At 35.7% G+C, this 144,179-nt stretch overlaps 2 protein-coding genes across 3 annotated transcripts in view; both read left to right on the plus strand.

Annotated features, from left to right (window-relative positions):
• The first annotated feature begins 17,938 nt into the window (after positions 1 to 17,938).
• LOC136032313 (trypsin-1-like) lies at positions 17,939 to 93,658 on the plus strand. The gene is made up of 5 exons (XM_065712612.1): positions 17,939 to 18,065; positions 50,883 to 51,105; positions 54,124 to 54,385; positions 83,305 to 83,454; positions 93,459 to 93,658. Exons 1-5 carry the CDS (start codon positions 17,972 to 17,974, stop codon positions 93,597 to 93,599), a joined length of 870 nt encoding a protein of 289 aa, XP_065568684.1. The 5' UTR covers positions 17,939 to 17,971; the 3' UTR covers positions 93,600 to 93,658.
• A 34,048-nt stretch (positions 93,659 to 127,706) lies between these two features.
• Positions 127,707 to 144,179, plus strand: part of LOC136032317 (trypsin-1-like) — a 251,733-nt gene continuing 235,260 nt past the window's right edge. The window contains exon 1 of one of the 2 annotated variants that reach the window (XM_065712619.1): positions 127,707 to 127,850. In XM_065712619.1, the coding sequence (XP_065568691.1) occupies positions 127,784 to 127,850 (67 nt within the window). In that variant the 5' untranslated portion in view covers positions 127,707 to 127,783. The remainder of the gene's footprint in view (positions 127,851 to 144,179) is intronic. The other variant, XM_065712618.1, reaches the window with a different exon arrangement.

Below are 144,179 nucleotides of genomic sequence, written 5' to 3' on the forward strand. Positions count from 1 at the left end.
CCCCCCCCAAGCCCCCCCGCGCGCGTAAGTCGTTACGCGCCATAATAGTTACGCGCCATTGTAGTTGTGTCCCTATGTCCCACCTGTGAATATAGATAGATATATATATATGGTTTTAACTACGTAAAACTTGCGAATATACAACATTCTTTGCTGTCCCATTGTCTTTGCATATAAATAGATTGTCAGGTTTACCGACTCTTGAACATGCAACATATAATGGTCCATGGGAAAACAATCTGTATTCAGATCTATACCTCATGATTCTAATGATTGCCCTTGAGCTTTGTTGATGGTGATTGCTAATCGACCATTCCCTGTCCCGGTGTCCCGGTCGTCATTTACATCCCCCTGTTTCCCCCGGTGTCCCCGTTGTAGTTGTGTCCCTGTGTCCCGGTCGTCATTTATATTCCCTGTGTCCCGGGTCCCGGTCGTCATTTGTATCCCGGTGTCCCGGTCTGTATATACATTCGTTTTTTAGTTTTGTTTTTCTCCTTTATTTTTTTCCTTTTTTTTTCTTTTTTAGCTTATTTAGATTTTTAGATTTTTTAGTTTTTTTATTAGTTTTTAGTTTTTTTTTCTTTTTAGTTTTTTTGTCCCGGTCGTCATTTATATCCCCCTGTTTCCCCCGGTGTCCCCGTTGTAGTTGTGTCCCTGTGTCCCGGTCGTCATTTATATTCCCTGTGTCCCGGTCGTCATTTGTATCCCGGTGTACCGGTCTGTATATACATTCGTTTTTTAGTTTTGTTTTTCTCCTTTATTTTTTTCCTTTTTTTTTTCTTTTTTAGTTTATTTAGATTTTTAGATTTTTTAGTTTTTTTATTAGTTTTTAGTTTTTTTTCTTTTTAGTTTTTTTGTAGTTTTTACCTTCTTTTTAGTTTTGTTAATTTTTTTTTTACTTGTGTCCTGGTCGTCATTTATACTCCCTGTGTCCCGGTGCTTTGTTGATTGCTACTCGAACATTCCTTTTGTCCTGGTCGCTTTCTCTTTGAGTGTCGTCATTTATTTTTTTCTTTTTTAGTTCTTTTAGTTTTTACCTTTTTTATTTTTTTTTAGTTTTTAGTTTTTTTAGTTTTTTACCTTTTTTTAGTTTTTTTAGTTTTTTTAGTTTTTTAGCTTTTTTATTTTTTTTATTAGTTTTTAGTTTTTTTGTAGTTTTTGCCTTTTTTTAGTTTTTTTAGTTTTTTAGCTTTTTTATTAGTTTTTAGTTTTTTTTGTAGTTTTTGCCTTTTTTTAGTTTTTTTAGTTTTTTAGCTTTTTTATTTTTTTTATTAGTTTTTAGTTTTTTTTGTAGTTTTTGCCTTTTTTTAGTTTTTTCAGTTTTGACGTCACCTGATCCAGTTTTTTCAGGTGACGTCACCTGATCCACGATCCACAGATCCACAGACAACTTATTTTTATATATATAGATAGTTTTTTTTTTTTTACTTATGTCCTGGTCGTCATTTATACTCCCTGTGTCCCGGTGCTTTGTTGATTGCTAATCGAACATTCCTTTTGTCCTGGTCGCTTTCTCTTTGAGTGTCGTCATTTATTAGTTTTTTCCTTTTTTTTTTTTAGTTTTTTATTGGTTTTTACCTTTATTTTAGCTTATTTTTCAGTTTTTTCCTTTTTTTTAGTTTTTTTTTATTTTTTATTTTTTTTTAGTTTTTTACCTTTTTTTAGTTTTTTTAGTTTTTTTAGTTTTTTAGCTTTTTTACTTTTTTTATTAGTTTTTAGTTTTTTTTTGTAGTTTTTGCCTTTTTTTAGTTTTTTCAGTTTTTTTTTTAGTTTTTTATTGGTTTTTACCTTTATAGTTTTTTTAGTTTTTTAGCTTTTTTATTTTTTTTATTAGTTTTTAGTTTTTTTTGTAGTTTTTTGCCTTTTTTTAGTTTTTTCAGTTTTGACGTCACCTGATCCAGTTTTTTCAGGTGACGTCACCTGATCCATCCATCCATCCACAGACAGACAACTTATTTTTATATATATAGATAGATATATATATATATATATATATATATACGACCGGGACACAGGGACACAACTACAACGGGACGCCAGGGGGCACGGGGGGATATATAAATGACAACTGGGACAAAGGGAATGTTCAAGGGCAATCATTAAAATAATGAGGTATAGATCTGAATACACATTTTTTTCCCCTCACAAATGACGACCGGGACACAGGAAATTTAAAAGACGACCGGGACATAGGTACACAACTACAATGGGGACGCCGGGGGGCAAAGGGGGGGATATGTAAATGACTACGTGGACACTGGAAATTTTCGATTAGCAATCACCATCAACAAAGCTCAAGGGCAATCATTAGAATAATGAGGTATAGATCTGAATATGGATTGTTTTTCCCATGGACAATTATATGTTGCATGTTCAAAGGTCGGTAAAACTGACAATCTATTTATATGCACAGACAATGGGACAGCGAAGAATATTGTATATTCGCAAGTTTTACGTAGTTAAAAACACATATATATCTATCTATATTCACAGGTGGGACACAGGGACAGAACTACAACGGGGACGCCGGGGGGCACAGGGGGGATATATAAATGACGACGGGGACACAGGGAATGTTCGAATATTAATCACCATCAACAAAGCTCAAGGGCAACCATTAGAATAATGAGGTATAGATCTAAATACGGATTGTTTTTCCCATGGACAATTATATGTTGTATGTTCAAGAGTCGGTAAACCTGACAATCTATTTATATGCACAGACAATGGGACAGCGAAGAATGTTGTATATTCGCAAGTTTTACGTAATTAAAAACATATGTATATATCTATCTATATTCACGGGTGGGACACAGGGACGATACTAAAAAGGCGCGTAACTTATATGGCGCGTAACGACTTACGCGCGCGCGGGGGGGCTTGGTGGGTTTGGCGTGAAGCGCCTCCACCAACTAGGTGTTGGGGTGGCGCTTATATAAAAATAAGTTAGTTGTCTATGTGTCTGTCTACTGACGTCATGTTTTTTTGTCGACTGACGTCATGTTTGTCGACCTACGTCATTATGAGGATTGAGCATTATTCCGTCATGAAGTTGTTTTTCGACTCACGTCATGTTTGTCGACTGACGAAATTTCAGATCGGGACATCGGGACACAAATGAAGACCGAGACACCGGGACACAGGGGATATAAATGACGACCGGGACACTCAAAGAGAAATTACAGACTGGGACACTGGGACACAAATAACGACCGGGACACAGAGAATATAAATAACGACCGGGACACAGGGACACAACTAAACGGGGACGCCGGGGGCACAGGGGGGATATATAAATGACGACCGGGACACAGGAAATGTTCAAGGGCAATCATTAGAATAATGAGGTATAGATCTGAATACGGATTTTTTTTCCCATGGACAATTATATGTTGCATGTTCAAGGGTCGGTAAACCTGACAATCTATTTATATGCAAAGACAATGGGAGAGCGAAGAATGTTGTATATTCGCAAAATATAAGTATATAAGGATTCGACCGGGACACTGGGACACATGGAATATAAATGGACACAGGGAATATGAATGACGACCGGGACACTCAAAGAGAAATTACAAACTGGGACACCGGGATACAAATGACGACTGAGACACAGGAAATATAAATGACGACCGGGACACAGGGACACAACTACAACGGGGACGCTGGGGGGCACAGGGGGGATATATATATATGTTTTTAACTACGTAAAACTTGCGAATATACAACATTCTTCGCTGTCCCATTGTCTGTGCCTCTACAAAGCCTTATATACTTATAATGACGTCATATGCAAACGCTCTTTTTACAAAAAAACATGCATATATACAACTTATTTTTATATAGATAGATAGATATACATATACAATACAAATTAACAACGTAAACTTGCGAATATACAACATTCTTCGCAGTCCCATGGTCTGTGCACATAAATAGATTGTCAGGTTTACCAACCCTCGAACATGCAACATACAACTGTCCATGGGAAAAACAATCTGTATTAAGATCTATACCACATTTTTCCAATGATTGCCCTTGAGCTTTGTTGATGGTGGTTGCAAATGGTAATCAAATGCTGGCATTCAAGTACAGCCGACTGAGCTGTACCTGAATGCCAGGCGATTATACATGTATTGCTTTTGAAATACAGCGACACGCTTTCATTTTTTACCTTCTCTGTCAGCTGCAAGTCTGGTTTCGCGCTGCTCTCGTGGTTCCTCGACACGCCTTCGTTGACGTAAATTGCACATTCCTAATCTGGCCCTTTCTCTTTGAACCGCAAGCCCGCGAGCCGACTGGGCTCTACCTAAATGCCAGGCGATTATAGACGAATTGCTTTTGTAATACAACGAAACGCTTTCTTTTCTTACCTTCTCTATCAGCTGCAAGCCTGGTTTCGCTGTGCTCTGGTGGTTCCTCGACACACCTTCTTTTTTTAATTTCTCTTCCAACTGCAAGTCTGGTTTTGCATTGCTCTCTTGGTTCCTCGACACGCCTTCGTTGATGTAAATTGCACATTCCTAATCTGGCCCTTTCTCTTTGAACCGCAAGCCTGGTTTTGCGTTGCTCCAGTGTTTTGTCATGTTGTTCAATTTTTGGTAACATTTGACACTTGGTAACATTTGACACAAATTGAAACTTTGACAAATTTTCTTTGTGTACTTAGCACTCTAAGGCTCAACAGTTTCTAATAAAACTCAAACTTTTGGGTTCTGTTTTAAGGTTTTCGTATTACTTTAATCCATTGCTAAAATATATTGAAATATTTTTGCAATTACCAGTTTTTTACATTTTAAACAATTTAATAAAATTGGAAGAACCTCAATTTTTTTGAATACTTATTATTCAAAAAAAAGTATTATTGAATACTTGATTAAGACAGAATGGTAGAGAAAATGAAAAAGAACTGAAACCTTTTTTAGTTTTTTTAAATGATTGCTTTTTTGGTTTTTTCTTTTTTTTTAGATTTTTGATGTCTTCTTAGTTTTTCTGTTATTTTAGTTTTTATTTTTTATTTTTTTAGTTTCTTCTTTTTTAATTTGTATTCTTTATTAGTTTCTTCCTCTTTTTTAGTTTGTTTGTTTTTTTAGTTTTTATCCTTTTTTTTAGTTTTTTACCTTTTAATGTTTTTTTTATTTTTTTTTTCTATTATTTTCTTCTTTATTTTCTTTTTTCTTTTTTGTTTTTTTCTCCTTTCTTGGTTGTTCTTTTTTTAGTTGTTTTCTTTTTTAGTTTTTATTTTTTTTTTCTTTTTTCTTTTTTTAGTTTCTTATTTTTTAGTTTTTTCTTTTTTTTTCTTTTTAATTATTTTTTATTTTTTAGTTTTTTCAGTGTTTTGTTTTTTTGTTTTTTCTTTTTAGTTTTTTTGAAGTTTTCTACCCTTTTTTCTGTGTTTCTTTTATTTCTTTCATAACGGTAATAACATGTAACGGTGTAACGGTAAAGATAGTGTAACAGACGGCAGGACAGACACTACAAATTTATATCTTATCTTCTATATATATAAAAATAAGTTGTCTGTCTGTCTGTCGTGTGACGTCATTATAAGGATTGAGCTGTATGTTGTCATGAAGTTAGTTGTCGTCATGTTTGTTATGACGATGCTTAGTATACGACGTCATTAAAAGTATTTAAGAAAATCGTCCAAAGAAAAAATTTTAATTGTAAGATGTCAAGATACGTCATTATAATGATCAAGCTGTATGTCGTCGTGAAGTTATTTGTCGTCATGTTTGTCATGACGATGCTTAGTATATGACGTCATTAAAAGTATTTAAGAAAATCGTTCAAAGACAAATTTTTAATTGTAAGAAAATCGTGGACAGAAAAATTTTTAATTGTAAAATGACTGAAGAACCTACAATGGCAACAGCCGAGGAAGCTGCTGAAAGAGTCTCTGCCAAAAAACTTGTGGCTGATAGAGAAAGTAAGAAAAGAAAGCGTGCCGAGGAATCACAAGAACAACAAGAAAACAGGCTTGCGGCTGATAGAGAAAGTAAGAAAAGAAAGCGTGCCGAGGAATCACAAGAACAACAAGAAAACAGGCTTGCGGCTGATAGAGAAAGTAAGAAAAGAAAGCGTGCCGAGGAATCACAACAACAGTGTGAAAACAGGCTTGCGGCTGATAGAGAAAGTAAGAAAAGAAAGCGTGCGGAGGAATCACAAGAACAACAAGAAAACAGGCTTGCGGCTGATAGAGAAAGTAAGAAAAGAAAGTGTGCCGAGGAATCACAAGAACAGCAAGAAAACAGGCTTGCGGCTGATAGAGAAAGTAAGAAAAGAAAGCGTGCCGAGGAATCACAACAACAGTGTGAAAACAGGCTTGCGGCTGATAGAGAAAGTAAGAAAAGAAAGCGTGCCGAGGAATCACAAGAGCAACTTGAAAATTATCGCCTGGCATTCAGGTACAGCCCAGTCGATGATTATAGCTTGAGTAGATGTGTTAAAATCGGAACTATGTCTAAAATTTGTCCCTATTGCAAGGCCTTGAAATTCAATGGTGAAACAATGGAAATGTGCTGCGCCTCAGGAAAAGTTAAACTTCCTCTATTGGCTGCACCACCAGAGCCATTGAATACTTTGCTTACTGGAACTACGTCAGAATCTAAGCGTTATTTTTTTTCAAAAATCAGAAAATATAACTCATGTTTCCAAATGACCTCGTTTGGTGCCCAAATCGAAAATCCAGATAAATATATACCTACTTTCAAAGTAAAAGGGCAAATTTATCATAGAGCAGGGTCCTTTCTACCATTTTCAGGCAAGAATCATAGATTTTTACAATTGTACTTCATCAGTGATAGAAATTCTGAATTGAATGCACGTTGCGAAATTTATCCCGACGTTGAAAGGACAATCGTTTCCCAATTGCAACATTTTTTCCACAAAAATAATAATTTTGTGCGTCTGTTCAAAACAGCCATCGATTTGATGCCTACTGATACGCATAAAATTGTTATTTCCGCTGACAAAACGCATCCTGGCCAACATGTGCGTAGATACAATGTTCCAACTATCGACGAAGTGGCAATCGTTATGGTGGGTGATCAGTTTTTACCTCGAGATGTTATTCTTCATAAGCGAAACGCTCAGTTGGTAAGAATTGCTGAAACTCATCGATGCTACGATGCCCTACAATATCCTATCATTTTTGGGATGGAGCCGACTGCTAAAACTTTAATATTAAATTGATAAATCCAGCCACTAACAAAGAAATGAATAAGAAATGCAGTGCAATGCATTATTATTCCTATAGACTAATGATTTGGCAGGATGAGGACAATTATATTTTAAAATGCCGTCAATTGTTTCACCAATACATCGTTGATATGTATGCAAAAATTGAATCTGAACGTTTGCTATTTATCCGTCTGAATCAGACCAAGCTCCGCTCTGAACTAAACATTCATTTGCGAGATGCAGTTGTAAATGACGGTAATACCACAAACGTTGGAAGATTAACGATTTTACCCTCGTCATATGCTGGCAGTCCCCGTCATATGCATGAATATGCTCAAGATGCTATTGCGTATGTTCGTCTCTATGGTCGTCCAGATTTATTTATTACAATTATATGTAATCAATCTTGGGACGAGATACAGCAGCTTTTACTTCAAGGACAATCGGCGGTTCATAGACATAACATTACGGCCCGTGTCTTCCGGTAAAAGTTGAAATCACTGATAAACTACATAGTAAAACTTGAAGTGTTTGGGTCAGTGCGATGCTGGATGTACTCAGTGGAATGGCAAAAACGAGGATTGCCACACGCACATACACTAATCTGGCTACGTTATAAAATTACTTCTAATGAAATTGATGATGTGATTTCCGTAAATACTGTAACTCTGTAAAGGCAATCACATACATATGTAAATACGTCAACAAAGATTGAAACAATAAAACAGTGCCTTAAAAATCACCTGTATCATGGGGAAAACCTGTTATACTCACGCCTAAAGGGCTGATTTAGCCCATCGAAGAGAGAGAAGGGCTGATTCATGTGTAAGTTTTACAGAATCTGTATTCGTTAATTACAGAATTAACAGGACTTTCCCGGAATCCCAATGTTTAAACCATACCTCGTCGAATGCTTCCTTCTTTACTCCCAATTTTACACTCACGCAGAAAGGTATTGATTTATGATACAAAAGGCCGTATCCAGGGGACGGAGGGTTAGAGGGTTTGAGTCCCTCCCCCAAATATTGTTCCGGCTCGCAAAAACATAACAATATCAATATGAAATGTTTTTTTGATGCGCTTTTTAAGTTTTTTGTACCCCCCAGAAAAAATCTTTTTGTACACCCCCCCCACCCGAAAAATTTTGGATCCCACCCTGATGATACCCTTTGTTACTCAGCTTCTAAATAGTCGATTTTTCCTATTTTTATTCTCCGTTTCAAACCGCAATTTTCTGCATTAAATTCCTATCCTTTCTTAAAGTATGCTTATCTTTTGCCTCTTTTTTGTCCGTTATGTATTATTACAAAAAAAAATAGTTTTTTTTAACTGAAAGTAAGGAGCGACATTAAAACTTAAAACGAACAGAAATTACTCCGTATATGAAATGGGTTGTCCCCTCCGCAATCCCTTGCTCTTTACGGTAAAGTTTTTAATTGTTTTAAAAAGCAGAATTGTGGCAAAGAGTCAAACTACAGTTTATCCACAAACTGTTTGATAAAAGCAATAATTTGATTATCTTACTTTCTCATGCCCTGTTTTAGATTTTGAACTTATAGATTTGAAATCAGCATAAAAATCCGATTATTTTACAGTATGTTACCACAAACTGTTTGAAAATAGTGAATAATGCCACTCTATTTGAATCTAGTGGGTAGTTATGTGTTTTTTTAAACTAGTACTGACGAGAACTAAAGGGAAAAGTCTGTATGATCCAGTATGTAGTGAAAATAAAAAGTTGGGAATCAGTGTTCTTTGTGTTTCTCCTACAGTCTACCACTGGCTTTTGGAAGTAAAGGTGTGTGATATATTTTTTCCTATTTCTATTTGCTCATAATTTTTTTTTTTCGCAAAAATTGATCCTATCGAAAACTTTGATAGCTCTCTGATAGCTAATGAATTAAAAAAGTTTTAAAATCATGACATTATTATGCCCCTCTCTCCTCCCTCTTTATTATATTGCAGCTGTTGTCAGCGTCACAATGTTTTTCCTTGCCGTCCTGTCATCTTGAAAATACTCTCTTTAAAAAATTCTATCGATTATTTTTTTCATAGGTACTATTATTTTAGTGGGGCTTCTAAAGACAAAATATCACTAGAATCGGACAGTTCTGGCAAAAGCACCAATATTAATGGATATATAGACTAAACCACGGGAAATCCAATGGTGACGGGAATAACATCGAGCGGACAAAAGAAAGCATCTTTACGAGTAACTGAAGCGCTTCAAAAAGCACACATTTACTAGTCTCTCTCAGTGTTGCCAGATGTAGCATAATTATGCGGAACGTAGCATATATAGAAACCAAAAGCATCCAAGCATAATGCACATTAAGATAACATAATTGTAGCATAATCTAAGACAATGTAGAACAACTCATAACGTCACATCAATAAAACGAACACCAAAGATGGTTTATCGAATTTTTCGACCAAACTAAAGTAAAATTTTTGCACAGTGACAGACTACAAACCATATGGTACTTTTTTTTCTGATCCTGTGGTCTATGGTCTATGGCAAAGAAAAGCGCACGCAAGATATTTAAATTTAAAGACATGTGGTGATTGGTTGAATTGGATTGATATTGTTTTGATGAAATTTCGAGAATTAGAGGGGTTTCATGTTGTTGTTGTTGGTGGTGAACGGTGAGAGAATTTTGCTCTACAATTAGGCCTAGCCCTTTCAACCATAGGCAATGGTTCATGGTTCAAGAACCGGTTGATAGCTACTACACACCAGCTAGACACCAAACTATCGCTGAAACTCCAAAAGATTTTGTGAAAAGCTTACGCTGATCAGATATTGTTTTCTAATCTACCAAAATCTATCACTTGTGGATAGTTACAGTTAGGGATTCTAGTTTTTGGCAGACACTTCATGAATTGCAAGTCTTTCCCCAAAGACAAAGGCTAGCTTAAAGGATCCTCAGTGCCACTAGGGAAACATCCCTGTTTTGGCAATCTCTGGATGGCTGTCAGCCAGTTCTTCAAACTTGTGTTAGTCTGAGTGAATGGCTATCTGAAATTCTGCAATTTGTCCTCGGAGTGTATGGTCAGCCTGCTGCTTACCAATACCTCGGCGAGGTAAAGGTGGAGCCCCAGCACAACATCAACATCACAGGAGATAATAAAGATAAAATTGGAAACCTTTTCATGAGCTGAACATAGTCTCTAGAAACGAACCTATGGTGAGAGCTACATTGCCTTCCATGAAGATACCTCTCTCAGGGAATTCTGTTCAGATTGTATTCTTATTTATTTTTTTCTCCAAACCAGAGGTAGGCTCAGGGTTACTTCTGTGAGGATATTGGGGCATTCCGTGTCAGTTCAACACTGCTCACCAGTGCATTGCGAGACTTCTTGATCTGTGGACTGCTCTTGAACAGTTTTTCGTGCTAGCTTCAGCAGAAGACCGCCAAGTTGCTGCTGACAAAATCTTGTTAGAAATGAAAAACTCGTTCACGAAAGCGTATTTGCTTTTTCTTAAATATGCTCTCAACAATTTCCACTGTTTCAACGCCTTGTTCCAATCGGCAAAGATTCTAATCGGAGATTTGCAGTTTGAGTGTGAAAAGTTCATCAAGACTCTATGTAGCAACTTCATCCAAGAAAAGTTTCTAAGAGACTCTACAAAGATCAATCCGTCAAACCCGAGTCATTTCCGATCATTAGAAGACGTCTTTTTAGGAGATGAGTGTGCCCAATATCTTTTGACATCAGTGCAGAGTGGTAAAATAACCCCTGAGGACGTGAGCACTTTCTGAAAAAGGTGTTTAGGTTTCTACATTACCGCAGCGACACAGACGCTCAAGCGATTCCCGCACGGTGATTCTTTTTTGAAGTCCCTTCAGTTTGTAAATCCCAAGATGGCTTTGGGAATTGAAAGAACGGTGTCGTAGTAAACCGATTTCCAAGTCTCATGCCAAAACTCACAGAAACTGACTCCCAGTGGCGCAAGCTGCCATATGCTTTTAGTGGCTCCGAAAAGATAGATATGAGCAAAATTACAACAGACTTGCTGTGGAGAAAAATACGCGAAATTAGAAACTTTACCGACGAAAGAATTTTTCCAGATCTGGCAGAACTCGTCGAGAGGCTGCTCTACCTACCGCTTTCGAACGCAGACTCTGAAAATTTTTTTTCTTGGATCAGTGATGTCAAGACAAAAAAGCGGAATAGGTTGAAGAAAGAACTATTTGCTGGTCACAAAATCGCGACTAATAACAAAAAATGCAGTTTTCTACGAATATGTCCCTACAGACAATCAGATCAAGCTCCACAAATCCGAGAACCTTTACGTAGCCACCCCACTCCCTGGTCAAGAAGTCGAATCCAAAAGCGAAGATGAAGAAGATCATTGAATATGAACTGCATTTTTTCCTTCTTTTTTAATGTTTCTGAAGTAAAATTTTGATGATGATGCAAGACACTATGTTTCTCAAATGCCGCCAACCACTTCGAGAAGAAAGACGACTTGCGAAAAAAGACGAAAAATGTGAACAAAATTGTAAACTAAGATCCTTCCCCTGGACATAAAAAAAGCCTTTTTACTTATTTTCTATGCTATTTTACCTTTTTCTTTGCCTCCTTTGTTTATACCCCGCTTTTGTTCCCTTAGCGGGTTAAGAATAAATTATTAGGCTATTATTATCAGATTATATTCTATTCAGAAACTTTATTAAGCAAAGACAGAATTCGACTTGTCTTAACTGATAAACTTTTTCGTGAAACCTGGGAAAATATAGAAGCGTAGCATAAATCTGTCCAAAAAAGCATAATTTTAGGCTCAAGGAAGCATAATCCTCTCCGTCCGATCTGGCAACACTGGTCTCTCTACAGACGCATCAGAGCTTCTGACAATACGTTTTAAGATATGGAGATTCCAATGGTGGCTAAATAAAACGCAAAGGATTGCTCTGAAGTGCACAATAGAGCAGTAAAAAAAGTGTAAAGCTGTAATTAGAAGCACCTGTTTCAAGGAATACAAAAACTGACAAAAACATAGTTTAGAGTACTGGAAGTTCTACTATTACAAGAAGCAGCTTGGGTTTGTCTGTCCAAGCGCGTATTTGCTCAAAACCGCACAAAAAGGGCAGAACTGATGGAACGCTTTGAGGAACTCTGGTGGAAATCGAGTATGAAATATGGGGAACCCAACGGTGATCAGTATGAAGTGGAGCGATTGCTCTATAGCGTCCTATAAAGCAGCCAAAGTGCTAAGAAAGCTTAAGTATACCAGCTTCGCTACAAAAGCATCAAAATTTCTGAAAACACGATTTAAGATTTGGTAATTCCAATGGTGGCTTCACAAAAAGCAAAGGATCGCTCTGAAGCGCACGATAGACCGCTAATGAAAGCGCGTAAAACACAAAATAGAAGTGCAAATTCCATGGAATAAAAAAACTGGCGAAAACATAGTTTAGAGTACTAGAGTTTGGCAATTGGAAGAAGCAGCTCAAGTATGCGTTTCAAAGTGTGTCAGTGATGATGGGTAGGAAGTCGAGCGATTGCTCTATAGGACCCTATCAAGCAACCGAAGCGTTAAAAAAGCGCAACTTAAGTGTGACTGATACTGTGACGACTTCTCTCAGATTTAGCACGTAACAATGTCAAAAATATCCCTGTAAATTAATTATTTCAGTGTAGTAGTAAGAACTGAGATCCGTGTCATTCTTCGTGTCGTTTCCAGGACATAGCGGCCTATAGGGTGAAACGTGCACTCTGCGGAAAGGTTCCCGGGCAAAAGCTTTTTGCCAAATGGAAATAGCTAAGAGGTATGAAAGGTAATATATAAGGATTGTGAGACTACCAGAAGGCATAATTAAATCCAGCTGAAGCTGCGCATGTGTATTTTGGCTGTAACACCACAGACGCTGACTTGGAAGAGTTTTTCAAACACGAGAACCGTCCTTTCCTTCCTTCAATCTCTGATCAGTGTAATCTGAGATCCGGCACGAAGTCTGATATTGTAACTCTGCTCACAGCTTATTCTTCTGAAGTTGTGAATGAGAAACCTCACGCCGATTCCAAGTTTTTGATGGTGCTCTCCTAGTCCACCTTATAAAAGCCAAAAAACAAGACGTTTGGCGAATATGTTACAGAAGAAACCTGCCAAAACCTTCGTAAGCAGTTTACAAGTGAAACACAGTGATTTGACGTTGTCTTTGAAGTTTATAAATCCGACACGTCTACACTAGAAATGCGCAGCAAGGCTATGTATCTGACAAATTCTGAAGAAAGAACGCCAATTCAAAAAAAAAACGGACTAGTTTCCTTCAGTTTTTAGCAAACATGTAGAGCCTATTTAAATTCATGGCAAAAAAGATAGGCGAAACTGTTACAAATTATTTGGTTGTCCCGACTTCTGGTGATAGTACAAGAAGTACTATTCCAACTGACTTTGCTGAAATTCATCCTAGCAAACACGAGGAGCGAGATAGTCCTAAACTGCCTTCATCAAGCACGCTGCAACATGAAATTAATCACTGTCAGTACGGTTGATTCAGATGTAGTTGTTCTGCTCATCGCAAAGTACTTTCTTATTGGGGTTGATCAACTGTACTTAGCCTACAACCAAGGGAAGGATTTCCGCTAAATTCCTGTCCATGACATAACAACTACACTTGGCGAAGAAAAGGCGCAGTAACTGCTTTTCTTCATTGCTTTGAGTGGTTGTGGCACTGTTTTCACATTCTTGTGGCATGGCAAAGGAGGGTCTTGAAGAGCATTGGAAGCGCACAGTGCCATAACACCAGTCTTCAACCGCCTGTCTTCTCATCTTCAAGAGTTCACTGAAAACGATTTTGCACAGACTGAAAAGGTTATTGTGCTTGTATATGATAGATCCTGTGGGAAAGAGTCGTTAAACAAGTTGAGGAAGTATCTGTTCACAAAAAAGGATTATCCATAGACGGACTTCCGCCAAACCAGAATGTGCTAAAACCGCACATTCGGCAAGTTTACATTCAAGCCAATTTTTTTTATTGCTTTAAAAAGTAGAGTTGTGAGAAAGAATCAAACTTTAGCGTAAAGAGCGGGGTGTTGAGGATTGGACAGCCCCTTTCATATACGGAATAATTTCTGTTCGTTTTAAGTTTTAATGTTACTCTTTACTTTCAGCTAAAAAAACCTTGTTTTTTTTTATTTCTGAACGTTTCTGAATTAATGCAGGTTTTGATTTTGGGTCACCGTACACGAATACATAAAACAAAAGTTGCTTTTACTTATTTACTTTTGTTAATTTTACTTTTTTTTTGGGCTAAATGGCTTTCTTAAAGTTTTGATCGGACGATTTTGAGAATAAAGGGGAGGGGAAGGGGGCCTAGTTCCCATCCGATTTTTCGGTTACTTAAAAAGACCACTAAAACTTTTAATTTGATTTACGAACGTTCTTATTAATAATAAATATACGTAACTTACAATACGTTACGTAATTAAATTACGTAACGAGCTTCTATATACGTATATTTCTAATACGTATATGAAGAGGTTCACCCCCTCGCCAATTCCTCGCTCTTTACGCAAATTTGGGTTTTGTTCCAATTCTTAATCACCCCTGAATCACAAAGGCCGTTTAATTAGAATAAATAGAATATTTATTGTATAAATAGAATATAAAATATAGAATATTTATTAATTAGAATACTTCTGCGTAAAGAGCAAGGCAATGAGGAAGGGAGGAACCCCCTCATATGCATAACAATTTCTGTTCGTTTTAAGTTCTAATGTTGCTCCTTACTTTCAGTTGAAAAAACTTGTTTTTTTAAAAATTAGTTTCTCATTGTTTGTAAATAACACTGGAAAATCCAGCACCCCCTTCGTGAAAATTCTCTTCCCTCATGATAAATTCCTTAATGGAAAGACCCTCACAAGTAACTTCCTCCCCCCGACCTCCCACCCCTAAAAAATCCCCCTGAAAACGTCTGTATACTTCCCAATAACCAATACTATATGTGAACAATGGACAAAGCTAATAACTTGCAGCCTTCCCCCGAGGACTGTGGGAGATTAAGTCGTCCTCAAAGATGTAGTTATAAATTTTTCGACTAATCTGAACAAGATGGCTATCTCAAGATTTTGATTCGGCCACTTTGGGTAAAAATCAGCGTGGGAAGGGGGCCTTTTTGCCTTCCAATATTTCCGTCACTTAAAAAGAGTACTAGAACTTTTAATTTGCGTCAGAATGAGCCCTCTCGCGACATTCTAAGATCACTGGATCATTACGATCACCCCTGGGGAAAAAAACAAATAAACACGCATCCGTGATCTTTCTTCTGGCAAAAAATACAAAATTCCACATTTTTGCAGATAGGATCTTGAAACCTCTACAGTAGGGTTCTCTGATGCGCTGAATCTGATGGTGTGATTTTCATAAAGATTCTATAACTTTTAAGGAGTTTTTCTTCCATTTTTTCAAAACTAAGGTAAATTTTCTCAGGCTCGTAAATTTTGATGGGCAGGACTCAACTTGATGAAACGTATATATTCAAAATTAGCATAAAAATCCTATTCTTTTGATGCTATAAATATTCCGTTTTTAGAGTGTCGGTTACTATTGATGTCTTACTGTAGTTCGTTACAACGAACTGTTTGATATTTACTGGAAACGAATGATTCATTTTGCAGTCTAAGACTACAAAACTAGCTAGTTTTCAATAGTTTATTTCCATCATTTGCCACAAGCGGAAAATTGCCAATATTTCCAGTAACGGAAATGTTATTCGTGAGAAGACAAGTACTGATTAAACTTGGACAGTGAATCCAGCCCGCTAGTAGAAAGCGTTTCTTGCTAGTAGTTTTTGGCACTAAATTCAAATTATTGTGCTCATGACTTTAGTGGAACATCCCATTTTGACTTTTCTTCATTTTATTATCCGTTGCTTCGAGAAATGAATAATATTTTGAAAACCTTGCAAGATAAAGACTGAAATCAATTATTAACACTGTTTTATAGATGAATTTTGATTTGTTGTGGCATTTGGAGGGGATGTTTTTATGCTAAGTATTTTTTTTGTTAATAATTGATATTAAATTGATACAGTTAAACAATATTGGTTTAAGCAGAAACAGCTGTTTTGGTGCTGTTTTCGTTAAAGAAAGTTTTGTCGTTTTTCTTGAAGACGAACTTTCCTAGGAACTACTTTAAAAGTTTCGCATGGTTGACTACTCAATTGTTTAATCCATGATGAAGAAGAATAACTCAAGTGTTTTTCTTGCATCGCGAAAACTTTCCAAAGGTTAGTGTAGCAAAGTTTCTCGTTTAAAAAACAATGTAGACCTAGCTTAATTTTAATTTTGCACAATTTTCCCTTCTGTTTTAAGTATATTTTTTTTTGTTACTGATTTTCTCTTCCCTTAATTTCCATTTTATTTTACCTTGAATGCACGATTCTCCTTATTCATTTTGTTGCTTATTTAAATATCGTTTTGACTGTTTTTGAACGTGTGCTTGTTTTTTTTACCGTAATTATTATTTTCCTTCCCCTCTCCACTATCACTAAATTTTTAATTTTACCACATCTTATAGCAAAGGTGGATCTAGAGCAAAACCTTTGTGGGTCCGATGTGACAAGGGCGACAATAATTGACCGAATTGACAAGTCGACTAAATTGGCAAAAAGGAGATTGAAAAAAAATGAGGGCTCCAGAAAATTTTTAGGGTCCGCGGTACCCCGGATCCATCCCTAGACCCGCCCCTGTCTTATCGTGCCGTATGTTTTACTTCCGAAACTAATTATGTTTTTTTTGCTTAATGTAAGTTTTGTAAGTTTTTTTTTTTTTAAATTACTTTTAGCTACCTTTTAACTACTGTCACCTTAGTGACTCTTGAATGAAACCAACCAGCAATCATGTTAAAAAACAGGCCAAAAGAAGTAACTTCGTTTTCTTTGCACATTTTCTGCACATTCGTTTTGCGTATTAATGACCAACCATCTAGGGCCGGACGAAAAGGAGGTTGTCCAGGAATGTGATAGGAAAATATTGCAATTTTTTTTTGAGAAATGGGAACTTCTTGGGAGGTTGTACAGAGGGAGTCTTTGAACAGATTAGGATGAAAGAGAAGCGTCTATAGCTGTCTTGACCTCAATCATGTTGGTGGTGTAGTGAGTCATGGGTAGTAGTAGTATTCGTAGTATTCATAATCTGTGTGCCAAGGGCTCAATTGTGCGAGGGGTTGATAGGGGTAGGAACATTTACCAAACTAGATTTTAACCCCCCCCCCTAGATTTCAAAAATATCTTTCTTACACCTTCGTTGGAAAATGTCTTTTTGTATTTTCATTGTGACAATTGTAAAAATTGTCTCCTCTAGATTTTGAAAAAATACTTATATTTTTGTGAATTGATGCCACTCCCATGCACATTGTCTTCAAATGAAATAACAATGGCTTAAATCAACCTAATAAATAATAAATGGCTTGAATTAACAATGGCTTAAAAATGAATATTGCTCCTGTTAAATTTTCGTGAATTGATGCAGCTCCCGTGCACATTATTTTCAAATAAATAAACAATGGCTTAAATTAACCAATGAACTTTACTTTTTGAGCTTTGTAAAATGAGATTTTTCCTTGGAATTGAATAAATGAAAGATGTAAAGGAAGAAATGATAAGCCTTGATGATATCTGTGTTTGAGAAGATAACACATGTTGATTCTCCGTGGCATTCTATCGCCAGCAAATGCTTTTTATAATTGACAGGTATATAAGCAAATAACGCGATTTCCTTGAACATTGTATCTCAAAGTAATTCCCAAGTTTAAAAATATTGATTCCATAATCATAGCTTGATGATAAAAACGTGTTCTATATTCCAATTAAATTTTAGTGTCATGATGAGGGTCATAATTATACCTTGTTTGTGTTTGATACTATTAGTTTATGGTAGGTATAAGTGTACCAAATGATCATTTATTTCAGCCTAAATCTTATTGCTCTGGTTTCCAAACCTAACCAACCTAAACCAAATTAATATTTTACAAATTTACATATTTTAATTGTAAAAAGAAAGTTAAAAACTGTTAATCTTTTGCAAAATTGCTTTAAACGTATATAATTAAGTTATTATTATTCTGGCCTTTTCCAGTCTACAAATGTAAATAAAAATCAATGCATAACATTTAAAAAAAAGTTTAACGCAAAACTAGAAAAAAACCTTTGAACGGGTTTTTCTGCTATTTTGGCCCCCTGTTTAACTCGTCTATAAAGTTAAAAATGTGACGAACGTTTCCAAGACTAACTAATGGAAAAGAGAGAGGGTTATGGCTGCCAAAAAATTGCCCCTGGTAAATTTTGCTAAATGTCAGCCCCTGAAAATAAATCCTAGGTTGTCATCTTGAACTTTTAGCCGTGTGTATGATTATCCAGCTCGCATTATAGTATAATTTCAAAACCGTAGTTGCCTCTTTTTTTTCAAAATCTGAATGTTTGTAAAGATAAATGTCCGTTGGTGTTTTCAGGGACCAAAACTGAACAAAATCTGTTAACAATAACAAACACCACAAAAATGTTAAAAAACACAACAAAAAACACATAAGTAGGATTAGAGTATGAGTTAGTTTTTCCAGCTTATAAAATGGAGAGAAAAAGAAACAAGATTAGTTAGGTAATAATAACAAAATTTAATAAGTATTTTTGCACCAAAAGTAAATCTGTGAATAAAGCCTTAAATTGAGGAACTTTGCTGAAAAAAATTTCATAGAAATTAAATCCTCTTGCGCGTTAAGAGGCGTCCAGGGTGAAATTAAAATCTGCATTATTGCTTAAAACTTGCAGCTGCAACGATTGCCTATTCCAGTTGTAAATGGGAACAATAGTGTTGTAGGTAGTTACTATACGTTCTTTAAGAAGAATCTTTCAACTTTCCCGCGCAAATTCTAAATGTCATTTGAAAAATCTTTTTATCGCCAATGCTTGCAACCATGTGGATGTCACGTTCCAGTTTAAGCCAAAGGGAATCACAAACCTTTTAAATTGAATAAATAAAAAAAATAGTTTTTTTAACTGAAAGTAAGGAGCGACATTAAAACTTAAGACGAACAGAAATTACTCCGTATATGAAATGGGTTGTCCCCTCCTCAACGCCTCGCTCTTTACGCTAAAGCTTTTAATTGTTTTAAAAAGTAAAATTGTGACAAAGAGTCAAACTTTAGCGTAAAGAGCGAGGGATTGCCGAGGGGACAACCCATTTCATATACGGAGTAATTTCTGTTCGTTTTAAGTTTTAATGTCGCTCCTTACTTTCAGTTAAAAAAAACTATTTTTTTTATTTAATTTCTTAACGTTTTTGAATTAATGCATGTTTGATCTTGGCTCTCCGCACATAAATTATTGAAATGAAATTTGTATATTAATTTTTTTTTTGGCTAAATGGCTTTCTCTTAGTATTGATCAGACGATTTTGAGAAATAAGGGGTGGGGAAGGAGGCCTTGCTTCCTTCCAATTTTTCGGTTACTTAAAAAGGCTACTAGAACTTTTAATTTTTAAAAAATTACTTTTTACTTAAAAAGGCTACTAGAACTTTTAATTTGTAAAAAATATGCGTAACTTAAGAATTAACTTACGTAACAAACTTTTATATTCTTATATTTTTATTATGTATACGAGGGGGTTTGTACCCTCGTTAATACCTCGCTCTTTACACTAAATCGTAAGTTTTGTCCCAATTCTTTAAGAATGACCCCTGAATCAAAAAGGCCGTAGAATAAATAGTTGAAATTACTAAAAATACTTTAGCATAAAGAGCAAGGTATTTATCTCCTCCTAAATACCTCGCTCTTTATGCTAAAGTATTTTTAGAACCCCTCATATGCGCAATAATCTCTGTTCGTTTTAAATTTCAATGCTATTCCTTACTTTCAATTGAAAAAAACTTTTCATGTTTATTTTTTCATTGTTTTTTTTTATAGTAATACTAGAAATCCTGCGCCCTTTTTATTGAATTTCTCTTCCCCCATGACATATTCCTCCAAGGAAAAATCCTGCCACATAGCCCCCTTCCATCAACCCCACCCCCGAACTAAAAAAATCCCCCTGAAAACGTCTGTACACTTCCCAATAACTATTACTATATGTAAACACTGGTCAAAGTTTGTAACTTGCAGCCCCTCCCCCAGGGATTGTGGGGGAGTAAATCATTCCCAAAGGCATAGTTATTATGGTTTTCGACTATATGGAACAAAAAAGGATATCTCACAATTTTAATCCGTTGACTTTTGGAAAAAAATGAGCATGGGAGGGGGCCTAGGTGTCCTCCAATTTTTTGATCACTTAAAAAGGGCACTAGAACTTTTCATTTCCGTAAGAATGAGCCCTCTTGCGATACTCTAGGACCACTTGGTCGATACGATGACCCCTGGAAAAAAAAAACAACAACAAACAAACAAACAAACAAATAAACACGCACCCGTGATTTGTCTTCTGGCAAAGAATACAAAATTCCACTAAATAGGAAGCTTGAAATTTTTGCTATAGGGTTTTCTGATACGCCAAATGCGATGTTGTGATTTTCGTTAAGATTCTATCACTTTTAGGGGATGTTTTCCCCTATTTTCCAAAATAAGGCTCGTAACTATTGATGACAAAGACTAAATTAATTGAAACTTATATATTTAGAATCAGCGTGAGAATTCGATTCTTTTTGTGTATCTTTTAGCATCAAAAATATAGTTTTTTAGAGTTTCGTTTACTATTGAGCCGGGTCACTCCTTACTACAGTTCGTTACCACGTACTGTTTGAGAGGGTTTCAAATAGCAATCAGAATAGCGGGTGGGATCAACCTATAGAAAAACAGCATTTTCAGCTAAAACAATATATATATATATATATATATATATATATATATATATATATATATATATATATATATATATATATATATATATATATATATATATATATATATATATATATATATATATATATACATGTAAATTGCGTTTAAAAACATATTAAATAGAAAAACTTCATTTTTTGTAATGCAAACTTTAATTAGTTAATACTTTAATATTAATGATAAATTTACCAAGTAAATAATATTAAATCGTCCTTTTTAAACAGTACCAGCATATACACAGATATAGATCTAGGCGTTTACCACCACCCCCCTCCCAGAAAATACTCCTTGTGGTTGACTGGTCTCCAATCACTTTCGCCTTACAAAAAAGACAAGAGCTCTCAATTTCTGATATAATGATCCCCCTCCGAGGTTTCTGCGACCATGATTTGGAGGCAAGGAGGAGGAGGGGAAGTCTCACTCTTATACCGAATAAATTCTGCTTGTTTTAGGGTTATTCTTTACTTTTGTAATAACAGTGTAAATATTCCACATTGTATATATCGTAAATAACGCCCCGCTCTATATTCTAAAGTTTGACTCTTTCTCGTAACCCTACTTTTTAAAACAGTAAAAAACTTTAGCGCAAAGAGCGGGGCGTTGAGGAGGAAAAGCCGCTTGCATATACGGAGTAATTTCTGTTCGTTTTAAGTTTTAATGTTGCTCCTTACTTTCAGTTGAAAATTTTTTTTTTTTAAACTCAGTTGAAAACTTTTTTTTTTATCTAATTTCTGAAAGTTTTTGAATTAATACATGTTTTGATTTTGGCTAACCGCACATAAATAATTAAAACGAAATTCGCATATTAATTTTTTTTGGCTAAATGGCCTTCTCATAGTTTTAATCAGAAGATTTGGAGAAAAAAAGGAGCCTGGGAGGAGGCCTAGTTGCCCTTCAATTTTTAGATTACTTAAAAAGGCAACTAGAACTTTTAATTTTTTACGAACGTTTTCATTAGTAAAAAATATACGTAACTTACGAATTAGCTTACATAACTAACTTCTATATTCGTATGTTTTTATTACGTATAGGAAGGGGTTCACCCCCTCGTCGATACCTTGCTCTTTACACTAAAGCTTAAATTTTGTAAGAATACCCAATTCCTTAAGAATGACCCCTGAATCAAAAAGGCCATAATAAATAGTTGAAATTACTTAAAATTCTTTAGCGTAAAGAGCGAGGCATTACGAGGAAGTGAACCCTCCATATGCGAACAAAAAAAAAAACAAAAAAAAACAAACGCACCCGTGAAATACCAATATCCACATTTTTGTAAAAAGGAGCTTGAAACTTCTACAGTGGGATTCTCTGATACGCTGAATGCAATGGTGTGAATTTTGTTAAGATTTTCTGACTTTTAGGGGGTGTTTTCTCGTATTTCCTAAAATAAGGCAAATTTTCTCAGGCTCGTAGCATTTTATGGGTATGAATAAACCTGATGAAACTTATATATTTAAAATCAGCATTAAAACATGATTCTTTTGATGTAACTATTGGTATCAAAAATCCGTTTTTTAGCGTTTTGGTTACTATTGAGATGGGTCGTTCCTTGCTACAGTTTGTTACCACGAACTGTTTGATAAAAGCTTGTTGTGAAAAAAATATATGGTGATTTCGAACGAAACTCTAAAACCCCTCGGTAAAGACGTCAGATCAAAAAAAATGTACCATTGGAATCAGCATGGTTTAAAACCTTGTACAGGGAAATTACACTCCCCCACTATAAACAACAATAAAATCCCTTTTTTGCACGGGTAGCACTGATCTGTCTTTCGTTTGTTTTTTGTTTTTTGTTTTTTGTTTTTTGTTTTTGTTTTTCCTTTCGATTTTCTTCTAGCAGGGGTAACGGGTGACCAGAATATCACAGAGAGATATGTAATAGCCCATTCGAATGAAATTAAATTTGCTCGTGCCCTTTTTAAGTGACCAAAAGCAGAGATCAATCTAACAGTTCGTGGTAACGAACTGTAGTAAGGAGCGACCATGCTCAATAGTAACCGAAACTCTAAAAAATGGACCAATAGTTACATCAAAAAAATTGAATTTTAATGCTGATTTTAAATATATAAGTTTCATCAAGATCAGTTATATCCATCAAAAGTTACGAGCCTGACAAAATTTGCCTCATTTTAGAAAATAGGAGAAAACACCCCTTAAAAGTCATACAATCTTAACGAAAATCACACCATCAGATTCAGCCTATCAAAGAACCTTATTGTAGAAGTTTCAAGCTCCTATCTGCAAAAATGTGGAATTTCGCACATTTTGCCAGAAGACAGATCACGGATGCGTGTTTATTTTTTTATTTTTTTTTCCAGGGGTGATCGTATCGATTGAGTGGTCCTAGAATGTCACGAGAGGGGTCATTTTAACGGAAATTAAAAGTTCTAGTGCCCTTTTTAAGTGACCAAAAAATTGGAGGGCACATAGGCCCCCTACCATGCTCATTCTTTCCTAAAAGTCACCGGATAAAAATTCTGAGATAGCCATTTTATTCACCATAGTCGAATAACCTAATAACTATGTCTTTAGGGACGAATTACCCCCCCCCCCCCACCCCGAAGTCCCTGTGGGAGGGGCTGAAAGTTACAAACTTTGACCTGTGTTTACATATAGTAATGGTTACTGGGAAGTTTACAGACGTTTTCAGGGGGATTTTTTTAGTTTAGGGGGAGATTTGAGGGGGAGAGGAGTTATGTGGGAGAATATTTCCATGGAGAAAATTGTCAGGCGGGAAGAGAATTTCAATGAAGGGGGTGCAGGATTTTCTAGCATTATTTGAAAAAACAATGAAAAAATAAATATAAAACTTTTTTCTACTGAAAGTAAGGAGCAGCATTAAAACTTAAAACGAAAAAAAATTATTACGCATATGAGGGGCTTACCTTTTCGTTATGCCTCACTCTTTACGCTAAAGTATTTTTAGTAATTTCAACTATTTATTCTATGGCCTTTGTGATTCAGAGCTCATTCTTAAGGAATTGGGACAAAATTTAAGCTTTAGGGTAAAGAGCGAGGTATCGTCGAGGCTTGAACCCCCTCATACACGCAATAAAAACATACGAATATAGAAGTTCGTTACGTAAATTAATGCGGAAGTTGCATATATTTTTTACCAATGAAAACGTTTTTGTAAAAAATTAAGAGTTCTAGTTGCTTTTTTAAGTAATCAAAAATTGGAGGGCAACTAGGCCTCCTCCCTCGCTCCATTTTTCTCAAAATCTTCCGATTAATTGCAATTAATTAATATGCAAATTTTGTTTTAATTATTTATGTATGGAAAGCCAAGATCAAAACATGCATTAATTCAAAAACATCCAGAAATTAAATAAAAAAACTTTTTTTTAAATGAAAGTAAGGAGAAACATTAAAACTTAAAACGAACAGAAATTACTCCATATATGAAAGGGGCTTTTCCTCCTCAACGCCCCGCTCTTTACGCTAAAGTTTCTTACTGTTTAAAAATAGAGTTAAGAGAAAGAGTCAAACTTTAGCGTAAAGAGTGAGGCGTTGAGGCTACAAGGTGACCTACCTTCTTATTGCATAGAAGTATATCTGGCGTTTATTTTAATGCTTTCTTTAACCGAAGTGATAATTGAGTGATTTATTGTTAAGGAGGGGGGGGATAGATCTTTGTATAGGGGGTGGTAGTATAACAAAATGAGTAAGTTTTAATGACCTAAGTATTTCTCAGGGGTAATCACACCAATCCAAGGGACCTACAAGCTAGGGAGAGGGCTCATCGAAAAAAAATTAAAGTTTAAGCAGCCAATGCTAAGAGACTACTAACCCCCCTTTCCAGGACCTATAATAAAGGCATACAGTGAAAATATAGGTGAGAAATAAAAAAAATTATACAAAAAGTCTCAAAAACTCGTTTAGCTTTCATCTGAGGGTTAGAAAATTAGTTCACTGAAACATATTCCTTTTGGTATCTTAATCCCCTCCCTACATAACAATCTACCACCCTTTATTAATAATAGACCACTGCATTGTTAAATAAATCACTTCATGTCAATAAAGGGTTTAAACCAAAAACATTCAATAATAACGGAGGTGTCACTTTGCAGCACCCTTGTTGAAATTATTCGCATTTTTCCATTGAAAAATCTTGCCGTACAATTTAATTCCTTCTGACATAAAGTTTTTCTCAAAAATTTTCTCCTCACTGAAAATTCTCCCGGACAATCCTTCCCCCTTCTGAAAACTCCCTTGAGAAAAATATCCGTAGGTTCCCCAACAAAAAATCCTATCTATAAGCTTTAAAAGGCATTTAAACTTCTACAATAAAGTTCTTTGATTGTTTCACAGGGGGATGCCTCAAAGGGTGCATTTTAATGCCAAAACATCCCAGCTCTCATTGAACCTTCAGATAAATTAACTTTAAAAACAAGTTTTTTCAACTGAAAGTAAGGAGCAACATTAAAACCAAAGATGAGTAGAAATAATTCCCTTTATGAATGGTTTCCCCTTCTGCTCAATACCTTGCTCTTTACACTAAAGTTCTTAGCATTTTTAAAAGGACTTTCTACTGTAATGGAAAGGCCCATGGTTTTCAGAAGCTGTTCTTTAGAAATTTGAACAAACAGTTAAACTTTAGGGTAAAGAGCAACGTACTGAGGAGAGGGACAACCCCTGTGTATACGGAATAATATCTGTTCGTTTTGAGTTTTAATATTGCTCTTTACTTTCAGTTGAAAAAACTTATTTTTTAAATTTAATTTGTGATCGTTTATCAAATAATGCCAATAGATCTCGATCACCCTCCATGAAAAATTCCCTCCCTTCACCAGAAACTCCGTGACAATTTACTACCACGTAAAATTCCTCGACTTAAAATTTCTTGCGGAGGATTTAGCATGAAAAATTCATTTGAAAGAGATTTTAATTTCTAATCGTTTTTCTGATCGCTCCAGAAAATCACCCATCCGTGGAATTTTTCCCTTGAAACCCAAATATGCTGGAAATAGCCCCCGGATAATTCCCCTGAAAAAATCACATGCAAAATTGAGTTTGCAAAGAGAAAGTAAGACAAATAAAAACAATTTCGTATAGTGACCATATCCCTTTGTTCCTGTCGATCCCCGTCCGAGATACTCCCTCTTCTGAATTTTTCAAAAGGAAATCAAAATTGTTACGTGTTAAATCTTGGGACAAGATTGATAAGGGTATCTTCCAAGGGGAGTGTGACTTCATGCTAGATAAAATCCGAGTTCCGTTTCAACTGCTCCAACGGCAACCTGAGATGGACAAGTCTGACATTCGTATTGAACTGAACTTTCATTGTGCGCAGATTACCCACGCTCTAAAAAATGCCGAGAAATTCGCTGACCCAATGAGAATGTGTTGATCTGGAACCGAAAAATTTTGATGGTCCAGTAACGAGAGCCTCAAATCCGCTTGTCATTCTTCGAAATTTTTGTTACGTCTTTGGAATGATTGTGATAAACCTAGAAACGGAGTTGTAAATACTTCATGGTTACTTACTAAGCGGTACTTTCAGAAGGAGCTCAAAGCTCACCGGGTTGGCCAAAGTGTTGCAATTGCGGAATCGATCGCGAATAACCCCAATAAGTTATGGAAAACTCGTTCGGCAAATAATAAAACTCGGGAAAGCAAAATTACAATTAGTGAGAACCAGTGGCATTCATATTTCAAAAGTCAGTTCACCGAACCCAACGTTAACACTCTCAAGAAATTTGAAACGGAATGAAATAATCGCTTACGTACTCCTGGACCGGGTACCTTTGTAGTAAGTTCTAGTGAATTACGTGATGTTATACGAAAGCTTAACAAACGACAGTCTATGGGTTATGATGGCATATGCGCCCTTCATTTACAAAATAGGTCTGATAAGCTTATGTTTCATCATTCTTTGTTGTAGAAAATGGTTTTTTGCTGCGGTATAGTTCCAGTTTCTTTTTGTGGTGGTCTTATTTCACCTATTCTCAAAAAAGGGAAGGATTCATCTGAAAGCTCATCGTATCGACCTATAACTGTTTCAAGCGTTTTTGCTAAGGCGTTTTAATTACTTATAATTAATAACCTATGTTCTTTCTGTTATATGCCTCCTCACCAGTTTGGCTTCCAGCCTAAGCTTGGTTGCTTCCAAGCTCTAAAATGTCTGTGCAATTTGTTGATCGATGCAGATAAATCTGGTGGTACTCTAGCGCTTGGAGCATATGATGTTAGTAAAGCATTCGATTCGTTGTTGCATCCCGAAGCAATGAATGAGCTTTTGAACCGGGGTGTTTCGCTAGGCTTGGTTAGACCTCTTTTATGCATGTACCGCCATATGAAAGCAAAAATATGTATACCTGGAAGCAATTTGCTGACTGATGATATACCAATTCATATCGGGGTTAAGCAGGGTGCGATTACTTCTCCCACGATTTATAATAATGCAACGCTTCTAGCTCAGTGCCAACTTTCTTCCTGCTGTATATAAAAAGGTACGGATTTGTCGATATTATGTTATGCAGACGACATTTTTAATATTAGTAGGACTACCAGTGGACTAGAAAAATGTTTTTTTAGAGATATGTAAAAACTACAGTGATATTGGACTTTCCCTAAATGCTGGAAAATGTGATGTTTTGATTTTTAATGAATTAGATGCGACTTGATCAGATTATATATCTATAGATCTGAATGGTGCAGAAGTAAAGCCTTGTGTCAAGTTGAATTATCTTGGCCTTCCTATTGGAAAATATCTGAAAAAAGCTAGGCAATTGATGCTAGAAAGTATGGAAACTAAAATCCGTTGTGCATATGGTACAATTGTTAGTTCTCAGTTTCATTTGAATAGAGCCCATCTTGCGAAGATTTACAATAGTGTCGTCCTGCCACATATTCTGTATTTAGAACCGTTTACCCTATATTTAGTGAATCTGACCATCTTAGGATGAAGCGTGTTTTCTTCAAGCTAAGTTTCTGTTGCGAGTTCCTCCGTGGACCCGCAACTCCTATTTGATGAAAAAATATAGCTTGTCTGACCCGTGTCGTAAGTTAGCTGAGCTGAATGTACACATGTGCAATAAGGCCTCACGGAAGTCCAGACATTATACTCCCTATTCGGTTCTTTTTCATATGCGGCAAATCAGATAAGCACTCAAGGTTATCAGATTTCACTGCCGTCATTAAACTCAAGGGGTTTCTCACTGAAAATTACGATTATTGCATTGTTATTCTTCGTAATTTGGCAAGTAAATAGGAATATTTATTTGCAAAAGAACTATTATTCGAGGAGAAAATTAGACAAAATATTATTCGAGAATTCTTTTGGGAGGAGGGGGGTTCAACTCTTGCGAAAGAAACACCAGGAAAACACGGGAAAATTAAACATTTCGCTGAGAAAATAAAGCATTTTACAAAGTTGAGGTGGGTGAATCCCTCCCCTGCGTGCGTGCCTGTGGTCTGGTCATCATTATTTGCCAGTGTGTGGAATTAAATTGTGGAAATTACAAATAAAAAGCACATGCTTTCGGGTTTTTACTTCATGCAGACCTATTTACAAAAATAAAATTTAAATAATTGCTCGTAGCGAAGTGACCAATTTACTTCATTATATCAAACAGTTCATGGTAACGAACTGTAAAAAGGAGCTACCCGGCTCAATAGTAACCAAAACTCTAAAAAACGGAATTTTGATACCAATAGCTACATCAACAGAATCACATTTTAATGCTGATTTTAAATATAACAGTTTTACCCATCTAAAATTACGAGCCTAAGAAAAATTGCCTTATTTAGAAAATAGAGGGAAACACCCGCTAAAAGTAATAAAAAAAAATTACACCATCCGATTCAGCATATCAGAGAACATTGCCGTGGAAGTTTCAAGCTCCTATCTGCAAAAATGTGGATTTTTTTTCCAGGGTGATCTTATCGAACCAGTTGTCCCAGAATCTTGCGAGCGGGCTCATTCCAACGGAAATGAAGTTATATATAAGTGAATTATATATAAAAAATGAAGTATATAGTACCCCTTTTAAGTGACCCAAAAAAATTGGAGGGCACCTAGGCCCCCTCCCACGCTAATTATTTTCCCACAGTCACCGGATCAAAATTCTGAGATAGCAATTTTATTCATCATAGTCGAAAAACCTTATAACTATGTCTTTGAGGACGACTGAGGCACTGGTAACAGTGCCTCAAAATACAATATTTGTAGATTTGGCAGCATTTTGTTAGACCAGAATTCTCGGTCACGACCAATCTTTTCATAATATAATTTATCTTCCCCTAAAAATATTACAAAGTATACAAAATCAATGTCAGAACATTCCAATTGTATTTGAATTTGGTAATAGTAGTCATGTGTTCTTTTCAGCTTTATTTCACTATTAACTTTCTTTTCAAGACAAGTATTTTTTTTAAGCGCTATCCACTCTTCCAATGTAAGCCCTTTTGCTGTCAAAGGGCACTTTACCTCCAAAAGAGCCTTCTCACCCGAAGGAAAAATTGCTATCCCGTCCGGACTGGCCCCTAAAAACCCATATTCCTTGTGAATGAAAAGCCCAGCAGAGTTCACAATACAACCCGTTTTCTTTGCAAAAGCTGCAATAGCTACAGGCTCATACATATGACCATGCTCCATTGCCTTTGTTTGGCGGCTTCTGGGATACAGCAGCTGCCGAACTAATGAACCCACAGTCTTCACCCGCCTTTTACAAACAGCACCAGCTACGGAAGCGGTAATTCTGTTTTTTCTGTATTCTATCCAGTTATTATCGATAGAATTTCCCTGAAGCCTAGGGGGTTTTCGATACTGAGGATTCCCGTTGCAGTACGTTGGAGACGGGTCAAAAAATCTGTTTTTGCAATTTCGAGCGCTCTGCAATCAAGCTCCGGAGCGGTTGCGCTCGAGCCGTAGTTTTTGTCTGCTCCCTGATTTCTTTTGAAGGGAGTTTTTTGGAAGTATTAGTGAAAAGGTGCTTTCTAGCACACAGTTGTTTACGTCAAGCAGCAGTGATGGCCCACTGCTGCGCAAGTTTTTTCAACTGCCTACTTGGTGTAGATCCTACAGTTCTTCAAAATATTTCAAGGCGAGCTGAGTGACCTTTCGCACTTTGGCTAACCATGATGTTTTTGCCACCTATAAGCCTGACAACTATGCTCATAAAATATTCTGCCAGGTTGCTCGTGTTATTCCCTATCAGTAGACGAGCCCTTCTGGTCAGCGTATCAAAGGCTGAATACACATGGCTGAGAAAGATGTTGCTAGGGGCGTATTCAGGATTAACCTGCTGGAGAACGAGCAGCGTGTGGGACAAATCTATGGTCGCCGCGAAAAAAATGCAGAGGAATTACCTTCAGCGCACTGATGAGATCCTTTACGCTTTTCTTCTCTGTGGTGGGACATGCAATTGCATTTCTGGAAAAATCACACATTTTCTTTATTATTGCGGCACTAAGAAATATTCTGCATTCGGCATTGTCATGCTGCTTCTTATATAGTCTGTTTTTCAACCATTTGCATGCATGATTAGCACACTCAATTTTTTTACATTTCTACCATATGGTACCCTTGCTATAATTTCAGAATGGGTACTCGAATCGCCGTCGGCAACAAATCGAGCATATCTTAGATTGTAAATGGTTGTTGCTATTTGGAATGCGTCAACTAATATATCTGACTCCATACCTGTACTAGGCCCCTTCCAGTTCATAAAACATGTATGGTCAGGAACAGATCTATTTAATTGATGCCTGTATTTCACGCAAGTACTGCAATATTTGTCTCTAATTCCTAGATTTAAGAGTTTCTTCGAATAGAAACCTATTACCACTCCACAGCCTGAGAGTGCACTATACCTATTCCCATAACTTCGTGTACACCAGCTTCCATCAACTATAACACTTGTCTCTACAGCTCCATTTGGGTGAATTTTCTCACCTGCTTCCAGTGCCATCCTTCGCTCGGTTTTCCCATTTTCGATAAGATAGTCATAGAAAATTTTTCTAATTCTACGCAAATTTCTTTTTCAAGTTTCGTAAAGACTTTTTGAGATGGAGTATTTATTCCAATCGTAGAGAAAAGTTCTTGAACCTGGGCATGAGTCATTCCACCATTTATTGCACCAACCACTACCTCTTTGTTGACACTTACTGCTCCTTTTTCTATTTTCTGTTTCTTTCTGATAGTATTCACACTATCAAAATCAGTCCTTTTCCGTTTTTTGACAACGGTTTCCATTGAGTCTGTTTTTTTTAAGCCTTCGAGGAGCGAGGGGCTCTTCTGTGTGAATTGTGGCTTCCTCATGACATGATTCGCATTTGAAAATGAGTCTTGAGCACTTTTGAATTTGAAGATGAGTCTTGAAATTACTAAAAATATTTTAGCATAAAGAGTGAGGGATTAGGAGGAGATGAGCCACTTATATGTGTAATATTTTTTGTTCGTTTTAAGTTTTAATGCTGGTCCTTACTTTCAGTTGAAAAAACTTTTTCATGTTTATTTTTTTTTAAACAATGCTAGAAAATCCTGCCCCCCCCTTCATGGAAAATATTCTTCCCCCATGACAAATTCCTCCGTGGAAAGTTTCCCCCATAGAGCCCCCTTTTCTCAGCCCCTCCTCCCAACCAAACAATCCCCCTGAAAACGTCTGTACACTTCCCAATAAGCATTACTATATGCAAACACTGGTCAAAGTTTGTAACTTGCAGCTTCTCCCATGGGGACTGTGGGGGAGTAAGTCTTCCCGAATGACATAGTTATAAGGTTTTTCAACTATGCTGATTACAATGGCTATATCAAGATTTTGATCGGACGACTTTTGGAAAAAAATTAGCGTGGGAGGGGGCCTAGGTGGCCTCCAATTTTTTTGTCACTTAAAAAGGGCACTAGGGCTTTTCATTTCCATTCGAATGATCCCTGTCGCAAAATTTTAAGACCACTGGGTCGATACGATCCCCCTGAAAAAAAAAACAAAACAAAAAAAAAAACACGCATCCGGGATTTGTATTCTGGCAAAATATACAAAATTCTACATTTTTGTAGATAGGAGCTTGAAACTTGTACAGTAAGGTTCTCTGATACGATGAATCTGATGGTGTAATTTTCTTTAAGATTAAATTACTCTTAGGGGGTGTTTTCCCCCATTTTCTAAAATAAGCTGAATTTTCTCAGGCTCGTAACTTTTGATCGGTAAGACTAAACTTGATGATGAAACTTATATATTTAAAATCAGCATAAAAGTGCAATTCTTGTGATGTAACTCTTGGTATCAAAATTCTGTTTTTTAGAGTTTTGGTTACTATTGAGCTGGGTCGCTCCTTACTACAGTTCGTTACCACGAACTGCTTGAAATTACCTGCACTTGTAAGTTCCATTTATGTTGGAAATTAAATGAAAAAAAGAAGTTTCTTAACTGAAAGTAAGGAGTGACACTAACGAACAGAAATTACTCCGAGGGGCTTTTCCATCTTTAACGCCTTGCTCTTTACGCTAAAGTTTGACTCTTTTTCTCAACTTTACTTTTTAAAACAGTAAAAAATTTTAGCGTAAGGAGCAGGGCGTTGAGGAGGGAAACACTTTTAATATACAGAGTAATTTCTGCTTGTTTTAAGTTTTAATGTCGCTCCTTACTTTCAGTTAAAAAACTTTTTTTTTCTGTTTTTCTGTTTGCCATCCTGGCACCTCCAATGAACTGTTGACAGAATAGAGGCAGTTCAAAAAACTTGTCTAAGATTTATTTTCAAACAGGGTAAAGGGCCTTACATTTCCCTTCTTCGGAGAGCAAATCTAGTCACCCTTAAGGAAATGAGAGTACAAATTTCCTTGTGTTTTGCCAACAATACCGTGCATAACCCTTGTACTACTTCTCTTTTCCCTAGTGAACATTTAACGACCCGCCAGGTCAGGGGCGGATCGAGGATTTTTTTTTTGGGGGGGGGCACATAAAAGGTTGCTCCGATAAACTTGTGGACAAAGAAATACCAGCAATTTAAAGGGAACCGCAACAATTTCTAAGTCGTAGGTAGGTAGTGGACATGGACTTTAATTTAATATAAAATCTGATGAGTTCTATTGAAATTAAAGTCAATTAGAAATATTGATACAAAAAAAGTAAGTTTATAAGAACCACCTCGCCACAAAAACAATTAAAAGGTTGTTCACCCTCTACAAAAAAATAATATATTTAATCTTTTCTGCATAATTTGTAGCATTTGCACTTCTTGCGACTATACCGAGTTAGTTAAACTTGGCATTGTCAAAAAGAAAATTAGTACCATATTTTGGTATCATACATTCTTTGCAACTAATTGTTGATTAAACATTAAATAATAGTTCGTTTGATGGTGTAGCAGGAAAAATAGAACAAAGAAATAGAAATATAATGCTTTTTAATGTTGCTATTAGCAGCGGATTAAGTCAGAATTTTAAATCTCCCCTCCTTGTTATTACGAATGAAGATTTTCGCCTCCCAGTTGGCATTTGTGGTAATACGAACAGATTCCCTTGATAAACCTAAATTTAATTAAACACTTTTTGGGGACATGTGTCATCAATAAAAATCTAACAGAGACTGCAAAAAGTGGTCATTTACTGCTTTAGTATAGGTAATTTTTATTGGGGTTTATTTACTAAGGGGTTGAATTGTTTCTTGGAAAGGTCTTAGACTTGAGACTGGTCATTGACTACTTTTGTAGTTTGCTTTGGTAGTTCTACAGCAAGACTCGAGTCTTGCTATAACAAATTTAAATACTCTGGGGACATTTTGTTTCGTTCACATTAGTTATTAATTAGCTAATTTTATATATCTTTAATTCTTATTTCAGTAGAAGATTATGCAAAATTTTACTTATACTACAAAATATAAATTTGTCCTGAATTTATTTTAACGGTACAATAATAACCAAAACGATAAATCATTCTTTTTAAAATAAAACCTTTGCTTCTTATTCGGCCTTTGTGCTGTGTTCAATTTATCTCTAGGATTAGACGCAGCTTATCCTTAGCCATTCTTCTTGTAATTATTTATACAATACAATTTACTTATATATTTATTAACCGGCAGTTTGGTGTCTGCACCCTACTTCTTCTCTAGACTTTGTTTAAACAGGTTACATCTAATTAATGCTTGACTGAATCGCTCCTGAACGATCCGAGTGGTTAGTCCCTTGGTGTAATTTATGCATTCTTAGATGCTCCGATTACAGCTCAATCTCTTCTTTTGAGGGGAATTTTTGACGACTTTGGAACACAAATATGTGAAGTAATTGAAGGGACTGCAGCCAGGAGGTATTTATTATAGAAATAAGTTTCTGATTGTTGAATAGAAAATTTTTTGCTCTATTTTTTGATACCCACAACAACAATGTCAAGCATAGCAATCTAGAATGCAAACCCGAAACAGGTTTTATAATTATTTTGGAAATATAAAAAAAATAATTGTCGGCTTTAAGATTTGATTTGATCAAATTATTCACCAGATTTTTTTTTTACTTCTATTGACATAAAACCGCCGAAATCACTAATTCAGGAACGTCAGCCAAACTCCAAATGTTTAACATGGGAGGTATAGGAAGATTCTTTGAGAGTCCGTCCTGCCATAAGCAAACCGGCCATGAATAGCAAAATGTTGTTTTTATGGCACTTGGTATTAACAAAGTGACATATAGCAATCGCCAATTCTGTCGATCTGTCTGTCGGTCTGTCTGGCTGTCCGTCTGTCTGTCTGTCGGTCCCGGTTTTGCTACTTTAGGCACTTCCAGGTAAGCTAGGACGATGAAATTTGGCAGGATTATCAGGGACGGGACCAGCTTAAATTAGAAATAGTTGTTTTCCCAATTTGACCATCTGGGGGGGGGGAGTGGGGGGCCGGTTAATTCGGAAAAAATAGAAAAAATGAAGTATTTTTAACTTATGAATGGGTGATGGGATCTTAATGAAATTTGATGTTTGGAATGATTTTGTGTCTCAGAGCTTTTATTTTGAATCCCGACCGGATCTGATGACATTGGGGGGGGGGAGTTTGAGGGGGGAAACCTAAAATCTTGGATCGGGATGAAACTTGATGGAAAAAATATGCACAAGTCCCAGATACATGATTGACATAATCGGAACGGATCCGCTCTCTTTTGGGTAGTTAGGGGGGGGGGGTAATTCTGAAAAATTTGAAAAAATGAGGTATTTTTAACTTACGAACGGGTGATCGGGTCTCAATGAAATTTAATGTTCAGAAGGATATCGTGTCTTAGAGCTCTTATTTTAAATCCCGAACGGATCTGGTGACATTGGGGGAGGGGGGAGTTGGGAGGGGGAAACCTCAAACTTGGAAAACACTTAGAGTGGAGGGATCGGGATGAAACTTGGTGGGAAAAATAAACACGAGTGCTAGATACATGATTGACATAAACGGAACGGATCCGCTCTCTTTGGGATAGTTGGGGGGGGGGGTATTTCTGAAAAATTAGAAAAAATGAAGTATTTTTAACTTACGAACAGGTGATCGGATCTCAATGAAATTTGATATTTAGAAGGATATCGTGGCTCAGAGCTCTTATTTAAAACCCGACCAGATCTGGTGACATTGGGGGGGGGGGGGAGTTGGGAGGGGGAAACCTAAAACTTAAAAAACACTTAGAGTGGAGGGATCGGGATGAAACTTGATGGAAAAAATAATCACGAGTCCTAGATACATGATTGACATAACCGGAAAGGATCCGCTCTCTTTGGGGTAGTTGGGGGAGGGGTTAATTCTGAAAAATTAGAAAAAATGAGGTATTTTTAACTTACGAACGGGTTATCGGATCTCAATGAAATTTGATATTTAGAAGGATATCGTGTCTCAAAGCTCTTATTTAAAATCTTGACTGGATCTGGTGAAGTTGAGGGAAGTTTGGGGTGGGGAACCTAAAATCATGGAAAACACTTAGATTGGAGGGATCGGGATGAAACTTGGTGGGAAAAATAAGCAGAAGTCTTACATACATGATTTACATAATTGGAATGGATTCGATCCATTGGGGGGGGGGGGGGTTAATTCTGAAAAATAAGAAAAAATGACGTGTTTTTAACTTGCGAAGCAGTGATCGGATCTTCATGAAAGTTCATATTTAGAAGGACCTCGTAACTCAGATCTCTTATTTTAAATCTCAACCGGATCAAGTGTAATTAGGGGGGGGGGGTAATTGGGGGGGGGGGCCGGAAATCTTAGAAAATACTTAAAGCTGTGAGATCAGGATGAAACTGAATGGGAAGAATAAAAACCTGTCTAAGATACGTGACTGACATAACTGGACCGGATCTGCTCTCTTTGGTGGAATTGGAGGGGGGGGGGGGGTAATTTTGAAAATTGAGGTATTTGTAACTTACGAAAGGGTGACCAGATCTTAATGAAATTTGATATTTAGAAGGATCTTGTGCTTTAAAGTTCTTGTTTTAAATTCTGACCAGATCCTGTGACGTTGGGGGGAGTTGGAGGGGAAACTGGAATTCTTGGATAACGTGAAAATTGGGGTATTTTTATCTTACGTATAGATGATCGGATCTTAATGAAATTTGATTTTTAGAAAGAATTCAGATCTAAGAGCTCTTTTTTCAATCCCGACCAGATCGTTTGACATTGGGGGGAGTTGGAGGGGGAAATCTTGGAAAAACACTTGGAGTGTAGGAATCGGGATGAAGCTTGGTGGATAGAATAAACAAATGTCCTTGATACTTGATTGACAGAATCGTACTGGATTCACTTTCTTTGGGGGAGCTGGGGGGAGGGGTTCAGTGATTTGGCGAGTTTGGTGCTTTTGGATGTGCTAGGACGATGAAAATTGATAGGCGTGTCAGGGAGCTTTCCCAGATTCGACCATCTGGGGGGCTAAAGGGAGAGGAAAAATTAGAAAAAATTAGGTATTTATAACTTACGAGTGGGTGATCGGATCTTAATGAATTTTGATATTTAGAAGGACATCGTGACTCAGAGCTCTCATTTTAAATCCTGACCGGCATTAAGCCTCTTATTCTCCTTTTTAAATCAATCTATTGATTCATAGAATTTTGTTAGAGCTCATACCATATGATCTCTTGACTCTTAGCTCTTCTCGCCTCGTCACAAGTGCCATATGAGCTCTTAGCTCTTGTTTGATTTGGAATTATTTTTGTTTGCATTTTAGAATGTAATTACGATATGTTGTTTGTTTATTTTTTTTTATTTTCAATGTGCTCCATCACTTCATTATTTTGTATAATGGGTTATAAATAAATACATACATACATAAATAGAAATTATGTCAAATCTCTCCACTGTAAAATTTACCCTTGAAAGCTAGCCCCCAGTAATTTACCTCCCCACGGAAACTCTCTCCATGGAAACCCACACCAAGCACAAAATTACCCCTCCCAAAAAAGTCTGTATACTTCCCTATAACAAATACTATACGTTCACAATGGGCAAATTTCATAACTTACAGACTTCTCCCCACGGGCTGTGGGGGAGGTGGACCATGTTACCCCTAAATGCATAGTTCAACTATGCTGAACAAAATGACTATCTAAAAGTTCTGATTGGACGACTTCGGGAAAAATGGGCGTGGGAGAGGTCATTTTTCCCATGGCCCCCTCCCAGAAATGGCCCCTACCATGGCCATTTTTGTAGCAAATAGCTCCCGAAGGGGGTTAGTCGCCCTCCAATCTTTCAGGTCACTTGAAAAGGGCACTACAAATTTTAATTTCCGTTCAAATACACTCTCTACCAATCTTCTATGACCATTGTTTCTATACGATCAATTCTGAAAAAAAAGCACACATCCGTGATCTTTCTTGAGGCAAAAAAAAAATATATATATACATATTTTGCTTTAAGCTTGAAACTTCTACAGTAGGGGTTCTCTTGTACGCTAAATCTGATGGTGAGATTTTCATTAAAATTCTTTGACTTTTAGGAGATGTTTACCATCTTCTTCGAAAATCGTGCAATTTTCTCAGGCTCTTAACTTTTGATGGGTAACAGTACAGATAAATTTGATGAATTATGATTTAATAATAAATTCTTGATAAATTTTATGTGTTTGGAATCAGTATGATAAGGCAATTCTTTTGATGTGTCTATTGATATCGAAATTCCGTTTTTTAGAATTTTGGTTACAATTGGAGCCGAGTCGCTCCTCACAGACAGTTTGATACCGAATCAGTTGTAAGGGGGAGATTAGGGGAGGATGGAGGTATAGATTGATATATAATCTCCAGGGTCGTAACAGGGAATTTTTTGTGGGTTGTTTTTCCATGGGGGGGGGGGTGGTGGTGGTACTAAAGAAACTTTCAAAAACTCATCAAAAATGTGAAATTAATATTGAATTCCTCTTGATTTCTGGGAATATTTCAATTCTACGGTGTTATTATAAAAAAAAAGAGTGACATTTAACCCCTAAATGAGCATTCCGTATAAGAGGGGGACTGCCTCTTCCTCAACCTCATGATCGTTGAAACTTTGGAGGGTGCTTTTTACATCAGCAATTGAGAGTTCTAATCCTTTTTTTTAATCTTAAGTGATTGGAGACCAACCAGCAGTGGGAAAGGGGGGTAAACGTCGGCTCCCTTCTATTAGATCCATTAGATCTCTAAAAGGATTAGCATCTTTATATTTCTTTAAAGCTGTCAACAAAGCAGTGAAGTCAAGCCGTAATAAAACAAACCCCATTAGGAATATACTTCCGAATGTCAAATTGAATCAACCTGTTTGTCAAAGTTGCCACAGATAAAGGGTTTCGACAAAATTGGACAAAACAAAGGAGAACAAATTGAAAACAGAATAAAACAAATTGAAAAAAACAAAATAGACACATATAACTTTCTTATGTAGTAAAATAAGTCATTATCTTGCTTAAAAATACATATAAAAACTATTAAACTTCCCCTGATGATTCTTGGTTTTATAAGCCGTATTCTGACTAAAAATAAAGTTTTTGGCTTCAACAGAGGCCGTTGTAAAAAAAAAACTAAAACGCAAGTTTCTGAAGAAATCAGATGACATAAATAAAATCTGGTTAGCACGTTTAAGGATATAATTAAGTTGTTCCAAACTATATGCCATTCATATTTTCATTTATTTCTGTCGTCTTGAAATAGATCTTCTTAGAAATTAAAGTGCGTGAGACAGTTTATTTTTATATAGCCACCAATGATATTTTTTGAAAAAATACTTCGTAAATATTTTTGGCCATATTTAGGAGTATACACATGGAATTTCTCACAAAAAAATACCAATTCCTGAGAAAGATATTGAGCATTGTTTAAAACAGGAAAATAGCATTAGGTCAAAATGGAGTAGATTCCTCTTAAATAAAAAAATAACAGGTTTTCCAACTAAAAGTAAGTAGCATCATTAAAACCTAAAATGCACATAAATTATTCCCTAAAAAGGGGGGGGGGCGAGCCCTCATATATGGAAAAATCTCTGTTCATTTTAAGATTTAATGTCACTCCTTGCCTTCAATTGAAAATTCTTATTTAATTTCTGATCCTTTTTCAAATGATGCTGGGAAATCCAGCTCCTCTCTATGGAAAACTCCTTCCTTCCGCAGAAAATATCTCCAAATGAAATTTCTCCCGTGTAAAATACCCCCACCCCGCAAAACTCCTCCAGACTGTTCCATCCTCGTTCGAAAACCCCCGGAGAGTTTCTTGCGGATGATTCCGCCTGAAAAATCACCCCAGACTAGGAAATTTTTTGTTGGTGGTCAGGATACCCTTCATATTTACACCTTTCTGACGATAAGCGTTTGAATGTAATCTTTCGTGTTACAAAGAAATTGATAATAGGAATTGAACTATCACAAATAGCCCCCACACTGCAGACCAATTCCAAAACCATTCCCAGGAATGACGGGGAACGGAGACTAAGCCCCCCAATCTTCTTTTGTATTTATATGAAGATAGTTAGAAATTCAGAAAATTTGGGAATAAAAGTGTTTTTTAAAACCTCGTGAAAGCGTACCCCCCCCCCCCAACAACACAAAGATCCACCAATCCTTCTACATAATAGGTGATTCCCATTCATACATCATTGTACATAATTTATCAAGCCTTAAATGAAGAAAAGTTAAAATAAATGTTTGAATTAACCGTTCATTTTCTATGGAGTACGTACAATTCCAGGATGAGTACACTACTGGATGAGTAACATTGCTACCTCTGAAACTGAAAAGATCAGTAGATAATTTTCAACAATTTTGAATCGATTCATGTTCTCAGAATTCTCAGTTGATGGCATTTGAACTTCTTTGGCGCAAATCGTGGTAAAATATAAGACTTTTCCATGGGACACCCTTTTGCCCCTTAAAATAGGCACTAGAACTTTGCTTTCACTATGAATCTTGTCTCATATTCTAGAGCCATCAGTTTGATAAAATTGCCCCTGGGGAAAAACCCATCTTGACTAGTCTTACTCGGAGAAAATGTAAAATTTTACATTTTCGTAGAAAGGGGTTTGAAAAATTTGTTGTTGGGGTCTCTGATATGCTGAATTTGGTGGTAGAATTTTTATTAAGATCATTCGTCGTTTTGAGAGTGCTTTCCCTTGTGTGAAAATCAAGTAATTTTTTCAGGCTTATATCATTCGACGTGTAACATTCAAATTATCTGGTTTTATGTATTTAGTATCGCCTTGAAAAGCCTATTAGTTTGAGCATATTTTATTAACAAAACCCTTTCTTTAGGATTTCGATTATTATTAACACAGGTTGTTCCTTATGAACAGTTCATTATCACTGACAGTCTGTTAACGTGTGCCTGTCAGTCTAGATTTGTCACTCGGTAAAATTCGGTTTGGTTTATAAGAACGGGGAGAGGTATTTTTTCTCTCCAAAATTAAAGAATAATGTGATTGGCTTGCAAAAATACGGAACAAAAATAAATCAATAAGCAAGGAAGTGGATGGCAATAATCTCTCTTCATCTCTTTGGGTCCACTCTTAAATATATTTTTGAACAATGTGAAATGAGGTATTTCGGTCATTTTCAGTTGTAAATAGTTTTATATACTTAAACAACTGAAATATATATATATATATATATATATATATATATATATATATATATATATATATATATATATATATATATATATATATATATATATATATATATATATCTATTCATAGGTGGGACACAGGGACACAACTACAATGGCGCGTAACTAATATGGCGCGTAACGATTACAACTAGTTTCACAACTAGGTGTTGGAGTGGTGCGAAGCGCCACCCCAACAGCTAGTATATATATATTATTGTAATTGGTAGGTAGTGTCCCACTTTTTCAGTTTTTCTGCTTGAGATTTAAAAGTTTAGATTATAATTAAAATTTTTGCCAAAATAGGATTTTTTAGTCAAACATTTTGATAGATTGTAGTTTCGTTGAGTGAGTGTTCAATAATATTTTCTCTAGAGGACTTTGAGTATACGAAAAGGGGGCATTATTCTTCATATTCGTGGTTATTTTGCTGGACTCTTGATATTTTACGTTGCTGAAGCCATCTTGACCTCTAAAATTGGTTTCTCTAATGTCTAAATACATAGTATTTAGCGACATTTACAATGGATATTAATCTATCGGAAACCACTTACTCGCGAGAAAAATCGAAGGGGTTTGAAAAAAGCAACTGGAGCAAAGCAAATATACCGCACTACATCTCTACCTTGACAGCTCTTCTTTCTATCATAAGTGTTCCATATCATCTTCTTCAGTGCCAGGTACCTACGAATGGTAAAGCCGGTATTGACTGTTATTATAACCAACTTGTGATGTGTATGAAAAAGACAAAAGGAGCTGCCGTACCTCGGCAACGTATTCGTAAAAGAACACAAAAACCTATCTGGTCAATGGACCCTTGTTTAAAGTCGATAAAAAATAAAGCGAAACTATGGCTCCAGATATGGAATGAATGTGGTCTACCAAGTTTTGGGTGCTGATCTCAAACGTAAAACCTAAACCAAATATAAACGTTATCTGAAGTCGGCACGTTACCGCGGTATGGACTTCTCTGTGAGTAGGAAAGATTGGTGAAAAGTGATCAATTCTGACAAGTTAAACGATGATACTATGACAAGTAATTGCCTTCCACCTTCAGCATGGTATAAACATTATTCTCCGATTTTTTTGGTGATTAACTATTCTTTGCATTCTGTATATACTCGTCTCTTTAGTACAGCGCTTTCGCAACGCCATACAGTGCACATACCTTTTTCTTTCGTAATTGATGCTGTGAAAAGTTTAAAATCTGATCCAATAGGTAATGATTGTATTTCTAAGATGCATATACCTATTGATTGCACCCCCCCCCCTATATCTCAATTTCAGCTTCTTTTTTAAATGCGTCTATGTACTTCAAGCGTACCTGAGGTCATCGACCTATTACTTTCTCTTGTAATATTAACAAGGTTTATGAGTATATCTTTTTACCTTTTTTGACTAAAAATATTAGTGAGGGTGAGAACCAATTGGTTTTCGGCATGTGTTGGGTTGTCAGCCTGTGCATAACATTATGTCTTCTTTACTGACTGATAATTCATCTAAGGGAAATGGTTTTTATATTTGTGCTTTGCATCTTTCGAAAGCATTTGATAGTGTGGTCCATAGTCAGCTCCTTTTTTCTCTGTATAATTCTGGGGTCAATCTCTCTGTTATAATGCTTCTTAGGTTTTGCTATTCAAATTCTTTTCTTAAATTAAGATCTGCACCAGACACTATTATAAGGGCACGAAGATGAGTTAGGCAGGGCGGTATTCTGTCCCATACGCTTTTTAAGATTTATATTTCTAGCGTGCTGGCTAAGATTTCAGGTACATTCTTTTCTGGTCTTGCGGATTAGCCATTCTGATTAGCCATTCTAAAAAGGGTCTTTCCCAAATGGTTCTTAGGTTTTGGTATTCAAATTCTTTTCTTAAATTAAGATCTGCACCAGACACTATTATAAGGGCACGAAGATGAGTTAGGCAGGGCGGTATTCTGTCCCATACGCTTTTTAAGATTTATATTTCTAGCGTTCTGGCTAAGATTTCAGGTACATTCTTTTCTGGTCTTGCGGATTAGCCATTCTGATTAGCCATTCTAAAAAGGGTCTTTCCAAAATGGTTTTTATAGTTTCTGAGGCTTTCTCTGATATTGGCCTTATACTTAATATTGATAAATGTGAGTCTCATCCCTATAACTGTACTACTGCTACTCCCCTTCACTTTAATAACTTCGGCCCCAATATCCCGCTTGTTTATTGTATTCGTTGGCTTGGTATCTCTATTACTAACAATATTTCGAGCTTACGCCAGCGTACTGTTTGTGATATAAGTAAACAGATTCAGAATGGCTATGCGATGATTGCTGCAAACAGAGGGAAGTATAATAGACGTGAGCTGGTCAAACTTTACTCTACTTTCTGTGATCATTCTGTCCTTTATGCTTCAGGTCTTTCCCCCCTTCTTAATAATGGTTATTTAAAAGAATTTGGATAAACTATTTCAAATTTCGTAAATTTCTTCTGTATCTTCCACCTTGGACAAAAACCCAGACTCTTATTAGAAAGTTTTCAGTTCTTGATATAACTTTAAAGTTGGAGATTCTTCACAGAAAACTCTCCAGTACAGCTTCTGCGTACCTATCCCCTCACCACAGTCTTATCCGTTTATTTCGTTGATTTTGTGTGTGTATTTGATTTCTCTTTGTGTTTTTTATGTATTTATTCTTACTCCACCATACTTACTTTATGTATCTTGTGGGTGAAAAATAAAATAGATAAATAAATAAATAGTGTACATACGCTTAAACATATTGCATAGAAATAAGAAAAGATAAATATTACCATTTAACAACTAAATAAAACAACAGAAAATAATTTTTCTGTTAGTACTTGCCCCCTCCCCCAAAAAATTTGTTAGCGAGGCTTTTGATGCCCCACCGCGACTTTCCACCTCTATAAAGATAGGAATCTGAATTCAATATTTTACACTACATGGAAAGAAAGTGTTGAAATGGTAGGGGAACTATTAAGCAACCTCCCCCCTGTACCAACAGTGAAGGCGTGGATCAAAAGTATTCTTGAGAGTCAAGAGGTATTAGATTTCAAGTTTCATCCCATCTCCTTCACCAAAGCACATTCTATATTTATCTCAAGGCTCTGTGAGATTCGTGATATTTTTGGGTCGCCACCTTCAGAATAGCTAAATATAATTTTTTGAAATATAAAGCAAACTTACTTAGTTGCATGAAGCTTAAAAAAACTTTTTTCTGCAATAAGCAGGGACGTGCCACTCTGTAGAACACTCCTCCGAGCTTAGTCTAAATAAAAGAAATTAATATCTCCCCCCCCCCTACACGCCTTTTTAAATTCATCTGAACAATCGTAGAAATTGAGATAACTCGGGCATTAAGATGTGCTCTTTTATGCATATGTCGCTTCCCCCAACCTACACAGTGACCCATCACCCCTCCTTCATAGCAGGTGATGCTCAATTGTGCATCAATAAACATGATTTTGCGAAAAACAAAGTGAAGCCCCGCAGTTAAATTGACTATGTGACTTTTCAGAAACGAAGACACCACTGAGTAGTATTAATTCTGCTCATCTGGAGATCCCAATATACAGTTTTTTGTTTATTTGGCCAATAAGTCTTGTTTTTGTTAAAATCATAGTTTGGTTCTACAAAAATGACAGGGAACACCACTTTCCTGTGGGATCACTTTAAAAGGGCAATGAAACTTTTAATTTCTGTTTATATAAACCCTTAACTGATCTTCTAAGATCATTGATTTAGTATGACCACCCCTGGAAAAAAGACAGAAAACAAGCGAACAAACAAATGAGCTTGCATTCGTGTTGATATTTCTTCTGGGAAAAAAATGCAAAATTTTACATTAGTAGTATCGCCATAAGGTCTACGAGCAGAGCCCACCCCCGTCAAGTCCCTGTCCGGACACCTTTTTAAGCTTCTTCAAGACGCATGTTACGTAATAGGGGATTTTTTCTAAGAGATGTCTGTTATGTCTTAGGGAACGTTACTTTTGAATGTTACATAATAGGGAATGTTACGGATTTCTTCGAATATTACATTATAGGGTTTGGGGTTTTACATAATAGGGCTTGTTAGAATCCACTAGTCAATCAGAATTTTTTTAAAGATATTTTTCTTCAAGATGTTTTTTTCAAGACGTTCCAAGACATTTCGAGACGTTTTTTAAGACCTTTTTCTTCAAGAGGTTTTTTTCAAGACGTTTCAAGACATTTCAAGCCTTTTTCAAGACATTCTTTCATCAAGACGTTTTCCTCATAGTTTTTTTATCTTTACATAACAGGGGAATGATCATTTTTATGCTAAGGGTGATGCATTCACACGTGACATGCTAAACTTGGGGCCCGTTTGGAAATCCACGCTCGTAAATGAGCACGGCAGACATGTGGGTGCTAAGTAATGGCAGCATACACGCAGGTGCTACGCAATGACAGAACACACACGGCTGTTACTTAATTTCAGGCGTAAACTTGAGATGTCACTTAACGGCAGCGCAAGCATGGGGTGTTACATAATACTTTAAGAGATTTCATTTTCTTTTTTTCAAGTTTTTTTTCTTTCGAGGTCTTTTTTCTTCAGGATTTCTTTTCATTCAAGGTTTTTTTTCTTTCAATGTGTTTTTCACAGGCAACCTTTAGAATCTAAAGATTTTTGCCCCCGTTAGGATTCAAAAGAACTATTTCTTTCCAATGAAATAGTGCCCTCGACATCTGGACAATGAACGTCTTTCTAATATTATGTTTCAGGAAATAGATTCTATGAAATTACCTATTGCACGGAAGGAGAGCCCCCTGTTCGCGGATGTTAGAACGATTAAATGTATCCCGTGTTCCCATATGTTTGCAATAATTGACATGCAGAGGGGAAAATCGATTTCAAGAACTTGCTTAAATGTGGTATGCACCTGCTTGTTAAGTAATGATTTTAGAGAGTGTTATCAGATAATATTGCGGGTTGCTGTTAGCGTTTTTATTACTAATAGAGTCTATTACACTATTGGAAGTTGAATGTGCTATCAGGGGTGAAATAAAGGCGAGAGGGGCTACAAAATGTCTAAATTGCGTAAACAATTACCTATTGAAGTTTCATCCTAAAACAATAAATGTAAATGATACAGACTTTTGTATATGCAAGTTATATTAACAAAATAGATTTACAAAGCATTATTAAAACACAGAAAAAGCACTTAAAACTTAACAAGCGAAAAATCAAAATGTGAAAAAACCTTACATAGGATAAAATGTATGCAAAAAGAACCATGAATTAAAAAAGGTGGGGGTCCTAGCAATCAATTCTGGAGGGGAAGCCTGATAATAGAAGTAAATTTAAGTTCTATTTTTGAGAGCTTTTAATGAAAACACCGCGTTTCTTTGAACCTAGACAATGCATATTCAAGCCACCGTGACAATGTTTGGCTAGCCCACCCTAGCAAGCAATTTCAGAGGGGAACGGTTGCTATTAGAGATACATTTAAGCAATATTAAGAAGTATATATGAGAAGTCCTAATGAAAATCCCTCATTTCTTTTAAGTAAATGTTAGATTTCAGTCCCCCAGCGGCAAAAAATTCATTTAACACTTCCACCTTAACTTTAAGCTGTAGAACATGTTAGTACAAGTAATTCACGCCAACTTGAAAATTTCAGGCTGCCCTGTGACAACCATTTGATATGTATTATCATTCCTAAGACACTTCCTGACATTTTTCAATAAAAAATATGTTTAAGAGTCCATCGATTCTTGTTTTCATAAGCGATTCCCTACCCGTGTCGCACTATGGATGGCATTCGGCAACCTCCATCCCCTCTATGGGTTGGACCCTCACCCCAATTCACGCCACGATGGGAATATATGGCTGCCCCCGTGACAACCCTACGATACATTCCTATGAAATTTTTACCATATTTATATATGTAATAAGATAATATTATCTATATAGGACATTATTATTTATTATCATTCCTAAGACATTCTCCAGGTATTTTCTTAACAAAATTATGCTTAAAGTCCATTGATTCGTTTTTTTGTAAGCAACCCTTTCTAGATGCCTTCATGTTGTGAAAACACGAACTGTTGGGTTTAATGCATGATTTTATTATGAAAAAATCTGGAAAATGTCTTAGATATGATGAAGGGGGGATAGAAGGTGCTAGAGACGGCAGTGATAGTGTGAAACAGTGGTGTGAATTGGCATGGTGTATTACGGAATATTGAGCTGTGAAAACACAAATCAATAGACTTTAAGTATAATTTTATCAAGAGAAAATCTAAAAGAAAGTCTTAGGAATGATGAGGGGTGCCAGATGATTCAAGAGGGCCAGTGATAATACGACACAGTGGTGTGAATTGAAATGGTGTATCAAGGAGGGATTGCTTGCGAAAAAATGAACCATTGTATTTAATGCATGATTTTTGACGATAAAATATCTGGAAAATGTCTTAGGAATGATGAAGGGGTTCCGGGGGAGGCATTCAGAGTGTGTCACAGGTTTGGAATTGTTGGAAAATAATACATATATCTATTGGGCTATTAAAGCGTCAGAAAACGCTTGAATGACGATGACGGGTGCCGCAGGGTGCCACCATGCAACCAATTTTTATAAAACCATTGGAAATAATGAGAAGGCTCGTTCAAGAAATATTTAAAATTCTAAGTGGTGTGAATTGAATAGGACTATCGCATTATAACAATCAATATCTAAGTCCCCGCTATTCAAATAAAGACATTGTTCAATTTTCGATTTATAAGCTTATTTTTTTGTGGGAAAAGGTTAAAAATACCTTAGAGATGATGATGGATACATCGTGAATGCCACGTAGAGGGGGGAGGCAGCCACGTAATGCCGTGGTGGTGTGAAGTGTTTTGGGGTATCACGAAAGGGTTTGCCTACAAAAAGACGAATCATGGGTCTCTAAGCATAATTTTATAAAGAAAATATCGGGAAAATGTCTTAGGAATGATAATGCGTATCATAGGGTTGTCACAGGGCCAGCCACATGTTGCCATGATGGTGTTAATTGACATGGGAGACCATCACATTGAGGGGGATGGAGGGTCTTGTGTGTCATCGATAGTGTAAAGGGTTGGGAATGTTCGGAAAATAATAGCAACACAAAATTAAAATATATCTAGTGGGATATTCAAGCGTCAGATAACGCATAAATGATGATGATGGGTGCCACAGGGTGTTACCATGCAACCTCTTCTGATAAAACCATTGGAAATTAGGAGAAGGCTCGTTCAAGAAATGTTCTAAATTGTAAGTGGCGTGAATTGCCTTGGACTATCGCAGTCTAAAAATGAAATCCTAAATCCAGCTGTTCAAATAAAACAGTGTTCAGTTTTCGATTTATAAGCTTATTTTTTTGGGAAAACGTTGAAAATGCCTTATAGATGATGACGGGTGCCAAGTGGATTCTACGAGGGGGGAACCACGTAATGCTGTGGTGGTGTGAAATGTCTTGGGGGCATTACGAAAAGGTTGCTTACGAAAACACAAATCAATGGATTCTAAGCATGATCTTTTATCAAGAAATGTTTGGAAATGTCTTAGGAGTGATAATGCCTATGATAGGGTTGTCACAAGGCAGCCACATATTGCCAGGTTGGCGTGAATTGCTTGGACTAACTGGTTCTACAGCTTGAAGTTAAGATGGAATCGTTAAATGAATTTTTCGGTGGTGGGGGGGGGACTGAAATCTAACACTTGGTTAAAAATAATGAGGGATTTCCATTAGAAGCTCTAAGAAATACCTCTTAATATTGCTTAAATTTACCTCTAATAGCAATCCTCCCTCTCTGGAATTGCTTGCTAGGGTGGGCTGGCCGCATATTGTCACAGTGGCTTGAGTATGCATAGTTTTGGTTCAAAGGAACGCGGCATTTTCCTTAAAAGCTCCCAGAAATAGCTCTTAATAGGGCTTAAATTTACCTCTAATATTAACCCTCCCCTCTGGAACTGGTTAAGAGGACCCCACCTTTCTTTAATTCATCATTCTTTTGGCATATATTTTATCCTATGTCAGTTTTTTTTTTCACGTTTTGTTTTTTCTTTTGTTGAGTTTTAAGTGCTTTTTCTGTGTTTTAATAATGCTTTGCAAATTCTTTTTATTAATATAAGTTGTATACACAAAAATTTGTATCATTTGGATTTATTGATTTAGGATAAAAACTTCGATAGGTAATCGTTTAAGCAGTTTAAGTGTCTTGCAGTCCCTCTTGCCTTTAAAAAACCCCTGATAGCACATTCAACTTCCAATAGTGTAATAGACTATTACTAAGAAAAAAAACGCCAAAAGCAACCTGCAATATTATCTGATAACACTATCTAAAAGTAATACTTAACAAGCAACTCAATACCAAATTTAAGCAAGTACTAGTAATCGATTTTACCCTATGCATTTCAATTATTTTAAACATATGGGAACACGCAATACACTTAATCGTTCTAGCATGCACGAACAGTTCTCCTTGCGTGCAAAAGGCTCTTTCGAATTGAAAGAAAAAAAACCCTTGAAAGGAAAATACGTCGAAAAAGAAAGTTAAATCTCTTAAATTATTATGTAACATCCCACATGTGCACTGCCGTTATGTGATAACTCACATGTTCGCCCGTCATTACGTAACAACCACGTATGAGCTTTAATTGCGTAGCACCAGCGTGTACGCTACCTTTACGTAACACCCACTTGTGTGCCATGCTCAGTTACAAGTGGGGATTTCCCTATGGGCCCCAAGCCTAGCATGTCACATATGAATGCGTCATTCAAACATAAGTAAACATTCCCCTATTACGTAAGAACTACAGAAATCATAAGCAAAATGTCTTGAAGAAAAGATGTCTTAAAAAACGTCTTGAAATGTCTTGAAACGTCTTGAAAAACGTCTTGAAGAAAAAAGTCTCAACAAAAACTTCCCTGCTTGACTAGTAGACTCTAACAACCCCTACTACGTAACACCCCAACCCCTATTATGTTACATTCAAAGAAATCTTAAACATTCACTATTATGTAACAAGCAAAAGTAAACATTCCCTATGATATAACTGACATCTCTTACGTTACCAAACGTCTCGAAGAAGCTTAAAAAAGTGTCCGGATTTGGATTCAAAAGGGATTAGCTGGGTGGCCTTATGGCGTTACTATTCACATTTTTGTAGATAGGAGCTTGATATCTCTATTGCAGGGTTCTCTGATATGTTAAATACAATGTATGATTTACATTAAGATCACTGACTATTTTGGGAGGGTTTCTTCCTTTTTTCTAAATCAGGAAACCTCTTTCAGTCTATTTGCTTTTGATGGGTAGCAATAAAATTAATGAATTATATATGTTTCGAATCAGCATAAAAAAGCAGCCTTCCATTGTAGATTTTGATATATATAATCTATTAAATTCAAAACTACCCACCTGATATGGGAAGCTACGAGGTTGAAAAAATTTGCCGTATTTTCAAAAAAAGGGGCAAAACGCCTCCAAAAAGGCGAGCGTTGTTGCTAAAAAGTACACCCTCAAAATCAGCACATCAAATAATCCTGTTGGGGAGGAAGTCCCTTTCTATAAAAATACAAATCTTCCACCAAAAATGATCACAGATACGTGTTTATTTTTTTTACAGGGATGAATATATCAAAATCCTGTATTTTTTTCCAGAAGAATTTTCAAAGACGAATGTTTAATTCATAGTTCTTGTTTGGGGAAGGGGGAGGGGCGATTGCATCATATATCTTTGCTTCTTGTGGATATAATGGTAAAAAGGACCTCTTTCATGTTTGCGGTACCAACAGCCTGAAATGCACTAACTACAAAAGTGTATCCTTAAATTCTGGTTAAACTACTAAAGGAAATTATAAATTTGTAAATTTACAGGAGAATATTATACTCTCCCCCGCCTACCATTGAACTTTCTACTCCGTAATGTTGTGTATCGGGTGTCGAAGTCAAGAATTGTTGGCGGGTACCCTGTGGACAAAGGAGAGGTTCCTTGGCAAGTCTCTCTTCGGAGGAAGGGCTTTTTTGGAGACTCCCATTTCTGTGGGGGAACGATCTTGAACGGTGATACGATTTTGACAGCAGCTCACTGCACGGATGGGTGAGTGTAAGGTTTTGTGCATTTAAATTGAAATAAAATGTGAGAAACCACATAAGATATGCTTGATCCGAAAGTAGGATTTTCTGACGTTACATTTTATTTGCTCAGTCTAACTTTATGTAAGTTGCTTGAAAGACTAGAATTTTAAGTGGAAGCAATATTTGCTCTGTATTATCGAGCCATTTTGCTTATAGCAGAATGTATTAGACTCCTTCAAAACAATACCGGTAGCTTAGAAGAGTAAGAATTACCCTTCATGCCGAATATAAAAACAACTGATGCCATCTAGCATTTGCTTTTCTTGGCATTTCCTAAACTTCAGAACTAATCTTCTTTTCAGAAGCTTAGATCAGACAATAATTGCTGCCCTAATTATGACATTACTAATTTTGTCTTTATTACGCTAACGTTGTCTTAATATTAGACTAAGAAAACACCAAGAAACGCCAAATACTAGATGGCGTTGAAAATTTTTCATAGATACTAGTGCCAGTTTCCAGTCTTATAAGTTAACCATACTCTTTGACCCGTCCCTTAACAAGAGGTGGGTCTACCCTCAGAGAAGAGAATCGGTTAATGCCCCCAAAATGACTAGCATTTTCTCTCATTATGAAGTTAATTGGGCATAATATGATAACTACTGGTCTAGCAACTACGGGATAGCCCAATCTGGGATTGCCATTTTCTGCGTCTGAGGACACTCCTCTGGAATAAACATCAAGCTCTTCTAAAGACAATTATCCTAATATTTGACACAACCGTGGGACTGACACAATGGTGGGTTACTTGGCTTGGAAACCTGACCGTTAAAAACACGAATGTTTTCTACTATAAATTCTTTAGGTATAATCTTCAAATCTGGTTATCTGAAAAAAAGTAACTATGCTTTAGTAAAAGTAACTAAAAAAAGAAACTGTTTCCCCTTATCAAATTTAATTAAATACAAACTGCTCCAGTGATTTGGCCACGGACTATGAAACTCTGGCGATGCGATATGAAACGATACCTTAAGCGTCATTCGTTGGTTCCGTGGAGGAGGTGAGCCTGGCAGTCAAAGAAAACCCGACTATTTACCACAAAGTTCAGTTTGAAGGAGCTTAACGGGTTCGCTAATGCTGATGAGAAGCTTCATGCTGGGATCAAGACTGGTTGTTGATCGTTCCGCCATCATCTTGGAGCCAAGCATGCTGCTCATTTTCGGACATTAATATTGACTAAGGGCTTGTAACACGAAAATTAAAATTGAGGAGCAATGATTTTGGTCTGCATAGTGCCCAGCAAAGGTGGGGATAATTCATCTCATCTTCCCCAACGTTCAGGAATGGACCAATTTACTCGGAATTTTTCCTCTTTGTCATTGCTGACTCCTGATATATTATTCTCTATTTTAAGATGAACAGATAAAATATTTTGATACTTGTGTATTATTCAGAACACACTCAATAAGTGACGTTAGGCTTTTACATTAAACAAACTAGGATGCAGGTACATTTTATGAGAAAATCCGGCCTCGTAACCACAAAGACAAAACTCAATTTAGTTTGCTACGCATAGTGATAGAAGATAAAATCTGAACATGAATTTTGAAATGAAGATTTGAGATTTGCCAAAGACTGAAAAAGGAGCAACTATATTTTTCCAGGATAAAGGGTTGTTGCCCACAACAAAACAGTGCGTCTATGGGCACAACATGACTTTATACTCTTACGAGAAGGAACATTTTTAGAAGTGTAATAACAGGCCATGTTTGAAAAAAGTCAATTTGCGTGTAAATACGTGGTTTGCTGACAGTAGAAAACCATACCATTTATAACTGCAGTTCGTTTCATTTTTTGCTGGGTTTACGAATTGACAAATGTGGCCTGGTGTGAACGAGAGCTAGGTATTTCTAAGAAGACAGTTATCGATGGGCGTTCTGGGTACGTAATTCGAAGTTGTAATTTTACAGTTTTCCTAATAAAGTATTACATTTTCATCATATTTTGTTTTATTTCATTAGTTTTATCAAAAGTTTGGGCTACATATTTGCACATTAGGGGGGGGGGGTGCATTATATCAAATACCTAACTTAACAAAACCTAACCACCTCTATATATATAATATTTAATTGATTTTACCCGCATCGTAGTTTGTTTCACAAAAGAACCTAACTTCAATTATTGAGTGTGTTCTGAATAATGCACAAGTACCAATATTTTATTTAAAAGATGAACAGAAAAATAAAAAAGAAGAAAAATGCGAAAAACATTCATTTAAAAAGGTGGTTGCTCCCAAGGTGCGACGAAATAGAAGCTAGTTACGTTTACCATAAAATAAAAGTGATTAATGCCCCGAAAAAATACAAATAAGAATATCTAGTAATTCATCAAGTGTAAACAGAGCAAGAAGGTGGAGGTTGAGGATGGGGGAAGCAACCCTGTACTGATAATAAAATCTCTACTTGCCTTGAAGTTTAGAAACATTTTCTCCCTTCAGCCATTATTTTTTAAAATTTAGCCACACTCATTTAAAAATTTAACTTTTATCTTTTACTCCTTTTTAAATCTTAGTTTGGGTATTATAGTTCATAACTTAAAAATATTTGCCATTGGTCTGTGGTTCACTGACAAATAACTGCCTCATTATATCAGTTTCTCAACAAAAAAAGAGGGGGGAAACTGCTGTGCCTACAGGCTATTGAAAAGTTCAAGGCAAATTAATAGTTAAAATTTATTGTTAAGAGACCTAATTCAATAAAAATGAAGTTAATGTGTTCTGAAGTGCTCAAAAAATTGGACAACTTAAGTTTTACAGATAAATAATTATTGCAAAACGGGAAAGTGCTGGAGACAAGGTCATGAGAATGTTTTTAGCAGAAGCCTTGTGTCAGCCTGGGGGGACTAGCCTCACAGTTCTCATACGCGAAAAGGCTAGTGATATAATATTTGTTGAGGAAAAGAACTGATAGCTTCTTTATTAGTTGTAAATATGTTTTACTGAGTTTTGTGAATTATCACCTTGTATGTCTTTGTTTTATAGACAGACTCCGTCAAAAATAACTGTTATGGCTGGCGACCATCTTCTCACATCCACCGAAGGCGATGAACAAGTTGCTGGGGTTGAGTCGATTATTCAGCATCCATGCTATAATTCTTTTACTTTCACTAACGACATCTCTATCTTGAAACTTAATACCAGCCTAAATTTTGGCGTTTTCGTGCAACCTGTGACCCTCCCATACTCAATGTCTGATACTGAGGCTGGAATTCTGGCTACTGTTTCTGGTTGGGGTTCCACGTCAGTAAGTTTCACAATGTAAGCTATATTTCAAAAAATTTTCATATATATATATATATATATATATATATATATATATATATATATATATAGATATATATATATATATATATATATATATATATATATATATATATATATATATATATATATATATATATATATATATATATATATATATATATATATATATATATATATATATATATATATATATATATATATATATATATATATATATATACTTGCTGAGGTGCTGCGTGCCCCAGCAACATGTATGCAAGGTGCTAATTTTTAACTGCGTATAGATTTTTTTCTTTCCTTTTTTTTAGTTTTTTTAGTTATTTTTTATGTTTTTCTGTTTTTTTCTGTTTTTTTTCCATTTTTTTATTTTTCTTTTATTTTTATTTTTTTAGTGTTTCTGGTGTTGTTTTTATTTATTTTTTTTTAGTTTTTTTTTATTTTTTTTAGTTTTTCTGGTGTTTTCTTTTATTTTTTTTTATTTTTATTTATTTATTTTTTTTTTAGTTTGAATTGCAATTGTTGATCGCTTAAACAAAAAACACAGTAGAATTTTTGGAGAACAGAAGTAAAGAAGTAGAGCAGATTAACACAGGTACAAACAAACATATATATATATATATATACTAGCTGTTGGGGTGGCGCTTCGCGCCACCCCAACACCTAGTTGGTGGGGGCGCTTCGCGCCCCCCCAAGCCCCCCCGCGCGCGTAAGTCGTTACGCGCCATAATAGTTACGCGCCATTGTAGTTGTGTCCCTATGTCCCACCTGTGAATATAGATAGATATATATATATGGTTTTAACTACGTAAAACTTGCGAATATACAACATTCTTTGCTGTCCCATTGTCTTTGCATATAAATAGATTGTCAGGTTTACCGACTCTTGAACATGCAACATATAATGGTCCATGGGAAAACAATCTGTATTCAGATCTATACCTCATGATTCTAATGATTGCCCTTGAGCTTTGTTGATGGTGATTGCTAATCGACCATTCCCTGTCCCGGTGTCCCGGTCGTCATTTACATCCCCCTGTTTCCCCCGGTGTCCCCGTTGTAGTTGTGTCCCTGTGTCCCGGTCGTCATTTATATTCCCTGTGTCCCGGGTCCCGGTCGTCATTTGTATCCCGGTGTCCCGGTCTGTATATACATTCGTTTTTTAGTTTTGTTTTTCTCCTTTATTTTTTTCCTTTTTTTTTCTTTTTTAGCTTATTTAGATTTTTAGATTTTTTAGTTTTTTTATTAGTTTTTAGTTTTTTTTTCTTTTTAGTTTTTTTGTCCCGGTCGTCATTTATATCCCCCTGTTTCCCCCGGTGTCCCCGTTGTAGTTGTGTCCCTGTGTCCCGGTCGTCATTTATATTCCCTGTGTCCCGGTCGTCATTTGTATCCCGGTGTACCGGAGTTGTGTCCCTGTGTCCCGGTCGTCATTTATATTCCCTGTGTCCCGGGTCCCGGTCGTCATTTGTATCCCGGTGTCCCGGTCTGTATATACATTCGTTTTTTAGTTTTGTTTTTCTCCTTTATTTTTTTTCCTTTTTTTTTCTTTTTTAGCTTATTTAGATTTTTAGATTTTTTAGTTTTTTTATTAGTTTTTAGTTTTTTTTTCTTTTTAGTTTTTTTGTCCCGGTCGTCATTTATATCCCCCTGTTTCCCCCGGGTCGTCATTTATACTCCCTGTGTCCCGGTGCTTTGTTGATTGCTAATCGAACATTCCTTTTGTCCTGGTCGCTTTCTCTTTGAGTGTCGTCATTTATTTTTTTCTTTTTTAGTTCTTTTAGTTTTTACCTTTTTTAGTTTTTTTTAGTTTTTAGTTTTTTTTAGTTTTTTACCTTTTTTTAGTTTTTTTAGTTTTTTTTAGTTTTTTAGCTTTTTTATTTTTTTTATTAGTTTTTAGTTTTTTTGTAGTTTTTGCCTTTTTTTTAGTTTTTTTAGTTTTTTAGCTTTTTTATTAGTTTTTAGTTTTTTTTGTAGTTTTTGCCTTTTTTTAGTTTTTTAGTTTTTTAGCTTTTTTATTTTTTTTATTAGTTTTTAGTTTTTTTTGTAGTTTTTGCCTTTTTTTTCTCTTTGAGTGTCGTCATTTATTAGTTTTTTCCTTTTTTTTTTAGTTTTTTATTGGTTTTTACCTTTATTTTAGCTTATTTTTCAGTTTTTTCCTTTTTTTTAGTTTTTTTTATTTTTTATTTTTTTTAGTTTTTTACCTTTTTTTAGTTTTTTTAGTTTTTTAGCTTTTTTACTTTTTTTATTAGTTTTTAGTTTTTTTTGTAGTTTTTGCCTTTTTTTAGTTTTTTCAGTTTTTTTTTTAGTTTTTTATTGGTTTTTACCTTTATAGTTTTTTTAGTTTTTTAGCTTTTTTATTTTTTTTATTAGGTTTTAGTTTTTTTTGTAGTTTTTGCCTTTTTTTAGTTTTTTCAGTTTTGACGTCACCTGATCCAGTTTTTTCAGGTGACGTCACCTGACACATCCATCCATCCATCCACAGACAACTTATTTTTATATATATAGATATATATATATATATATATACTAGCTGTTGGGGTGGCGCTTCGCGCCACCCCAATAACTAGCTGGTGGGGGCGCTTCACGCCCCCCTCCCATGCCCCCCCGCGCACGTAAGTCGTTACGTGCCATATTAGTTACGCGCCATGAATATAGATAGATTTATATGTGTTTTAAACTACGTAAAACTTGCGAATATACAGAATTCTTGGCTTTCCCATTGTCTGTGCATATACAACGCCTTATGTACTAATAATGACGTGATATGCAAACGCTCTTTTTACAAACAAACAAACATGCATACACACAACTTGTTTTTACATAGATAGATAGATAGATAAATACAATACAAATTAACTGCGTAAAACTTGCGAATATACAACAATCTTCGCTGTCCAATTGTCGCTGCATATAAATAGACTGTCAGGTTTACCGACCCTCAAACATGCAACGTACATTTGTCCATGAAAAAAACAATCAGTATTAAGATCTATACCTCATTTATCTAATGGTTGACCTTGACCTTTGTTAATGGTGATAGCAAATGCTAATCGAATTGGGAATTGCAATCTTTTAAATTGAAAAGGCAGATCCGTTGGAATCATGGGAATGCGAGGAATAAGAACAGCCTCACCCTCAAAAGGCCCTGTCAAGATTGTGGCCTCTATTAGGTTTTCCATTGTTTTTTTTACGGCAAGTCGCGTGCCATTGCAAAGCTTTGGTGGGTTGATATTTCTCAAAAGTATTTTAGAAATAATTATTTCAAGAATAATAATATATTAGAAGTAATTTAGTATTTTTTAAAAGTATCTTAAAAGTATATTTCTTTTAGTATTTTTAATTCTGTTAATTTTAGTTGTATTCACCGTGGATTTAACTTGTCTTTAATAACTTTTGCAGATGACGTTTTGAATCTAAGCCGTACTTTTAGTGGATGTGAAAACGCGTTTAATCAGCTTTATAATGAATATAAAAATATTGGGCTTTCTTTCAATGTTGATAAAACTGCTGTTGTAGCTTTCAATTTTAAAGAGACAAATGGCCCTATTTTTTTATCTTTAGCTAATGTTCATGTCCCCCTTTCTCAAAATTTAGTTTACCTTGGAATGCCTATTGGAAAAAATATGAAAGAAACTGTGAATTTATCCCTTGAACTTTTGAAGAAAAAACTGAGAATTGCTTATGCTTCAATTGCATCTAATATTAAACATATTGATAAATTAAATCTTGCGAAAATTTATAATAGCCTAGTTGTACCTCATCTCCTTTCTCTTTGTCCGGTTTGGCAGTTTTTTAGTGAACCTCAGAAACTATCTGTTCGTAGAGTATATTTTCGTTATGCTAAATTCCTTCTCTGTTACCCTCCTTGGACTAGAAATAGTTACTTAGTGAACAAATTCCGCCTAGTTTCTCCTACATCTATTATTGATAAAAGGCTTCATGATTTTCGTTCTTCTATGTCGATAGTGTCTCACCCATGGTCAGCATTACTTATTTAATTGTTTGATTGTGTTGATTTGTATTTATTTGTACCTTTTTTTTTCTCTTATTACTCCATCTTAAGGGGGGTTCCGCCCTCTTTTTGTAGATGGGTTATAAATAAATTGAATTGAATTGAATTATTGGTACGCCTATTTTTAGTTGTATCACGTGTGGTGGAATTCCTGAAAGATCCACGAAATTTAAAAATTCAGATGGATAATTAACCGCCTCATTTGGTTCCAAAACTGTGTCGACTGACTTGTAAAGGACTGCCTGATCCTGAATCTTGGTCAAAACAATATTGTTGATTTCGTGGACGTCTACATTTTTGGGTGCAAGAATCGCTCTTTCACTTAGCCATTTATTATTTTTATAATTGTTTAGAATATTCGGAAATACTTTTTTAATCAATTCATTTTTGGACGTCACTAAATTACAGAAATCAGCAGGTAGTTGTATACGTCCTGAAATTGAGTCTACTGGGAGCTTTCCGTTTCCAATTGCCAGCAATTGATCTGAAAATGTTTGAACAGAGTCATCGTTTTGCAATCGGACACGCATATTTGTAGTTAATTTTAATGTTTTTACGTGTGCCCATAAATTAGAATTTTTCAGGCAAGCATTCATTTTGTCTGCCGGGGTTGATCTAGGTATTATAGGTAATGTTTGCCTGAAATCTCCCGCAAGCAATATTAATGTGCTGCCAAAGGGTTTCGACTTCCCTCGCAAATCTTTCAAGCATTGATCCAGAGCCTCGAGCGATTTTTTGTGTGCCATTGTGCACTCATCCCAAATAATAAGTTTGCATTGCTGCAATACTTTACCCATCCCAGATGATTTGGAAATATTGCACGTGGGAGTTTCTGTAGAATGCAAATACAGAGACAATTTCAAAGCGGAATGAGCAGTTCTTCCACCAGGCAGCAATGCTGCGGCTATTCCGGACGACGCAATTGCCAACGCTATATCATTTTTTGATCAAATCGATGCCAGAATCAGTTTTATCACAAACGTTTTACCAGTACCTCCTGGCGCATCCAAAAAGAAAATTTCTCCAACGTTGTCATCGACACAATGCATTATCGTATCATAAATGTCTTTTTGTTCCAACGTTAACTTGGAAATGTTATTTTGTACATACGACAATAGATCACTCGTACTGTAACTTTGTTCACGATCCAATTCTACACATGTCGAAACAGCAGCGATACGGTTAGCTGAAGGCATTCCCAAATCCTGAAGAGGTTTGTTTGCCATAAATACGCACAAATCTTCTGTAATAACTAAAGTGTAGTTATAAATTTCTGATATAAAATCAAAAGTCATATCTGACGTCTCTAACTGTTTTCGATGGAGTATATCTTCGGACATTTTTGACTTATATTTTTCCCATAGCTCTGTAGGAGCTGACGGAGAGCAAGTTGTTAAAATGATACCAAACAATGCACGAATTTGACTTGGAGTTGACGTGTCGCACGCGTCATTGATGCAGTTATCCCAGTGTTGGTCATTCTCCAATAAATTCAGAGCTTGGCATGCACTACGGTAAGTGTCATGTATAGTACCGTTTATAGTTCTCAAATACTCAAAGGATGTCGGACCGGGTACATTCACCAAAAGCAGGTGTAGAAAGAAGCATTCATGTTGATTGGGGTGAACGGTGTAGATTCTTCCTATCGTGGTATCTTTGAAGATGGTAGGTTGGCCGTCGACTGACTTACCCTGTTTTGGACGTTCAAATACTTTATTTTTAGTATTCCACGTAAAATACGAAGGCACTTCAGTATACAGCAGTGTTTTTTGCATAAGAATCATTTTTGCGAAGCGAAAAGAAAGCGGTTAACTTTGTATCCGGTGGATTCAGGGCTCTTTGGTGCACGTTGGTTTCCGAGAAATAAACACGTTGACCTGTAAATGTACCGCTAAGTGAACAACAGCTGGACTACGTTCATGTATCGGAAATGAAAGAATTTGCCAAACAGCTTCATTACTGCTTATATATCTTCCAGCCTAATATTGTAAGATTTCGTCGATATCTTTGATTTCGGGCTGCAAGCCAAAAACTGCCATGTCACTGCCTTCGTTGACGTATTTACATATGTATTTGATTGTCTTTACGGAGTTACAGTATTCAACGTTTATGTTTGCATTAAATGTTTTTGATAATAATGGGGAATATGGGACAACCCACTGGTTATCTACTTCGATGGTGGTACCGTTACGCTTCTTTATTATTGCTGTTTTACCGCCATCTTCAGTAGATCTTCTTCTATATTGTGGGTAACCATCCTTGCCAGTAATTGTGTTGGATACTAAAAGTCGAGGATATTGCTTTGTGCACCTTCCTTTGGCCATGCATGGTGAATTTTCATTCAGTGCACCGCAAGGCTCATGTATCATATTTTTTACAATAATATCATATAACCCCTTATCGACCTTTTCATCAGGTATTTCAGCGGAAATCACATCATCAATTTCGTTCGAAGTAATTTTTTTATGTAGCCAGATTAGTATATGTGCGTGTGGCAACCCTCGTTTTTGGCATTCCACTGAGTACATCTAGCATCGCACTGACCCAAACACTTCAAGTTTTACTATGTAGTTTATCAGTGATTTAAACTTTTGCCGGAAAACACGGGCCGTAATGTCATGTCTATGAACCGCCGATTGTCCTTGAAGTAAAAGCTGCTGTATCTCGTCCCAAGATTGATTACATGTAAATGTAATAAATAAATCTGGACGACCATAGAGACGAACCTACGCAATAGCATCTTGAGCATATTCATGCATATGACGGGGACTGCCAGCATATGACGAAGGTAAAATTGTTAATTTTCCAACGTTTGTGGTATTACCGACATTTACAACTGCATCTCGCAAATGAATGTATTGTTCAGAGCGGAGCTTGGTCTGATTCAGGAGGATATATAGCAAACGTTCTGATTCAATTTTAGCATACATATCAACGACGTATTTGTGAAACAATTGACGACATTTTAAAATATAATTTTCTTCATCCTGCCGAATCATTAGTCCATAGGAATAATAATGCATTGCACTACATTTCTTAACATTTCTTTGTTAGTGGCTGGATTCATCAATTTAATATTAAAGTGATAGCCGTCGGCTCCATCCCAAAAAATGATAGGATATTGTAGGGCATCGTAGCATCGATGAGTTTCAGCAATTCTTAACAACTGAGTGTTTCGCTTATGAAGATAATATCTCGAGGTAAAAACTGATCACCGACCATAACGATTGCCACTTCGTCGATAGTTGGAGCATTGTATCTACGCATATGTTGGCCAGGAGGCGCTTAGTCAGCGAAAATAACAATTTTATGCGTATCAGTAGGCATCAAATCGATGGCTGTTTTGAACAGACGCACTAAATTATTATTTTCGTGGAAAAGATGTTGCAATTGGGAAACGATTGTCCTTTCAACGTTGGGAGAAATTTTGCAACGTGCATTCAATTCAGAATTTCTATCACTGATGAAGTACAATTGTAAAAATTTATGATTCTCGCCTGAGAATGGTAGAAGGGACCCTGCTCTATGATAAATTTGCCCTTTTACTTTGAAAGTAGACATAAATTGATCTGGATTTTCGATTTGGGCTCCAAACGACGTCATTTGGAAACATGAGTTGTATTTTCTAATTTGTGATAAAAAACGCTTAGATTCTGACGTAGTTTGAGTAAGGAATGTCTTCAATGGCTCTGGTGGTGCAGCCAATAGAGGAAGTTTAACTTTTCCTGAGGCGCAATACATTCCCATCGTTTCACCATTGAATTTCAAGGCCTTGCAATAGGGACAAATTTTAGACATAGTCCCGATTTCAACACATCTACTCAAGCTATAATCATCGACTGGGCTGTACCTGAATGCCAGGCGATAACTTTCAGGTTGTTCTGATTCCTCGGCACGGTTTCTTTTCTTACTTTGTCTTCAGAAGCAAGCCTGATTTCTTGCTGTTCTTGTGCTTCCTCAGCACGCCTTCTTTTTTCACTTTCTCTTTTAGCAGCAAGTCTGGTTTCATGCTGCTCTGGTAGTTCCTCGGTATGCCTTCTTTTTTCACTTTCTCTTTTAGCAGCAAGTCTGGTTTCATGTTGCTCTGGTAGTTCCTCGGCACGCCTTCTTTTTTCACTTTCTCTTTTAGCAGCAAGTCTGGTTTCGCGTTGCTCTGGTGGTTCCTCTGCACGCTTTCTGTTCTTTCTTTCTCTATCAGCCTCAAGCCTGTTTTCGTGCTGTTCTTTTGATTCCTCGGCACGTTTTATTTTCTTACTTTCTCTATCAGCAGCAAGTTTTTTGGCATAGACCCTTTGAGCATCTTCCTCGGCTGTTGCCATTGTAAGTTCATCAGTCATTTTACAGTTAAACATTAATAGATTTCTCCGTGAACGCATGTCTTAAATACCTTTAATGACGTCACCGTAATAACAAAAATGACGACAACTAACTTCATGACGTCAGTCAACACACAAACATGACTTCACCCGACAGACCCACACACAAACAGACAACTTATTTTTATATATATAAATATCTATCTATATAAAAATAAGTTGTCTGTCTGTGGATCTGTGGATCAGGTGACGTCATGTTTCTGTGTCGGCTGACGTCATGAAATTAGTTGTCGTCATTTTTGTTATGACGATGCTTAGTATATTGTAAAACACATTAATTTGGTTAATAATATACCATTTAAAACACCAAAATGAACATGCTGGAGTAGTCACTCGGTGAGAGAGGGTGTCAGAACGGAGAATGAAGGTCCCAGGTTCAAATCCTGGTTAGGCTAAAAAAGATAAAAAACTAAAAACTAAAAAAAAACTGAAAAAACTAAAAAAAGGCAGACTACAAAAAAAACTAAAAACTAATAAAAAAAATAAAAAAGCTAAAAAACTAAAAAAACTAAAAAAACTAAAAAAATGTAAAAAACTAAAAAAACTAAAAACTAAAAAAAAAACTAAAAAAAAGGAAAAAACTGAAAAATAAGCTAAAATAAAGATAAAAACCAATAAAAAACTAAAAAGAAAAAAAGGAAAAAACTAAAAAAAATTTTCATCTTAAAAACTAAAAAAAAACTAAAAAAGGTAAAAACTAAAAGAACTAAAAAAGAAAAAAATAAATGACGACACTCAAAGAGAAAGCGACCAGGACAAAAGGAATGTTCGATTAGCAATCAACAAAGCACCGGGACACAGGGAGTATAAATGACGACCAGGACATAAGTAAAAAAAAAAACTAACAAAACTAAAAAGAAGGTAAAAACTACAAAAAAACTAAAAAGAAAAAAAACTAAAAACTAATAAAAAAACTAAAAAATCTAAAAATCTAAATAAACTAAAAAAGAAAAAAAAAGGAAAAAAATAAAGGAGAAAAACAAAACTAAAAAACGAATGTATATACAGACCGGGACACCGGGATACAAATGACGACCGGGACACAGGGAATATAAATGATGACCGGGACACAGGGACACAACTACAACGGGGAGGCCGGGGGGCACAGGGGGATATAAATGACGACCGGGACACCGGGACAGGGAATGGTCAATTAGCAATCACCATCAACAAAGCTCAAGGGCAATCATTAGAATCATGAGGTATAGATCTGAATACGGATTGTTTTCCCATGGACCATTATATGTTGCATGTTCAAGAGTCGGTAAACCTGACAATCTATTTATATGCACAGACAATATTTATATGCACAATATATATATATATATATATATATATATATATATATATATATATATATATATATATATATATATATATATATATATATATATATATATATATATATATATATATATATATATATATATATATATATATATATATATATATATATATATATATATATATATATATATATATATATATATATATATATATATATATATATATATATATATATATATATATATATATATATATATATATATATATATATATATATATATATATATACTAGCTGTTGGGGTGGCGCCAGCCCAACACCTAGTAGGTGGGGGCGCTTCGCCCCCCGCCAAGCCCCCCCGCGCGCGTAAGTCGTTACGCGCCATATTAGTTACGAGCCATTGTAGTTGTGTCCCTATGTCCCACCTGTGAATATAGATAAATATATATAAATAAATATATATATATATATATATATATATATATATATATATATATATATATATATATATATATATATATATATATATATATATATATATATATATATATATATATATATATATATATATATATATATATATATATATATATATATATATGTGTGTGTTTTTTACTACGTAAAACTTGCGAATATACAACATTCTTTGCTGTGCCATTGTCTGTACATATAAATAGATTGTCAGGTTTACCGACTCTTGAACATGCAACATATAATGGTCCATGGAAAAACAATCCGTATTCAGATCTATACTTCATGATTCTAATGATTGCCCTTGAGCTTTGTTGATGGTGATTGCTAATTGACCATTCCCTGTGTCGCCATCGTCATTTATATATCCCCCTGTGCCCCCCGGCATCCCCTTTGTAGTTTTGTCCCTGTTTCCCGGTCGTCATTTATATTCCCTGTGTCCCGGTCGTCATTTGTGTCCCGGTGTCCCAGTCTGTGATTTCTCTTTGAGTGTCCCGGGCTTCATTTATATTCCTTGTGTCCTGGTGTCCCGGTCGTCATTTATATCCCCCTGTGCCCCCCGGCGTCACCGTTGTAGTTGTGTCGCTGTGTCCCGGTCGTCATTTATATTCCCTGTGTCCCGGTCGTCATTTGTATCCCGGTGTCCCGGTCTGTATATACATTCATTTTTTAGTTTTGTTTTTCTCCTTTATTTTTCATTTTTTTCCTTTTTATTTTTTTTCTTTTTTAGTTTTTTTTAGTTTTTTAGCTTTTTTAGCTTTTTTTATTAGTTTTTCTTTTTCTTTTTTAGTTTTTTTGTAGTTTTTACCTTTTTTTAGCTATATATATATATATATATATATATATATATATATATATATATATATATATATATATATATAGATATGTTTTTATCTACGTAAAATTTGCTAATATACAACATTCTTCACTGTCCCATTGTCTTCGCATATAAATAGATTGTCAGGTTTACCGACTCTTGAACATGCAACATATAATGGTCCATGGGAAAACAATCCGTATTCAGATCTATACTTCATGATTCTAATGATTGCCCTTGAGCTTTCTTGATGGTGATTGCTCATCGACCATTCCTTGTGTCGCCGTCGTCATTTATATATTCCCCTCTGCCCCCCGGCGTACCCGTTATGTAAACCGGTTTAAACAGAGTCTGGAGAATTTGCAATAGTTCGAGTAGCGTGGAGGTATCAAACTCTGCCGGTTAATAAATATATAAGAAATTTTAGAAATAACCCGTACCTAATACTTGAGATAAGGTTAACACAACACAAGAGTTAAAAAAAGAGCAAAGGTTTTATTTTTAAAACAAGTTTGGTTTTTGGTTTTTAATAGTCTCATTTTTATAAAGATAATCAAGAAAATCAAAAAGTTTTATAACTTGTAGTATAAGTACAATCTTGCATAGTCTTCGTACTGAAATAAGAAGTTTATGATATTAAAATAAACTAACTACTAATAATATGTGAGCGAACAAAATGTTCCAAGGTATTTAAATTATATCAGCGAGACTCATGTCACGCTGTTGAAAACTAGTAAATTAGCATTATGAGATTGAGAGTTTGAGAAGGAACAAATTATTCTACTCACATCTAAGCAAAGCTACCCACACTCGCCAAAGTACCAACACCAACTCCAACTCTTCCAAAATCCTCTCGTTCTTCTATACAATCCCTGTTTAAAATTCACACTTGTTATTTAGCAAGAATCAATTCGTACAAACAAACATTTCCAAGGCTATACCAAGAAGAGATTGATCCCTGATAAGCAACCCATAAACCTAATAACAAGATTCTTACAATTCCGCTCCTTCCTATTAAGCTTGCGTCCAAAGAGAAGAAAAAAAATAATAATAACTGATTGTTAGAAAATTTTTATTTATTTTTTTTAATTTTTTTTTATTTATTTATTTAGAGATCCTTCTATAACCAATGGTAAAAAAAAATTAAATATTACTGCTATTTCACTTAACCTGTCGTATAAATCACAACAAGTTATATAATCGCAAATAATAACGTTTAAATAAATATCACTAATATACATGTAAATTAAATGATATAAAATCAAAACATAATACAATTTGAGTGGCTAAGATATCATAGCAGTTGAACAGTTTAAAAAAATTATATATATGAAGGGTCTCTTGTGTAAATATCATCAACTCTTCGGCTTCAGTATCATCTTTATTGGTTAATTAAACTAAGAACAAATGATTGCAGTTCCCTTATGACAGCCATATGTGCCTTTATAGCATTTTTAAGGGATTTTGAATCTTTCTTACAAGAATAAACAATTCTTAATTGATAGCCTGAAAGAGTCTAAAGCTAACACTTATTATTAACTGAAGTTGAAGCCATTTTGTATTTTTTCATTACGCAAATAAAGAGCCTGAACTACTAACAAATTTATTCAATTGTCGTGATCAGTTTAAGGGCAAATTTGATGCTCTTACAGCAAGCAATTTATACCAAATTTGTTTTAGTCTCCAGCTTAGAAAACCTACAAATGTAAATAAGGCGATAATAACCAAAATCATGATTGAAATGCCAGCAACAATTTTCTTTTCTCTAGTCTTATAAGAAATATCTCTGCTCAATTCATTTAATTCTGATATTGGAATACTAAAAGAGCTAATCCCTTCCTTCCATTTAAAATTTGGAACTGCTGAATTTTCGAAATCTATAAAAGTCTTTACTAAATCTGAACTGTGTCCTAAAATCTCCAAAATAACACTATGGAAGTCCATTGTTAAATTTGGGAGATTGGCGGATATATTTTATAAATTATAACTAAAAAATTCTTCATTTATTCTAAAGTATTCAGAGGTAACTGAGCATTCATCTGGAATATTAACTATTAAAGAGTTATTTATGTTTAATCTATACGAAAATGTTTTATTATATTGATTCCTTTTCAAGCATCTAATAGAAATAGGATTATTCGCTCCACCTCCGGCAAAATAAAATTGACTATCAGACAGAGAATGAATAAAAAGTGAATCTAAAGTTTTTAAATTACGCTTACAAACTAAATTTTCCAAGTCTGTTTTATTAAAAAATAAAGAAAATGCACAGGAGTTAGATGACGGAAATCTATGTATGACAAAGCGTATTTTACAAACAATTTTTGACTTTACATAAAAACAGGATGAGATGAAACCTTCGTCTAATATTATATAGCTTGATTCATCTCCTCCTATCCCAATATAAGGTTCTCCATTGGTAATTACTGAATATATTTGCTTATCACTAGCAGTGAAGGAATCCTTTATAGCAACAGGAGCCTCAAAAGTCTTATAAAGTTGAAAGGAATCTAGAATTTTGGAAAGAGGAAAGTCGCAAACAAACAAAACATTAATCAAATCAAATTCTAAACTACCTTCCACATGCTTTAAAGTTTCAATGATCAACCCGCTTCTAAAATCGTCAATAGCCAACTCAAACCCCTTAGATAGGCTTTGCTGAACAAACTTCAAGTATGATATAAGCTTAACTGGGGAAATAACGCTAACAGGGAAATTACCATTTAACACTTGAATCAGACCTTTGGATAATTGTTCCAAGTGAAAGCGAAAACTTTATAATTTATTTAAAATTTTAGAAGTTAATTTCTCTACTGCATTATGTATTTGGGCAAAGTTTACAACTAAAGAAGAAGTTATTTTCAAGGCATTATCAGACGATTCAGATTCGAAGGTTTTAAACGATTGGCTTACTTGGTCTAAAGTTTCGTTACGCAATTTATTAAGAGAAATTTCTAATTCTGATATTACCGACGCTGATACAGAAATGAATTTAGTAACCTTTTCATGGTCATTACTTAATTCTTCTAATTTGTCAGATAATTTTTCCATAGTGCTTGTAGAACTTAAACCAAATAGAACTTCACTGATCTGCCCCAATATAGGTAAAATGGCCCTTTTCTTACTAGGATTAATAATATTAAACTCAAATTCTTCTATGATGTTAGAAATAAGGTCAAGCTCAGAAATCAGTATTTTTTTCTTAATTTCCAAGAGTTCCTGGAACTGATCAATAATTAGATTTGCATTATTCAATAAATTATGGTGACCATTTGTCCTAGAGGCTATTATACCTTTAAGAGTTTCCACATCTTTATCAAGGTTAAAATTTTCAAAATTTAATCCCTTTTCTCTAAGATTATTCAGCATATCTCCCACCTGAACTTTAAGCAGCAGAGCCGTGTTTTTAAGCTTTTCTAAGAAAGCTAAAAACACGTTTTTAAGAAAGCTAAAAAACACGTTTGTTTTTAAGCTAAGAAAGAAAATGAGTTGTGGTTTCCACTCGATCCAGTTCCAAGTTCGCTCAGATATTGGAAGCCCATGCCTCTTCGAACAAAAGATTGTTGGCCATCTAATGATAAAGTCGATTCCTTAGCCAACATTCCAAAATCAAGGAATACACTAGTTATTAGTATAAATTTCATCGTAAAACAATTCATCTGAAAAAAGTCCCGTTTAAATGCTAAGGACCTTCAGCTTACAAAATAAAGACTGACACTAATTTAATAACGTTATAGATAGAATAAACCAGGTACTTTACTCTTAGAAGGTAATTGTATAATTGGGCTACTAGTATTGCAGGATTGGCTACATCATATATATATATATATATATATATATATATATATATATATATATATATATATATATATATATATATAAGCCATCGATGCTTATTCTGAAATTTTTAGATTTGAGAATTCAACCAACTAATGATTTTAGGGTCCCAAATTGTTGACCTTAAAACATGACAAATTTATACTTTCCCTTTCAATTACACGTTTTTAGCTACTTTAATTTTCTTAAGGAATAAAACAGATTTTCTTCGCGTTTTGCTTTAATTTGATCTACCTTTATTTTGACCTTTGAAGTCGGGGATGACAATATAATTTCACTTTCTTTAGCTGTAGGAATAGTTTTAGAACATTCACCTTCAGAGTTTGAGTTCTGAGTTCTTTATTGAACATTAACATCCATAAACAAAAAAATTACTTCAAGACAATCTCCCCCATAAGGCTCCATGTCCGGGAAAGAACAGGGGAGAAAAAAATACCAACAAAAAAAAAAAATCTAAACAAAAACCAAAAATCGAGTCGCCCACCTTAATAATCTCCAAAAAATGACAAGCTAGGCAGGGGGTAGCACATGATTTCACCAACTCAATTAAATATCCAACTCAATCCAGAGACATCAACTCCAAGGGAAACCGGAATAAAAAATAAAGACAAAAAAAGAAAAAACAACAACAAACAAACAAAATTATTTACTAGCTAGAAAATCTCTAACATAATTTTTGAACATACCAAACGAGTGGCAGCTTCGTACGAACTCCGGGAGCGTGTTCCAGATCCTGTTGCAAGCTGTCAGAGGGTTGAAGTCAGACCTCACTGACGGTGTGTGAAGAACCAGTAAATTGTTGGAAGCGCGGAGATGATAAGTCGATTGATCAGAAACAAAAGATATATTATTACATAGGACAGCAGGAAGATGACCGTGCAACTGTAAAAAAACGAAAGAAGAACAAGAAAGAAAATAGAAAGATTTCAAATCAAGCAAGGGTTTAAGTGAAAAACGGTTAGTTTCCTGAATAAGAGTCCTTGCTTCATCATAAAGTTTTGAAAGTGGCTTCAGAGACGAGGGAAAAGTTGACATCCAAATAACAGAACAATATGAAACATAAGACTGAACTAGGCTGCAGAACAAGAGTCTAAGAATCGACCCTGGAAATATATATTTGAGCTTTCTAAGGATTCCAAGACTCCTGGAGACTTTCATTTCAATCAGGTCAATATGATACTTGAACGAAAGATTTTCGTCAAGCAAGATGCCTAGGAATCGAATGTAACGATCCTTAGGTCTACTTAGAGAACCTCTTGATACATTTATTTCATTTAAATCAGGGCAAGCCTTTGAGACTCTGGAGAAAATGAGAAAACATGACTTTTCGACATTTAAGGCAAGATAATTTACATCAAACCACTGGATAACTCTTTCAAAAAAGGCTATCATCCTTGAACGAAGATCAGACTCAGTTCTACCAGTTGTGCCAAGAGTACTGTCATCAGCAAAAGCAATAAGTGTATCCGGTAAGGACAAACTCTTGTCACAGCTAGTAACGGATACTGGTTGACAAAGACGACAGCAAATGGTAGGTTTTAAATTTTTAACCGCATTAATAAGGTCATTGACGTAGATTAAAAAGAGTATCGGCCCAATGACAGATCCTTGTGGAACACCAAACTCTATTCCAGAAGGATTAGAAAAGTCCGGATGAACCGAGATGACTCGATCAGATAAATATGATAGAAACCATGAATAAGCATTCCCTCTTATTCCAATATGGGACATTTTCAGAAGAAGAATCTTGTGTGTTAATGAGTCAAACGCTTTTCGAACATCAAGAAAAAGAGCAGCAGGTATCAAACCAGAGTCAAGAGCTGAATATAAATAATTCAAGAGAGTTGCACATGCATGCTCAGTTGAATGTTTGGCCCTAAAACCAAACTGAAAATCATGAAAAAAGAGTTTAGAATTAAGAAAATCAAGAAGTCGAGAAAGCATAGCTTTTTCAGAAATTTTCTAAACACTGATAAAAGAGATATGGGACGATAATTTGCAGGATCATTCCTTGATCCACCTTAAAAAGGATGATAACACGAGCACGCTTTAGAGCACTTGGGAAGACACCATTTTCAAAAGAAAGATTGACAAGTCTCGTGAGGGCACACACAATGACAGGAAGAATGAACTTGACAACCTTAGTCGGAATACGGTCTGGGCCAGAGGATGAAGAACCCCTCAAACAATTGACAATTCTGGCTATTTCAGCTTCAGAGACAGGTTCCAATGCCATTGATTTAGGACAAGGTGGTCCTGGATAAGACCTAAAATCAGGTAGAGAAGAAGAAGGACTTACAGAAGAGGCTGTAGTTTTGCCGATATTAGCAAAATAGGAAGTAAACGCATCTTGAACTTTTAGCTCACCGCTTACATTTTTCCCGTCAATCACAACACTTGAAGGGACAGAAGGAGGCAGAAAAGATGGCCTGATAACAGAATTGATTACTTGCCACGTCTTCCTAATGTCTTTACCGCACGCAGAGAATTTTCTATGATAAAATAACGATTTAGCCCTTCGGCAAAGCGAATTGTAAACTCTTCTATAAGCTTTGAAAAGTTGTAGCCGAGAATCACGCGAAAATGGCTTAGAGCACCTGTAAGCCTTCCAAAGATAATTTTTCTTCCTCCAACTTTTAAGAAGTCCAGGGGTCATCCAAGGATTCAAAGGGGTTGTTCTTTTCGATGCTGGATTCGACTGGGGTGCATTACATGTATCAAAGATAACTTCTTTCAAAGAATCATAAAACGAATTAAACAAAGAATCTATGTGAGATCCATTTTTAGAAATACTCCACGAACGACCTGCCAACCGTGACCTAAGAATATGCAAGCCCTGATCATTAAATTTTAAAGAGGAAAAACCAGCTTCTTGGCTCCTCCTTGGCAACGAATCGGAAAATCATACATGGAAAAGACAGGAAAATGGTCTGAGATATCACTCATCAATATAGAATTTCGCACCATGGTCAAAGATGAAAAAATATTATCAAGCAAAGAAGCGGTAGTGTTAGTTATGCGAGTTGGAATGCATGCAGAAGGTAGTATTCCACAAGCGAGCATTGTCGAAAGAAAATCCAAGGACGAGGATGACCTCCGGTCACACAAGTTAAGGTTGAAGTCGCCCATAATTACAAGTTCACATGAATGAAGTCGGATTATTTCCAAGACCTCATGAAGAATCTGAAGGAAAGAGGGAACAGACCCACTAGGAGACCGGTATATATTACCAACAATCAAAGATTTAGCTTGGGTTTTAATCTCAATAAATATGGATTCAAAAATTCCTTCTTCATTTCTTGACAGGTCATGTCTAACAGAGTACGGAAGACATTCCGAAACATAAACAGCAAGGCCACCTTTAGCCATCCTACTTCGATTCAAATATTCCATCTTGTACCCAGGGAGATGCAATAGAGATTTGTTTTTTGAATCAAGGAAAGTCTCACAAAGACCAATGAAGTCAGGGTGGCCACTACGCACTATTTTTTTCAACTCATCAAACGAAGAGCAAAGACCCTGAACATTAAGCTGAAGTACAGAGAATGTACCATCTCGTTTGGATACTTGATCTAAATCAGATATGTATTTACTACTAACTGAAAAATGTGGATTTGATGGTGATTTGTTAGACTGACCTACTGAATTATTTATCAAACTAAGAACATCAATTGGGTTATTTTGAAGATGAGATAGTCGCTCACCCAAGGAGGAGATGTCACCCAAACTAGTTTCTTCTGTTATACGTGAAACTTTAGCACTAGGAGTACTTGAAAAGACATTAGTGTCTTCTGTTTAGATATCATTTTCAGGCTCAATTAAATTATTTTGTGTTTCATCAATTATCGTTCTTTTGTGCATATCGACGCTTTGAGATAAACGAAAAGAGTCTTCTTCAGTAAAAGAAGGGGCTTTTTGGGATTTTGCAATATCTGAACGAAGAAAGGGTAAGTTATCATTTAGTATAACATGAGTGCTTGGTTCGCAAGACCTAAGGTCATATGGTCTATTTTCTGTTTCCTCTAGGGAGCAAAAATCACAATTAGGGCTCATTTCATAATTTTTTTCTATATACTGGTTCATCTCTTTCTCGTAATTTTTGGAAAATTGAGGATTATGTTTCAAGAAAATTTCATGGTTGACTCTTTTAAGGAGCCTAGCATTTGAGGTTCTTTTTCTTAATTCACCTGGATTTAAAGAAGCCAAATAGAAAACATTTTTATGCACTTCGGATAATACCACATACGGCCCACGAAAAGAATAATTGGTGGATTTTCTACCAACTGAAGTTGTATCACGGCAATATACAATATCTCCAGAGGCAATTAATGTCTCTTTTGAACCTTTATTATACTGAATCGCCTGTTTGGACCTTTGAATTTTAATCTCATTTAAGCAAGTTTGGTGAATTTCACAGATATTTTGTATTAATCGTGTTACATATGAATCATAGCCATCAAAATAATTTAAGTTTGTCGATTTATTGAATTGTAAATCTGCTAAAGATTTTCCACTGAATCCATGCACAATGGTAAAGCTAGAAAATTTTCGAACAGTATTTAGAGAAGAGTTCATACTTAACATTATATGGGGAATCTTTTCATCCCAATCCACCTGAGTTAATTTACAGCAAGAATGAGACAGAATTTTCTTCAATATTTTAACTTTATTCTTGCTAGCTCCATTCCACTGTGAATTATAGGGGCTACTATAAATTTTCTTACAATTAATTTCGGAAAACATATTCTTTATTTCTATATTGTCAAAATTTGAACCATGATCAGTTAAAACAGCCTCAGGCAGACCATAATAAGCAATAATATTTTCCCAGAGAAATTTTATAGTGTTTTCTGTATTCATAGCGGGTATACACTTTAATACTACTAGACTACTAAAAAGATCCACTCCAACTAGAACTCCCAGAGCTTGTAATCGGAAAGGGACCTGCACCGTCTAGTGCCCAGACCAAAAAAGGAATTTCAGGAACAATGATTTCCCCAAGTGGTGATTTGATTTTTTTTCGTATTAGCTCAGTTACAAAGATCGCAATTATTAACAAATTCCTTAATTGTAGAGGCCATATTTTCAAAAATGCAAAATTTTCTGACTTTCCACAAAGTCCGCTCAAAACTTGCATGAATACCTAAAGCCAAATGCTCATGGAAAAGCTTTAATATACCCGGAATCATTCTCTTAGGTAAAACTACTTGAATGTTTAATTCTGTGCGCACATTTTGATTCAACCTAAAAGAACCACTCGAAATATATTCTATTCTATATAAAACTCCGTTAATTAAAACAAGTTCATTAGCAATGGGAATAAACCATGGGGCTATATTCTTCAATGAGATACTCCTCTCTTCTTGAGGGAGATCAATAAAGTGGAGAACTTTTTGTCTCTCACTAATAGAGCGCTCATCCGGATGCCAAGGTTCTTTTTCAGGGCCCTCCGAACCTTTAGACACCAGATTGGGACCTATGCCCGTTGCAGCAGGGTTTTCAACTCTGGAGCTCCTTAATTTATTCAATATATCAACAATAATTTTTCTATCAGGATTCTGTAGTTGCCCCCTGATTAATTCCTCGTCAGCCAACCCTAAATAGTCAACTTTGTGACCACTAAAAGTCCCTGCTGCCAAAAATTCTGCTTCATCATCAATAAAAGATAGGGTTTCGCTGTTGCTAACTATTTCCTTACTTGGCCTTGAAATAATTTCTGCGATCATTTTTGTCCCTGGAATATGTTTATAAGTATACAATGGACTATCAAACAGTTCGTGGTAACGAACTGTAGTAAGGAGTGACCCGGCTCAATAGTAACCAAAACTCTAAAAAATGGAATTTTGATACCAATAGCTACATCAAAAGAATCGCATTTTAATGCTGGTTTTAAATATATAAGTTTCATCAAGTTTAGTCTTACCCATCAAAAGTTACGAGCCTGAGAAAATTTGCGTTATTTTAGAAAATAGGGGGAAACGCCCCCTAAAAGTCATAGAATCTTAACGAAAATCACACCATCAGATTCAGCGTATCAGAGAACTCTACTATAGAAAATTCGAGCTCCTATCTACAAAAATGTGGAATTTTGCATTTTTTGCCAGAAGGCAGATCACGGATGCGTGTTTATTTGTTTTTTTGTTTTTTTTTTGTTTTTTTCCCCAGGGGTGATCGTATCGACCCAGTTGTCCTAGAATGTTGCAAGAGGGCTCATTCTAACGGAAATGAAAAGTTCTAGTGCCCTTTTTAAGTGACCAAAAAAATTGGAGGGCACCTAGGCCCCCTCCCACGCTAATTATTTTCCCAAAGTCAACGGATCAAAATTCTGAGATAGCCATTTTATTCAGCGTAGTCGAAAAACCTAATAACTATGTCTTTGGGGATGACTTACTCCCCCACAGTCCCCGTGGGAGGGGCAACAAGTTACAAACTTTGACCTGTGCTTACATATAGTAATGGTTAATGGGAAGTATACAGGCGTTTTCAGGAGGATTTTTTTGGTTTGGGGGAGGGTTTGAGAAGAGGGGGATATGCTGGGGGAACTTTCCTTCGAGAATTTGTAATGGGAGAAGAAAATTTCCATGAAGGGAGAGCAGGATTTACTAGCATTATTTAAAAAAAAAAAACAATTAAAAAATAAAAGTGAAAAAGCTTTTTCAGCTGGAAGTAAGGAACAGCAGTAAAACTTAAAACAAACAGTAATTATTACCCATATGAGGGGCTCACCTCCTTCTAATACCTCGCTCTTTACGCTAAAGTATTTTCGGTTATTTCAACTACTTATTCTACGGCTTTTGTGATTCAGGGGGTCATTCTTAATGAATTGGGATAAAATTTAAGCTTTAGTGTAAAGAACGAGGTACTGACGATGGGGCGAATCCCCTCATATATGTAATAAAAACATGAGAATACAAAAGTTCTTTACGTAAGCTAATTTACAAGTTACGTAAATCTTTTACCAATAAAAACATTCGTAAAAAATTAAAAGTTCTAGTTGCCTTTTTAATTAACCAAAAAATCGGGGGGCAACTAGGCTTCGTCCCCCGCTCTTTTTTTCTCAAAATCATTCGATCAAAGTTATGAGAAAGCCATTGAGCCAAAAAAAAAAAAAATGCAAATTTCGTTTTGATTATTCCTCTGTGGAGAGCCAAAATCAAAACATGCATTGATTCAAAAACGTTCAGAAATTAAATAAAAAAACAAGTTTTTTCAACTGAAAGTAAGGAGTGACATCAAAACTTAAAACGCATAGAAATTACTTCGTATATGAAAGAGGCCGCTTCCTCATCAACGCCCCGCTCTTTACGCTAAAGTTTTTTACTGTTTTAGAAAGAAGAATTGAGAGAAAGAGTCAAACTTTAGCGTAAAGAGCGGGGCGTTGATGAGGAAGCAGCCTCTTTCATATACGAAGTAATTTCTGTGCGTTTTAAGTTTTGATGTCACTCCTTACTTTCAGTTGAAAAAACTTGTTTTTTTATTTATCCATTAATAAGGAGATACGGTACATCTTACTTGATAAGTCTCTGTGTTTTCTTAAATACTCGAGATTTTTAGCGTCAATTAAAATATTGGACCTCCTTCCCCATATATAGTATTTGTGAGCTTTTCAAGGCCTCAAAGACCATACAGTTCTCGCAAAATAGAAGATTATTTAAAAAAACAAATCACCTAGATTTGGCATTTTTAATCTCTGTATTAACCAAAAAATAAATAAACTTACCCAGTACTGAATAATTATCCCTTATTGGAAACCACAAGAAGCGATGTTATTGCTAAGAGTATCATTACTATTTAAAAAAAAAAAAAAACAAATAAGCTAATTAATTATGCAAAAAATTAATAGCATGTGAAAAATTAAAAAGAAGGAAATATATAGAAGAAAAGACAAGCATTGTACCGTAGAAATAACAAAGATTCTGGTCTTGGAGTTTTAAGCGAAGCGTAAAAAAATTTTAAATGTTAAATGAATTTTATAAATTTTATTAGGAGGGTTTTATCCCTCCGCTGCCACCATTTTGTAAACCGGTTTAAACAGAGTCTGGAGAATTAGCAATAGTTCGAGTAGCGTGGAGGTATCAAACTCTGCCGGTTAATAAATATATAAGAAATGCTAGAAATAACCAGTACCTAATACTTGAGATAAAGTTAACACAACACAAGAGTTAAAAAGAGCAAAGGTTTTATTTTTAAAAGAAGTTTGGTTTTTGGTTTTTAATAGTCTTGTTTTTAAAAAGATAATCAAGAAAATCAAAAAGTTTTATAACTTGTAGTATAAGTACAATCTTGCACAGTCTCCGTACTGAAATAAAAAGTTTAAGATATTAAAATAAACTAACTACTAACTAATACGTGAGCGAACAAAATGTTCCAAGGTATTTAAATTATATCAGCAAGACTCATGTCACGCTGTTGAAAACTAGTAAATTAGCATTATGAGATTGAGATTTTGAGAAGGAACAAATTATTCTACTCACATCTAAGCAAAGCTACCCACACTCGCCAAAGTACCAACACCAACTCCAGCTCTTCCAGAATCCTCTCGTCCTTCTATACAACCCCTGTTTACAATTCGCACTTGTTATTTAGCAAGAATCAATTCGTACAAACACATTTCCAAGGCTATACCAAGAAGAGACTAATCCCTGGTAAGCAACCCATAAACCTAATAACAAAATTCTTACAGTTGTAGTTGTGTCCCTGTGTCCCGGTCGTCATTTATATTCCCTGTGTCCCGGTCGTCATTTGTGTCCCGGTGTCCCAGTCTGTGATTGCTCTTTGAGCGTCCCGGGCGTCATTTATATTCCTTGTGTCCCGGTGTCCCGGTCGTCATTTGTGTCCCGGTGTCCCGGTCTGTATATACATTCGTTTTTGAATTGGTCTTTTTTTTAGTTTTTAGTTTTTAACCTTTTTTTTAGTTATACCTCATGATTCTAATGATTGCCCTTGAGCTTTGTTGATGGTGATTGCTAATCAAACATTCCCTGTGTCCCCGTCGCCATTTATATAGCCTCCTGCCATTTATATTCCCTGTGTCCCGGTCGTCATTTCTATCCCGGTGTCCCGGTCTGTATATACATTCGTTTTTGAAAAGGTATATGATGAAATAAATTTTCGTATTTTTCCCCTTTTTTTCTTTTTAGAAAAAAGAAACTTTTTACTTTTTTTAGTTTTTTTTCTTTTTAGTTTTTATTTTATTTTTTTTTTAGTTTTGTTTTTCTCCTTTATTTTTCATTTTTTTTTCTTGTTTTCTTTTTTTTTCTTTTTTAATTCTTTAGTTTTTTAGCTTTTATAGTTTTTTTTTGTTAGTTTTTAATTTTTTTTCTTTTTAGTTTTTTTGTAGTTTTTACCTTTTTTTTAGTTTTTTTTATTTTTTTTTTTACTTATGTCCTGGTCGTCATTTATGCTCCCTGTGTCCCGGTCATCATTTGTGTCCCGTTGCTTTGTTGATAGTGATTGCTAATCGAACATTCCTTGTGTCCCCCGGTCGCTTTCTCTTTGAGTGTCCCGATCGTCATTTATATTCCCTACTTATTTTTATACTAGATGTTGGGGTGGCGCTTCGCGCCACCCCAACACCTAGTTGGTGGGGCGCTTCGCGCACCCCCAAGCCCCCCCGCGCGCGTAAGTCGTTACGCGCCATATTAGTTACACGCCATTGTAGTTGTGTCCCTGTGTCCCATCTGTGAATAGAGATAGATATAAATATATGTTTTTAACTACGTAAAACATGGGAATATAAAACATTCTTCGCTGTCCCATTGTGTCCCGGTCGTCATTTGTGTCCCGGTGTCCCAGTTTGTAATTTCTCTTTGAGTGTCCCGGTCGTCATTTATATTCCCTGTGTCCCGGTCGTCATTTGTGTCCCGGTCTGTAATTTCTATTCGAACAATCCCTGTGTCCCGGTCGTCATTTATATATCCCGCCTGTGCCCCCGGCGTCCCCGTTGTAGTTGTGTCCCTGTGTCCCGGTCGTCATTTATATTCCCTGTGTCCCGGTCGTGATTTGTGTCCAGGTGTCCCAGTCTGTAATTTCTCTTTGAGGTTCCCGGTCGTCACTTATATTCCCTCTGTCTTGGTCGTCATTTGTGTCCCGGTCTGTAATTTCTCTTTGAGTGTTTTTTCTTTTTAGTTTTTTTTTAGTTTTTTACCTTTTTTCTTTTTTCAGTTTTCTTTTTCTTCTTTATTTTTCAGCGTCACTATGAAGTACATATCGACGAACCTTTGTTTTTTTAACTTAAATCTGGTAGGCATTGATGACCTTATCCAAGTCAAAATCCCAAACCCAATCATCATCGCTATCATTTTCAGTTTTGATATGTTTTGACTCTTGCTGTCCAGGTGGATTTTCATCTAACTGCGCGGTTTTGCGTTCTTTAGCTGCAAGTCTGTTTTCTTGCTGTTCTTGTGACTCCCCAGCACGCTTTCTTTTCTTACTTTCTCTATCAGCTGCAGGCCTGTTTTCTTGCTGTTCTTGTGATTCCTCGGAACGCTTTCTTTTCTTACTTTCTCTATCAGCAGCATGTTTTTTGGCATAAACTCTTTGAGCAGCTTCTTCGGCTGTTGCCATTGTAGGTTCTTCAGTCATTTTACAATTAAACATTTTTCCGTGAACAAATGTCTTAAATACCGTTAATGACGTCATCGTCATAGCAAAAATGACGACAACTAACTTCATGACGTCAGTCGACACAGAATCATGACGTCACCTGATCCACAGACAGACAGACAACTTATTTATATATATATAGATATATAGATGTGCCGGTGTCCCGGTCGTCATTTGTGTCCTGATGTCTCGGTCTGTAATTTCGTCAGTCGAAAACATGATGTCAGTCGACACACAAACATGACTTCACTCGACAGACACACACACACAGACAACTTACTTTTATATATATAGATATATACATATTAGTACGGAGCATCTTTTTTCTTTCAGGTTTTTCGATGTTTTATTTTACTCCCTTCTGTAATTGGTGGCTTTTTTCCCTATTTCTTAACTAAAGTCATCATAAAAACGGACAACTGTGGACAACTGGCATATGGATCAATATGTAATTAATTTAATATGTAAATAATATAGTAATATTTAATATGTAAATAATATAATTATATATATATATAATCTACGTTTTTTGAACCTTTCAATTTTTTATGTTGCATAGTACGATCTGAGAGCAACTCTAATTTGCAAACTATATACAGTACATATTACAGGCATAGGGAATTTAATTCCCTATGCCAATCTACATTTACATATTTAATGTCCCTTTATACTTACCAAAAAGGTTTTGTAACGTTAAGGTAGAATTCTTAAACATTAATTAATAATATTATTTGCCTCCTCTAAATCTTATAGTCAATCTTTGATCGTCAAACTTAAAATTGAAGTACCAAGGACAATGAAAATGAAATCTGATCCATTGAATTGGTTAAGTGGAAACTTGTACAATTATTATATCGATTTAGTGATCCTAGAAGATCAGGGGACGGCTCATTAGATCGTAAATAATAAGTTCTAGTACCTTTTTTAAGTTAAAAAAATTGTAGGGTATTTGACCCCCCCTCCCATCTTACACACTTTTTTCCAAAGACATACTATCGAAAGTTTGAAAATGCAATTTGATCCAGAATAAATGAAAGTTCAATAACTATGCCTCTGGGGGTGACATGGTGCATCATAGTCTCCGGGAAAAGGGAGATAAATTGCACGATTTTCCATTTTCCATAAATATTATTTGCTATTGGGAAACTGAGAATAAAAACATCATCAAAACTTATAATTTGAAATCATTCGGTATATGAAGATGGCTACCCCTTCCTCAACCCTTTCTCTTTATGCTAACGTTTGCTTTTTTGTCAAAATTCTTTAAGTAGATCTGTTGAAGTTTAATGAGATGTGTCTAAAAGAACAAAACAAGCAGACTTTATGACTTCAGTGTAAAGAGTGAGGATTGAGAAAAGGGGAGCCCCCTCGTACATAGACTAATTTCTGTTCGTCTTAATGTTGCTCTTTACTTTCAGTTGAAAAACTTGTCTTTTTGACTTAATCTTGCATAAAGGTATAAATATTTTTGCATGTCTCAATTAATATGCATCTAAAAAAAGAAAAGAAAAATTGGAAATCCAGTTTTCAAAGTATAAGATCTTTTATTCGGCCCTTATGCTTTGACCTAAAAGTGTTTAATAAAAAAAAAATTTTTGGAAACAGATGAAACGAATGATTTTTCAGACTTAAGGATTTTCTTAAAATAATTGGCGCCACCACTCCCACTCGCGTGTTAAAATCCAACAAATATAACCAGTTTGCAATGTTTGCCATTTGCATTCCAAAAGATTTACCCCCCCCCTAAAAAGTGTTCAATCTTTGTCAAAATTTGCTTGGTTTTAGAAATTTCTATTCGCGTTTGGTTCAATTTAGATTGATATTGGATATGCCATTCGATTTAAAACTATGTGGTGTTATTACCTAAAATTGATAAATATCTCCATATTTTTCCAGAGAGACATATAAATGTCTTCAATTTTGGCAATAAAAAATTAACGGAATTTATTTAAAAAGAAACTTCCGAAAAAATTCGTCAAAGAAAGGTGAAGAGACACATTTAAACCCAAGACAAGCAGAAATTAAGTCCTATAATAAATAAAATTTAAAACCACCAGAAATTACTATCAATGAACAAAGGGTGCACAGAAACAGTATAAATTGAAATAAATAATGACATCAAGCACAAAGATAAGAGACTTTGATGTGGATGAATAAATAAATTATAAAACTAGTAAAAAATCAAAATTATCAAGTAATTGTCAAATAATCAAGTAAAACTAAACAAAAATTACAACAAACAGGAGTAGCTGCTCCCTTCAAAACCTCCTATAGCCTATTGCTTTATTAATGTTTTATATTCTATTTTCTTTACAGCTATAATGTTAAAAATGAAGAATGCTCCTAAATGAATCTTGAATTGTTAATATTTTTAGAAACTAAAATCATTATATATTAACATTCAGCTAATTCTCTCTCTCTCTCTTTTCATTCATTTTCGACGATTCTATTTTTTTCGATATTTTGATAAGTTAAAAAAGTTGTTCAAGTACGTATAGTTTTTAATAAAACGCAAATGACGTAACAAGTTGTGTAAGATTTAGAGGGGGGCAGTAGCTCTGCTCCTAATAATTGCAATTTCTGTCCGTTCTAGTTTTGACTTGATTATTCATTTCATTTTTTGTTCGTTTTAGGATTTATTTATACATTTATCTCATATCTTTGGGTTTGGTGTGAATATTAATTTTGATTTCTTATTTAACAAGTGTTATTGAACCAAACAGCGGTTACGAAGCCGCTGAAAGTGTTAGAGGCAAAGATTGTGCCATTTTAGTAGAACTATGTAGTGATGAGGCATATGTAAATATTTGTCCACTCTTTTTCTTTGACTTGTTATATGATTTTCATTCATTTTTTTCAAAAGGTTTTTTCTGAGAATTGATTATCCACCCTATATTGGCATTCAGAAGAAATAATGTATGAGCTCATCCAACAGAGAGCTGAGAATCTTCTTTCCGTCTCTTTGTATCCCTCCCTGTGTCTATCAATTTCTATTTCTTTCTCTCTCTCTTACTCACTATCTTTATCATATACCTTCACCTCTAAGTGAATTCCGCCCTGTCCTTGTTTTTTTTCTTATTCTTACAAATCTGGTCTTTGTCTTTTCCATACTGTCCGTCTATGCTTTTGCATGCTATGTGCAGAGTTGTCAGATTCCATTTTTTTTTACTGATTTTTGCGTCTTCGTCCTCTAGTCTGTCTGTTTAGTTAGTTTTATTGTTGTATAATTGTAGTGTAGTTTCTTTTTTTATTCATTGTTTTACTCCATTAGTGGCTTTTTGTTCATGGCGTGGATTAAAAATGAATAAATCAACAAGTGAATTTAATTGGTTTCCTCGGAAACCCTCATGAACTTTATAGTTCATACATTCTCGTTTATAACAGCAAAAGCACAAGTTTTAGTCAAACCGACAATTGAGAACGCAAAATAAATCTGAGAAATTTTAAATTAACATATGTTTAGCTACTGTGCCATTGACGTTACCTACTTTTTTTGCAGTCGGGTGGGCCTCTCTCTGATGTTCTTCAAGCTGTCCAAGTCCCAATTGTCACCGACGACCAGTGCCGTCAAATATACGGAGCAAATAACATAGCTGACAGCATGATTTGTGCTGGTGACATTGAAAATGGTGGTGTAGACACATGTCAGGTATGTACCGATTTTCATTCTCGTTGAATGTTACCCATGTATGTTACCACTTGAAACAGGGCTGAATCCATAGGGTCAAGGCCCCCCCCTCCCAAGATTTTCTGTTGCCCTCATCTGGATTTTCTCTTTTTTTCTCTTTTTTTTATAAACTTGTCAATTTGATTAGTTATTGGCGCCATTTTAAGATTACCCCCCCCCCAAAGGTTTTGTACTAGATCTGCCTTTGCCTAGATAGTATGGGATTTTCTTATTAAAACGTTTTCGTCGCAATCGTTTCCTTTAGCTCTATCAACAGCTGGAATTAGATCAGTATTCGTTGCTATTTATCATTTTGAGACGAAGCTAAAGGTATAAAATTGCTTATTATTAATTGGAATTACTCCAGGTTTAGTTTCTATATAAGTTTCAGCAAACCTTTCAGTTTTATTGTTACACAAATTTCACAACAAAAAATATTCACAACGCTGGCTAAATCTGGCCTCTATCAAAATGCATATATGAATGGCGAATAATAACCTTAGAACTTGAATGAAACAAAAATTTTAACTTCAATAAAAATGGAATTAAAAGCTACTCAAATTTGTATTAATTGCATTAATTTGTATTAATTTGTAAGGAATAGCGCTAATGTTTTTTAAGTCTATATAAGCATCCTAAGTATCTAAAATAAGGTTCTAATAAATTTGAAGGAAATGTTGGTTTGACAAATGACCCCACTCGTCCCCAAATGGGCTGGTAGAATGTTTTAAAGAAAGATTTAAAGAAAATAGGAAATTCTTGGGAAGGTACAAAAGGCATACTTTGAATAAGTTGGGATAGGGAGGAGCTTGGTTGGTCTCAGTCGTATTGCTGCTGCAGTAGGTAGTTATGATTATTATTAGTAGTTGTCTGACTACGGTTTGCAGATTAGCCTTGTCCTAAATATTTTATAATAAAAAAATTTCAAAATAAAAGAATATGCCTATTATCAGAAAATCAAATAGTTCTCGTTATGATTGACTCATACTAATAGTAGCCGAGACCCTAAAGTATTGAGTTTTGATGATAATGTAAAAATCAAATCGGTCAGAATTATTTGATTATCCTAAGTATGGCATACTATTATATAAAATATATAGTATGCTATTACCTTCGCCTCAAAACAACAAATAACAATAGATACTGATCCATAATATAGCAAGTTTAAATTTGCCAAGTACCAGTACATGAGCCAGGAAAAATAGGGCTAACTTTTTCATAGCAGGAAATAAACCCTAAAAGAAAAGGAATCTTAATGAAAATATACCAACAAATTCAGCATTTCAGATAGCCCCATCAAAGAGATAGCCCCAACCTACCTACAAAAAGGCATTTTTTTTATATTTTTTCGAGGAAGATGGTCACGGCTGAGTATTCATGTTTTTTGCTTATTCCAAAGTTAATTGTATCGAACCAATGGTTTTAGAGGTCTTGGAGGAGCTTCATCAAAATGACATTGAAACTTATAGTATTCTTTTTAAGTATCAACAAATATTACATCACAGTGAAGTGGATTTTCCCATACTTTTGTGGCAAGAAAGAACAATTCTTTCAACTGAAATTGTTGGATAACCAATCCATTTAAAAATATCTGCACACTTAAATTGAGCTTCCCAGTTACAGAGGCAGTAATACAGGCTAAATTATCAAATCAACACAGCTCACTTTTCCGTGTTTAATAAATTGTTATCTAGTCAGCTATTAATAGCTTTTTTTTAACTGAATTAATCCATTTGAGGCTTCGTAAAATTGCATACAGTGGTGTATAATTACACATAAGCTGTTATGAAGAAATATATACTTTGTTTCTTTTAATTGTTCAAGTGGTGGGACAAAAACTTCTTGTTTTGCCTCGGCTTGTCTTTTGTCCTTATGAAAGACATTTTTCTGAAAGAACCTTTCTTTCTTTCTTTTAATTGTTCCGGTGGTAGGAAAAACTTCCTTTTCTTCTAACGATTTATCTATTCCAGGTTTTTGATTTTCAAAGGTATAGTTGGCAGTGATGACCTTATCGATGTCAAAATCAAAAACTCGATCATCTTAGCTATCATTTTCAATTCGTCTGGTTTGTTTTATCTCGGCTTGTTTTTCGTCATTATGAAATACTTATCACTGAATCTTTGTTTTCCTAACAAGGGTATGGTAGGCATTGATGATCTTATCCATGTCCTAATCCCTAACCCAATCATTATCGCTATTATTTTCAATTTTGACACGTTTTTCTTCTCACTGTTAAAGTTTAGCAATCACCTTTACTTTAGCTGCCCGTGTTGGTGCTATCACAATTGATGGTCCAAATAGTCGATTTTCACATTTTATAACGTATGATAGTTCAGGTGTTGTTTCCAAAGAATCATCCTTTGTTTCCAAAGGATCATCCCAAACGCGGGGCCCAAGCATGCCACGCAGCAGGCTTCTATATATGGATTCTCATTGTCCCTTGTATTCTGGGTCCCGGCAACGCTATGTAATTTTTGGATCGAATTGATGACGTAAATTGGACGTTCCTAATCTGGCCCTTTCTCTTTGAGCCGCAAGCCTGGTTTTGCGTTGCTCTGGTGTTCCCTTTTTGGTGACATTGTAGGATAATTATACACGCATTGCTTTTGTAATATAGTGACACGCCTTCTTTTTTTTACTATCTCTGTTAGCCGCAAGCCTGGTTTCGCATTGCGAACATGACGTCATTTATAGATTTTTATCTTTTATTACAGTTTTGTTCCTTTTTTTTTGACTTCCTATTTTAGTTAATTTTCTTTTTTAGTTTTTTCTTTTTTGTTTTACTAGTTTTTTTCTTTTTTAGTTTTTTCTTTGTTTTAGTTTCTTTTTAATTCTTTTAAGTTTTTTTTAGTTAGTTTTTTTTATATATTGACGTCATACTTAGTGACAGACAGACAGTGTAACGATAAAGATAGTGTAAGGGACAGACGGACACTACATCTATATATATATATATATATATATATATATATATATATATATATATATATATATATATATATATATATATATATATATATATATATATATATATATATATATATATGGTGGGGCGCTTCGCGCCCCCCCAAGCCCCCCCGCGCACGTAAGTCGTTACGCGCCATATTAGTTACACGCCATTGTAGTTGTGTCCCTGTGTCCCATCTGTGAATATAGATAGATTTATATATGTGTTTCAAACTACGTAAAAATTGCGAATATACAACATTCTTGGCTTTCCCATTGTCTGTCCATATACAAAGCCGTATGTACTAATAATGACGTCATATGCAAACGCTCTTTTTACAAACAAACAAACATGCATACACACAACTCGCTTTTATATAGATAGATAGATAGATAGATACAATACAAATTAACTACGTAAAACTTGTGAATATACAACAGTCTTCGCTGTCCCATTGTCTGTGCGTATAAATAGATTGTCAGGTTTACCGACCCTCAAAGATGCAACATACAATTGTACATTGGTAAAGCAATCTGTATTAAGATCTATCCCGCATTTTTCTAGTGATTGCCCTTGAGCTTTGTTGATGGTGGTTGCAAATGTTAATCGAATTGGGAATTGCAATCTTTTAAATTGAAAAAGCAGATCCGTTGGAATCATGGGAATGCGAGGAATAAGAACAGCCTCACCCTCATAAGGCCCTGTCAAGATTGTGGCCTCTATTAGGTTTTCCATTGTTTTTTTTACGGCAAGTCGCGTGCCATTGCAAAGCTTTGGTGGGTTGATATTTCTTAAAAGTATTATTGGTACGCCTATTTTTAGTTGTAGCACGTGTGGTGGAAACCCTGAAGGATCTATGGAATTTAAAAATTCAGATGGATAATTAACCGCTTCATTTGGTTCAACGACGAATTGGTGAAACAATTCACGGCATTTTAAAATATAATTTTCTTCATCCTGCCGAATCATTAGTCTATAGGAATAATAATGCATTGCACTGCATTTCTTATTCATTTCTTTGTTAGTGGCTCGATTCATCAATTTAATATTAAAGTGATAGCCGTCGGCTCCATCCCAAAAAATGATAGGATATTGTAGGGCATCGTAGCATCGATAAGTTTCAGCAATTCTTAACAACTGAGCGTTTCGCTTATGAAGAATAATATCTCGAGATAAAAACTGATCACCGACCATAACGATTGCCACTCCGTCGATAGTTGGAGCATTGTATCTACGCACATGTTGGCCAGGAGGCGTTTTGTCAGCGGAAATAACAATTTTATGCGTATCGGTAGGCATCAAATCGATGGCTGTTTTGAACAGACGCACTAAATTATTATTTTCGTGGAAAAGATGTTGCAATTGGGAAACGATTGTCCTTTCAACGTTGGGAGAAATTTCGCAACTTGCATTCAATTCAGAATTTCTATCACTGATGAAGTACAATTGTAAAAATTTATGATTCTCGCCTGAGAATGGTAGAAGGGACCCTGCTCTATGATAAATTTGCCCTTTTACTTTGAAAGTAGACATAAATTGATCTGGATTTTCGATTTGGGCTCCAAACGACGTCATTTGGAAACCTGAGTTGTATTTTCTGATTTTTGACAAAAAACGCTTAGATTCTGACGTAGTTCCAGTGAGGAAAGTCTTCAATGGCTCTGGTGGTGCAGCCAATAGAGGAAGTTTAACTTTTCCTGAGGCGCAACACATTCCCATTGTTTCACCATTGAATTTCAAGGCCTTGCAATAGGGACAAATTTTAGACATTGTCCCGATTTGAACACATCTACTCAAGCTATAATCATCGACTGGGTTGTACCTGAATGCCAGGCGATAACTTTCAGGTTGCTCTGATTCCTCGGCACGCTTTCTTTTCTTACTTTCTCTATCAGCAGCAAGCCTGATTTCTTGCTGTTCTTGTGATTCTTCGGCACGCTTTCTTTTCTTACTTTCTCTATCAGCAGCAAGCCTGATTTCTTGCTGTTCTTGTAATTCCTCGGCACGCCTTCTTTTTTCACTTTCACTTTTAGCAGCAAGTCTGCTTCCGCGTTGCTTTGGTAGTTCCTCGGCACGCTTTCTGTTCTTTCTTTCTCTATCAGCCTCAAGCCTATTTCCTTGCTGTTCTTTTGATTCCTCGGCACGCTTTCTGTTCTTTCTTTCTTTATCAGCCTCAAGCCTGTTTCCTTGCTGTTCTTTTGATTCCTCGGCACGCCTTCTTTTTTCACTTTCACTTTTAGCAGCAAGTCTGCTTTCACGTTGCTCTGGTAGTTCCTCGGCACGCTTTCTTTTCTGACTTTCTCTATCAGCAGCAAGTTTTTTGGCATAGACTCTTTGAGCATCTTCATCGGCTTTTGCCATTGTAAGTTCATCAGTCATTGTAAACTTAAACATTAATAGATTTCTACGTGAACATATGTCTTAAATATCTTGAATGACGTCACCGTCAAAGCGAAAATGACGACAACTAATTTCATGACGTCAGTCAACACAGAAACATGACGTCACCTGATCCACAGACAGACAGACAACTTATTTTTATATATATACTAGCTGTTGGGGTGGCGCTTCGCGCCACCCCAACACCTAGTTGGTGGGGCGCTTCGCGCCCCCCCAAGCCCCCCCGCGCGCGTAAGTCGTTACGCGCCATTGTAGTTGTGTCCCTGTGTCCCACCTGTGAATATAGATAGATTTATATATGTGTTTCAAACTACGTAAAAATTGCGAATATACAACATTCTTGGCTTTCCCACTACTGGGAGCTTTTCGTTTCCAATTGCCAGCAATTGATCTGAAAATGTTTGAGCAGAGTCATCTTTACACAGACAGACAATATATAGAAAATATATATATAAAATATAAATATATATATATTTTCTTTTTAGTTTTTTTGTAGTTTTTACCTTTTTTATTTTTTTTCTTCTTTTGTATTAATGCTAAAGCCAAGGTTCAGACCTGGAGCCTCTCGGACCTAGAACCTGAAACATAACGCTTTACCAACTCAGCTACTTCGGCTTGAATACATTCGTTTTGAGCAGCTTCCTCAGGTGTTGCCATTGTAGTTTCTTCAGTCATTTTACAATTAGAAATTTCTCTTTCAACGGTCTTCTTATAATTAAAAATTTGTGTTTGAACGATATTCTTAAATACCTGTGTCCTGGTCGTCATTTATATTCCCTGTGTCCCGGTCGTCATTTGTGTCCCGGTATCCCAGTCTGTAATTTCTCTTTGAGTGTCCCGGTCTGTAATTTCTCTTTGAGTGTTTTTTCTTTTTAGTATTTTTTAGTTTTTTACATTTTTTCTTTTTTCAGTTTTCTTTTTCTTTTTTATTTTTCAGCGTGTCCTGGTCGTCATTTATATTCCCTGTGTCCCTGTCGTCATGTTTTTTACATTTTTTCTTTTTTCAGTTTTCTTTTTCTTTTTTATTCTTCAGCTTCACTATGAAATACATATCGCCGAACCTTTGTTTTTTTTAACTAAAATCTGGTAGGCATTGATGACCTTATCAAAGTCAAAATCCCAAACCCAATCATCATCGCTATCATTTTCAGTTTTGATATGTTTTGACTCTCGCTGTCCAGGTGGATCTTCATCTAACTGCGTGGTTTTTCCTTTTTTTCTTTTTAGTTTTTTATTGGTTTTTACCTTTTTTTTTTAGCTTTTTTAATTTTTTTTCGTTTTTTCTTCTTACTTTTTTTTTTAGTTTTTATCTTTTTTATTTTTTTTTATTTTTTTTTCTTAATTTTATTAGTTTTCTTTTTCTCTTCTATTTTTCAGTTTTTTCCTTTTTTTTAAGTTTTTTTTTTAGTTTTTAGTTTTTTTAGTTTTTTAATTTTTTTAGTTTTTTTAGTTTTTTAGCTTTTTTATTTTTTTTATTAGTTTTTAGTTTTTTTGTAGTTTTTGCCTTTTTTTAGTTTTTTTCAGTTTTTTTTTTTAGTTTTTAGTTTTTTACCTTTTTTAGCCTAACCAGGATTTGAACCTGGGACCTTCATTCTCCGTTCTGACACCCTCTCTCACCGAGTGACTACTCCAGCATGTTCATTTTGGTGTTTTAAATGGTATATTATTAACCAAATTAATGTGTTTTACAATATACTAAGCATCGTCAAAGCAAAAATGACGACAACTAATTTCATGACGTCAGCCGACACAGAAACATGACGTCACCTGATCCACAGATCCACAGACAGACAACTTATTTTTATATAGATAGACTAGCTGTTGGGGTGGCGCTTCGCGCCACCCCAACACCTAGTTGGTGGGGCGCTTCGCGCCCCCCCAAGCCCCCCCGCGCGCGTAAGTCGTTACGCGCCATATTAGTTACGCGCCATTGTAGTTGTGTCCCTGTGTCCCACCTGTGAATATAGATAGATTTATATATGTGTTTCAAACTACGTAAAAATTGCGAATATACAACATTTTTGGCTTTCCCACTACTGGGAGCTTTCCGTTTCCAATTGCCAGCAATTGATCTGAAAATGTTTGACCAGAGTCATCGTTTTGCAATCGGACACGCATATTTGTAGTTGATTTTAATATTTTTACGTGTGCCCATACATTAGAATTTTTCAGGCAAGCATTCATTTCGTCTGCAGGAGTTAAACTACGTAAAAATTGCGAATATACAACATTCTTGGCTTTCCCATTGTCTGTGCATATACAAAGCCGTATGTACTAATAATGACGTCATATGCAAACGCTCTTTTTACAAACAAATAAACATGCATACACACAACTCGTTTTTATATAGATAGATAGATAGATAGATACAATACAAATTAACTGCGTAAAACTTGCGAATATACAACATTCTTCGCTGTCCAATTGTCGCTGCATATAAATAGATTGTCAGGTTTACCGACCCTCGAACATGCAACGTACAATTGTCCATGGGAAAAACAATCAGTATTAAGATCTATACCACATTTTCTAATGATTGACCTTGAGCTTTGTTAATGGTGATTGCAAATGCTAATCGAATTGGGAATTGCAATCTTTTAAATTGAAAAGGCAGATCCGTTGGAATCATGGGAATGCGAGGAATGAGAACAGCCTCACCCTCAAAAGGCCCTGTCAAGATTGTGGCCTCTATTAGGTTTTCCATTGTTTTTTTTTTACGGCAAGTCGCGTGCCATTGCAAAGCTTTGGTGGGTCGATATTTCTTAAAAGTATTATTGGTACGCCTATTTTTAGTTGTAGCGCGTGTGGTGGAAACCCTGAAAGATCTATGGAATTTAATAATTCAGATGGATAATTAACAGCTTCATTTGGTTCCAAAACTGTGTCGACTGACTTGTAAAGGACTGCCTGGTCTCGAATCTTGACTTATATTTTTCCCATAACTCTGTAGGAGCTGATGGAGAGCAAGTTGTTAAAATGATGCCAAACAATGCACGAATTTGACTTGGGGTTGGCGTTTCGCACGCGTCATTGATGCAGTTATCCCAGTGTTGGTCATTCTCCAATAAATTCAGAGCTTGGCATGCACTACGGTAAGTGTCATGTATAGTACCGTTTACAGTTCTCAAATACTCAAAGGATGTCGGACCGGGTACATTCACCAAAAGCAGGCGTAGAAAGAAGCATTCATGTTGATTGGGGTGAACGGTGTAGAGTCTTCCTATCGTGGGATCTTTGAAGATGGTAGGTTGGCCGTCGAGTGACTTACCCTGTTTTCGACGTTCAAATACTTTATTTTTAGTATTCCACGTGCTTGAATACATTCGTTTTGAGCAGCTTCCTCGGGTATTGCCATTGTAGGTTCTTCAGTCATTTTACAATTAGAAATTTCTCTTTCAACGGTATTCTTACAATTAAAAATTTGTCTTTGAACGATATTCTTAAATACCTGTGTCCTGGTCGTCATTTATATTCCCTGTGTCCCGGTCGTCATTTGCGTCCCAGTATCCCAGTCTGTAATTTCTCTTTGAGTGTCCCGGTCGTTATTTATATTCCCTCTGTCCCGGTCGTCATTTGTGTCCCGGTCTGTAATTTCTCTTTGAGTGTTTTTTCTTTTTAGTATTTTTTAGTTTTTTACATTTTTTCTTTTTTCAGTTTTCTTTTTCTTCTTTATTTTTCAGCTTCACTATGAAATACATATCGCCAAACCTTTGTTTTTTTAACTAAAATCTGGTAGGCATTGATGACCTTATCCAAGTCAAAATCCCAAACCCAATCATCATCGCTATCATTTTCAGTTTTGATATGTTTTGACTCTCGCTGTCCAGGTGGATCTTCATCTAACTGCGCGGTTTTGCGTTCTTTAGCCTCAAGCCTGTTTCCTTGCTGTTCTTTTGATTCCTCGGCACGCTTTCTTTTCTGACTTTCTCTATCAGCAGCAAGTTTTTTGGCATAGACTCTTTGAGCATCTTCATCGGCTTTTGCCATTGTAAGTTCATCAGTCATTTTAAACTTAAACATTAATAGATTTCTACGTGAACATATATGTCTTAAATACCATTAATGACGTCACCGTCAAAGCAAAAATGACGACAACTAATTTCATGACGTCAGCCGACACAGAAACATGACGTCACCTGATCCACAGACAGACAACTTATTTTTATATATATAGATATATATATATATATATATATATATATATATATATATATATATATATATATATATATATATATATATATATAAATATATATATATATATATATATATATATATATATATATATATATATATATATATATATATATATATATATATATATATATATATATATATATATATATATATATATATACATATTACACATATTTACCTATGTGTATGAACAGCTACTTTAATACAAAAAAAATTAAGCAGGAATCAAATAAAATTGCATCTCCACGATTAACAAAAATTGGGCAATATGAAAAAAGAAAAATGCAATCATAGTGTATTTGGATAAATTTCTGTATTTTTTTTATGTGCTGGCACGTTTTGTTCACGAATGACCTTTTAAGATCTCTTTTTGATTACACATTTAATTAGAATAAATTATTATATTAAAATTATTCATACAGTAAATTTTGTTTCTTTATAGGGCGATTCTGGAGGACCACTTTTCCTGGAATCAACTATTATTGGCATTGCATCTTGGGGACATGGCTGCGCATCTCCTGGCTACCCAAGTGTCTACACTCAAGTGTCATACTTCATCGGATTTATTAATTCAAATTCATGATTTATCATTTCAAGCCGATGTAAAATTATATATAGAATAAATGTACCTAATGTACCAAATGTGCGTAAGGCAATCAAGCCTCCACGATCAAATTGAATTTTGAATTGAACTTATTGAAAAAAAAAGAAATGTACAAGCGTTTGACAAGTTTCACAGTGTTTTAGCTACAACAAAAACAGAAAAAACGAACACTTCAACCTATTCTCCCCCGTAAGGCTCTATAGCAAGGGAAAACCAGGGGAGAAACAGAACAAAAAATTAAATAATTGTTATCATTTAAAATAATTAAAATATTTTTATCGTTTAAATTAAAAATTTTAAAAATAATGCACTCACCTCACCAACCTAAAGAAAAAACTAAGTTCAAGCTAGGCAGGAGAGTGGTACATGATTCCACGTGCACAAATAAACAACATACCGCAGACATCAGCTCCACGGAAAACCGGGGAAAACTTATTTATTAGCAGGAAATTCTTAACATACTTTTTGAAGAAACCAAACGAGTGGCAGCGAGTATTAAATATTCTAATTAATTGGTTTGATCATTTGGGGTCCATTCTTTATCATCTGATCAGTGAATGTTTGTAAATTTACTTAAATATTTTACTTATAAACAGCTCATTTTTCCAAGAATGCAAGTACATATTAATATCAATACTCGTTGATTCACAGATCTCAAGTTCTTTTCATTCGTGTAGTTGAATTCAAAGATGTGAATTAATAGCACCTATCGTACTGAGAAATTAATTTGATAAGAAAAGAAAACACTATTGAATTGTCTGTCTTCTATTGAAACCAAGTAAATAGCCGAGAACTTTAAAGAGTATACGAACTATAAATGTGTCTAAACAGGCCACAGAATAGCACCATTTATATGCTTTGCATCTAAATAGGCACACTAGGCTAGAAGATGTTTCAGATTTGTCAGAATTTAGAAAAGCTTCCAAATTGAGAACACGCTGATCGAGCGAGTCTCATATCCGTGTGGCGCTACACAGGGACCTTATTTCATAGATTTATGTATTCGAGTTCATGATTTGTCAATTCGAAGAATAGGAATAAAGTTGTTCCTCATGCATATCGTATCTAAGAAAATCCAACTAGCTTATTTGAATTAAAAGAAATAAAAGAAAGGATCTATCCTGCGAAATATATTAAAAAAAACCTATAAACTGTTCTGTGTTATGTTGAAACCATGACAACAGCTGGGTGTTTTAAAGAATACATCACCTAAAAATACTTCTAAACCGGCCTGAAAATAGCACCGAGTATGAACTCTGTGTCGAATTGATTACAATATAGTTGAAGTCCCAGATTTTGCAGAATTTTAGATGCAATTCCATAAGTTGATTAACAAACTAAGTCTCATATCCATCTGATGGTACATGAGGACCTAATTTCACAGTTCAATCATTTTTATTCATGATTCATCAGTTCAATAAATGTGGATAAATATGCTCATATTATTCATGGTTACTTATATACAGCTCATATTTTCAATAATGCAAGTTCACTAAATCCCTGGAATTCGTTAATTTCACTTAATTCAAAAACCCAAGAACTAGCATGCTTGAATTAAAGAAAAATAGAGCACCTATCCTACAAAATATAAAAAAAGCTGCTAGCTCACAGGGGGCAGGATTTATGCATTTGAATTCATGATTTATCGATTTCTTGAGCCATGACAACAGCTAGGTATTTTAAAGAATATAGGACCTATAAATATGTCTAAACAGACCTGAAAATAACGCCGATTACAGACTCTTGGTCTAATTAAACATATTATAGGTAAAGTCTCAAAAAAATTTTCCGATTCTTAAACAAAATTCCAAATTGAGAATAAGCTAAATAACAGAATGAGTCTCGTATTCATTTGGTGTTGAACAAAGACCTTGTTCATAAGTTCATCAATTAGAGTTCATGATTTGTAGATGTGATGTATATGAATAAATACCTGTAAAGTTCATATTTTCAAGGATGCAAGCTCACTGACTCCCTGCAATTCGTTAGTATTCCTCGGTTCACTATCCCCCAAGGACATCCAACTATAATAAAGTGAAACAAAGCTACATAAATCAGTAAATAAAGAGAAATAAAGTAGTATCTACCCTACCAAATATCCATAAAAAAATATTAGCTTTTCTGTCTAATATTGAAACCAGGACGATAGCAACGCATTTTAAACAAAATAGGAACTATAAATGTGTCTAAATAAACTTGAAAATATCACCATTTCTGAGTTCTACTCTGCATCTAAGTATTCACACTATAGATGAAGGTTCAGACTCATCAGATTTTTAGATAAACTTCTGAAGTGAGAACAAGCTGAATAACAGAGGGGGTGTCATACTCGGGGTCCAGCGTGTTCCCCCTGTAAAGTTTTCCTGGTAATACCTTCCGCAGAATATCCTCCCCATGGAAAACTGGATATTTTACTGGACTGGATCTTACCATGGATATCTTACTGGACCTTAATGGTACACTAGAACCTTATTTCAGTTATGATTTATCAAGTCTATGACTGTTAATACATATGCTCATTATGATTATAGTTATCTGTCTATAGTTCATATTTTAAAAGATGCAAGCTTACTGGGTCCGTGAACCCCGTTAGTATCTCTTGATACACTTATCTCAACGACATCCAAATTGCGTATATCAAACAGTTCGTGGTAACGAACTCAATAATAAGTTCGTGGTCGTGGCTCAATAATAACTGAAACTCTAAAAAGCGGAATTTGCTACCAATAGATACATCAAAACAATTGGATTCTTATGGTGATTTCAAATATATAAGTTTCCTCAAATTTAGCCCTACTTATCAAAAGTTACGAGCCTAATAAAATATTCCTTATTTTCGGAAAAAGGGGTAAATACCCCCTAAAGGTCATATAATCTTAATGAAAATCACGTCATCACAATCAACGTATCAGTGAACCCTACTGTAGAGGCTACAAGCTCCTATCAGCAAAAATATGGAATTTTGATTTTTTTTTGCCACAAGAAAGATCCCGGAAGTGTGTTTATATGTTTTTTTTTTCAGGGGTGATCGTATCCACCCAGTGGTTCACGAATGTTGTGAGAGGGATAATTCTAACGGAAATTAAACGTTCTATTGCCCTCTTTAAGTGACCAAAAGAATAGGAGGGCAACTAGGCCCCCTCCAACACTCATTTTTTCCCATATTCACCGGATAAAAAATTGAGAAAGCAATTTTGTTCAGGATAGTCGAAAAATCTAATATCTGTGTCTTTGAGGGCGACTGAATCCCCCACAGTCCCCGAGGGAAGGGCTGCAAGTCAAACAGTTCATGCAACGAACTGTAGTAAGGAGCGACCCGGCTCAATAATAACCAAAACTCTAAAAAATGGAATTTTTTCCGTTTTTTTCCATTTGTGGGCGACTGAATCCCCCACAGTCCCCGAGGGAAGGGCTGCAAGTCAAACAGTTCATGCAACGAACTGTAGTAAGGAGCGACCCGGCTCAATAATAACCAAAACTCTAAAAAATGGAATTTTGATACCAATAGTTACATCAAAAGAATCGCATTTTAATTCTGATTTTAAATATATAATTTTAAATATAAATATAAGTTTCACCAAGATCAGTTAAACCCATCAAAACTTACGAGCCTGAAATATTTTCCTCATTTTTCAAAACAGGGGGAAACACCCCCTAAAAGACATAGAATGTTAACGAAAATCACATCATCAGATTCAGCGTATCAGAGAACTTTATTGTAGAAGTTTCAAGCGCGTATCAACTAAAATGTGGAATTTCGCATTTTTTGCCAGAAGACAGATCACAGATGCGTGTTTATTTATTTTTTTTTTGTTTGGTTTTTGTTTTTTTCCCCAGGGATGATCGTATCGACTGAGTGATCCTAAAATGTCGCGAGAGGGCTCATTATAACGTAAATTAAAAGTTCTAGTGCCCTTTTTAAGTGACCATAAAAATTGGAGGGCACCTAGGCTCCCTCCCACGCTCATTTTTTCCAAAAGTCACCGGATCAAAATCCTGAGGCATCCATTTTATTCAACATAGTCGAAGAACCTAATAAATATGTCTTTAGGGGCGACTTACTCCCCCGCAGTCCCCGTGGGAGGGGCTGCAAGTTACAAACTTTGACCTGTGTTTACATATAGTAATGGTTGCTGGGAAGTGTACAGACGTTTTCAGGGGGATTTTTTGGTTTAGAGGGGATAGTTGAGGGGAGGGGGTTACGTGGAAGGATATTTCCATGGAGGAACTTTTCATGGGGGAAGAAAATTCCAATGAAGGAGGCGCAGGATTTTCTAGCATTATTTGAAAAAACAATGAAAAAATAAATATGAAAAGTTTTTTCTACTGTAAGTAAGGAACAGCATTAAAACTTAAAATGAACAAAAATTATTACACATATGAGGGGGTTTACCTCCTAGTTATACCTCACTCTTTACGCTAAAGTATTTTTAGTAATTTCAACTATTTATTACACGGCCTTTGTGATTCAGAGGTAATTCTTAAGGAATTGGGACATTTAAGCGTTAGTGTAAAGAGCGAGGTATCGACGAGGGTTGAACCCCCTCATATAAGCAATAAAAACATACGAAAATAGAAGTTAGAAGTTCGTTACGTAAGTTAATTCGTAAATTATGTATAATTTTTACAAATGAAAACGTTTGTAAAAAATTAAAAGTTCTAGTTGCCTTTTGAAGTAATCAAAAAATTTGGGGGTGAACTAGGCCTCCTCCCACGCTCCTTTTTTCTCAAAATCTTCCGACTAATTACAATTAATTAATATGAAAATTTTGTTTTAATGACTTATGTGCGGAGAGCTAAGATCAAAACATGCACTAATTCAAAAACGTACAGAAATTAAATAAAAAAAACACAATTTTTAAAAAATGAAAGTAAGGAGCAATATTAAAACTTAAAACCAACAAAAAAAAAACATAGTACTGGTTATTGGGAAGTAAACAGACGTTTTCAGGGGGTTTCTGGGGGGAGTAGGGGGAGAGGGTTACATGGGAGGATATTTTCATGGAGTAGTTTTTCACGGGGGAAGAGAATTTTCCATGGAGGGGAAGCCCTATTTCCCAGGATTATTTAAGAACAATCAGATATATAAAAAAAAAATTTTCAACTGATAGTAAGGAGCAACATTAAAACTTAAAACGAATAGAAATCATTATGTATATGGGGGGTGGCTCGCCCTCTTGTCAATGCCTCGCTCTTTACGCTCAAGTTTTTTCAGTATTTTAAAAAGATCTATTTATTTTAATTAAACGGCCTTTGTGATTCGGGGTTATTGTAAAAGAATTAGAATAAAATTAGAAATTTAGCATAAAGAGGGAGGTATTGACGAGGGGGTGAACCCCCTCATATGTAATCTTTTTCGTTCGTTTTAAGTTTTAATGCTGCTCCTTACTATCAGTCGAAAAAACTTGTTTCTTTTATTAAGTGAATTAAAAGAAATGAAATAACACCTATACTAATGACTATTTTTATTAGTAAAGACACTATTAAGTACTCTTTGTTATGATGAAAGTAGGACAATAACCGGGAAATTTGAAAAAAAAAACGAGCTTAAACCTTGTATAAACAAATGTACTGAAAATACACTCTTTATTTATAAACCCTTAGTTTAAATAGTCATGTTTAGATAAACTTTCAGATGCATTCTAATTTTGGGTGATACACAAAATTGATAACACTTTGATAACAAACTGAGTTCAATATTCAGGCGGCTACTCTCAAGTGCCTTACTTTATTTGTTTTATCAATTAGAATTTATGATTCATCTTTTCGATGAATATTAATAAATACGCCAAAAACTCATAACTTGTTTATATATTAAACATTCTGTTAAGGATACAAGTTCATTGGATCCGTCGCTTATGTTTACAAACAGTTCGTGGTAACGAACTGTAGTAAGGAGCGACCCGGCTCAATAGTAACCAAAACTCTAAAAAATGGAATTTTGATACCAATAGCTACATCAAAAGAATCGCATTTTAATGCTGGTTTTAAATATATAAGTTTCATCAAGTTTGGTCTTACCCATCAAAAGTTACGAGCCTGAGAAGATTTGCGTTATTTTAGAAAATAGGGGGAAACGCCCCCTAAAAGTCATAGAGTCTTAACGAAAATCACACCATCAGATTCAGCGTATCAGAGAACCCTACTGTAGAAGTTTCGAGCTCCTATCTACAAAAATGTGGAATTTTGCATTTTTTGCCAGAAGGCAGATCACGGATGCGTGTTTATTTGTTTTTTTTTTTTTTTTTTTTTTTTTTTTTTTTTTTTTTTTCCCAGGGGTGATCGTATCGACCCAGTTGTCCTAGAATGTTGCAAGAGGGCTAATTCTAACGGAAATGAAAAGTTCTAGTGCCCTTTTTAAGTGACCAAAAAAATTGGAGGGCAACTAGGCCCCCTCCCGCGCTAATTATTTTCTCAAAGTCAACGGATCAAAATTCTGAGATAGCCATTTTATTCAGCGTAGTCGAAAAACCTTATAACTATGTCTTTGGGGACAACTTACTCCCCCAGAGTCCCCGTGGGAGGGGCAACAAGTTACAAACTTTGACCTGTGCTTACATATAGTAATGGTTATTGGGAAGTATACAGGCGTTTTCAGGAGGATTTTTTTTGGTTTGGGGGAGGGTTTGAGAAGAGGGGAATATGCTGGGGGAACTTTCCTTCGAGAATTTGTAATGGGAGAAGAAAATTTCCATGAAGGGAGAGCAGGATTTACTAGCATTATTTAAAAAAAACAATTAAAAAATAAAAGTGAAAAAGCTTTTTCAGCTGGAAGTAAGGAACAGCAATAAAACTTAAAACAAACAGAAATTATTACCCATATGAGGGGCTCACCTCCTTCTAATACCTCGCTCTTTACGCTAAAGTATTTTCGGTAATTTCAACTACTTATTCTAAGGCTTTTGTGATTCAGGGGGTCATTCTTAATGAATTGGGATAAAATTTAAGCTTTAGTGTAAAGAGCGAGGTACTGACGATGGGGCGAATCCCCTCATATATGTAATAAAAACATGAGAATACAAAAGTTCTTTACGTAAGCTAATTTATAAGTTACGTAAATCTTTTACCAATAAAAAGATTCGTAAAAAATTAAAAGTTCTAGTTGCCTTTTTAATTAACCAAAAAATCGGGGGGCAACTAGGCTTCGTCCCCCGCTTTTTTTTTCTCAAAATCATTCCATCAAAATTATGAGAAAGCCATTGAGCCAAAAAAAAAAAAAAATATGAAAATTTCGTTTTGATTATTCCTCTGCGGAGAGCCAAAATCAAAACATGCATTGATTCAAAAACGTTCAGAAATTAAATAAAAAAAAACAAGTTCTTTCAACTGAAAGTAAGGAGTGACATCAAAAATTAAAACGCACAGAAATTACTTCGTATATGAAAGAGGCTGCTTCCTCATCAACGCCCCGCTCTTTACGCTAAAGTTTTTTACTGTTTTAGAAAGAAGAATTGAGAGAAAGAGTCAAACTTTAGCGTAAAGAGCGGGGCGTTGATGAGGAAGCAGCCTCTTTCATATACGAAGTAATTTCTGTGCGTTTTAATTTTTGATGTCACTCCTTACTTTCAGTTGAAAAAACTTGTTTTTTTTTTATTTAATACTCCCTTGATTCACCTATTTCCAGTTCTATTGATTTAGGTTTTATAATGCCAAGACACTAAGGAGCACCCATCCTACTAATTATTTTTACACACAGCTTAGATACAGCTATGAGAGCCCCTATTCTACTCCAAAGCGGAGCATCTAAGCTACGCTTTCGAGTTATTACATAAAAAAAAAACTAGTTTTTTTAACTGAAAGTAAGGAGCGACATTAAAACTTAAAACGAACAGAAATTACTCCGTATGTGAAATGGACTGTCCCCTCCGCAATCCCTCGCTCTTTACGCTAAAGTTTGACTCTTTGCCACAATTCTGCTTTTTAAAACAATTAAAAGCTTTAGCGTAAAGAGCGAGGGATTGCGGAGGGGACAGTCCATTTCATATACGGAGTAATTTCTGTTCGTTTTAAGTTTTAATGTCGCTCCTTACTTTCAGTTAAAAAAACTAGTTTTTTTTATGTAATTTCTGAACGTTTTTGAATTAATGCATGTTTGACTTTGACTCTCCACACGTAAACTATTCAAATGAAATTGGCATATTAATTCCTTTTTTGGCTAAATGGCTTTCTCTTAGTTTTGATCATACGATTTTCAGAAATATGGGATGGGGAAGGAGGCCTAGTTGCCATGCAATTTTTCGGTTACATAAAAAGGCAACTATTAATTTTAATTTTAACGAATTTTTTTTTATTAGCAAAAAATATACGTAACTTAAGAATTAACTTACGTAACTAACTTTTATATTCTTTAATTTTTATTATGTATATGAGGGGGTTTGTACCCTCGTTAATACCTCCTTCTTTACACTAAATCGTAAGTTTTGTCCCAATTCTTTAAGAATGACCCCTGAATCAGAAAGGCCGTAGAATAAATAGTTGAAATTACTAAAAATACTTTAGCATAAAGAGCAAGGTATTTATCTCCTCCTAAATACCTCGCTCTTTATGCTAAAGTATTTTTAGAACCCCTCATATGCGTAATAATCTCTGTTCGTTTTAAGCTTCGATGCTACTTCTTCCTTTCATTTGAAAAAAAAACGTTTTCATGTTTATTTTTCATTGTTTTCTTATAGTAATGCTAGAGAATCCTGCGCCCTTTTCATTGAATTTTTCTTCCCCCGTGACAGATTCCTCCAAGGAAAGATCCTCCATCATAGCCCCCTCTCCTCAGCCCCACCCCCAAACAAAAAAATCCCCCTGAAAACGTCTGTACACTTCCCAATAACCATTACTATATGTAAACACTGGTCAAAGTTTGTAACTTGCAGCCCCTCCCCCAGGGATTGTGGGGGAGTAAGTCATCCCCAAAGACATAGTTATTATGGTTTTCGACTATGCTGAACACAATGGCTATCTCAAAATTTTGATCCGTTGACTTTGGGGAAAAATTAGCGTGGGAGGGGGCCTAGATGCCCTCCAATTTTTTTGGTCACTTAAAAAGGGCACTAGAACTTTTCATTTCCGTTAGAATGAGCCCTCTTGCGACATTCTAGGACCACTTGGTCGATACGATGACCCCTGGGAAAAAAAAAAAAAAAAAAAAAAAAAACAAATAAACACGCACCCGTGATTTGTCTTCTGGCAAAAAATGCAAAATTCCACATTTTTGTAGATAGGAGCTCGAAACTTCTACAGTAGGGTTCTCTGATACGCTGAATCTGATGGTGTCATTTTCGCTAAGATCCTACGACTTTTAGGGGGTGTTTCCCCCTATTTTCCTACATAAGGCAAATTTTCTCAGGCTCTTAACTTTTGATGGGTAAGAGTAAACTTGATGAAACTTATATATTTAAAATCAGCATTAAAATGCAATTCTTTTGATGTAGCTATTGATATCAAAATTCAATTTTTTAGAGTTTTGGTTACTATTGAGCCGGGTCGCTCCTTACTACAGTTCGTTACCACGAACTGTTTGAAACTGAGATCACTTGGATTGACCAAAGATAATACCAGTTGATATTCGCTTTCGCTTGGGTTAACACTTAACTAATAAATAAGTATTTGTGATGCATAGTATAAATACTTATGTTGCTTCTACTGTGTTATTACAAGATAGTGATTGACTTGTTGGACAATTTCATGGATGACAATTATGATCGTGAGAAGCGTAGAAGGATATATCGCGCTCATTCAGACAGGGTCAGGACCCTCAAAAAAGGACCAGGTCCCTCCCTGGAATTGTTTTCTAAAAGTAGGATCGTAAATAGCTGGTATGTACTTTTTAGCATACCCTGCCATTAATTTTTATGATTTTCTTATAAATTTTACTGGCCAGTTCTAACATATGGCTGATAATTTTAAAATGAGAATTAGTAGGCTTTCTCAAGAAAGTAGTCAATAACCCGTGATTTGAATATTTTGAATATTTTACCTTCAGGTTATAAGGTTGAATTTGAGAAAACACCATTGAAAGCTTTTAAAACAAAGAATAAAGTTTTAACTTTTAGGCTTGTGAATACCAATAAAATTGTTTTTCCCAAGGTTAACAGTAAAAATTTGTGCTACTTTCTCACCACGGGCACTTCAAGTACAGCGGCCTATTGCCCACTCAATTTCTTACGTTTTAGTTGCAGCAAATATGATTCTTTAGCTTGAAAATCAGGATATAAAAGGGTTGTCAAAACCTAACAAGTACAGCTCGCATGGTTGGCCTCACCGATTATGACCTCAGTCTAAAAAGGCCTCATTCGATGATATTCGAAATGAATCCAGATCCCATGGTAGCATTAGCTTTATGTGCTCCTGAAGTCAAAGTGAAAGAGTTTGCTTTTTGGCAAGGACGTTGCCAAAACACCGTCCAAAGCCAAAACCATGGTAGATTTGGAAGAATCATTTGGAAGACCAAAACATACAAGAGGAGGGGGTATACCGTTATCGCCATTGGCAGAACGGGGACTCCCCGTCCAAACTATCGCACACATTAGTGTCTTTAGTCGGAAAGCGGAGTCGTTGAGTACTCAAGTACTAAAACATGCGCAGGGCAATTTTGCGGCGAAGCTAAATTCAACATCCGATATAGGCTCGGAATTGCAATAGCGGTTGGATATTTCCAATCATTCTTCTAAAGCAATCGAGCCTGGATCAGTTGACAAAAATTTATGTGTGATAATGCAAAAGACTAGGCTGTGGGTGATGTATCAAATCTAGCCTGGACATTTGCAGATGAGTATTCCACGAAACTGCCACAGGTAGGCCTAAATTGTCCTCAGAAAAAAAAGAAATTGAGATAAATGTTTTAGAAACAAAAGCTGTTTATCAGCTTTTAGCATCTTTGTTCAGGATAGCAAAGGTATATAAGCCCGGCTGGGTTCAGATAATAGAACCGCAGTAGCTTACATAAATAAAAATAGAGGATCAAATTCTGAGTTTTGTAATTATTTCGCAAATAAGGTTTGGCAGCTGGTTTTGCAGGGTAAAAGGTGGTTATCTGCAAAATATATGTTTTGAGTGGCTAATACCACTGATGAAGAATCACGAAAATTTGATAATGAAAAAGATGGAAATTGAATATTTAAAATTATGAACTATTTGATATCTCAGTTGATAGACATTGACGTGTTTGCAACTATTTAAATTTTCAGATTGAACCGTTTATTTTTTGGAAACTAGATCCAAAATATTTTTTCGTAGCTGCAATTGCACCGAGTTGGAAGCCTCCTTTCTATGAACCTCCCCCCCCCCATTTATTTCGCTTCTGAAGAGCCTTCAGAAAGCAGAAACAGATCAGGCAACTGGTATTTTGGTCTTTCCAATTGGACCACATAAGTCTAATATCCCTTACTATTTAGGCTTTTACTTAAAGTCCCACGCTTCTAATAGATGATATTTTTATTTTGTCTTTGTCACAGACACCGACCTTGCATCATCCATTGTCGAAACGTTACGCCTAGTGGCTTGCGTCATCTTTGGCAAGATCTTTACCTCCAAGGATATTCTCCTTCTATAGTCGGTATTATCATGCAAGGATGGCGGGAATCGACTAAGCACCAGTAAAGGGTTTACACTAAAAAAGATCGACTGTTGTGGAAGAAACTCGATCCAGTCCTTAGAAGCAACTCTGACTAGAGACCTTGAGGTTCCTTACGGACCTTCTTCACTCTGCTGTTGGATATAGTGCATTGATGCTGCAAGCAGTGATTTATCGGCAACTTTACCAAAACTTTAGTTAGGCAGTGATTAAATCACAAGAAGCTTGTGAGAGGTGTATGTAATAAATGGCTTAGTCTTCTCGAGCTTTCTAGCATTTGGGATATAAAACGCGTATTCGATCTCTTTAGATTACCAGCTTAGTATATTGAAAATCTTCAAATAAAGATACTAGCACAAAATTAGCAATTTTATTGATTTTATTAGTTCATGAAAAAGTTCAGATTTAGGCCACTTTTTCACATAGTAATTTGATCAATAATGACAATGAGAGTTTTGTTTTCAAATCAATGTATTCTTAAGAACAACGAAACCGTACAACAACAAATTAGTGGTAGAATTTTGGTCTTCCTTGTGTCCGGTAACGCATCTAGCTACTTATATTAAAATGACGTAATATCAAAATAAAGACGACACAATTTTTTGTGTCGCTTCACCATGAGCTTAACCATCGCATACTACAAGGACTTTAAAATGCTGGTATTATCTTTGGTTAATCCAAGTGACAGCCGACGTCTATCTCAGTTGAACTCTCAGCTACGCTGAGAGTTCAACTACGCGCTCGGACGCGTAGATGGTACTACAACGCCATAGGCGGTAACACAATTTTGTTTTGTTGCATACACAGCTTACATTACAATGCCAGTTTCCTATTACCAATTAGATACCAATACCAGTTTTCTGCCCCAGCCGCTAGCATCGCTACCGCGGACTGTGCCCCAAAAATAAATCGAGTTTTCATAACTGTATATTGGTATCTAAGCTGCGCTTTTACAGTAAAGCTAAAGTCGTAGCTTCCGTAACCGGGTCATCTCCTTTTGGATACAAAGTCTGGGCGGTAGCTTGCTATTTGTGATACCTAATAAACTTGAACCCATCTAGTAGAGGGGTTGCCGATTGCTAGTAAATTAGTAGCTAGTAATCCAAAGTAATATCTTTGGATATAAAGTCGGGGCGGTTGCTTATTAGTTTCGATACCCAATAAACTTGAAACTATCTAAAATCGAGGTTGCCGGTTGCTAGTAAATTAGTTGCTAATAATTAATAAAATATTTAGGTAACATGATATAGTGCATTTGACGAGTACAAATCTAATCATTACTTTTAAAATCGACTTTGCTAAGACAATGTTTGTCATTAATGTAGAGTAAATAGGGAGAAAAAATTCTCCTTGTCGCAAATACTTGTTTTTTGAATTGATGCCGCTGCTTGAAACAAAAAAAGAAAAACAAGCCAGAAATGAAGTCTAATTTCTTGGATTTGTCCCGGCACTTTGTCATTAATGTAGAGTAAATAGGGAGAAAAAATTCTCCTTGTCGCAACTACTTGTTTTTTGAATTGATGCCGCTGCTTGAAACAAAAAAAGAAAAACAAGTCAGAAATGAAGTCTAATTTCTTGGATTTGTCCCGGCACTAGAATTGGCGGGCTGCTATCCTGAGTTTAGTTGCTCTTGGGGTGCTAAGACTAGTAGACTACTTTCCCAATTTTAGATCTCAAGGAGCACCAGCGCAGGCACCACAGACAGAGGTAGAACCACGATTTCAAATTGCAAAAATAATACACGTATGCTGCTAGCTGCGCTGATAGAGGACAGATTTACTAAACCAGGGGACATTACAAAAAAATATATATAAATTACAGATAGTCACGTTTTAGACACAGTTTCAGATGTACTACAATTTTCGATTAACACCAAAATATAAAGCAAATTAATAAAAGGAGAGTCCAATACCTGAACATCTATACTCAATTATCTTACTTTATTAGTTTTATTAATTCGTGGTTATGGTTCATATTCTCGATAGATGTTAACAAATGTAATCCAAAAAGAACGATCTATAGACGTTAACAAATGCAATCCAAAAAATACGGTCTGTTTTTATTTAGATCCTATTTTCAAGAATACAAGTAGCATACTAGTATGCTGTCGGAGTGCGCAAGTATCCCATCATTCCGAACGCAGAGTATCCCAAAATTTTTACGATACACAAAGTATTATCTCAACTTCTGGGGATAAGAACAAGTCCAAGAATGGCCTCAATCCTTTTAAATACAGTCCTATCCTGAAGTACTAATTAGAGTTGCTATCGCCTTTTTGGCATAATTCCAAGAATCTGCAAACTGGTGTCTGAGAATTTTGCGTATTTAAACAATGATCCGTGATCTGGTATTGCGTAATAATTCATGCTTTGAATGTCCTACAACCCAGAAAAGGACTTGCTGCAGGTTCCTGGTTGGTATTAAATAAAAAAACTAGTTTTTTCTAACTGAAAGTAAGGAGCGACATTAAAACTTAAAACGAACAGAAATTACTCCGTGTATGAAAGGAGCTGTTCCCTCCTTAACGTCTCGCTCTATACGCTAAAGTTTGACTCTTTCTCTCAATTATACTTTATTAAACAGTAAAAAACTTTAGTGTACAGAGCAGGGCGTCGAGAAGGGAACAGCCACTTTCATACACGGAGTAATTTCTGTTCGTTTTAAGTTTTAATGTCACTCCTTACTTTCAGTTAAAAAAAACTATTTTTTTATTTAATTTCTGAACGTTTTTGAATTAATGCATGTTTGATTTTGGCTCTCCGCACATAATCATTAAAATTAAATTTGCATATTAAATTTTTTTTGGCTAAATGGCTTTCTTTTAATTTTGATCAGACAATTTGGTAAATAAGGGTTGGGGAAGGAGGCCTAGTTGCCCTCCAATTTTTCGGTTACTTAAAAAGGCAACTAGAAGTTTTAATTTTTAACGAACATTTTTATTAGTAAAAAATATACGTAACTTAAGAATTAACTTACGTAACAAACTTATATATTCTTTATTTTTATTATGTATATGAGGGGGTTTGTCCCCTCGTTAATACCTCACTCTTTACACTAAAGCTTAAGTTTTGTCCCAATTCTCAAAGACTGACCCCTGAATCAAAAAGGTTGTAAAATAAATAGTTGAAATTACTAAAAAGACTTGAGCGTAAAGAGCGAGGTATTTAGGAGAAGAAGAACACGTCATATGCGTAATAATCTCTTTTAGTTTTAAGTTTTCATGCTACTCCTTACTTTTAATTGAAAAAACTTTCATGTCTTTTTCATTGTTTTTTATATAGTAATGCTAGAAAACCCTGCGCTCTTTTCATTTTTTTACCCCATGACATATTACTCCAAGGATAGATCCTCCCACATAGTCCCCTCCCCTCGAACCCCCCCCCCCAAAAGCAAAAAAACAAAAACCTGAAAACTCTGGACACTTCCCAATAACCATTACTGTATGTAAACAACAGTCAAAGTTTGTAACTTGCAGCCACTCCCCCGGGGACTGTGGGGGAGTAAGTCATCCCAAAAGACATAGTTATTATTGTTTTTGACTATGCTGACCAAAATGGCTATCTCAAAATTTTTATTCGTTGACTTTGGGTAGAAAATGAGCGTGGGAGGAGGCCTAGGTGCCCTCCAGTTTTTTGGTCACTTAATAAGGGCACTAGATCTTTTCATTTCCGTTAGAATGAGCCCTCTTGCGATATTTTAGGACTTGGTCGATACGATGACCCCTGGAAAAAAATAACAAACTAATAAACACGCAACCGTGATCTGTCTTCTGGCAAAAAATACGAAATTCCACATTTTTGTAGATAGTAGCTAGTAGCTTGAAATTTCTGCAATAGGGTTTTCTGATACGCTGAATGCGATGGTGTGATTTTCGTTAAGATTCGATGACTTTTAGGGAGTTTTTCCCCCTATTTTCTAAAATTTTCTCAGGCTCGTAAGTTTTGATGACAAAGACTAAATTTGATGAAACTTATATATTTAAAATCAGAATGAAAATCAAATTTTTTTGATATACCTTTTAGTGTCAAAATTCCGTTTTTTAGAGTTTCGTTTACTACTGAGCCAGGTCGCTCCTTACTACAGTTCGTTACCACGAACTGTTTGATGGTTCCTTTGATGGTTAATTAACTTTACCGTACCAGAGCTATTTGTACCACGCTTATCTTTACCTCGTTATTGGTTCCAAAGTGTCTTTGCGACCCTAATAGTGTCCTTTAAGTAACAAAATAACATGCTCATTTGTACCCTGCAGAATCCAGGCGCTATTTTCCAGTTATTGTTTTAGAAAATAGTTCAAAATGTTTAAAATACATAAAATGAAATAGAAATTTAAAAACCGACTTATGGGGCTATTTGATCAAATATAGATTTGACCAAACATGGTCAAATATGAGCCCACCTCATTTTCTGTTATATAGTCTTCTGGCCATTTATATGATCGTAGTAATCATAGCGATATATATAAGTTTTGTAACTTGGTTACTGCAAGTACTTATGATGCTGGCGCACAACAAGTATTTTTGGCGCACAACCCACAAGCTAATTTGTGCTTGATATTCTACTTTAGGAAATATTTATTTATTTATCTGTTTACTGGCTAAATTAGTATCTTGTTAGGCTTGGGTTTCTATAATCGGTTTCTACACAAAAATGGACAATAATCAACTGCGTTAGTAAAATATTTGAAATTTTTTGCTTGGTGGCTGAGACTCAAGCTTAAAACAGGAACGCAACATCTAAGTTACTAAAAATATAAATTTTATTACACTAGATATTTTTTGATGATCACTATATTTACTTAAAGATTCAAAAAGAAAATTGAAGGACAAAATATAATCAGTGGGGTCAAAGTAGAAGCCAACTTCATAGTTTCCCAGTTCAAACACAAGTGACAGTAAAATTAAAACTGGCTGATAAAAATCTTTTATGTTTTAAAAGTCAGACAAAATATGACAGTTTTTATTAATTTTATCTTGTTCTATTTCTTTTTTGTCAGTAAAATTAAGTCATTTACTTAAATCATAATCGCTAACAGAATAAATAATAAACAACATAGCTCACAGGAAGACATAATTTTTTTTAGATAAATAGATAGTTTAATAGATATATATTTTTTGCAAAAAAGCCTATTCGGGCCATGGCAAAAAAAGACAGAACAGCAAATAAACACTTTCGGACATAGCAACAATATTCCTAACAATAAGAATACCATAGCACCCGAGACAATGCCTATTAAGCCCGGATTGACCAGGTAAGGAGCCCGATTGGAGTTTTTCTTAGCGGGGTCCTCTCTATACATTATACAATTTTGAAAAATTCTGAATATATATATGTATACATATATATATATATATATATATAATATATATATATATATATATATATATATATATATATATATATATATATATATATATATATATATATATATATATATATATATATATATATATATATCATAAAAAGAGAAATCACCAATGCAACAGCACAAACACATAAAAAAAAATAAAAAAAAAATAAAAAAAAGAAGAAGGAGAAAAGGAAGACTGTTTTCCTAAATTAGTGATTACTATAGACCAGCACTTGAATGAGGCCTTAACCCTACTCATCCATACAATCACAGGTCAAACAGCATAGCCATACACAATCAACCATAAAGAATAATCCATAGACAGGCAGTCATGTCGTCAATAAGTATAAGTCGTCATTTACCAAACAATAGAAAAAATAATAAAGACAAATAATTCAGAGGCAACAACCCAACACAAGGGTTCATCAGGAGAATACACTTGCCTATAGGGTTTCGCCACTTTAAATTCTCTACCCAGCCAAGTGTTGTGGCTACCACAGAATATCCATGGTATCCCCGTGTCAGGTATCACCCCCAAAATACATGCCTATGAAAAAAAACCCAGCAAATGTAAAACAACCAAGTAACACCAAAACAAGCTTATCCTGTTAATATATCCTTCTTTTTAGCAACAATAGGTAAACTAAATAAGATAAATTTTACCAAATCACAAATATTAACACATTGCAAAAAAAACTTGAATGAACTAAACAATTATAGAATTCATCTTTACCATGTGACTTTACCCGGTGTTGCAAGTTTCGGTGTTCAAATAAAAACAATGGTGAATTTTAGATTACAAAGTTATTTTTGTGGGAAAAAGGTGGAAAAAACCCTTAGGGATGATATTTTGATTCGTCGGGCTGGTAGATTGTGCCACACTGGCCCTAATCTCCGGGAGTCATCAACCTTTAGGTGTGATAATGTGCACCAGAGGTCGTCATCCCGCTGGTACATTGTGCCACGCTGGCCTCAACTGCCAGGAATCATCCGAAGAAATGTTATTAGGGATTTTTTTTATTAAGTTTAAACGATCAATTCTATTGTAAACGTACATTTTTGAAGGAAAATGTCCGAAAAATGTCATATGTATGATAATGGTTGCCAGGGGCGGATTGTTATCCAGTAAGTGTTACAGGCTGGGAAGCGCCAGAAAATAATAGAAAGAAATAATGAAAAAATATAGAGTTAAACCACATGTCTTGTGCTCCCCTTTAACTTAAATTTATGATTCATACCCCTCTCAATGGAACTACATTTACTTGTTAAAAATGATGGTTTTCATACAGTATTATATTTTTGATGCATCGGATAAACTTATAGTGAATTTCTTAGCATTTATGTTAATAATCTTCGATTAAACGACTTTCTAGGTGAAAATATCTCTCTCCTACCTGTATAATATTGATTTCAGTGCTATACAGGTGAAATGCTTTAAAGATATTTGTTTATTTGTTTCTATTATAAAACTTGTATGTACGATCAAACCTACATTCCTTAGATTTCTTGTTACAGGATGAATCTTCAATACGCAATCATTTCCGCAATGAAATATCTAGAACTAATGCTGTATAACATCTCACTGATTCAATGGCTAACTTCACCTATCTAGATCACTTTAGAAAATTAATAACGCTGTAATAAGAAGGTGAACATCAAATATAACCAATTCCTTACAATTCATCCTTAATATAAGTAAAAATTCCTCTATTACATAAAAACCAATGAAATCATTTACATAAGTAAATTGTGTAACAAAAAAAAATATCTATATGAATGAGCAATCCCTATGTTTTGGGATTACAATTCATCCTTAATATAAGTAAAAATTCCTCTATTACATAAAAACAAATGAAATCATTTACATAAGTAAATTGTGTAACAAAAAAAAAAAAATATCTATATGAATGAGCAATCCCTATGTTTTGGAAAATTTTATATCATTCTCTAGGAAAAAAATTTCTTAAAATTCCCTAAGAAGGACTATCTTACTACGTTTTGAACAACTTTATATCATTATCTAAGAAATAATTTCTAAAAATCCTCCAAGAAGGAATATTTTCCTATGTTTTTTAAACAAGTTTATATAATTCCCTAAGAAAATATCTCTAAAAATTTTCTAAGGTGGACTATTTTCCTATGTTTGGAAAAGCTTATATTATTCTCTAAGAAAAATTTCTAAGAATTCTTCTAAAATCCAGCTCTTTTCCCTTGACTTTGGTAAAAAAATTCTGTTAGCCCACCTCAGACTCTAGTAGATCCCCAATGAGTTAGGTAGTAGTTCCTATGTCTCTGAAATTTCCTTTTCTTGTCTCCCTAACTTTTGAATAGATATTCTAATGTTGGAGTTGTAGTAGACCCTAAAAATAGTGGAATCCGAAGAAAGGAATGCAATAAAATATTTTTATTTAAATAATGGCAGGTTGATTATCATCATTAAAATGAATGCTTTGAATCCATCTCATGAAATAATCCACGATCTAATCTGGTGTAAACGGATATTTTTTTAAGGAAATGTCCAGAAAATGCCATATTTGTAATAATGGTCACCCCGGAGGATACCGTGTGTCAGCCATTGAGTGTCGTAGACTGGGATTCGCCATGGAATATCGCAATCTAGCATGGCAATTAAATGATAAGTTTCCGCTGTTTCAATAAAAACAATGATCATTTTTAGTTTATAACGTTATTTATGTGGGAAAAAAGACTGAGAAATCATGTGCCCCAGAGGGTGTCATCAAGCTGGTAGAATGTGCCCTGCTGGGCTTAATTGCTAGGAATCATCAGAAGAAACGTTATTGTGGATTTTTCATTGAGTTTAAGCAATAGATTCTAGTGTAAACGGATCTTTTTGCTGGAAAATGCCTTAAAAATGCCATATGTCTGATGATGCTTACCAGAGAGTGCCCAATGTAAGCCACTGGGGGGTCACAGGCCGCGACTCGCCAGAGCCTCGCAATTTAACAACGAAACGATACGTTTCCGGTGTTTAAATATAAACAATGGTCATTTTTAGTTCATAAAAATTATTTTTGTGAGGAAAAGGTTGGAATCCCCTAAGTGTGATAATGTTTGCCAGAGGCTGTCATCGGGCTAGTAAATTGTGCCAGGATAACCTCAATTGCCAGGAGATCATTAGAAGAAACAGTAAAAGAGGCTTTTCATTTAAGGTTAAACGATCTAGTCTGATATAAATGGATATTTTTGGAAAGAAATGTCCAGAAAATTCCATATGTGTGATAATGGTTGCCCCAGAGGATGCCGTGTGTCAGCCATTGAGTGTCGCAGGCTGGGAATGTCGTAATGTAACCTGGCAATTAAATGATAAGTTTCCGCTGTTCAAATAAAAACAATGGTTACTTTTAGTTTATAAGGTTATCTTTTTGTGAAAAAGGCTGGAAAATCCTTAAGTGTGATAATGTGCCCCAGAGGGTGTCATCAGGCTGGTAGAATTGGCCCTGCTCGACTCAATCTCCAGGAATCATCAGGAGGAACGTTATTATGGATATTCATTAAGATTAAGCGATTGATTCTATTGTAAACGGATGTTTTTGGAGGAAAATGTCTAAGAAAATGCCATATGTGTGATAATCATTGCCTGAAGGTGCCGTGTGTCAGCCATTGAGTGTCATAGGCTGGGAATCACCAGAATATAACACCAAGATAAAATGAACAAAATATGTAAGTAAGCCATTTGTCTTGTGCCGCCCTTGAATTTACCTCTAATAAGTCATCCCCTCCTCTCAATGGATCTAGATTTATTGGTTAAAAGTAAAGGTTTTAATGCACTATTATACTTTATTTTTTGATGTAGCAGATATACTTACAGTGAATTTCTTTGCATTTATGTAAACAATCCTCGATTGAACGAAATTTTTGTTAAAAGTATTTCCCTCCTAACTGTATAATATAAATTTTAGCGTGATAAGAGTGAAATACTTTAAACATGTTTGTGAATTTGTTTATTAATAAAGCTTTTCTGTACAAACGTCTGTGTCCTTGAGATTGTTCTGTATTCCATGCTCCACGAACAGTCCCATGATAAAACTTCAATAAATTTGACTAGTGTAATTTAAGCATCTTGTACCTGTTTATATGGGTATTCTCATTGAAGATTGCCTCTAATATAAGTGTCAAATTCTATATAGTGAGGAGTAAAAGTTAGACTTTTGATCGTATATGAAAGTGTAGCCTATTCTAACCATAATGACACTCTTGCGTTGATTTCACCTCTGATAGCGCATTCAATATCCAATAGAGTAAACGACCCTATTACTAAGAAAATTGTTAGGAAATATCCCCACTATCGTGTGATAATACCCTTTAAAGTATTCTATGACAAGCAGGTGCACGTTAAATATAAGCAATTTCCCATAATCGTCTTTCTCTCCCTCATGTTATGTATTGCAGACAATGGAAACATACAACCCTTAGCTTTATCAAAACGCTTATATTAGAAAGTATTTACCGAATCAAAATATAAGGGAGCTTTTTGGTTCAGCTGCTTAGTGCCACATTCTATTGAAGGGGAACCTCTTTCAAATCCTAATGGGGAAACACATATATGGACTGTAAAGTTTCCCTTTGAAAAGAAGAAAATACACATTGAAAGAAAAGAACTATTATGTAACATCCCAAGTGTCCGTCGTCATTACGTAACACCCCATATATGTGCTCTTTCAGTTTTAGTTAGGGATTCCCCAAGGACTCCTGAAGAAACAAGTCGTGCGAGATTGTGTCATCCTTAGCACAAGTAAACATTCCCTTTTTATATAACGACTAAAGAAATCTTGAAAAACATCTTGAGAAAAAATATCTTAAAAATGTCTTGAAATATGTTAACACATCTTGAAGAAAAATATCTTAAAATATGTTTTGAAAGGTCTTGTAAAACGTCTGAATGAAAAATGTCTTGAAAAATGTTTTAAAATATGTCTTGTAACGTCTTGAAAAACGCCTTGAAGAAAAATATCTTAAAAAACGTCTTTAGATGTCTTGAAACATGTTGAAAAACGATTTGAATAAAAATGTCTTAAAATAACATCTTGAAAGCCTTTAAAAGTTTTGAAAAACATCTCGAAGAAAATATCTTAAAAACGTCTTGAAGTGTTTTCAAGAAAACATTCCCTATTACGTAACAACTAAAGAAATCACGAAGAAAACAAACACTATTTTGTAACAACCAAATAAATACTGAAGTAAACAAACCCTATTACATAACAACCAAAGAAATACTGAAGTAAACAAACCGTACTACGTAACAACCAAAGAAATCATTTGTATAATTCCTATTACTTAGCTTCCAAGGAGATACTGAGGTAAACAAACCCTATTATGTAACAACCGAAGAAATCCTGAAGTAAAACAAACCTATTATGTAACAATCGAAATTAAGTAAACCCTATTAGGTAAACGCATAAGTAAACAGACACTTTTAAGTGACAAAAACCTGCATCTTGAAGAAAATCAATAAGAGCTTCATCTTGAGGAATAGTCGTTAAACTTCTTCGTCATCTTAAATGATTAAATGAAGAAAAGAGTACCGGCTACGGGCCTTTTTAAAACCATCATAGGAATTCTACTCTTGACCGAAGTGATGTAGAAACAAGGAGTGCTAGACACAAAACAATAACAGTTCCATTCTCCACCCCTTCTAAAGCCTTTTATTACGTAAAGCATTTAGAAACAGCCACTAGAATAAAAAACAAACAACGAAGCAATCAGCTCTTAAAGGTTCATAAAACCTACTAAAAACAATAAGTCCAGGTCCATACCCATGGTTATATCTAAACTTTGGCAAACCAGAAGTCAACAGCTATGTCCAAGTTCGACAAACAAAAATTTAAGGACGACGTGACACTCAACCTTCCAATGCCGGTCCTTTTTGCTTTTGAGAAGAGGCAGAAAATAATTACAAATTATTCCTCAAGTCCTTAGTTGAATCACTGGCTGAAAACTGCTTAAATATACGTGTATAATCATATATTTTTTACATACGATTTAAAACATTCCATAATTTGGTTGTTCTTGTCCCAACTTTTCCATATTCTCGGGGGAATGGATGCCAAATTCCGTTTTCCTTTGGTCTGTCTTTACATTTTTACACCTTCTTTTGAATTTTCCCATTTTGCGCGGTTTAAATATTAAAAATGTACAGTGTTTTCAAGCAAGTCTTACTGTGGTAAAAACTTATAGGGTTCTGGCTGTACTTAAAAATAAACTACGGCCTTGTTCAGTGTGGAATTAGCTAAGTTAAAACTATTGACTGATACAATGAAAAAAGCCAGTCGAACCTTGACTTGATACAAAATTCCCCGATTGGGACAAAAATGAGATAGCACTAACTCAGTTAACAAATAAATGAAAATCAAGACGTGAATTGACTGAAAGAAAAACAAACAAAGTAGTGAATAGGTGGAATAAGCTGCGGCCTTGGTCGGTGTGGAAGGACCTAAATTATAAGTATAGACTGACGCAATGCAAAAACTAGCCGAATCTTGACTTGATATAAAATTCCCCGCTCGGGACACCAAATGAGGTAGCACTGACTCATTTAAAAAATAAATGGAAATCAAAACAAGAAAAAGACTAAAAGAAAAACAAACAAAGTAGTGAATTGGTGTAAAAACGAAACGAGTCCCGACTCCATTAAAAGACGTAATGAGTCCCGATTCGGAAAAAGTAAGCTAAGTCCACAATAGTTGCAAATAGGTGAAATAATTCTTAGTTGCTGTAAAAAAAGAGCTAGATGGCAGAGTCGATGGAAGCACATTCAATTCGAAACAATCAGTTTTCCTGAGTTTTCTGTCAAAATTTTGGCAGAATTACTGAGAGGCTGTACCTTTTCAAATCAGAAACACGCAATGATTTTCAATCGTAATAGTTAGATACATAAAGTGGATCTTGGTTCTTGCAACCTTCCCCCCCCCTCTCACCACACGATTTTATCACAAAGTAAGCATGCTGCATCTTCTTTTTTTAACGCAGTATAAAACAAAAATTTCAGAATTTATTAAGGAAGGCATAAAGAAAACTTTTCACCAGAAAGGTATGGATGTTGCAACTTTTTTGAGCCATGATCACTAAGGATTTTTAATGTGTATGAATATGAGAGCCAAAAAGAAAAGTTTGCCCCTCCTAGATGTCGTTTTCCAGTACCACCCCTCTTTGCCAATTTTTTAGCAGAAAGGCAATTGAAATAGTACTTGAAAACCCAAAACATTTTACTCAGTTTTGTTCAGAATATTTATTTTGTTCAGGTTTGTTCAATTTGTATATTAAATCTATATTGTTCAGAATGCCAATTGTTTGAATTCTGACCGCCAAACAGCTAGAATTATTATGGCTTTGAGAATGCTTATTGGAAAAATTGCAGCTCGAAGAAAGACCAAACCACCTAAGTGATGATGCGTCTGAAGAATCATACTCCATCATCTACTGATCAGTTTTGGGAAACAGAAGAAACTATAACTAACTACCACTAATGACTCACCGCAGCACCAAGCTGCCTGAGGCAAACAGAGCTACGCGCGCTCCTCCTCCATCCGAAAATATTCAAAGCTTTCCTCTTTACACCCTCTTAAGAAGTTTTCCCACCCAGCGGCAGACGACCTGCTTTCCGTTTAGCCCTAGACGGTTGGCTGAAAATGACAATCTTTGGCAATTTGTCATCCTTCATCTCCAAAACGTGCCCTAGCCATCTCAACCTTTCTCTCATTATAGCCCAAGAAAGGGGGATTGAACAACACTACAGCTTACTATTTGAAATACGGTCAGTTGGCTGGGTACCCAGAACTATCTGTCAAAAACACAAATCGCTGCTTCTCATGGATTCGAGAAATGTAAGGAGTAACTTCACTCCTTTCTCCCATCCAAGTTACTCCAAATCCTGGTTTTTTGTTTTATATGTTTTTTATAGAAAATTATAAAATATACTTTGTTAACGTATTCAGCAATATATTCGACTACTACACTTTTCTTATTTAATAGCTCTATATAAGAGGTTGAAACTGCTCTAAGATATTGATAATGGTCCAAGAGCATTCACGAGAATGAAGACATAACAAATAAATGTGCTGACATGCATTTTATGAAAAAATCATCAAACTGCAATTCGAAAAACGACACGGATTTAGAGATGGAGCTAGACATGTTATCACCAAATATTTATAACATTGATAACAAAAGAACAAACCTTCTTAGTGATGAAAACCATCCAAAGTTTTCAAAGAATCATCTCTTGATAAATGTTGTTAGGTTAAGCCAGGACTTCCACTCTAGAATCTCAAAATTCGGGGACAAGTTTTAAAAATTCGTGGAGTTTTCGGTGAAAAGTCTTCAAGATTCGGGGAATTTTGGGGGGCAAGTTCAAAATGGAATTTCTTTGCAAAAATTTGGGAACCAAAGTTGGTTATAGCTTCGTTTTCAGGATCAAGTAGGGCTTGGATCCGCGCAGTAAATCAAGTTTTTAACAGAGTAGGTTTTAGAGCCAGAATATGGGATTGAAATCCATAGGTAAAAACGATTATTGCTGATATTGCGGACAAAACCTAAAAACTGTTTTCAAATAAAAAAAAAAGAAAAAAAAGGCTGAGTTGTTGCTTTAGGATTTATATTATCGTTGCTGCTTTATTCTCTGAGCCCGAAAACGAGACTTTTATGTCATTTATTTTCAGAGAGACAACAAAAATATAGTATGTAAGGGCAATAATCGCATACAGAGCAATAACAATTGCAACAATTTCTCCAAATTATTGAATATTCTTCGGTAAGCAAACATGAACGTACACCAGGAATTTAATAAAAAAATCACCTGATGTAAGGAGCAGCATTAAAAATTAAAACAAATAGGAAGCATAACATAATAAGAGAATTACCCCCCTATACACCCGACTATTCCCGCAGAAGGTTTTTAGTACTTAAGCTTCTTACTGTTCTATTTAAACTACAATTATGTTTTGGGAGTCGTTCTTACGGAATCGAGACTAAATTCAAACTTAAGTGTACAGAAAGAGGGGGACAATCCCCTTTACATATGTAATATTTTTTGTTCATTTTAATGTTGCTCCTTTGGCATACTTTCAGACGGGAAAAAAAACTTTTATTTTTTTCAAATGGTTTCTTAAAAATGCCAGGAAATCTAGCTCAACCTCTACGGAAAAATTATTTCTCTCCCCAGAAATATCCTCTAGACAATTCAATACCGTTAAAAATTTATCCTGAACAATTACCCTTAACATCTCCACGCGTAAGATTGGGTTTACAAAGAGAAACGGAAAATGACTTAAAATAACTTTGTTTGGGAACTCTGGCCAATCCCCCCAGTGTAAAATCTCCACTGAAAATTCTATACCCCGGAAATATGCTTCCCAATGTAATGTTCTCCCTTCAGAAAATCCTCCAGCAGAAAATTCAATCCTTTACCCAAAAAAAGAATGCATACTTCCAAACAGATATTATACTTAAACAATGGGCAAATTATATTTTTCAAGACCTTTCCCAGGGGCAGTCGGAGGTCAAATTAACTCCAAAGGCAGAGTTATTGGGTCTCTCAACTATGCTGAACAAAATGGCTACGGTATCTCTAAATTATGATCAAAAAATTTTTGGCGAAAGGGCGTAGAAGGGGGTGGGCATAGTGGCCATCCTCATGGAATATATCTTCTGGGAAATTTTGCATTTTTTCAAATAGGAGTTTTAGCCCTATACAGTTGCGTTCTCTGATATGCTGAATCTGATGGTGTTATTAAGGTTCTTTGAGATTTTTAGGGAGTGTTTTCCCTTTTTTTTTCAAAGATTAAGCAAATTTTCTCAGGCTTGTATTCCTTGAAGAGTAACACTGAACTTAAAGTATCTCATATATCTGGTACCAGCATAATAAGCCAATCCTTTTGATATATCTGTTGTTTTTCAGAGTTTTGGTTGCTGCTGAGCCGCTTTGCTCCTTACTTACAGTTCGTTACTATGAACTATCTGATGACTGGTATATTTACATAGAGCATTAAATGCTTAATAGAGATAAAATCATCAGGTATTTGGTGTTCTATCACATAAAACAATGAAAATCACTTCAAAGTATTTTCTTTTTGCTGTGCCGAAACCAAAATAGGAATGAGCGATTTAAAAAGGATAAACAGCTAGAAAAATTAGAAGAGTGTGACAAAATTGACTTACTATTCAATTGGAAGTTTAGAGATAATCGTTGCTTCTTCTTCGGCAATCGCATTAGCCTTAACACATGGCAACATTTTTGCCATTTCTATATTCAAAATAAGAGAGGAGGAATCTGCATTCAATTGTTTCGTTCCCATTTTGGTTTGCAAAATGGAGTTTTCAATATTATATGTTCTCCAGCGTACCATAGCACGAAAGTGTAAAACTGTTAAAGTTGCGAAACGAACAGTGAGCCTTCCACTAACTCTATTTTCGAGTATATCAAGAAAAAAGAAAGATATTCGGGGAGTTTTTGGGGATTCGAGGAACGCCATTTCTTTTCGGGGATTTTCTAGATTTTCAGGGAAATCCCCGAAAATTCTTAGCTCGATAGTAACCGAAATTCTAAAAACTGGAATTTGACAAGAATAGATGCAGCAAATGAAATGGCTTTTCACGCTGATTCCGAATATTGAAACTTGTTAAGTTTAATGTTACCCATCAAATGTTGTGACCGAAGAAAATTTGCCTAGTTTTGAAAAGAGTGGGAAATACCCCCCAAAAAGCCATGGAACTTTAAGGAAAATTGCTTTGTAGGATTCAGTGTATCATAGAGCCCTACTGTAGAAGTTTCAAGCCCAAATATGCAAAAACGTGAAATTTCGTTATTTTTGCCCGAAGAAAGATCATGGATTCGTATTTGTTTATTTAATTTTTTTCCCAGGAGTAATCATTATAACCAGTGGTGCTAGATGGTCGGGAAAGGGTTCATTTGAACGAAAAAAGTTCTAGTGTCCTTTTTAAGTGACGAAACATATTGGAGGGAAACTAGCCCCCTCCCAAGCTCTGTTCTCCCCAAGATTATTTTTCCAAAAAAAATTAAAACTTTAAGTGAGCTACTTTTTTTCATCACAGCTGAAAGGTCAGATAACCACGCCTCTGGGATGAAATGACTCCCCACAGCCCGTAGGGAAAGGGTTCTAATTTATAAAGGTTTCCCAATTGTTAACAAAGAGCATTTGCCATATTAGAGAAAACGCTATAGGACTGCCTATGGTAAAGGCCGTAAGGCTCCTATGTTTTATTATTTGTTTCCCAGAGGCATTTCATATTGAAGAGGTGGTTGTATAAACTTTCGAAGGGGCTCACTCGATCGGGAATTTGAAATTCTAGTCCCCTTTTTAAGAGCCAATAGTCATCAGAGGGCAATTAGCCCCCCACGCCCATTTTCACCCAAATGTATTTGATAAAAATTTTGAGAAAGCCATTATGTTAAAAGTAGATAAGGATCAGATATAAAAAACTCCAAGGTCAACACGACCCTCCCAAGAGCCTGGGGCTAGACGTTGTAAGTTTTGCCCTGGGAGCATATATTGTTCTTGTGGAAGGGGTGCTTGTATAAATTTCAGAGGTGGCTCATTCGATTAGAACCTGATAGTTAACTTACTAACTTACTTTTTAAGAGTAAAAATATATTGGAAGGCAACTAGCCCTTAAACACCTTTTTTTCCCAGACACATCAGATCAAAATGTTAAGATAGCCATTTTATTAAAAACAGTTTATATATTAGACAACAGAAACCTCGGGGTTGACACAACCCCTCCAGACCCTAGGGGCAGGTGTTGCAAGTTATGCCCCGAGGACATTTAAGGTTTTTATGGAAGGGAGGTCGCATAAACTTCAGAGGGGTCATTTGATTGGGAATTGAAAGAGTCGAAAGTGATCGGAGGGTACCTGTGCTCCACTCACCCTCATTTTCCCACAAACATTCGATCACAATTTGAAGATAGCCATTTTGTTCAAAGTACTTTAATGATCAGATAGAACAAGTTCAGGGTCAACATAATCCCCCTTATCCTGGTGGAAGGGTTGTAGCTTTAGCCCCAGGCTATATAAGGTTTATACGAAAGAGGTGGTCGGCTAAGCTTTGGAGAGGACTCAAAGGGATAGAAATTAAAAGTTCTAGTTCCCTTTTCAAGAATAAAAACGGATAAGATGGCAACTAGCCCCCTCAACACCACCCTGTTTCCCCAAATGGCTCTGTTCACATTTTTGAGATAGTCATTTTGTTTAAAATAAGCCAAAGATCATATAACAAAACTCTGGGGTCTTCACAACCCCCCAGAACCCGGGGATAAGTGCTCAAATTATGTCCCGGGGGCAATTTATAGAAGAAAAGGGTCACGTAAATTTTGAGGGTAATCATTCGATTGGAAAATTAAAGTTCTAGTCCCTTTTTAAAAGCTAAAAGTAAACGGAGGGCAACTCGCCCTCCCCCCGAAACCCATTTTTACCAAATGTATGTAAAAAAGATTTTGAGATAGTACTTTTGTTAAGAATAGTTCAAAGATCAGATAAAAAAAATCTGAGGTCGACAGAGCCCTCCAGAGCCCCTGGGCAGGTGTTTCAATTTATGCCCTGTGGTATATATCCTTCTTATGGAAGGGGAACTCGTAATAGCTTCATAGGGGGCTCATTCCAGTGTAAAATTACAGTTCTAGCTCACCTTTTGAGAGTCAAAAGAGATCATAGGGCAACTCACCCCCCCCCCCCGTCCCATTCCCCTAGCGAATCTGATCAAAATTTTTAGAGAGCCGTCTTATCAAAAATAGTTCATATATTAAGTAACAAAACTCCGGGGTTGAAACAACACGGAGGAGCTGGTCCCCCTCCTGTGGAACGCCCCCCCCCCAACCAAAAACTATCTTGTTACAAATATCATGGGAGCTGAATTCCTGACCCCCTCCACCCCAAAAACAGTAACAGCAAAAAATTAATCAACAATATATTAGGGGAGAGGGGGCCGAAACCGTACGGGGGCGAAACCGTCCGTTGGACCTCTCATCCAAAGTCCTTGAACTAATCCATTCAGAAAATCGCCGCTAGATGGCATTCATGTAGCGCACATTAGGCGGAAGTTTTGAATATTTGATGCCAAAGACCTCTGAGATAAGAGGTAAAGAAGTTTTTATATACTCTCTGGAAATTTTGACACCTGTAGTCCTCGTCGAATATTTTTCAAGTTATTGTATCTATAGGGTCGTAAGTTAGAAGAATCATAAGAGGTATGTTTCCGGTATTTTCCTCGTAATTTTCATCAATAAATGTCTGGGAGTTTCCAAAAAAGGTGAATTTTCAAAATGGCGTCAATAAGGGGTGACTCCGGACAGTTTTTTGGGGGCGACTCCGGACACGTTTCGAGGTGTCCGGTTTCGCCCCATGCTGATGGAAGGATCTCTGAGTCTGGAATTGGAATTAGCTAAAGCTAGGAAATTACCAAGTATTTCGATTTTATTATAGACTAGGAATAGGAATTTATTAAATTCAACTTTCAAAAAACAAAAACAATATTATGCCCCAACAGAGAGCAGAGCTCGTAATGCTGGGACAGTACAAATGCATAAAAAAAAACACAACATCTCGTCATAAAAAAAATACAAGATAGGAGATAACAGAGGAGTTCACTCCAGCGCAAGAATACCACAACAAAATATATACTAAAATCTATTATTCATCAATCCAGACACCCGGGCAAAGAACTATTTTTGAAATATATTTTTTCAAAGAAAATCAGCTCACGAAACTTTGGGGCGTTTCTGCTAAATTAAGTTTATTTACAATATGAGGACATATAGGCTTCTCTCCGTCTTTGACATTTTAGATTTTTCTTTTATTTATGGTTCGCCCTTATATTCGAAAAGGGGGTGGCCCCCCAGATCCAGAATTACTGAAGCGTGCTGTGAGACAAGTCGTAAATGAGAATTCATTTTTCGATCAGCCGCGGAAGAATTTTCTTTGAAGAAGTCTACCCTTGTGGATGCCGTGAAACGCTACTAGAGTAAAATGCAAGATCTTGAAAAGGGTAGCCAAGTGCAAATACTGATAATGATAGTTTTCAGGAGAGTTATAAGTTCGTTTTTACTCCCAAAAAAGAGAGAGAACTCACTATATACCTCGAACAATGCTCAATATTGAACCACGGACTAACTCCAAATGCAACTAGAGAGTTAGCCTACCAATGGGCAGCAACTCTGAAGCTCAAATTCCCTCCAAGTTGAGAGCTGAATGAAAGAGCAGGAGTCGACTGGTTCAAAGGATTTATGAAGCGTAACGCCAGTTTGTCCATTAGAAAGCCGGAAAACGCAAGCCAGGCTCGTGCTGCCGACTTCAATGCCACTGTAATTGGTGCCTTCTTCTGTAATCTTCAGGGACTGTATAGCAAGTTCCATTTTCTTCCTGGTAGGATTTGGAACTGCGACGAAACAAGAGTGTCCACAGTTGTTCAGGCTCCAAAGGTGATTGCTAAAAAGGGGGCAAAACAGGTGGCACAGACCGTGTCGGCAGAAAGAGGGGGAAATACCACAATGCTGTGCTTTGTGTCTGCAACTGGTCAGACTATTCTACCAGTGTTTGTATTTCCAAGAGTCGAGGTTCCCGAGAGAATGTATTGAGATGGACCACCAGGATGTATTGGCTTAGCCCATCGCACTGGATGGATGACCTCAGAGAATTTCCTTTGTTCATTGCTGCACTTCCAGAAAGAAGTTAAACCCAGCAAAGAGGATCCTGTTTTGCTCTTGTTCGACAATCATGAAAGCCATATTTCAATTGAAGTAGTTTCCTTGTGCAAAGATAATGGCATTCATCTTCTGACCTTTCCTCCCCATTGCTCTCATCGCATCCAGCCCCTTGATGTTTCGGCTTATGCACCATTCAATCATGCCATCAGGGAATCCTTCGACACTTGGTTGCAGATAAATCCAGGTCGGAGGATTTCAATACACGAAATAGCAAAGTTGTGCAAGCAGCCCTATCTAGAAAAGCTGAACCCTCATAACATCACAGCTGGTTTCGAAAAGGTAGGAATTTGGCCTTTGAATCCGAATATCTTCACAGAAGCCGATTTTCTACCAGCTGAAGTGACAAACCGCCCTGACCCAGCAGAACAGTATCACACAGATTTTACTAAGGATGATCCTCACCCTGGTTCAGTTCATTCTTCTGCTCCTGTCTTGGTGGATCAACCAAAGGACACACCAAACCTGCCTATAACTCCTGAAAGCATAAGACCATATACAAAAGCAAGAATGCAAATGGGTTCCCGCAAAAAGCACAAGATAGGGAAAAATAGGATTTTGACAGATACTCCAGAGAAGGAATCCCTTGAAGCAGAGGCTCAGGCACAGCTTGACAAGAAAACTAAAAAAAGGTTCCTAAACGTAAACCAGATGAGTCCTTGAAATCGAAGTCATTGAAGAAGTCCAAGGTTTCATCCATTGACGAGGAGGCTGAAGATAGCATTTCAGACAAAGATATGCAGCTAATAGACGATTCGGATGATGAGTCTTTGCACATTGGAAGTGTCAGTGAACTTCAGACTAACGAAGAATTTTCTCCAGGAAATTTTGTGCTTGTGAGGTTTATGATGGGAAAGAAACCAAACTCCGCTGTTTACTATGTTGGTCAGATTGAAGAAGTGAGTGGCAGATTAGCTAAAATAAACTACCTCCGCAAATCAAGTGAAAAGTTCATCTTCCCAGAATGTCCCTATTGTGCTGAAACTGATTTTGATGATATTATTATGAGGTTGCCTACTCCTTTTACTGCAGGAGGGACAGGGCGAACAGTCAAAGGCCTTGTATTTGGGTGTGACTTGTCTCGCTATGCCATAAAATAATGATGTGAAATGCCTTTTGAGTTCTTTTGATATTCCAGTTAATTCTGCTACTTTTATATTTTCTGAATACACTGTTTGAATCGTTAACTATAGATGTCCGAAAATGCCCCTTATGTGTCCGAAGTCACCCCACGGTAGGGGCGACTTCGGACACTTTAAGAGATCATATGTTTTAGGGTCTCATTGGGAAACGACTTGATGGAGGTCAAAAAAATTCCTGAGAGAGATGAATAAATAAGCTTTCTGTACAGAACAAAGTTTGTATCTTTAGAAAAACATCTTATAGGGGTCAAAACCTAAAACCGTACGGTTTCGTCCCCCTCTCCCCTATTCCAAAGATCATGGGAGCCCCTCCAAAGCCCCTGGCCCTCCTTCCATGACCCGACCCCCCCAAAAAAGGACAAACCTATTAGCAATATTTTATTTCAAAAATAATGGAAATTCAATTTAATTTGATCAGTTTTTCCCAAGATTGTTCAAGACACCTATAGTTTTCACTACAAACAACAGTTTGGCTACTGCCCGTTTCCCTAAAAATAAAAGCATTAAGTCTAGTGCGGATTTGTCGTTTTACTAAAACGAATTACATTACAAATATTTTCTTTTTTCTTGTAAAAACATTGAAAATAACATGAAAATTGCAGTGAAGTAAAATCTTTAGCTGATGATCTTTCAGCAGTTAGTATCATTATATATCAAATGTTCAATTTAATTTTATTAGCTTTAGCCAAGACTGTTTCCACACACACAAAGTCTTATTTTGGAGTAAAAAATTGTTTTCAAAATATGGAATTTTAAAAAACTTGAAACTTTGGCAATCAAGAACGAACAGAAATTAATTTAAAAAACTTTTTGAAAAAGAAATTTTTCAAAGAAAAGAGGTCATATTAAACTTAAAATGAGAAGAAATTGAAACCTACAATAACTCAAACTCAGAACGACCAAAATTTAATATTAAAGAATTAATGAAATCCAAACTGAACAGAAATTAAATAAACAATCATAGCAAAAAACATACAACAGGCACTAATGTAAATGAATAAATAAATTTTGAAACGAGTGAAATTTAAGTTGAATATACAAATCAAAATTGAAACGAACAAAAATCACTACAAACAATAGTTTGGGTACTGCCCCCTTCTCTCACTGTAAAAGTTTAAAACCTACTGCGTCAATATTTAAACCATTATTTCAATCATTTGCTAAGACTGGGGCCTGATGTTGACGCTTAAGAACTCAAATTTCTGCCGTTTATTATTTAATGAATGAAGTTTTATTGACAGAAAGATAAAAGAAACTAAAAATACATATTATTGTTTGGCAAAAACAAAGATTCCTTACCCAGGAGGACTGTTAATCCTCATTAAAATTTTGACATTGATAAAATAATCAGAGTATAAATTCTAAAACAACTTAAATGGCTTCAGTAGTTACAATGAAGGTTCTTATTGCAACTCTTGTCAGCCTCGCTGTCGCAGTTAGCGGTAAGTCATCAGCATTTCGTATTAACACCTGTCTACTATTACCCTATATATCATTTCGCGTTAAGAATTTCAGGGTAACCGAAAAATAACTATGATCTGAAAGATAAAACTACGAAAGTTGGAAAATTTTTGACTAAATTTTTATCATTTACCTATAGCTGCCAAGGGACTTGTCATGGGAAACAGAAATTCAAAAATGACTCGAATAGAGCTGTAACTGGTTAAACTTAAAAACAATTTTCAACAAAGCTGGTCACTGAAATGCTGAATTGGCTAAGGCTATTCTGGTCCGTAGTCTTGTCCAGGTCATGAAACTTGGAATCAACAGAAATTGAAGGATTGGAATATAGCTGTAGATGGATAAATTTATTAAAAATCAAACAGTTCTTGGTAATAAACTGTAAGTAAGGAGTGACTAGGCTCAATAGTAGCCAAAAATCTGAAATCAATAGATGTATCAAAAGAATAAGCCTTTCACACTAATTCTAGATATATAAGATTCATCAATTTTAGTGTTACCCATCAAAAGCTGCGAACCTGAGAAAATTTGTCTGATTTTATAAAAGGTGGAAAAATACCCCCTAAGAGTCAGCGAATCTTAATAAAAATCACACCATCAAATTTAGCGTATCAGAGAACCCCATTGTAGAAGTTTCAAGCTCCTATATACTGGAATGTGGAATTTTAAATTGTTTGCCACAAGAAACATCACGGATGCGTGACTAGTTTTACTTTTTTTGTTTGATTTTACTAGGGTTGACTATATCGAACTTAAGGTTCTAGAATATCGGGCAAGGTCACATTCGGACATAAATTAAAAGCTGTTTTGCCCTTTTTAAACAAAAACAATTGGAGGGCAACAAGCCGCCTTCCCCCTATGCCCTCTTTTCCCCAAAGTCGTCGGAGATTTTAAGCCAACCTATCTTAGCAGAACACCGTGGAGGGGAGAGGACCTTTCCTACCATTTTATACCATAAGAGATCGACGACAACGTGGCACAATGTACCCACCAAATAGCGTCCTCTGGTGTGTGTTATCACACATAAGACATCTTTAAGGAATTTTCCGGTGAAAAACATTCGTTTACACTAGAATTGTTCGTTTAAAATTAAAAGAAAATTCCCAACAGTGCTTCTTCTGATGACTTATGACACTTGAATCCAGCTTGGCAAAATGCAACCACCAGATGTCACCTTCTGGAGTGGATTATCATGTATAAGATATCTTTCAGGCATTTCTCGCCAAAAATATCCGTTTACACTAGAATCGTTCGTTTAAACTTAAAGGAAAATTCCCAAAATCATTTCTTCTGATGACTCGTGGCAGTTCAATCCCGGATGATACAATTTACTCGGTCCATGGCACCCTCTCGTGGGTGTTATCACACATAAGAAATCTTTCAGGAATTTTCCGGCGAAAAATATTAGTGTACACTAGAACTGTTCGTTTAAAATTAAAAGAAAACTCCCAACAGTGCTTCTTCTGATGACTTATGGCACTTGAATCCAGCTTGGCAAAATGCAACCACCAGATGTCACCCTCTCGAGTGGATTATCATGTATAAGATATTTTTCAGGCATTTCTCGCCAAAAATATCCGTTTACACTAGAATCGTTCGTTTAAACTTAAATGAAAATTCCCAAAATCATTTCTTCTGATGACTCGTGGCAGTTCAATCCCGTGTGATACAATTTACCCGGTCCATGGCACCCTCTCGTGGGTGTTATCACACATAAGACATCTTTCAGGAATTTTCCTGTAAAAAGTATTCGTGTAAACTTGTAACGTTCGTTTAGACTTAAAGGAAAATTCCCAATTGCGTTTCTTCTGATGACTCGTGGCAGTTAACTACAGTGTGGCACAATGTTCCCAACTGATGGCACCTTCTTACGTGCACTATCGCACCTAAGGCATCTTCAACCGTTTTCCACAAAAATAGGCTTATAAACTTAAATTGGCCATTGTTTTTTCTTTAGACTGCGGGAACATACCATTTCATTGTTAGAACGTGTTAATCCAAGGCAATTCCCAGCCTTTGACATTCAATGGCTGACACACGGCACCCTCTGGCATGCATTATCACACATAAGACATTTTTCAGGCATTTTTTGGCAAAAATATCAGTTTAAACTATAATAGTTCGTTTAAAATTAAAGAACAATTCCCTTTGCCGTTTCTTCTGTTGACTCATGGCAGTTGACTCCAGCGTGGCACAACTTTGCCACCCGATGGCACCCTCTTATGCGCATTATCGCATCTAAGGCATCTTCAATCTTTTCCCCACCAAATTTAACTTATAAATACAAATTGACCAATGTTTTATTTGAACTGCGGGAACAAACCATTTCATTGTTAGAACATATTAGTCCAAGGCAATTCCCAGCCTGTGACACTCAAAGGCTGGCGCACGGCACCCTCTGGCATACATTATAGCCTGTGAAATCGTTTACACTATAAGACCATCTGACGCACATTATCTCCCCTAAAGCAATTCAGACATTTTCCTACAAAAAATAACCGTATACACCAGAATTGATCGTTTGAACTTAAAAGGAAAATTCCCAATAGCGTTTGTCCTGATAACTCATGGCAATTTACGCCAGCGTGGCAAAAAGTTCCCCCCAGATGCTACCCTCTGGTACCAGTTATCATCCCTTGAATGTTGACGAACAAATACTTTTTCAAATGGCTGTATATCCATTTAATAAGACAGTGAAAAAACAGGTACTAGAGTAAAGATATTTCGATCACAAATACAGCGATCGTCATCGGTAGAATTACTAAATAATATAATTGAAACTAGCATATTTTTACACAGTTTCACTTGGTTGGTCTCATTTCCCCATATATACGACGTATTTTTTACGTAACACCTCAAATTAGGTATTTTTTTCAATATTTCATTTGCAATTACGAGACACAGAAGGCTTTGCCACATTCACTGGAAATTTGTTTAATTTTTGGGCAGTATTAAAAAAGAAAATTTGCATCAAGATTTGGAATGAACTTTTCGGTGAACTTTTTTGAAATATGTGAAATATATGAAACATGTGAACTTTTTGAAAATAATCTAGTGAATAAGCCAGAAGTCCATTATTTTGTGAATAACCCGAAAAGTTCCTTAGCATTTCACGCCATCCTTCTGATTATTTCCAGTGATTTTCCGAAGAAATTGAGACATTAATATGTGGAATTCCAAAACAATCCTTAAAAATCGTAACCAGTGTATAGAAATCCTCTCCAAACCATAAAAATTAAGATTAAACTCTAGAAATTAAGAGAAATCTCTAGAAATCAAGAACAATACAAAGAAGTCAAGACACCAATGCATAGGAATCCAGACCAATCCGTAAAAATCAAGGCCAAACTGTTGAAACCTAGACCAGCCCATAGAAATCCCGACCAAGCCGTAAAAATCAAGAGATGACTATGTAGAAATCTAGAGCAACCAATATAAATTAAGACAAATACATAAAAATCCAGACGAGCTCGCAAAAATCAAGAGATCAATATGTAGAAATCCAGGGCAATCCTTGGAAATCTAGACCAATGCAGAGAAATCAAAACCAAACCATACAAATCAAGACCAAACCATGGAAATCAAGACCAAAATTTAGAAATCAAGGCCTACCTCTAAAAATCCGGACAAATTCATAAAAATCAAGATCAAACTGCAGAAATCTGGAGCAACCCCATAAAAATAATAACCAATGCATAGAAATCAAAACAAACTTGCAAAAATCAAGGGAGCGATATGTAGAAATCCAAAATAATTCTTAGAAATCAAAAAGAATATATATTAGACAAGACTAAACCATAAAAATCAATACTAAATCATATAGATCAAGACCAGACTGTAGAAATCATGACCAATGCATTGCTATCCACACCAAACCATAAAAATAAAGATCAATCCCTGGAAATGAAGGTCAACCTCTGAAAATCACCGGAAAAATCAAGGGCAGCACCTAAAAATCAAAACCAATACATATCAATCATGGCTAGTCCCTAGAACTCCGAATGAATTGATAAAAATAAAGACCAATCTGAAGAAATCACGGCCAACCTATGAAAATCCAGACCAAACCGAAAGAGGTCAACATGTTGAAATCTAAAGCAACCCCATAGAAATTATGACCACAGTGTAGAAATATAGACGAGCTTGTAAAAATCAAGAAATCAATATGCAGAAATCCAGAACAATCCTCAGAAACCAAAACCAATGCATAAAAATTGGGACCAAACCATAAAATCAAGACAAAACTGTAAAGATCGGGCCCTGTCCATAGAAATCCAGAAAAAATCCCATAGAAATAATAAACCAAATGCATAGAAATAATAACCGATAAATAGAAATCCAAATGAATACACAAAAATCCGGGTCAACCCTAGAAATTCAGACCAAATCATACACATCCAGACCAATATAAAGAATTCAAGAGATAAATACGGAGGAATCCAGAACACTCACTAGAAATCATGACCAGTACACTGAAATACACTATAAACCATACAAATCAAGACTAAATTGTAGAAATCAAGGTTAACTTCTAAAAATTATGACAAATCCGAAGAAATCAAGGAATCATTATGTAGAAATCCAGACCAAACCATAGGAATCAAGAGACCAATGCAAGGAAATAACGACTAAACTATAGAAATCAACACCAACCCCCGAAATCAAGAGATCAATATCTAGAAATCGAGAAGAATCCCCTAGAAATCGTAACCAATACATAGAAATCCAGAAAAATTCCTGGAAATAATCAGCAATGCATAAAAATCCTCACGAATTCATAAAAATCAGGGTAAACCCTAGAAATCCCAACCAAACCGTAAACATCTAGACCATACGGTAGAAAACAAGTGGTCAACATGTAGAGATCCATAAAAATCCTCAGAAACCAGACCAATGCTTATAAATCCAGACCAAACCGTAAAAACCAAAACCAAACTTAACCTCTAAAAAGTAATACCACTCCGCAGAAATCAAGAGGTCAATAAGTGGAATGTAGAGAAAGTCCATGGAAATTGCGATCAAATAATAGATATGCAGACCAACTCATACCCGCAACTTACATGTCGCATCCCCGGGTGCCTGCAGCCGACCTGTATTAACAGCTGGAAAATCAATGTGGTTCAAATTGGTATTTCATGCAAACTGGCACTGATTTTAAGGATTCTGCCTTTTTCTTAAGTACTACTAAGTTAGGTTAAGTTAACATACACATGGTAGGTTAGGTTAGATGGCGCGCCACAACTTGATTTCTCTTGATTTATTCGGATTGTTCATAAATTTTAGAGATTGACCTTGATTTCTACAGTTTAGTCTTGATTTTATGGTTTGGAGTGGATTTCTATGCACTGGTCATGGTTTCTAAAGATTGTTCTTGATTTCTACGTAATAATCTCTGGATTTCTTCGGGGTATGTATGTCTGTTGTTTGGTCTCGATTTCTTGGGTTAACCCTGCTTCTCATCAATTCATCTGAATTTCAAAGCAATGGTTATAACCTCAATGAATTCCCCTGGATCTCTATGCCTTGGTTACAATTTCTATGGGATATCTCTGGATTCCTCTGGACTGGACTTAATTTTTACAGTTTTGTCTTGATTTCTAAGGTTTGGTCCTGATTTCTAGGGATTGCTCTGGATTTCTACAAGTTTAACTCTCGATTTTTGGAAGTTAGATTTGATTTCTATGATGTGGTCATAATTTCTATGGGCTGCTCTAGACTGAAATCTAACACCCAATAAGCTATTGTGAACAAATAATTTCCATAAAGCAGTTTAAAGTTAAGGTAGGAGGTGCTACAGGATTTTTTTTTTTTTTGGGGGGGGGGGGCTGAAATCTAACACTTAATGAGCTATCGTAAATAAATAACTTCCATAAAATAGCCTAAAGTCAAGTTGGGAGTGTTAAAGGAATTTTTTCGGCCGAGGGTGACTGAGATCTAACACTCAATAAGCTATCGTAAACAAATAACTTCCATAAGACGGCTTAAACTTAAGGAAGATGTGTTTAAAGAATTTTTGCGGCTGCGGGGTATGAATTCCATCACCCACTAATCTATCGTAAATAAATAGCTTCCGTAACAAAGCTTAAAGTTAAGGTAGGGGAGTTAAGGGTGGTGTAGCCGTTATAATGCTTACTAGAGGGTGCCGTATGTCAGCCATTGAGTGTCACAGGCTGGGAACTGTGAGAAAATAATACAAAAAAATGAACAAAATATGGAATGAAGTAACATGTCTTGTACCCCCTTCAACTTACCTCTAATAAGTCACCCCCTTCTCTCAATGGATCTATATTTATTGAATAAAAGTATTGGTTTTCGTGTATTATTATATTTTTTATTTTGCGGATATAACTATGGCGGATTTCTCAGCGTTTACGGTCTATTATTCACAAGAAACCAAGTTCATTGGTTTGAATATTAAATTTTTGAAGGCTTAATTCAATGTAGCCAGCAGGTGCGTCTATTAGAGCAATAGACAATAACAATGTTGGATGCTTGCGTACTCTCGAGCAGAAGGGATTGGTAACACGCAATCAATAGCTTAATCGATCTGGAAATTGTTCTGCGAATTCTCCTTGTCGAGAATAGGTAATTTCGTAGAATCTTTTTCTCAAATCATAATATCAGGAATGGATTGTTGGTACCGTTTCTAACACATAGTACCACTGGGGAAATCTCTTTCGATTCCTAAAGTGGACAAAATCTTTAGATTATAATCGTTTTCTGAGGAAAGAATCTTGAAGAAATTTTCAAGAATAAAAAAAAAGAAAAATCTCGAAGAAAATGAAACATATCTTAAAGTATTACCTAACACCCCACATGTGTTCCGCCCTCAGTTACAAGCTGGGGCTCCCCACTCGGCTGGCAGGCCCTGATCTCTAAAAAATAACATGAATACTTAACAACCAAATAAATCTTAAAGAAAACATTTCCATAAGTAAACAAACAATCCCCTATTACGTAACAATTAGGTTTACTATGCTATTACAGATGCACTATAGTATTGCGTAAGACCAAGGTGCACGTAATAATATCTTGAGGGATTGGTAGCTCCAATACTGTAGCCCCTATGGGCCTTGTTTGAAACTTATGGCGTCACTTCTCAGGATCTCCCATAGCCTGTGGGAAGGCCTATAAGTTATGAAATTTGCCTAATGTTTGCTTATAGTACTTGTTATTGGGAAATATACAGATATTTTTGGGGGGAGAGCGATTTTATGCTCGGGGTGGGTTTTTATGCGTAGAATTATACGCATAAATCCATAGCGAGGGAAATTTGGGGGGTGAAATTATCGGGAGGAATTTTACGCTGGGAGTATTTGACATAACTCCTGTATGAAATTCTTTTAATTCGTCTTACTTTGACTTTGCCAAATAAATTTTGCATTTAGAGATGCTCCTTGGAATTTTCCGGAAGAAATCTTCGGTGGGTCTCGGATCTCCAACAAAAGACTCTTTGGAAAACGGGACTTCCCGAGTTATCGGAAAAAAGATTAGAAATTAAAGAGCCAGATTATATGGCAATATTTGAAAAACCATCAGAAATTAACTAAAAAACAGGTTTTTTCAACTGAAAGTAAGGAGCACCATTAAAAATCAAATCGAAATTATTTAGTATATAAAAGGGTTGCCCCTCTTTCTCAATGCCTTGCCGTCAAGGCTAAACTTTGACTGTTTGTCCCAATTTTCTTAATGAAGGACTCCTGGCTTGTCAAGAAGAATACAAACTTTGTTTGATTCCACTAGATATGGAGTTTACACTTCTAATTAATCACTCCAAATAGGGCTGCCCCAACCTCTTGGGCGCGGATGGAGCCTGCCCCAGGGTTTCTTAATCAGAACCCACACCTAGGGACGGTTGGACTTGCGACCTTCCTCCAGATAAAATTGCAACGGAAGGAGATATTACTCAAGCCTTGGATTTTCTTGATTTTAATTCACTACGACCTCGGCACGTCCCAGACATCCTCTGACCCTTTCTGACAAAGGTGGGCTCATATTAGCCACCTGGCATGTTTTAAGCATGAATAACCCAGGATTCAAAGATATTTTAGGGTTTGAGATGTTAAGATGTGGGATTGATATATTTGGAATGACAAAAACACACCTCACGGGATCAGACGATGAAGAAACTGCCAGTACAGGTCATAGTATGATAGACAAGGCCAAACCTTCAGTAAAAGCAGCCGTGTTGGCCTGCTCGTAATCAAGAAGGCGAAGAAATTTCTCATATCCCACAACCCAGTGTAGGATAGACCACTCATTGCCCACTTCAACCACAAGTATAGCAAAATGTTGATTATTGGGTGCTATGCAACAACAAATGTTTCTCAAGTGAACAAAAAAGTCAAGTTCTACTCTGCTCTGACATCTACTCTATCTCGGAGGGCTACCGCCACCTGGGACCAGAGTCCTTAAATCAAAGTTATACTTTCTATTGATTAATGCTTCGAGAAAAGAGCTTTTTTAGTATATTTACTTGTTCCAAGTAAGGCATAACTTTTCAAAATAATTAACCTCTCCGCATTAAGAGGGAAGCTCAGTGACACTGATATTATGTACGATGTGTGAGTGTGTAAGATGTACACGAGAAAATGGTCTACAGTAAGCCAGAATGACCTATGAGACTGGAAGGCTACATATATTCCCTTTCAGTGGTTTTCAGAATTTTTCTTCATAATATTTGGCCCTGTTTGGACCAAAAAATCGAATGCGATACTTTCCTGCAGCGATTTCCGTAGGCACCTATAAGCTGAATTTTAGTGGGGGGGGGGTCTTACTTTGTCTAATAGACACTTTCAATGCTTTATAAAAGAAATCACAAAACAAACATATAAAACTATAAGCAAACGTCATTCAGCAACTGGGCTGGCACCCCCTGCCCCCTTTATGGGTGCCCATGGCGATTTCTTTACTTAATTTCCATTAAGATCGACCTCTTTTGTGGAGTTTTATTCCTATTAATAAAATGATGCAATTTTCATGCGCTAATAGCAGAGATAAATAGCTTTGAAATTAAGAAAATTTATATATTATAAAAGTGATTATTTTTGCATATATTGTTAACGAAGCTTTGTGTTTTAGAGTTTCGATTCCAATTGAAAAAGGTCGTTCAATAATTACGGATAATTGCTACGAAGTATATGACCGAAGGTTCTCTGAAATATGAGGGAGGCTACTACTCCCTTCTTCAACCTCCATTTTTATCATTCAAATTTAACGTTCATAGAGTAATGCTTCGAGAATGGTAATCATCATTAAAATGCGCACCTCTTCAAACGTTATCAAGACGGGGGATGGGGGTCTAAATTACAAAAGGAAATTAAAGGGTCATAATTCTCATGGTTTTGAAGATGATCTCTTTGAACACATCTATTTTTCTGCAATATCCCCCATGGACATTAGTAGAAAGGCCAAGAAACCACCCTGGAAACAAGAAGACCATGAAAAAGTGTGTGAAAATAAGAAAATGATAAATATTACAGTTTAGATCTTGGAGTAAGCCTATCCACCTTTTGTACCGGCAAGCAAATGAATGTAATCTTTCAAGTCAAAATATATGTTTGCTTTAAGGTCAATCTCCGAGGTTTGAAGCCAATGCTATTTTCCTATAGCAGTGAAATGCGTATTAACAACAGACGCGAGCAGATTCTTTGATGAAAAAATTACTCTGGCTTCATTGAATAGGCCAAACAAATTTTCTTTTTTTCTTTAGAGCTTCATAAAAAAATAATTAGTGGGGACACGTCTAATTTTCAAAACTAGTAATAAAATTACTTTTAGAAGACGTAGAGGATTGTAAAGTAGCCTCTCGATTTGCCACGAGATTTCAAAATTTTTGGCCGTGAATTTTTTTTTTTTTTTATTATCATCAGTTTCCTTTAAACTTTGCCATTTAAGATATTCTTCCTTTACTATTTAAAAGGTTGTACTAATCATACAGCCTTGATTTTTGTGCCGTTTTGTAGATCTTATACCGATAAATAATCCCGAAGATTCTTAAGTTTGTAGTTATAAAAGATGATTTTTAGCAATAATTCTTAGTATTCAAGATTTCCTCCTTTCTCATTGGCTTAAGCACTCCTTGAGGGGTTGGCCAGAATATCATTAAGAATGTTGACATCTCCTTAGCATTACGACCAGATTTAAAAGGAAGTTGAAAACATGTATAATTTGCAACAACACCTGGAGGCAATATCATTTTTAACGCTTCATACGAATTGGAATTTGTTAGGTTACCAAGCAGATAACAGTTTGGCTTTAAAAGTAAAGACACACCGATTGTAGGCCTATAAAATGTATGAGCATTATTTTAAAAAAGAACATTATTCTTAAAAACAAATCATTTTAAACATTATTGGCCTTTAAAAGTAAAGAAACACTGATTGTAGGCCTATAAAATGTATGAACATTATTTTTAAAAAAGAACATTATTCTTAAAAAGAACTTTATTCTTAAAAACACATTATTTTAAACATTATTGACCTTTAAAAGTAAAGAAACATCGATTGTAGACCTATAAAATGTATGAATACTATTTTTAAAAAAGAATATTTGTCTTTAAAACACATTATTTTAAACATTATTGGCTCTTAAAGTATTAAATAAAAGAAAATAGTTTTTTTTTAACTGAAAGTCAGGAGCGACATTAAAACTTAAAACGAACAGAAATTACTCCGTATATGAAATGGTTTGTCCCCTCCGCAATCCCTCGCTGTTTACGCTAAAGTTTTCAATTGTTTTAAAAAGTAGAAATGTGGCAAAGAGTCAAACTTTAGCGTAAAGAGCGAGGGATTGCGGAGGGGACAACCCATTTCATATACGGAGTAATTTCTGTTCGTTTTAATGTTACTCCTTACTTTCACTAATAAAAAAAACTAGTTTTTTTTATTTAATTTCTGAACGTTTTTGAATTAATGTATGTTTGATTTTGGCTCTCCGTACATAAATTATTAAAATGAAATTTGCATATTAATTCTTTTTTTGGCTAAATGGCTTTCTCTTAGTTTTGATCAGACGATTTTGGGAAATAAGGGTAATAATACCTCGCTCCACATGCTAAAGTATTTTTAGAACCCTTCATATGCGTAATAATCTCTGTTCGTCTTAAGTTTTAATGCTACTCCTTACTTTCAATTGAAAAAATTTTTTCATGTTTATATTTTCAATGTTTTTTATAGTAATGCTAGAAAATCCTGCGCCCTTTTCATTGAATTTCTCTTCCCCCATGAAATATTCCTCCAAGGAAAGATCCTCCCACTTAGCCCCCTCCCCTCAAGCCCACACCCAAACCAAAAAAATCCCCCTGAAAACGTTGGTACACTTCCCAATAACCATTACTTATAATTACGTATGTAAACATTGGTCAAAGTTTGTATTTTGCAGCCCCTCCCCCAGGGACTGTGGGGGAGTAAGTCATCCTCAAAGACATAGTTATTATGGTTTTTGACTATGTGAAACAAAATGGCTATCTCAAAATTTTGATCCTTTTACTTTGGGAAAAAATGAGCGTGGGAGGGGGCCTAGGTGCCCTCCGATTTTTTTGGTCACTTAAAAAGGGCACTAGAACCTTTCATTTCCGTTAGAATGAGCCCTATTGCAACACTCTAGGACCACTTGGTCGATACGGTGACTCCTGGAAAAAAAACATAAACAAATAAACACGCACCCGTGATCTGTCTTCTGGCAAAAATACGAAATTCCACATTTTTGTAGATTGGACCTTGAAATTTTTCTATAGGGTTGTCTGATACGCTGAATGCGTTGGTGTGATTTTTGTTAGGATCCTATGATTTTAGGGGGTGTTTCTCCCTATTTTCCAAAATAAGGCAAATTTTCTCAGGTTCGTAACTTTTGATGACAAAGATTAAATTTGATGAAACTTATATATTTAAAATTAGTATAAAAATCCGATTCTTTTTATATATCTTTTAGCTTCGAAATTCCTTTTTTTAGAGTTTGGTTTACTATTAAGCCGGGTCGCTCCTTACTACAGTTCGTTACCACGAACTGTTTGAAAGAAACGCCGATTTGCTTTACGAAGTAATGCATATACTATTAAATTAATGTCATTTAAAGTGATACGTTCCTGAAGGTACATAATAAACATTGGGCACCCTTGTCCTGGGGTCATAAATACAGGTAAGGGAGGAAGCAAACCCCTTAGGGGTATTTAATAAATTTTTGAAACTACTTATATTTATATACTATTCGTCAAAAACAAGAGCTAAGAGCTCAAATGGAACTTGTGACGAGGTCAAGAAGAGCCAAGAGCTCATATGATTTGAGCTCTAGCAAAATTCTAAAAATCAATAGATTGCTTTAAAAGTAAAATCAGAGGCTTAATGCCGGTCAGGATTTAAAATAAGAGCTCTGAGATACAAGGTCCTTCTAAATATCATAAATTCATTAAGATCCGATCGCCCACTCGTAAGTTAAAAATACCTCAATTTTTCTAATTTTCCCTCTCCCTTCAGCCCCCCAGATGATCGATCGGGAAAAACAACTGTAAAAAGTCAATTAGTGCAGCTCCCTAACATGCCTACCAATTTTCGTCGTCCTAGCACATCCAGAAGCACTAAACTCACCAAAGCACTGAACCACACCACCTAACCCTCCTTCCCCCCAAAAAAGCGGATCCAGTCTGGTTACGTCAATTGCGTATCTATGGCGTTTATAAGCGTTTTCCAAGATTTCCAGTTCCCCCTCCAACTCTCCCGCAATGTCAAAAGGCCTGGTGGGGATTTGAAAGAAGAGCTCTGAGACCTGAGTTTCTTCTAATTATAAAATTTTATTAAGATCCGGTAACCCATTCTTAAGTTAAAAACAACTCAATTTTTCTAATTTTTCCAAATTAACAACTTCCAGCTCCCCCAATGAGAACGGATCCCTACCAATAATTTCAATCTCGTATCTATAGCTTGTGCTTATTCTTCCCATTAAGTTTCATCCCGATCTCTCCACTCTAAACCTTTTCCAAGATTTCCAGTTTCCAAGGTTTCTGTTTCTCCCTCCAACCCTCTATGTCCTTGGATCCAATTCGAATTGAAAATGGATTGTCTGAGACATAAGATTCTTCTATATATTTAGTTTCATTAAGATCCGATCACCCATTCGTAAAATACCTCGATTTTCACGTTTTCCAAGAATTCCGGTTTTCCCCTCCAGCTCCCTTCAATGTCAACGGATCTGGTCGGAATTTAAAATGAGAGTTTTAAAGCACAAGATCCTTCTAAATATCAAATTTCATTATGATCTGGACACCCGTTCGTAAGTTACAAATACCTCATTTTTCTAATTTTACCAAATTACCCCCCCCCCCCAACTCCACCAAAGAGAGCGGATCTGAGCCGGTTATGTCAGTCACTTATCTTGGACTTGTGCTTATTCTTTCCACCAAGTTTCATCCTGGTCTCTCCACTTTAAGCGTTTTCCAAGATTTCCGGTCCCCCCCCCCTCCTAATGACACTGGATCTGGTAGGGATTTAAAATCAGAAATCTGAGTTTTGAGGTCCTTCTAAATATGAAATTTCATTAAGGTACGATCACTCTTTCATAAATTAAAATACCTAATTTTTTCTATTTTTTTTAATTAACCCTCCCCCCAACTCCCCCAAAGAGAGCAGATCCGTTCCAACTATGTCAATTCCTTTTCTAGGACTTGTACTTTTTTTACCACCAAGTTTCATCCCGAACCCTATATTCTAAGCGTTTTCCAAGATTTTAGGTCTCCCCCTAACTTCCTCTTCACCAGATCCGGTCGGGATTTAAAATAAAAGCTCTGAGACATGATATCCTTCCAAATATCAAATTTCAATAAGATCCAATCTCTCCTTCGTTAGTTGAAAATACCTCATTTTTTTATTTTTCAGAATTAACCCTCCTCCTCCCAACTCCCCCGAAGAGAGCAGATCCTTTCCAGTTACCTCAATGTCATATCTAAGACTTACGATTATTTTTACCACCAAGTTTCATTCCGATCCCCCCACTCTAAGCGTTTTCCATGATTTTAGGTTTCCCATCCCATCTTCCCCCAGTGTCACCGGATCTGGTCGAAATTTAAAATAAGAGCTATGAGACACGATATCCTTCCAAACATCAAATTTCATTGATATCTGATGACTCTTTCCTAAGTTAAAAATACCTCATTTTTTCAAATTTTTTAGAATTACCCCCCCCCCCCTCAACTTCCCCAAAGAGAGCGAATCCAGTCCGGTTACGTCAATCACGTATCTACGATATTTGCTTATTCTACCCACCAAGTTTCATCCCGATCTCTTCACTCTAATCATTTTCCAAGATTTTCGGTTTCCCCCTCCACCTCCGCCTAATCTCACCGGATCTGGTCGGGATTTGTAATAAGAGTGCTGAAGCACAAGATCCTTCTTAATATCAAGTTTCATTAAAATCTGATCACCCGTCCATAAATTACAAATACCTCATTTGTTTAGTTTTTCCGAATTACCCCCCCCCCCCAACTCTCGCCAAAGAGTGCGGATCCGGTCCAGTTATGTCAGTCACGTATCTTGGATGTGTGCTTATTCTTCCCACCAAATTTCATCCTCACCTCTCCACTCTGATTGTTTTCCAAGATTTCTGGTCCCCCCCCCACCAACTCCCCACAATGAAACTGGATTCAACCTGATCTAAAATAAAAGATCTGAGTTGCAAGATCCTTCTAAATATGAGATTTCATTATAATTCGATCACTCTTTCGTAACTTGAAAACACCTCATTTTTTCGAATTAACCGTCCCTCCACCCCCCACCCCCAGACGGTCGAATCGGATAAATGACTATTTCTAATTTAATCTCGTCTGGTACTGATTTTTCTCATTTTTCAGAATTAACCCTCCCCCCAACTTCTCTAAAGAGAGCGGACCCGTTCCGAATATGTCAATCACGTATCTAGGATTTGTGCTCATTTTTACCACTAAGTTTCATCCCGGTCTTTTTTTCGAATTAACCAACTCCCCACTCCCCCCAGATGATCGAATTGGGGAAACGACTATTTCTAATTTAATCTAGTCTGGTTCCTGATACGCCTGCCAAATTTCATCGTCCTAGCTTATCTGGAAGTGCCTAAACTAGTAAAACAGGGAAAGACAGACAGACAGACCGACAAAATTTATGATCACTATATGTCACTTCGTAAATACAAAGTGCCACAAAAACTAGTTAGTACAGAGAAATTTACGAAACTTTTCCAAAGACCTTTTAAGCCCTGAAAGCAAGAGATAAATTAGGGTCTAACTCGGTGTCTTCAAGTATCGCCCCGATTTACGAACAATTAGCTACAACTGAAGCCCAGCTGGAGAAAATAAAAATTCATCTGCTGGAAAATATAACCAATCAAACAGTTCGTGGTAACGAACTGTAGTAAGGAGCGACCCGGCTCAATAGTAACCGAAACTCTAAAAGATGGAATTTTGATACCAATAGTTACATCACAAGAATTGCATTTTAATGCTGATTTTAAATATATAAGTTTCATAAAGACCGTTTATACCCATCGAAAGTTACGAGCCTGAGAAAATTTGTCTCATTTTAGAAAATAGGGGGTTACACCCCCTAAAAGTGATAAAATATTAACGTAGAACCTTATTGTTACCTTATTGTTCCCGTTACCTTTTGTAGAAGTTTCAAGCTCCTATCTACAAAAATGTGGAATTTCGCATTTTTTGCCAGAAGACAGATCACGGATGCGTGTTTATTTGTTGTTTTTTTGTTTGTTTTTTTTTCTCCAGGGGTGATCTTATCGACTGAGTGGTCCTAGAATGTCGCGAGAGGGCTCATTCCAACGGAAATTAAAAGTTCTAGTGCCCTTTTTAAGTGACCGAAAAAATTGGAGGGCACCTAGGCCCCCTCTCATGCTCATTTTCCCCCAAAAGTCACCGGATCAAAATTCTGAGATAGCCATTTTATTCACCATAGTCGAAAAACCTAATAACTACGTCTTTCGGGACGACTCACTCCCCCGCAGTCACCGTGGGAGGGGCTGCAAGTGACAAACTTTGACCTGTGTTTACATATAGTAATGGTTACTGGGAAGTGTACAGACGTTTTCAGGGAGATTTTTTTGTTTAGGGGGGAGAGTTGAGGGGGGGGTTACTTGGGAGGATATTTTCACGGAGAAACTTCTCAAGGGGGAGGAAAATTTCAATGGAGGGGGCGCAGGATTTTCTAGCATTATTTGAAAAAACAATGAAAAAATAAATATGAAAAGTTTTTTTTCTACTGAAAGTAAGGAGCAGCATTAAAACTTAAAACGAACAAAAATTATTACGCATATGAGGGGTTTACCTTCTCGTTATA

Source organism: Artemia franciscana, chromosome 10, assembly GCF_032884065.1.
Source record: "Artemia franciscana chromosome 10, ASM3288406v1, whole genome shotgun sequence".
In the NCBI taxonomy this organism is placed as follows: domain Eukaryota; kingdom Metazoa; phylum Arthropoda; class Branchiopoda; order Anostraca; family Artemiidae; genus Artemia; species Artemia franciscana.

Bases quoted from the DNA above. Each gene is read 5' to 3' on its own strand.
- LOC136032313 (XM_065712612.1), top strand. From the start codon at position 17,972: ATGATAAAAACGTGTTCTATATTCCAATTAAATTTTAGTGTCATGATG. The intron at 51,106-54,123 runs GTGAGTGTAAGG...TTTGTTTTATAG, and splicing joins GCAGCTCACTGCACGGATGG to ACAGACTCCGTCAAAAATAA. The intron at 54,386-83,304 runs GTAAGTTTCACA...CTTTTTTTGCAG, and splicing joins CTGGTTGGGGTTCCACGTCA to TCGGGTGGGCCTCTCTCTGA.